This window comes from Sus scrofa, chromosome 3, assembly GCF_054392235.1.
Source record: "Sus scrofa isolate SSC_HxYL_T2T_F1_AM1 chromosome 3, Sscrofa_HxYL_maternal_Yorkshire_Landrace_v2.0, whole genome shotgun sequence".
NCBI classification, from domain to species: domain Eukaryota; kingdom Metazoa; phylum Chordata; class Mammalia; order Artiodactyla; family Suidae; genus Sus; species Sus scrofa.
In genome coordinates this window covers 40,695,486-40,839,664 of record NC_139385.1, presented here as the reverse complement: position 1 = coordinate 40,839,664, position 144,179 = coordinate 40,695,486, and positions in this window count along the sequence as shown.

Genomic DNA, 144,179 nt, shown 5'->3' with positions numbered 1-144,179 from the left:
CAAAGAACACGGTGTGTTTGAATGAGGTGGTCCGGCGAGTGCTGGGTTCACTCAAAAGCATTCCCCTACTTAATTATTGCACCAGCCTTACATCAGTGGAATCTTTACTGAGTGGAAGTTGAGAGTCAGATAGGGGAAGCCACATATCCAAGTTTAAACAGCTGCCAAGTGGCAGAGCTGGGATTGACGTGCAGGCTTCCTCCCAGGGCCTCTCAGTTATCTTCCTATAAAGAAAGCATTTACCCTTCTGCCTTGCCTCCTTTCCTCCCTTCCTCCCTCCCTCTTCTCTTTCCTGCTTTCCTTCCTTCAGCAGAGTGGGTCAATCAAGTGTCTTAGATCAGGTCACTCAGAAGCAGAACCTAAACCAAGGATTCAAGCGCAAGTGGCTCATTAAGGAACGGGTCCAACAAGGGAGTGAAGAAATTACCATAGGGATGGAGGGAAAAGCTAATCAGAAGGCAGTTTCAGGTGACGTTTCAAATTTAACCTGAACCCAAGGCAGTCTCTGGACCAAAAATTATCCCCAGCCTTGAGGCAAAGGCACTAGACTTTGGACTTTCCCACTAGTCATGGGCAGCAGCCAGTGGGGTGAGGGGCAAAGCTCCCAGATATCTCTGGCTTTCAGAATGGAATCTTGGGAAATACCAGCATCCAAGGGCATTGCTCCCAAAGTCAAAAACTTTGGAAATGTTCCGCAGTCCCCAGACTGATGCTCTCTTTGTTGTCCAGGGCCCCCAGAAGGTTGACATGTATTATAGAACTTGGGGTTGTAATAAAACAGAGAAAACGTATGTGTCAACAAGGGCATCTTTTATCACCCAACCTTTGTCTTCCCTTTGCCAAGGATGCGCTGCTTGCCTTAAAGCAGAAAGGTTTGAATGCTGATCCATTTGCATACAAATTTTCCTTTTGTTCCTTCCTCAGTCTAGCTGTAGCTCATGTTTTAAGGACTTCCCTGCTGATTCCCCGTAACCTTCTTGCTTCTAGTCTTTTATGGCCTTCATGAGGATCTGAATTTCCCTCTGGTTTGGAAAAATGATTCCACTGGGGTTGTCAAAGACAAAATGCTCCAGACGATGGAGGAGATGATTTCATCCAGGCTCTTGCAGTGGGGAGAGCATTCGTTAATGAGAATGTCTCTGAGGAAAGGAAGGGGATCTGAGGTTTTATAGAGGCAGGAAGACAAGTAAGTTATTCATAAGTCTTGTGGGAGTCGTGAGAAAGGATGGAAACTGTAATACCTGAGTTAGTGAGGGAAGTGGAGGTAGGTCTTATCCTGGGAGATGCAAAAGCAGGGTGGTCCTTTATGATCACCCATTTCTCTGGAAAACTAAAGGATAAGGGTATTTCTTTTTTTTTAAATTAGAGTATAGTTGATTTACAATGTTGTGCCAGTTTCTGCTGTACAACAAAATGATTCAGTTACACACACACACACACACACACACACACACACACATATTCTTTTTTGTATTCTTTTCCATCATGGTCTATCCCAGGAGATTGGGTATAATTCCCTATGCTATACAGCAGGACCTCATTGCTTTTAAACTATTCTAAATAGAATAGTTTGCAGCTACTAACCCCAAATTCCCAGTCCATCCCACTCCCTCCTCTCTCCCTCTTGACAACCACAAGTCTATTCTCTATGTCTGTGAATCTGTTTCGGTTTTGTAGATAGGTTCATTAGTGCCCCATTTTAGATTCCACATATAAGTGATCATATGGTGTTTGTCTTTCTCTTTTGGACTGACTTCACTTAGTGTAAGACTCTCTAGTTGCATCCATGTTGCTCCCAATGGCATTCTTTCCTTCTTTTTATGGCAGAGTAGTAGATTTCCACTGTGTATATGTACCACATCTTCTTAATCTGTTCATCTTTTCATTTTGTTGTTTCCATGTCTTGGCTATTGTGAATAGTGCTGCAATGAACATAGGGATGCCTGTACCTTTTTAAATTATAGTTTTATCCAGATATATTCCCAGGAATAAGATGTCTGGGTTATATGGTAATTCTGCTTTTAGTTTTCTAAGAAACCGCCGTACAGTTTTCCATGGTGTTTGCACCAGTATCCATTCCATCAATGGTTAAGAGTATTCTTTTCTCTCCAAACCAGGGGTGAGGGTATTCTTAGGCATCACTGTTTTCCAGGGAATTCAGGGCTCATGGAAAATTCATTACATTCAGGATCTTCATAAACTTGATACAGGAATTAGCCTCAAAACAATAGAAACAATTACCAAAAAAAACCTTGAGAGACTTTTGCCCTGGATATTCAGTCCAAAAAATAGTAACATCTCGGAGTTCCTGTCGTGGCTCAGTGGTTAACGAATCCGATTAGGAACCATTAGGTTTTGGGTTCACTCCCTGGCCTTGCTCAGTGGGTTAAGGATCCAGTGTTGCCGCGAGCTGTGATGTAGGTCGCAGACGCAGCTCGGATCCCGTGTTGCTGTGGATGTGGCGTAGACCACTGGCTACAGCTCTGATTCGACCCCTAGCCTGGGAACCCCCATATGCCTCAGAAGCAGCCCAAGAAATGGCAAAAAAAAAAAGCCAAAAATAGTAACATCTCAACATCCAAAGCACCAATATGCATTAAAAAAAAAGTCTTCCTGGACCTAATCTCTCTCCTTGGAGAAGAGTTGGAGAAATCACTTGTTTTTTTCCCTGGAGACTTTTGCCTTCATAAGGATAACCTCCCCAAGTTGCAGTCTCTTTGAGTTTTGTTTTTATTGGTCTTCCTGGGAGCTGGAGAAGGTCATGGATAAAGGGAAAGAAGCTCAGGGCAGGAAAAGAGAAACCATGCGTGGAAGGCCAAGAGTGGCCATAATGCAAAATAACCCTTGAAGTTAGACTGCCATGAGCAGAGACCTTGACCTTTTATTTATGGCAGATCTGTAACCCTTGTATAACCCCACAGTCATCCGGATGAGGAAAGCAGTGTCTGAGCTTTTGGTAAAGTAAAATCTGAGGAAAGAAAATAAACCTAAATCTAACTTGGTGGAACAGGCATAAGCCAGCCCTCTACTTGCCAGAAAAGAGAAACAGTCAACATGCATCTCCAGGCTGGCCTTCATCCTCTCCTTGTTTGTCCCTCCCTCTAATTGCAGACTTTCTCTCACCCCTTCAGGACCACAAACAGCGTCATAGTCACAGCTGCATATATTTGCATAGTATTCCGGAGTTTTCCCAGCATTTCATCAGAGTTGGTCCTCAGGCAGGTGTCTGTTCCTCTACACCTGGGAGTTGAATGAAGAAGCCAGGTTGTGGGAAGTGACTTGCTCCGTGTCTCACAGCTGGGAAGTAGAAGAGCTGGCGAAACCCAGGGCTCCCGGGTGACATGCCTGACCTCCTTTCTCGTGGTTGCCATGTTTCTCACTTGAGTCATGTGCATTATAAGTGGGGCTTGGGGACAAAAACAATCTCCTCCCTGATCATGGGCCTCGGCTGCCCCATGAAAAGTGTATTCTATGTCCCTCCAATGTCCTCACCTCTGAGGACAAAGAAGCCTCCATTGGGTTTTTCTAGCCTTGCCCTTATCTGGAAAGGCTGCTGCCCATAGAGAAATCTTTCCACTTTCCCCAAAGGTAACAGAGAGTAGAGGGGAAAAAAAAAAAAAAAAAAAAAAAAACTTTAATTCTGTTTTCATTTAAATAGCCATGAGAATTGGGAACTCAAGATAACCAATCAGTTACTTGCTAGTGGAATTTTCCTGTAAGGAGAAAGCACTTAGACCCAAAATGTATACATTTCCTCCGAAATGTCATTCAACATCTATCTCTTTCCCAGATAGTGACAAACGCTCCATGTTCCTGTCAAAATGCCAGCTTTCAGCACCAGCCTTAATAATAAAAGCCAGATCCAAAATCCAACAGAGAAATTGCAACTTTGCCAGCGAAGAGTTTATCATCCCATTTTATTTTAAGGTCCCAGGCTCACTTTTAAAAACCTTTAGTTTTTAGTGTTTTCTCTTAATTAAAGAAACGTCATTAGTTTATTCCCTTCCATTGAATTTCCTTCATGAGAACCTTTCACTGGCACACGTTTTTTTCTCCCCTAAAATATGATTGTTGGGATGTTTCAAAAATAATTTGATAAAAAGTATACCACCATACACATCACTTGCGATTCTCATTTGGCTAAAGCTGTTTGCAACTATGTGGCACTAAATAATAAACAGTATATAAAAATAGAGGACTGCCATCATGTATATTTTATTTGAGATAGAGACTCCATCTTTCCCATTTTTTCCCTGATTTTTCTTTCATCTCCTTAACCCTGCCCCCATTTTCACGGGGCGGGGGCGGGGGGAGCACCACAGAGGGAGCTTATAGCCCAATGATATGCTTAGGTTATGCTATGAGCTGTATGAGTGAAATATTTATCCATCTTGTATTTGCACCTCTCTGAAGAACTCTGAGGATCACAGCAATGAGACTCATTGGCCTGAATCCAAGGTGGAGCATCAGGATAAAGTGAGAATGCTGGAGAAGTGGGGATACAACAGAAAGAGGAGAGGTTGGGGGGGAAAGGGACTTCCATAGAGGTTTTATTAGGGGATTCCTGCACACATGTGCTGTCATAAGTGCTTTGTACAAAATTATCCTGTGGGAGCCTCACAAAAATACCACAAAGTATTTATATTATCCCCATTTTACAGATGGGAAAACTGAGGCTGACAGTCAGTGACTTGCCAGAGTCTTTCAGTTAAAAGTGACACAGCCAAGAATCCAACCTGGTGATCTGACTTTAGGGCACAGGCTCTGAAGACTCCAGAATCCTCAGGAACATTCTGTGCTGTATTGCTTTCTCACACCGAAACCTTTACGCTCCCTGTCCTGGGGCAGCCCTCCTCACCCTACAGCATTCTGGAAATCTACATTTTCTGGAGAGAGAGCTGAGTCCTGATCCAGTGTGTCCCACCCCACCTCCCTCTCCCATTAGAAGATGGTGGGCAGCTGTCTCTAGGATTGTGGACACAGGGTCTCCTCCTGTGGCGCTTTCTGGTCACAGGGGTCTGCTCTCCTGTTCCTTGGCTCTTGTGCATGTTTGTGGTGTCCAAGTGTTCATTGCTTAACACCTGAAATCCTGCAGCTGTTGCCATGGCACCTTCTTGGCGCCTTCTCACTGTCATCCAAGACCCACACAACAATCCCGGTCTTTGGAAATCTCTGACCTGGGTCAGTCTGTGGTTCCTCTGGCCCAGGTCCAAACTCACTCTTCAGCATCGTTTCCTACCAAGCACAGTCCTACCTAGTGTCATTCTTGTGATGCTCGGGCCAGGAACCTTGTTCTGAGGTTTAGAAGCACTGTCCCCTTCCATACGTTGATGTGAGGGCCATCATTGTCTTCCTTTACAGGGGGCGGATGGGGGAGGGTGGGTGCAGACCAGAGGGTAAATGATAGAGCAAGGATCTGACTCTAGGGGTGTCGGACTGTTCTTACCACTATGCTAAATGGTTACAGGGGTGTTAGTAACAATAACAGGAACAAAATAAACCTCCTGGTATTCTTTTGGAAAGGTGGGGGAGGGGTTTCACAAAATTAATTCAACTCTCTGCAAGCAGGTAAGCTCCAAGAGGGCAGGGAAGGGACTTGCCTCAGATGCCTAGAACAGGATTCAGCACATGGTAGATGCTCAATGAAGAGCTTTGAATGGATGGATAGATGGTTTGTAGACTCACCTGGTATATTTATTCTTTCAGTAAACATATACCTTGTGTCAGGCCCTGGCATAGGAGATGATGCCACAGGAGTTCAAGGACCAGTGAAGGAGACAGGCATATCCCACACAGGCTTCTAAGCTAGAAAGAAGCCCAGCGAGACATATATATCATCCATGTATCAGCCCACATAGTGTAAATTGCATTCTTGATAGGAAAGGTCTCTAATTCAAGCTTTTTTAATTAAAAATTTTTTTAATTAAATTATAGTTGATTTACATTTTTGTGCCAATTTCTACTGTATACCCAAGTGACCCTGTCATATATATGTGTGCGTGTGTGTGTGTCTGTGCATATACATTCTTTTTCTCATATCATCTTCCATCATGTTCTATCCCAAGAGATTGGATATAGTTCCTTGTGCTATACAGGAGGACCACACTGCTTATCCATTCTAAACGTAATGGTTTGCATCTATGAACCCCAAAGTCCCATTCCATCCTGCTCCCTCCCCCTACCCCCTCCCTCCCCCTACGCCCTTAGCAACCACAAGGCTGTGCTCTATGTCTGTGAGTTTGTTTTTTTTCTATAGATAGGTGCCATATTTTAGGTTCCACACATTAGTAATATCATATGGTATTTGTTTTTGTCTTTCTGACTTACTTCACTTAGTATGAGAATCTCTAGTTGCATTCATATTGCTCTGAATAGCATCATTTCATTCTTTTTTATAGCTGAGTAGTATTTCATTGAATATGTGTACCACTTCTTAATCCACCCATCTCTCAATGGACATTTAGGTTGTTTCTATGTCTTGACTATTGCAAATAGTGCATCTATGAACATATGAGTACCTGTATCTTTTTGAATTGTAGTTTTGTCTGGATATATCCCCAGGAGTGAGATTGCTGGATCTTATGGTAGTTCTATATTTAGTTTTCTGAGGAACTTCCATGCTGTTTTCCACAGCGGCTGCACAAATTTACATTCCCACCAGTAGTGGAGGAAAGTTCCCTTTTCTCCAGACTTTCTCCCACAGCATTTGTTATTTGTTGTCTTATCAATGATGGCCATTCTGACTGGTGTGAGGTGGTGCCTCATTTTAGTTTTGATTTGCATTTCTCTTACAATTTTTAAAAAATTTTTAATTTTTTAAATTTTTCATTAAAGAGTAGTTTATTTTACAGTGTTTTCTAATTCAAGCTTTGACGAACAAATGTTGCCATTCCCCTGAGGAAGTTCACCCTTCTTTTCATCTTGGACTGAGGGCCAAAGAGCGACTCCAGGACTATGGAATGTGTAGGGTCCCTCATCCGGGGATGCTGTACCTGGTTCATCTGTACGGAGAATGGCTGTGCCCGTCTGATTTAATGAATCTGGTAGATTGCTGTTTACAGGCAGCCAAGAATTATTCAATGGCTGCAGCAGGCAGCAGCTGATAAACAGCCCTGACTCCCCAGACTAAGATAGTATGTCAGGCCTTTGCCACCTTACAAATTACATAAGAATGGGCAAATTAGCATAGATGAGGAATAGATACACACAGACCCTAGATCTTTCTTTTTCTTTAAGTACCTGCAAGGAAGGCAGAATAGGCAACAGGCCACTGACTCTTGGAATATGAAGAAAGATGGCCGGGGAGGGAACCTCCAGTTTACAAATTACTGAAATGGGAGATGCTACCGGGTGGGAGCGGGGGGCGCCCAAGACACATTCAGTGGTCCTGACATAACCCTAATGATTAATTAGCCTTGGATTCAGACATCCTTTTGTTCAGCCGTCCATCCACTCCCTTCTTCAGCACATTTTCTGAGCACCCCCTGTGTCCCGAGTGCTTGTCTTTCTGCCTGGGACACACACAGCAGGAAGTGCCTTTGGGGGTTTATCTTCTGTTGAGGGAGACAGATAATAAAAAAAGAAATAAGCATCCAGCAGCAGCAAGAGCCGTGGGTAGTGACAGGCACCGTGTAGGCAATTAGACGGGATGATGAGATGATGAGACACAGGAGGAGAGTAGGGGACCGTTCTGGTTAGGGGGTCAGAGAAGGCTTTCTAAGGGCGTGGCTTCTGAGCCGAGAGGTCACCCTCTAAACCTGCACTATCTGGCCATGTGTAGCCGCAGAACCCTTGACCTTTGGCCAACTGGAATGGAGGTGGCCATCAGCACAGAATCCACATGGGGTCTCGGAAGACTTAGTATGAAGGAAACAATATAAAATACCTCCTTAATAATTTTTAATGCTGATCAGATATTCAGAGGGTAATGTTTTGGATCATCGGGGTGATTTTAAAAAATATGGCTAAAATGAATTCCCCTGTTTCACTTTTTCATGTGGCGACTACAAAATCTAAAAATGGCCTCCGTGACACACACTGGTGAGTCACATTCTATTTTGCAGCCCCAGACAGAGAGAAAAATAAGCACAGTGAATTCAAGCAACAGAAAGAGTGCTCCTCCTGGGTCGGCCGCTTGTTGTCTGTGTGAACTTGGGAGGTTCAGCGCATCCTTGGCAGTGAAAAGGATGTTGATCACACTTTCCCAGAGTGGGCCTTGAAAGAAACGCAGGAGATCACATATCTATTTCTTTATCTTTTTGGCCACGCCCACAACATGTGAAAGTTCTGGGACCAGGGATCAAACCTGTGTGCCATAGCAGAGACCTGAGCCGCTGCAGTGTAAATGCCAGGTCCTTCACCTGCTGCACCACCAGGGAACTCGGAGATCATTTATACTAAGGCGTATTTAGTATTTATACCGAGGAGCCTGTCCCACCTGCTGTGGAAGAATGAAACCCAGTGGATGTCTGGTGGTCTTTGTGGCCTGGGGCCGCACTGCTTCTGGAGAGTCAGAGCAGGTCCTCAGTCATGGGCTGATCTCTTGGTGCTGTCAGCTCATCACCCTTCCTCCCACGGGCATGTGTGTGTCCCCACCATCTGCCCCAGCACCCCCACCAGGGCTCCTGCCAGGAACAGACATGCCCTAACTCCCAGGGCCTTGTCTCTCTTGACACCAGTACCCCCTTTTCAGCTGCTGTGGCCCTTTCTAGTCAGGAGCTCACTACAAACGACAAATGCCATTTTTCCTCGAAGACACCTAGGAAATTTTACTTTGTACTGATGCCTGGCTGGGAACAGACAGAGCTGGTCCAGCCCTGCTTGAAATGGGCCATTTTGAACCAGTTGATAGAAGGGAAAAAGGACATTTCCATGGAGACGTTAAAAACTCTCTGCACAGGGGCAGAGCCGAGGCCAGGACCATCGGCTTTCCGTGGTCCCTTTTGGATTCGACATCAATGGTACCAGTCTCTCCTGTTTCTTCTGCTGAGAGCTTTTTGGTGTTTGCAGTCGTTGGCAAAATGGCAGTAGTCATAACAACCAACAGGGTGGTTGTGAGCTTTGAATGGGAAGATGGAAGATGATTCATGAACAGTAGATCCTCAGCACGCTCTACTTTTATGTTGTTTTATCCTCACCTCTGCCTTGGGAGGAAGCAGAAACCCATCGCCAACACCTTCTGTGACGGTCCTGAAAGAATCAACCCCATTCCTCTCCAGAGCATCCTGAGTCCTCCCGGCTAAAGACCACTTGAAAGGCTCTGCCTCAAGCTGCACTCCTCACTCAGAAAATATCAATGACGGAGTTCCCTGGCGGCTGCGTGGTTAAGAATCTGGCATTGCCACGGCTGTGGCTCTACTGCGGCTCAGGTTCCCTGGTCCAGGAATGTTTGCAGGGGTGGGTGTGGCCAAAAAGAAAAAAAGAAAAAAAAAAAATACTGATGACCACCCGTCCCCAAAGGCCTTCTATGGAGAGGCCACTCCACCCTGCCCTTTACAGTCATTATGTATTTACTTCTCCATTTGCCAGGAGAGGAAAGGAAATCTCAAAGATCAGGAGATTGACAAGGTCCCATGAATAGTGAACTGGCAGAAACAGGACTCCAAAGCAAGCATCCTAAACATTCCATCCCTACTTGTCAGGATTGTCCCAGATGGCACGTTGTCCTCTGTCTAAAACCTCCAGTGACGGTGACCTCAATACCTCACAAGATGCTTATTAATCGGCATTTACTGAGGACCATGAGAAGCAACACTCTTCCAGGGGGTGCATGTTGAATTAATCCATCCTGATACCACTCATGCAGGGCAGGTACTGTTATTGCCCCACTTCCCAGATGAGGTGTCAGAGGCTTGGTCCACCAGTGTGTCCACAATCTAATAAATGACAGAGCAGAACCTGATATAACTGTTGCCAAAGCCCAGACTCAGAACCACTGCTTCTCCTGCCTCTTGTGTGCCTATAGGGATCCATGGGAGTCCAGTGGGTACAGTTGTCCCTGTACCTGGGGGTCTTGGCCATTGAGCCTCTCCATCAGTCTCCATCAGTAGAAGCCACTCCAATGCCTGGAGCTTGGGGGTGGGGGCGGCAAGCTTCCCATGGCTCCCACTCTGAAGATGCCTCTGGCTTTCAGTAGACAAGACAAACCCCAGCCTAGAACAAAAGCTGTCTGCGAATGATCCATCAGCATCCCTTAAGTAGACCGTGCTGCTCCCTTCACGATCGCCTCCCACTGTACGTGATAAGCTGTGACGTATGGGGTTCATTTACTCCTCGTCCCCGCAGAAATATGGCGGGCGCCATCAATTTCCCTGTTTGTTCTCTGACCCACTGTTCCTGGGTTAAGCAGCCTGCTTTGTCTACATTTGTCAGTTGATACAAGCTTCTGCCTGCCATGGGCACCACTATTGATGAATGTCGTCGGAATATGGAGCCTTGAATAATGTATAAAGGATTCAACGCGCAAAGTCTCCCTAGGAAGGGGTGGGGGTGGGTGGGGGCGGGGAGCAGGAGTGTTATATGTTTTCTCTGTTGGAGCGCCTTAATTTACAAAGCATATTTGTCAAGTCTTTTGCTAAGAGTAATGCCAGGGAGCAGCCTCCCATCATTCTTGTTAATGGGACTGTCTGTGTGTTACAGTAAACAGCTATAACTCTTCTGTTGGAGCCATTGTACGGCGGGAGGAGTTTTTTCAGCATCCAATTAAGAGTGTCTCCAATTTGCCAGCCAGGATCATGAGAGCCGTGACTCAGCCATCAGGCACCTAGGGCATTGTGGAGGCTTCTCCCAGTGGAGAGGGAGCTGGGATGGGAGATCTGCCCTTTCTCCACTCGGACCAGGGTTCTGGAGCTGGCTCTCATCCTAGGCAGTCTCTGCTGTCCTTTAAAGGCCACCCTGTCACTGCAGCTAAGTTTTGGAAGATATTAGCCTGGTATTCAAGGCTTCTCTCAGACTCCCATTGAGATGGGAGAACATCTGTGCTTTGGGACAGGTCCACATGCATTGCAATCTCAGCTCAGCCACGTACTCACTGTGTGACCTTGGATAAGTTACTTAACTTCTCTGAGCCTGGGTCTCTGATGGGGTAAGGAGACACATCTTAGCACTTGCTTTATAGGGTTGTTTTGAGAATCCTATGAGACTGTGTGGTGCATAGCAAGCTGCCACCATCATCACGTCGTCGTCATCATCATTTCCTAGCTTTAGACCTGTCTCATTTCTCACCTCTCTGTGTTTAGTTGATCAGTATCATTTTTCACGTTTCATCTCAAATCTCACTTCTGGATGACGGAGTCAACAGGGACTCTTCTCTCCGTGAATAATCATAATGAGGAGGGGGCCATGAGGTACCAGGTCCATGCTTCACTCTCATAACCACCCCATGGGTTGGATTCTTTCCCCCCACTTTACTGGTGAGAATGCTGAGGTTTAGAGAGTTCCAATAGTCTGGTGAAGGGCTTGTGGTTCTCAAGTGACAGGATGAGGACTCGACACCCACTCCGACTGGATCCAGAGCCCTCTCCTCCCCACGTCTCTCGGGTCCAGGTTGAGCCCCACATCCCAGATCAGCCTGCCCCTCGGGCATTAACTATAACCTTGGATGATTTTCCTCTCCCATCTCTTAGTCCCAAGGAAAACTCTGAGTTCATAGAACCATGGAATATCTCATTTTCATGCTACCATTTATTTATTTATTTATAAATATTTGAAATGCTAAAAACCTAAGGTATCACTCAACCTATACTCCTCCCTGTTATGGACTGAGAACCAAATGCCTTGTTTCGGGATCTCATTAAGACCACTCACAGAGTCTATGGAAGAGCAGAATTAGAACTTAGATTCCCTGATTATCAACCCACCCCAAACATGCAAGAGGTGATCTCCACAAGGATGCTTACTTAGTTGTCAGTGCCGGTTTCTGTGGTTTGGGGGGAGATTATTGGGAGGTCTTAAATCCCTTCCTCTTGTCCAATTTGCATTCCTTCCACTGCAGCCCTGCCTCACCTCCTTTTCCTCATGGCTTTTTCCAGAAAGATGGAGCGAGGCTGGTGCCTTGCTGCAAAAAGAAAAGTTCTTTGTTCACTTGCTCATTCCTTAGCAAAAAGAACATATAATTTATGCCACATCTTATTCCAGGAGCTGGGGAGTCAGTGATGGACAAAATACAGTCTTTATTTGCAGGGTTTCCATAGAGCATTAAGGGAAGAACAATAATCAGATATGTGCAATGCCAAGGGATACAGCCTGCAACAAATCCACTGAGATTGTGCATCGAATACTTCATTTTGAATGTTTTTCCAAGTGTTACAAATGCATTAACCCATTTACTCCTCAAAACTAGAGACGAGCCGTTTATCGTTCCTTTTATCAGATGTGAAAACTAATGCATAGAAAGGCTTTCAAAATGTTCCTTAGTTAATGGAAGTACAGGGCAAATGCAATAGGACTGGAAAAGAAAAAGTGTCCAAATTCAGGAGGGAGTTCCAGAAAAAAACCTGCTCGTGTTAGAGATGATTCTTTAAAAAAAAAAAAAAAAAAAAAAAAAAAAAGGAAGTGGTTTGCTGAGAAAATAGTTGAGCTGTGAGATAGAGGCCTAGATTAAGATATGCAGGTGGCAGATGCAAAAACATTGCAAGACACTGGGACAGGAAAGCATGGGGCTTGCTTGCAGAACTACAAGTATCTCTAAGTTGTTAATGCTTTAGGGAGAGTGTTTCAAGGCAGGAACAAGCTGAGGGCATCTCTCAGCCTCCCGTTCCACAGGGTCATTTGTCCTTTCAACAATATTTTTTTTGAAATATGGTTGATTTACAGTGTTGTATTAGATTTAGATGTACAGAAAAGTGATTCAGATATATACATTCTTTTCCATTATAGGTTCTTAGGAGATACTGAATATAGTTCCCTGTATCATACAGCAGGTCCTTGTTGTTTATCTCTTTTATGTATAGTAGTTCGTATCTATAATCCCAGACTCCTAATTTATTCCTCCCTTCCCTCCCTTCCTCTATCCCTATCCCTTTGGTAACCTTTTTTTTCTTTTTTCTTTCCGGTCTTTTTGCCTTTTCTAGAGCCACTGCCGCAGCATATGGAGGTTCCCAGGCTAGGGGTCTAATCAGAGCTGTAGCCGCCGGCCTACATACACCACAGCCACTGCAACACGGGATCTGAGCCGCGTCTGCGACCTACACCCACTGAGCAAGGCCAGGGATCAAACCCACAACCTCATCGTTCCTTGTCGGATTCGTTAACCACCAAGCCACTACAGGAACTCCAGGTAACCATACATTTGTTTTCTGTCTGTGAGTCTGTTTCTGTTTTGTAAGTTCATTTGTATCATTTGTTAAATCCACATGTAACGGACATCATATTGATATTTGTCTTTCTCTATCTGAGTTATTTCACTTAGTACAATATCTCTGCATTCATCTATGTTGCTGCAAATGGCATTATTTTGTCCCTTTTTTATGGCTGAGCAATATTCCATTGTATGTATGTACCACATCTTCTTTATCCATTCATCCATTGATGGACACTTAGGTTGCTTGCATGTCTTGGCGATTGTAAATAGTGGTGCTCTGAACACTGAGGTGCATGTATCCTTTTCAAAAAAGAAAAGTTTTTGTCTTTTCCAGATATATGCCCAGGAGTGGGATTGCTGGATCATATGGTAGTTCTATGTTTAGTTTTTTGAGGAACCTCCCTACTGTTCTCTATAGTGGCTGCGTCAGTTTACATTCCCACCAACAATGTAGGTCCCATTCAGCAATCTTATTGTGCCCTTATGCCAGGTTCTAAGATGTGAAAGGTACATAAGATCCAGCCTCTATGTGCAGAGAGCACCTCGCCTCATAGGAAAAGCAGGTTATTATAAGGATGGCGTTGCCAATTGCAGTGCTTGACATATGTTTGGGGCATTATGGGATTGCAGGGGCAAAGCAACAAAACTCAGAGGACCCAGAGAATGGGATGCCTGAGCTGCATCTTTAAGTCAGGAGTAGTGAGCCAGGTGTTACCTGTGCTTGAGGGCAAGGAGTGACAGAAGAAGATGTGGCAAAAAAAAAATCACAAAGCAGGAGCAGACACGCGTAGATGCATCAGCCTCTGCTGGTACAATCGCCATCCTCCCCCTTAGCTCTCTCTTTAGGCTAGTCATGTTTGTTTCCACTGAGCCACAACGGGAACGCCTCCCCTTAGATCTTGTTCAGGGATCAGCCAGCACGGTGCTCAGGGAAGACCGTACCAACCCTAGGAAATGAATTATGATTTGTCTGGACCAGTCAAGGTCATGACCATGTCAGTCAGGCAGTGATTGATTTAGTCATGCAGTCCAGTGGTAACCAATGGGGAAGCCTTGGGGAAAAATATTCTCCCCATAAAAAGAAATAAACCAGGGGAAGCATCCCCTTCCTTCCTGGGGCTAGAGCTATAGAGGACAGGATCCCTGAAGCTGTCCAATTTCTTATAATGATAAGGAGACAGGTTGGGGGGGGAGGGGAGACCTAGACTCTAAAAAGGCAGAACAGAAAGATGGGGAAAGCCTATATCCTGATTGAGGTCATAGTGCCTCCAAATCAACCAGCCCTAGAACTTTCCATCTCTGGACATTTCACTACATGAAAGATTAAAGACCTGGGTGTTTTAAGCCTCTCTTGGTCTGAATCATCTCTTTGTTGCAGCCCAAAGTGTCATCATGTCTATGAGAAACTACAAGCAGCAAAGCATGGCTGAAGCACGAGGCGCTAGTGACTGGTGGGGATGGGAAGGTGGGCCTGGTATGAGGGAAGCTGGTGCATTAAAGAAAGGTTTTCTCCCCAGGTCAGCAGAGAGAATGAGAGAGAGAGAGAGAGAGAGAGAGAGAGAGAGAGAGAGTTGGGGGGAGGTGGGGAGAGGGGGAGCTGCAGGAAATGGAGGTTTAATGTTTGTGTAAATTGAAAGAAGGAATCTACTCAGAAATGAGAAAAAAGCAAGATTAAAATGGAAAACACAGCCCCAAAGCTATTAATACCCACCAGATCCAAATTGAAAAATAAAAGCGATGGGTGAAGCATATAGTTCTCAAAATGAATTCATGTCATAAACCATTAACATCAGCGCTACCTTATTACCTGTAATTCCAGAGAGAGGGGCTGCAAGCAGTGCGGGGCAGGCGTCTGACTGGGGACCAGCTTGAGCTCTGCTGCCAGCCCAGCCCAGCCCAGTTCCCTCCTTTCATGACCACCCTGCTCTGAGCATCCCACCCTCACCCCTTCCTGAGAAATCCCAAGTCACCCGCGTCCCAGGGACGATCTCAGGTGCCAACACATGCTATTGCTGAAGGATTCTGAAATCAAGCGAACTCCTGGCACAACCAGTGTTTCTTATCTCCTTCAGGTATCCCCCCAGGAGAGGCCTCCAGAATTGCCCTGTCCAGATTAATGTGCATTAGTGTTGATGACAAATATGTCAACCCTGACCTATTGGGTCTCAGTCAGTAAATGTCTCCTAACCCTGGGACACAGGCAGGGGAGATGGGGGGACTGGGGAGGGCTATGTCATGTTCCTAATGATCCCCAAGGCCCCCCACCTCCAGCACCCACACACGTCACTGCTTCAGAACCCTCAGTCTCTGGCATGTCCCAGTACGTTGTAGGACTCACTGCTTGTGCTTTGAACACAGACTCGGGTTCAAAGCTTAGCTCTGCCACTTACCTGCCCTCCCACCTTAGGCAAGCTCTTGGAATCACCAAGCTTCAGCTTCCTGGTCTGCAAAACCAGGGGGAGGATGCCCAAGACTCCTGAGAGCATGAGGATTAAGTCAGGAGTTTTATGTGAGTGTCTAGACCAGTGTGTAGCATGTAATAGGAGCTCAACAACTGTTGGGCTTTCCTTGTCTCCCAAACCATCACGGCTGCTTCTGAGTTTGTTCTTCCTGTTCTAGATAGGGTTTGGGGTCTCTAAGGCACTAAAGAAGAGAAACAACATTTGCAGGTGGCCAGTTACCATCCTTGGAAATTTAGGGCCATTGGCCATTGGAGCCTGGGAGGATCCCTTGTAGAGAAGCATCTCTTGGGATATTGGAGACCATGTGTTGTCTACACAGGAGGCCCAAGGTGGACCCACAATATATCCCATGACTCTGTCCTACCATCAGTGGACGATCCTTCCTCAGTGCCTGTGTCCTCCACTTTATTCGCCTAGTGAGTAACTTCACACTGAGAGCATCTCCCATTAGTGATCTGTCTTTAGGAATTCCCATTGTGGCTCAGCTGAAATGAATCTGGCTAGTATCCATCAGGATGCGGGTTCGATCCCTGGCCTCTCTCAGTGCGTTAATGAGCCAGCATTGCCATGAGCTGTGGTACAGATGGCAGACACCACTCAGATCCTGGCATTGCTGTGGCTGTGGTGTAGGCCAGTAGCTGTAGCTCCAATCTGACCCCTAGCCTGAGAACTACTATATGCTGCAGGTGGGGCCCTAAGAACAAAAATATGTATATTTTTGTATACATACATAGTATGTGTGTGTGTGTGTGTTTATACACACACACACAAAACCCCTTCTCTGCAAATATATATATATACACATATATATATTTAACCCCTTCCCTGCAACTATGCTAAGCCAAGCTCCTCTTGTTCCACAGGAAACACTAAATAGCTCTGTGACTGGCCTCTGCTTCCACTCTTTCCTCACTCCATTTCATTACCACACAGCAGCCAGGGCCATCCTTTGTCAACCCATTGCTCAAGATTCGTCACTAGTTTCCCATGGCATTGAACAGGAAGTTCAAAATCCTTCAGCGGCGTTAAAGCTCCTGCAGCATCTCTCCCGTCTTCTCTCTCACTCCTCTCCTTGACTGCGTTTCTTAGTCCAAGTTACAGTTTCCTCACCAGTAAAATAATGATGATACTGACAAAGGATAATGGAAAAAACAGGATAAAACACAGACGGTGTATGGCACCAGGCTAGACTTCTCACCTAGGCTGTAGGATTTCTACAAAGCACTTCCTTACCCAGCAGATGGGCTTGGTTTTCTCTAGCTGAGTACCCTCCGATCTCGTGAAATGGGGCTCTTTTGGCACCTCACTTCTCTTTGTCTCTTCCAACCATACTATTCAACACACAGGTGAGTGAGCAAGCACACACACACACACACACACACACACACACACACACACACCCCTAATAGACAGACAGACATGCTACATTAGCTGTAGGAGAATTAAGAGTGGCTTAAGCACCATGCCATTAGCTGCAAATAAGTGTTCTTTGCACAGGGCTGCAGAGCATATTAAGAGGCTGCCACGGCCCCCAAAATTCTGCATGTCTCTCCTAGATGGCCCTCTAGCCTGAGCACCACTGCCTTCTTCCACAAGCTTACCCCCAGCAGCCAGCTCAAGGCCATACTCCACCCACCTCCAGCCCCATGTTTTCCTCCAGGATATGGAAGCATCGCTATCTGCACTCTCAGGAGTGACCAGCAGGGAGGTCCACGCACCTCTCTGCCCTCATCCTGGGCATAAATGCCTGATTTTTTTTGGCCCAGAGTCCAAGAAGTGCCTCTAGCAAGCCGCAGTTCATCATTCATCAGTCTCCAGGTTGGAAGAGCTCTTCAGTTCCTTCTCCAACCTCCCTACCAAGTGCAAAGTCTCATCCAATCTTGCAGGGGAACTCTTCACATTCCATGTATCCATAAGCTTGAGAGTCTTCTTTCCTTTAGGCACTTCTTAATAACCACCTGAAATATACTTCTCATTGGGGCAACAAAACAAATGTCAGATGGAGATAGACTGTCTCTCAACTCAGTGTCTCCATATCACCTGATATATACCTCTTTCATTTGGGTCCCTCATGTCATCTCATACTTTGCTACTTGATTTCTGCTGTCACGCGTATTTCCCCTGGCACACTTTGAGCTCCTTGAGGGCAGAGGTCATGTCTTCTTGATGTATTGTTCCACTGAATGTTTTTGTTAAAAAAAAAGAAAGCAGAACCAGCACAGACTGTGGACCCTCAAAGATGTGAGTTCAAACAGTATCTTCTACACATCAGCAATGCAACCCAGACAAGAGCCCAGATTTCTTTGTCCCTTTCTCTTGTCTCTAAAAGGGAGTTGATCCACTCTACTACATCATGTGGCTGTGTTGAATAAAGTGAGTAAAGATATCCATCCATTGCTGAGAATCCATCCGCTGTTATTCCTGACACAGAGCAGATGCTCTGTCTAAGTTCATTCCCTCCCATCTTTGCTTGGACACTGCTTAGCCATACAGGTGGAAAAGACTCAGTCCCCTAGTCATTCAGCTCCACTCATTGTGCTCCTCTCAGATATCATGATTTGTGCTGGGTTCTGGGGATGCAGTGATGGAGTAGAGGCACTCCCTATCTTCCAGGATGTTGCAGTGTAGAGTGGGATAAAGCAAAGGAAGCAGGAAAGTTGTGCTAGGCATTAGAGATGAGTATGGCAGGCTGTGGAAGGACAGAGGTGGGACCTCCATCATGCAGGGCGTTGAGATAAAACGTCTCAGAGAAGATAACAGCAAAGTGATAACAAGAGCTTGACTTTGCCAGATCAAGAAAAGGACTGGAATGTGTTTAGGGGGCTGCAAAAGTGGAGGCTATGAGAATGTGGAGACTAGCAGAAATCTAGTCTTGACCAGCCTTATTAGCCATGATTATTAGCCAGGAGTCTTTCCATTGCAAATGACAAAAACTGCATTCAAACTAGGTTAATCCCAGAAAGAGGAGAAACTTGTTTACCTAGCCAAACAAAATATTAGAATAGCTGCAAAACTAGAAGAAATGGCTTTAGGAAGCAGGGTTTCAAAGACTGGAAGGGTGGCTCAGAGCATCAGTGCATTTTCCCCTCATCTATCTTTCATCTTTGCTTAACTTTGATCTTCAGAAGAGTTGTATCCAAATTCCAGGGGAGATCACTCCCAGATCCCCAAATCTGCATTCTTCCTGTTTATCAATTCCAGCAGGGGGAAAAAAAAAAAACAAAAAGACATAATTTTCAACATCCAGATATCTTGCCCAGGGCAGGATTCTATTGGCTCTGAGTGACACACCCTCTCATTCACCCCCTGAGTGTGGCCTGAGGATGGCATGCTCTCATTGGCCTGTTCTGGGTCATATGCTCAGTGTGATGCAGATACAACAAGAGTGAATCACAGAGCTGCCAAACCATAGTAGGGCATTTGGCAAGCATTCGGTGGCTGGAATTAAAATCTCTGACAGTTCAGAATTCCCATCGTGACACAGTGGTTAATGAATCTGGCTAGGAACCATGAGGTTGCAGGTTCGATCCCTGGCCTTGCTCAGTGGGTTAAGGATCCACCATTGCCGTGAGCTGTGGTGTAGGTCGCAGACGTGGCTCGGATCCCGAGTTGCTGTGGTTCTGGTGTAGGCTGGTGGCTACAACTCCGATTAGACTCGTAGCCTGGGAACCTCCATATGCCGTGGGAGCGGCCCTAGAGAAGGAAAAATAAATAAATAAATAACTCTGACAGCTGAAGAAATTGTGGTTGAACGATTCTGTCTTAAGAGGGAGGAACTGGGCATCTCAGGGCCTTTTAGAGTCTAAAACCAAAATATGCCCAAAATATAATGTTCATTTACTCTTCTGCAGACCTTTTCCCTGGAAGGGATCCAGGGCTGACTCTCTGACCTTGGAAAACAAGGAGGTTTCTGGGGAGACCATGCCCTTCTCCAGACCCCCAGTAATTAGGAGACTGAGTCTTAGATCACATGACTATCAAAGTGGAGGAAGAAAGTCGGTCACCTTTGCCTGTGTCCTACCCTGAGTGAACCATGAGGTTTCCTTCTCTCTCTTTGTCAAGAGAAGAAAAAGGCATTTATGCTCTACCCTGCCACATGGCCAAATTCCAAGGGCTGCTTGTGACTTTCAAAATTTTTCCTTTTTTTTTTTTTTTTTTCCTTCAAGCCGTCTGGGACTCTGAAAAGGAGTCTTACTCTGTTTCAAGGGTTTTTCCTTTAGGCAAAGGATGAGTGCCTTGGGAAAGAGCCTGGCCTGACTCCTCAAGGTCATGGGATGTTGGGATTCTCGGTTCCTGTGGCCTCATTGGTCAAGGGTAGAAGATTGTGACTAGTGCCTGCTCTCATGTTTGTGTGGAGGTGGACAGAGGGCTGCATATACCCCCAAATCCCATCTCCCTAACCCTGGATGACACCCCCAATGTCCTCCCTTACTCTCTTCTGGGCTGGGTCATTTTGGACTCAACATCCAGACATGTAAATTCCAGCCATAGAGTTAAGCAGGGTTAATCCCTGCTGTCCCCTTGGATAAGTCACCTGACCTCTTTGAGTCATGAAGGAAGAGTAACCCCATGCAGCTATTTTCTTATTACCTTATTATCTTATTACCTTGTTATCTCTATTAACAAGCACTGCACACAGACTTCACTCATTTCCATTGGCTGAACATCTCTTTTGTGGCAGACCTGCTGGATGGCAAAGGCAGTCAACAAATATTAAGTTTTATCCCATTTGGGGAACGTGGTTCTCAGTGATTAACACAGTTGAACTTGACCATCAACAACCCAGTGGTGACCATCCTGTCATTGTCCACGACATGCAAGGAAACAAAAGCACAGAGAGACAAAGCAAGGTGCCCACAATGACACAACTGGTGAGTGGCAGAATGAGGATTTAAACACACATTGTCTGGTTCTGGGGCCCATCACCATACCCCGCCATGAATACCAAAATGCCTCTAGACAGAGCTTGTAGGAGAATAAACATAACTCTGCCCCTGACTTGCTCTCCATCTAGGGATCAAGAAGGCTTGCCAACCATCGCTGTTATTTTTTTTTTCCATCTGTGAAGGCAGATGGCCATGGACACTTTAGAGGTGGGGCTCCAAGCCTAGGGGTCAACAAATATTTATCATGAGACAAAAGATCACAATAAATAGTTTAATTTTTAATTATGAGAGAAAATCCAGAAGGCACACGTTGTTTTCAAGTTGTGCAATTTTCAAGTCTTAAAAAAGGAAAGGAAAGCAAAGAGGAGAAAAAAAAAATCTATCCATAATGTAAAATAAGAGGCAAACAATCCAATAATAAAGGACTCCTTCCCTTAGCATATAACCAGCACTTACAAATCCATAAGAAAGGGCTATGGTGACACAATTCACAGAAAAGGAAATGCAAGTGGATTTTCATCCTAGAAAATGTTAAATCAGGGGAAATCCTCATGAAAGCTACGAATAAGTAGAGAACCTGAGTGATCCCCGTGACCATGTCCTGACAGTTCCTTGTCCCCTGTCGTAAATGTCACTGGAGGAAGGTTTTCTGAGGCTTAGGGAGACCTAGCTTTACTTCCCTCTGAGCCATGGACACCTCCTTTGCCTGGCGAGCATGGGTCCAGGTAGTAATGGAGCAAGGAGATGGACTTGGTGATGCACGGGGAGGGAGGGAGGTATCTTTTTGTTCTTTTGTTTCAGCTGACCAAAGGACTGTTTTGTTATCCTTCCAAACTCAGCTGAATTTTTATCTTCCCTAGAAAGGGTTTACCAAACCCTCGACCCACTCCCAAATAACCAATCCCTGCTCTCGTAGGGTAGCCACGGCAAGCATATAGCTTCCTTGGAAGTCCCTTCGCTGTCACACCCACATTGGTCTGGTCTCTCATTTCCACTGGACCGTGAGGCCTTTGGTGGGTAGCCCAGTGCCCAGGATGTAATAGGAACATAATAGATGCGTGTCAAATAAAGGAAAAATACATGAATAAATAAGAAATTCCTCAGTTTTATTCAACTCTTATAACCACCCTTCAATTTTAGGATCTCAGTAAATGAAAGAATGTTCAAATCCTGAAAATAAAAATTCTTACTCTGAGTGTGTGTATTGTGTGTGTGTGTGTGTAGTGTGTGTGTGAGTGTGTATAAAAACACATATATACACACATACACTATATATATACACACATACATATACGCATTATATATACACAGGTATGCCAGTTATACATATTTCTTCATCCCCAAGAATTCAAGTGCCTATTTTTGGTCCTTATGATAAACAAAATAATGCCTCCAGACATCTCTCAATCCTAATCCCTAGAACCTGTAGGTGTGTTACCTTACACGACAAAAGGGACTTTGCAGATATGATTACGTAAAGGGTCCTAAGATGGGAACCTTATCCTGGATTGTTCAGATAGGTCCACTGGAGTCACAAGGATCCTTATAGAGGGAGACAGAAGAGTCAGAAGGAGAATTGAAGATGCTCTGCCGCTACATTTTTTAATTAACAGCTTTAATGAAGTAGATTTGATACACACAAAAAAATTGCTCCTATTTAATGTCTGCATTGTGATGAGTTTAGGCATAGGTATGTGCCATAAAAACACCCCCCATCAAAATTAAAAAGAAAGCGAGGAGAAAGGCATTAAAAACAAACAAACCAACCAACCTGGTGGAGGAGATGTTTATTACGCTCCTGGTTTGAAGAGGAAAAAGGAGCCATGAGCCAAACAATGCAGGCAGCCTCTAGCAGCTGGAAAAGCAGGGAAACAGGTTCTCTCCTGGAGCCTCTAAAAGGAATACAGTCCTGCCAGCATCTTTATTTTAGCCTAAAAAGGCCATTTTGGACTTTGACCTCCACGACTGTAAGACAACCAGTTTGTGTTGTGTTGAGCCACTGAGTTTGAGGTCGGTTGTTATACCTCATACAGCCCTGTTTCCACACTTTGTCTAAATGTCGTTCTCACCCTTCGCCCAGAACTCAGTCAGCCCATCTTATGTGTCAGTTTCCTTTATCTGCTGTGATGCACGCCCAGAGTTGTCGAAGCTCAGTCCCAACACGGTCGTCATAGGAATCGCAAGACGTTTTCTGCCAGCTACTGTGTTTTAAATGGATTATCTATGAATATGGATTATCTATGAATTATCACTTTATGAGTTATCGATCCGTGGTCTTGACAACCATAGTCGAGTGTGGTCATTCTGATCCCCTTTCACACAGATGGGGAAAATTGGGGCATCCGAGCCCAAAGTCGATAAATTGATAGATCTTCTTGTCTTCCCACTCCAAGGCTCATTGACGAACCCCGAGGCTGCCTCCTTCCTGATGTATCCTCACCTTCCCTTAAGCCATCCTGTCTCCCACGGCCCATCACCTCTCAGCTCAGCAGATCCCACATTACATCTGTTCCTTGGAGAACGCCGAGCTTTTTTTTCCAGGTTCAGATTTCGCAGATGGGGTGACAGGGGAGGTGACTCCCCAGTGCCTTGGCTTGGAGGGGGGTACCATGGGAAGCAGGCGAGAACTGTAGGACAGGCTCCGTCCCGGCTATTTTGACTTAGACGGTCAATGTGCATCACACACGACACACCTGACTGTTTTAACAGGGATGGCTTCACACACAACATCAACCACAACTCTTGGGAACAACCCCTGGAGATGGAGAGGGACTTGGGCAAGGCCATGACCACGGGCAGTGGCTGATCAAGGAAGCGAACTCAGGTACTCCTGGCTGCAAAACTTCCCTGCTTTGTGCATGTTCTGGGAAGGGCTGTAACTGACCTTGCACTTTCACTTACATCAGTAGCTCTGAAACTGGCCGTTCAAAAACCAGCTGCATCAGAATCACGAGGGATGCTTTTACTGGAACAGATGGCTTTGTCCCATCTCTGAGACTTTGCTGCCGCTCATCTGGCTCCATGCCTAGGAAGATGAAGGAGGCCGTTTTTGGGGGGCGTTATTACACGCTTCTCTGACGATTACAAAGACCAACCAAGTTTAGGAAATAGGGGCATAGGTGGCAACACGTATATTCCTGCAAAGATGGAATATGTGGGTGCCTTCCTTCCACCTTCATGTCAAATAAGATCAGCAAGTCCAACAGGAAGGAGATTCATCCCTGACCCAGCAGGTGCCAGTGAGTCCTGTGGAGGTACCGTGCATTCAGACACGGCCATGCCGGAGGGCTATGCTGGACATACGTGCCTTCCAGAGAGCTCTCTAGAACCAACTGGAGAGTCTTTGCCCAGGGCAGCCTTTGTAAAACCCTCGATCATCCCTTAAAATCATAGATCTCAAAACTTAAAGGTTTGGCACTGTCAGGTGTGGGTGAGTGGCAGGAAATGGATATTCTCAGAGACTACTGGGAGGAAGGAGGGTTAAAATTGGTAATGCCATGAAACTTCAGATTGTGTGGGAAACGTTTAATGCAGACATACCTGTGATCCAGCCAGGTAGCTTCTGTATCCACTCCAGAGGGAACGCACCTAAGTGCAAAAAGGAAGAAGGAGCACATTCATTTCTAAAAACTGGAGACAGTATGAAAGGCTGGTAAAAGAGGCCATTTAAATAAAGTCAGGAGGAGTTCCCGTCGAGGCTCAGCGGTTAACGAACCTGACTAGCATCCATGAGAACGCAGGTTCAATTCCTGGCCTCGCTCAGTGGGTTAAAGATCTGGCGTTGCCGTGAGCTGTGGTGTAGGTCGCAGACACAACTCGGATCCTGGGTTGCTGTGGCTGTGGTGTAGGCCAGCGGCTACAGCTCCAATTCGACCCCTAGCCTGGGACCCTCCATATGCTGCAGGTGCGCCCCTAAAAAGACGAAAAAGAAAAGGTAAAATACATAAAGTCAAGAGTTCCCCTGTGGCTCAGTGGTAATGAACCCGACTAGTACCCATGAGGATGTGGGTTCAATCCCTGAGTTAAGGATCTAGCATAGCTGTGAGCTGTGGTGTAGGTGGCACATGTGACTCTGACCTGGTGTTGCTGTGGCTGTGGTATAGGCTAGCAGCTGCAGCTCTAATTAGACCCCAAGCCTAGGAACTTCCATATGCCACAGGTGCGGCCCTAACAGAAATAAATTAATTAAATAAAATAAAGCAAAAAAATAAAGTCAGTCTTTCCAATACCAGGCAGCCATGCAACAGAATGTGATGGGTCTGGATGGACTGCCATGAAAAGATGCCTCAGACATATCAATGGGGAGGAAAAACAGGTTGCAAACCAAGACATGTAGCATGCTTTTGACTATATATATAAAGTTATTTACATACAAAAATACCTAACTGTAAATATACATCTTTGTATTTAAGTGGAAAGAGAAATTCCTTTCTTTTCTTTTCTGGCTGCAAAAGTTCCCAGGCCAGGGATCAAACCTGTGCCATAGCAGTGACTCAAGCCACAGCAGTGACGGACTGGATCCTTAACCGCTAGGCCACTGAAAGACAAATTCTTCAATGGTCCTTTTGAAACTGATCACAGTCTTTACCTCTGAATGGGGCTGGACCTGCACACAAGGTGGTCAAGAAGAGATTTTTCTCTAGGGCATGAATTTGTCACTACCATAAAATAGCATGTTCATTGTTGCAGATTGTTGCCTACCTATCATTGGAATGATTCCTCTCCTGGAAGCATCAGAAGACTTGAGTTGATTCTGTCAAGAGTCACAACCTGTGTTAACTGGAAAAACAATTGGGAGTTCCCATCGTGGCTCAGCAGTTAACGAACCCGACTAGCATAAGGATGCATGTTTGATCCCTGGCCTCACTCAGTGGGTTAAGGATCCAGCATTGCCATGAGCTGTGGTCTAGGTCGCAGACATGGCTCGGATCCTGTGTTGCTATGGCTGTGGCATAGGCCAGCGGCTACAGCTCTGATAAGACCCCTAGCCTGGGAACCTCCATATGCCTCAGGTGCGGCCCTAAAAAAAAAAAAAAAAAGACAAAAGAAAAAGAAAAATAATTGGAAAAACAATTGTTACTGACCCCAGTCTACAAAGGTTGACTGAGTACCTACCTCTCAGGTGTCGGGTACCATACTAGGTACCAAGAGCAATGAGGGTTGGACTTGATGAGACCGGTGGGGGTCCCCAGTGGAGCTGAGAGCATGAGTTTCCACCATCCTTCTCGCGAAAGGAGGTCATGTCTCTTGAACTTCTTCCTCCTCCTTCCCCACCTCCCCGCCATCCTTCTTTGGAACTTGATGAAGAAGCATGGTGTGATAAATTGTTTCCGCCATCTAGCCAGGAGCCAGTCACATGAGGATTCCCCTGGAGGGATTAAGATCCAGGTACTCTGTTGCAGCAGGTCTGGTGTGGAGCCCCGGAGTTGCTTTTCAATAGAACTCTTGGTTTTCTGTTGCAACAGAGCCTGCACTCGTGGCAGCATCGCCAGGAGTGCATTATGATCTTATTGGAGCCTCAGAAACCCTCTAAACTCAGTCTCCTCAACCTCAAAAATGAGAATTACTGTCAATTTCTGCCCTCGCTCACTCACCAGCGTTTTGTGAAAATTAGGAGACTAGTGGATGTGGAATGGGTGACTGGGGTTGTAATTGTTGCTTTTTTGTCCTCTTTATCCTAGGGGTGACTGTGGAGTCATTGCTTTGTCCGTAGGACAAGGTGGCAGGTTTTGTCAGCATCACATTCTGCATCTCTGACCCATCCAGTGACTCCCCCCATTTACTCCAGGGCCCTCAGGAGTCAGTTATAGCCATCATGACACAGCTAGAGTTTGAAAGACCTGAGTTTGACTTCCAGATGGGGCATAAGCTCTAAAACCTGTTCACATAATTCTCTCTGAGCCTCTTTTTGCCTCAAAGATAAAAGGAAGCATTAAACCATTTATCTGTTGTCATCATTCTAGGGATTTGATGAGATATGCGTGCGAATAATGTTGTTTTGTCTTCTTTTAAATCTCAGACTTCAGCATGACCACTATTATTGTGGCAATAATTCAGGTATTTCAGGAAGCTAAAAATGAAGTCCCTGGCTCCGTCCATAATCTGACTTCGAGGGCATGGCTCCAGTCCAGAGACTTTCCCATCTCATGGCATTTTTTTTTCCCCTCCATCCCCATTTCCATCCCAGAAAGTCAAACTAGCTGCATTTTAGAATCAGGCATCCCAGAGGCAGCAGCACACAGACCAGCTATTTCTGCGGGCGGTGTGCCAGCCTGGCTCCCAGCAACCTCCCTCAGCTGTCGGAACAACTCTCACTGTCAAAACTTTCTGAGAAGAGTCATTAGTTTCCCAGAGATGGAAAAGGAAGGATGTTTTGCCTGGGGCATCTCTTTGAAAAGGTCTAACTTTCTAAAATGGTAAATAAGCCAGCCTTCTTTTCTGGGGGTGCACGGAGGGCAGGAGGATCTCAGGCAGGGTATGACCTCCGGGAACCAGCTGGTGTTTGAGACATCATTACTTCCCAAAGTTTTATCCCTTCCTCCACTGAGCTTCTGCAGAGCAGCCTGGGAAGCAAGCTTCCAGAACAGTCTGCACAGCTCTGATTACACAGGCAGGCACTGCACTGAGGATTTTATTAGGTGGAAGGGGGGGTTGGCGAGAAAAAGAAAAAGCCAGAACACTAGCTGGGGGGAGAAAAGCCCTTCTGCCTTTAGATAAAGGCGAAAATTATTTTATAAGCGTCTGGAGCAGCAAAGCTTCTGAAAGGTGAATGTGGCATTCAGCGCCTCTCCTAATCTTCCGCTTGCAGTACCCCGCATTTCTGAGTCAGCTCGTGTAGACGCCAGTGTGATCAGGGGAAGTGAGATTAGGCCTAACAAGATATGACTGGAAGTCTCAGGTCGGTGGTGACAGCCTCCAAGTTCAGATTCCCTGCCTCTGCGCTGAGGTCTAAATTTTAGGGTCTAGTTACTTCCTACTTAAATCCCGTGAACTCGTGTTCCCCGGCATTCATCTTTTATCCTCCTGTTCTCCTGGAATAAAATGCTTCAGAGCCCAAAAGCTTTACCCTTAGTGGCTTAAGATGAACTCCCAGCAGGTAATAGTCTCTCGTTTTGAGAAAGGGAAGCTGGGAGCCAGGAAGGAAAGGAATAAATGAAGTGGTGGTGGGATGGCATCTGCTCTGCTGGAACTGTAAAAACTGGAAGCAGAGCGTTGCCTGCAGATCCGGACCTAGGAGGCAGATTCCGCATCTCAGCTCCCTATTTACACTGGGATGGGTGCAGTCAGCACCCACAAGCTGATTCCGTGTAGTGACAGTTAAATCCTCCATCCCTGTTTCTCCCACGCTCTGCACCCAACAGTCTCTCTCAAGTCCACACTCTTTCCTCGGCCCCCACTGCCACTGTCCCAATATGTCCCATTGTCACCTCTCACTGCAAGAGCTGTCACCATAACCCACTGTCCCCCCACATCTGCCCTCTACCCCCTGCCCTGCAACACGCCTTGAGGCCATTTCCTCAGAACTGCTGCGGTTGCATCTTCTGTCTTCCTCAGGCATTTGTTGAGCACCTACTCGCTGCCAGCCACTGCACTTGGCATTGGGAGAAGACGTTGCAAAAAAGGGGACATACACCAGCTGTTATGGGTTGAATTATGTTACCTCCCCTGCCCCAATTAATATGTTGAAATCCTAAACCCAGTACCTGAGTGCGTGACTGTCTCTGGAAAGGGGGTCTTGAAAGATGTAATTAAGTTAAAATAGGTCATTCGGGCGGCCCCAATCCTGCAAGAGTGGTGCCCTGACAAGAAGAGGAAATTGGATACAGACTCACACAGAGGGAAGACATCTTGAAGACGGGGAGAATACGGCTGTCTGCAAGGCAAGGAAAGAAGCCTCAGAAGATGCCTTGAGGCGTTCCCATCTCAGCTCAGTGGTTAAGAACCCGACTAGTCTCCATGAGGACACGGGTTCGATCCCTGGTGTTGCCCAGTGGGTTAAGGATCCAATGCCGCCGTGAGCTGTGGTGTCGGTTGCAGATGCGGCTCAGATACTGTGTTGCTGTGGCTGTGGTGTAGACTGGCAGCTGTAGCTCCAATTCGACCCCTAGCCTGGTATCCTCCATATGCCGCAGGTGCAGCTCTAAAAAACAAACAAACAAAAAAAAAAAAAAGAAGAAGAAGAAGGAAAAAAAATGCCTTGATCTCTGACTTTTAGCCTCTCAACCTGTTGGCACATAAACTTCTGTTGTTCAAACCATCCAGTCTATGGTACGTTGTTATGGCAGCCCTGGAAAACTAATACACAGTCTTATGCAACTTATGATTTAGTATGAGAGGCAGTGCAGTCAGTGCTCTGTACCCACATCCACCATTCAACCAACCACAGACTGAAAACATGGGGGAAAAATTCCAGAAAGTTCCAAAAAACAAAACTTGAATTTGCTATACACAGGCACCTATTACCACAGCATTTATGTTGTGTTACGTGTTATAAGTAAAGTAGAGACTATTTAAAGGATGCAGGAGGGTGTGCATAGGTTAGGTGCAAATGCTGCACACTTGATGAGGGACTTGAGCATCTGTGGATTTGGGTTTCCATGGAGACATCCTGGAACTACCCTCCATGGAAACCGAGGGATGACTGCAGTTGGTCCCCCCATTAGTGATACATGATTATAAACCTAAATGTTTAAGTACAAGGGTGATAAGTGTTAGGGAGAATAGTATATTGTGAGGGATGGATACGAATAAGGATATAGTGCTATAGATTCAGAGACATGGATATAGATAGGCTATGGATATAGACAGCAATATAAATAGTTATTATCTGGGAGAACTGCTCTAGTCTGGGGGTGAGGTCAGAGACGGAGTCCCTGAAAAAGCAACATGAGACTCTAAAACTAAAAAAGAATATGGGTCAAAGTGGAAGAGAAATCTTTGGGTAGAGAAAAGCATAGGAAAAGTGCCCAGGGCCATAAGGATCATTCACAAAAGTCGATCTGAGGCGGAAGGGAAAAGAGTAGGGGGCGGGGGTGGTACAAAAAGAGTCTGAGGAGCGGGCAAGGGCCTGAGTCTCTGGTGGCTCTCATCACCTCTAGGATAACGTTCCAGGTCTTTGACCCTGCTTAGAAGGCCCTTTGGGATCTGGCTTCGGCCGTTTCATCTTTCATCTCTTCTGCTGCCCTCCCACGGAGACCAACCAAGCTACGTGAAGGTCCTTGCATGCATCATGCTCTCTCCTGCAGCCCAGCCTTTGAAAAGGATGTTCCCTGGGCGGCGCCCCTGCTCACTCTTGCCTTCTGTCTTTTTCATCTTTGAAGACTCAGTTCAGAACTCAGCTCTTGGGGGAAGCCTTCTCTGAGTCCAGCAGGTAAACAGCACATTGTGTTTAGCCAACAGAAGTTTGCAGAACTTCTATCATGTCCAGAGACCCGAGCTGTCTTGGGATGAGGGCTATAGTCGTACAAGAATGCGGTCCCCTCCCTTGAAGCTCCCACTCTGCAGTCTACCTGCATCCTTGCCCTCACCACACTCAGTGCCCACAACATTGGCATGTGGTGTAGACTAGCTGGCACATTGGTCTCCTCCACTGGACTGTCACCTTTGACTTGCCGCCTCCTCTGTGTGTCTCCTCTCTTCTCGTGTATCTTGACCTCTTCTTATAACGACACCTGTTATTGGATTTAGGACCCATCCAGAGAATCTAGGTAGATCTCATCTTGAGATTCTTGACTTAATGATATATCTACAAGGACCTTTTTTTCCAACCAAGGTCATATTCACGGGTACTGAGTGGTTATATCTTTGCACTACAATGATTGCATATACCTCAGAAGCTGATGGAAGGTTAATTGGTTCATTGTTAATTAGTTGGTTAATGGGATTGAGCACAGGATCTGGCATATAGCAACTAATAGCACGCAGTAGCATGAGTAAAATCAGTCATTGAGCAGTAACTGTGCACCAGCCAGCACTGGGCATTGTGTATGCATTCTCTTATGAACCCTCCCAATACACACTTGGACAGGAGTATTCTAAGTTCCATCCCATAAATAGGAGCAGTTCTGCTGCATCATGCTTTTTCCAGTTGTCTTTGACTGCCTATTCTTTCGCTCAAGCATTATTCTTCCTTGAATATAGTTTCCAGGCTTCTCTGGTGGGCATTCTTTTTTGTTGTTGTTTTGTTTCATTTTGAAATTAAAGTCTAGTTGATTTACAATGTTGTGCCAATTTCTTTTGCACAGCCAAGTGACCCAGTGATTCATATTTCTTTCTTATATTATCTTTATGGTGGGTCTTCTTAATTTCATCTCCAGAATGCCTTGCTGACCAAGTAGAGATGAGTTAAAACTCTGCTCACCTCACTTTAAAACGCCATTGTATTGTTCCCTGCATGCAGCTAGGGAAGGAAACAGGGAGACTTTAAAACTTTTAAAAGGTTTAATTGCATGAAGATGCCATTGCCGCAAGCACTCGAAATCCAACTTCTGTCATGCATTTTTCATGCAGCCTCTGGAGAAGGAGTGCAGAAAACTTTCCCCTCTACGTGCAAGTCGATGAGCCTCGTGGAGCCCTGCTCCCAGCAGCCCCCCTCACACAGGAATATTAATTTAATTAAGCTTATAATGGCAGGTTTTACAACAGAGCTCAGTGGGACCTAAAGGTGCCTCTTCTGAATCTCAGCACCCAGCCTGGAGAAGGTAAAAAGATATTACCTTCACTGCCTGTGATTTCGAGCAGGTTATTAAAGATACAGGCTTAAGTGATGGTGGCCCCCTTGGGAAAGATGGGAGAATTATTCTAAAACCCTACATGTGGTAGGAAAAAAAAAAAGCACAGATGACCCAGCTTCAAGCCTTGGCTATGCTTTTTCCTAGCTCTGTGTTTTTAGCCAGTTGCTTAGCTTCTCTGAGGCTCATTTATCACATCTGCGAAATGGGAATAACATCATCAACCTCATTGACATGTTTTGAGGATTAAATGGGATGATGGGTAAGAAAATACCCCGCAATGCAAATGTGTAACAATGTATGTATGCCTCTCTTTTGTTTATTTCCCTCACTCTTGTCCTATTTTCTCATCTAAAGAACAAGGGAGGTGGACTCTGCACTACCTCTGAATATCTTTCCAGATTTTACTGGTTTAGAGCAGATAAGAACTGCCTTACCTCTTAACTCCCTATTGGCCCAGAAATGGAAGCCCCAAGGCATGAATGCAGGAAAACACGCCCTGCCTTCTCCCTTCCCTGTCTGTCTTCTAGAAATTCCAGAGCTCTCTATTTCCTACTGTCCACCCAAGTCAAGCTAAGAAATCTCTCTTTGGAAGACATTTTCCAAGGACCTTCTCGATGTCCATCTCAAAACAAAGATCATCTCAGATCATCACATAAGAAGGAAATAGAAAATTGAATCAAATCATGAAGCACCTCAGAAAATCTTGAAGCAGGGAAAATCAGCAAGTACTGGAACAATCCTGGAAGGCTTCCTCGAGGAAGAAAACTTGGGCTTACGTAGAAAAGACCATGAGCGAATTAAGGAATTATTCACTTGGACCTACTGTGTACCAGGAACTGGTACAGAGACATAAAGAATGTGATGATGGAGAAACCAAAGTCCCTGATCTCATGGAGCTTACATTGTGGTGGAAAAGAGAGGAAAGAACATGTCTACCATAATGAAATGAGAGATCATTTCACATGGTGATAAAATAGAATGGTGTGCCATCTGAGAGCAGCAGATGAGGGAGAGGGGAGTGACATTAGATGGGGAAGGATGTTTTACACGAGCCTTAATGACCAGAAGGCTCATCTTTAAAGCCTGAAGAAGAGTATCCCAGAAGAGAGAACAGCCTGTTCAGAGGTCCTAACAGTTTCAAAACACTGAATGCGTGGCTGGAATAGGGTGGGGGAAAAAAGGAGAGATATGCAAGGAAATAACAGAAGTCTGAGATGCAGAAGGAGGAGGCATTAGAAGATGCCAGACTTCTCAGCTCCCTGATGGTAACTCCTAATCCCTTAATGATCCTCACCAAAGGATTAAATCAGTAAACTGGATCAGGAGCACAAAGAAGGTCAGAGAGGTGGATCTTGCAACCCGGATGATAAGCCAGTTTTTAACAAAGAGGAGGGAATGTAGCATCAGAAGAGAGCATGGAATCGAATCTCCTCTACGGGTAACATGTTTTTAAAGACTTGGAGATGCCTGCCCATCAGTTAACTCATTTAAACCTAACATCCACCCTGGGAGGTGGGTAGTGATGTTGCAGTTAAAGAAAGAAAGGAGGTGGTTTGATTGGTCCAAAGCCAGGTGTCGGATTCAGGACGTGAACGCAGATCTCTTTACAGCCCCATGCTCAGTGTTGAGTAAGCAAGACCTTGGCAAATAGGTTTGATAAACGGAGAGAACAGCCTGAGACAGAGCAGGTGGAAGGTGGCTTTTAAACTGAGACTCAGCCGGACATTTATGGAGCACCCACGGTTTGCCAGGTACCCCCACGGAGGGCTTTTATCTCTCGGGCAATGAATTTAATCTTCCCAACAGTTCTGGATGCAGGCATCCATCTCCTCATCTTAGAGTGTGACTATCCTGACCTTGGATATGAGGCATGGAGTCTGGACTTAAACCTTCAATCTAGCATCCTGCCTGTAGGAGAATAAAAGGTGGGCTTTCTCTCAGAACCTGCAGATGGTTTCCCTGGGCTGATAGATATGGGCAGACAATACCATCACTGCCTCCTGGCTCTAGAAAAAGAGATCCAGGAAGTGGCCCTGCTCGTGACATCTCGGGGCCCCTGAAAAGACAAGCTGCTCAAAGGCAGCCCCTGTCTGCTCCCCACCTCCCCTGCCGAAGGAGAAAAACAGGAGCTGCCCCTCCTGCAAGCCTCGGCCAGAAGCATCTCTCCAAAGAAACAATTCAGACTCATCAAAGGCAAAGACAGAAGACAGGTTGCAACCAACACCCCCTTCTGTTTGTTGGTTTGCTGGAAAGTAAAACAGCTGCTGCGGAATGACAGGGCTTATTGAAATAAATTCCAACATTTATAATCAATTACATGGCCCTGTCTGAAACCGCTGCTTGATTTAAGAACAATTTCAACAGTAGCTGAAAAGGCAGGTTTTCATCTTCCTTTAATTCCTTCTTACCAGAACTTTCTCCCGTCTTCCCCGGCCTGTCTATAAAAACAAAAAACGATCCCTCAGGAAGGGTATAATTTTTTTTCCCTTCTTCTTCTTCTCCTTTTTAAAATGTTGTCCCAAATCCAGCAAATCGTATCACTGATGTTTGACCTTCAGGAACGCGGTCGAGTGGTTGCATTTGCTCCAAGGGCCTTTCCTGACAGAAGGTCTTAAAATAAAGCCTTTTGGGTTTTTCTCCGCACAAGCTTCCTGTCATCTCGGCCGAGAGGCTTAGTGGATGGTCTAAGGACACACGTCTGAGTGAGAAGCAGCCCCCGGCCAGGCTCCATGGCCCTTGTCCCCCCGCCCCCGCCCCAGACTTGAAATGCCCACTCAGGCTTTGATTTTATTGTTTTTATTTTATTGTGGGAAGAACACTTAACATGAGAGCTACCCTCTTAAGACAGTTTTAAGTGCACAGCACAGGATCGTTGACTGTCAGGACCATCCTGAACTGCAAGGTCCCCAGAGCTTCTTCCTTCAGCTTGATTGATGCCTGATACCCACTGAGGAGGAACTCCCCATGTCCTCCTCCCCCAGCCCCTGGCAACCATCCTTCTGCTCTTTGAGTCTATTCATTTGACTGTCAGAGATTCCTCATAGAAGTGGAATTGTGCAGTGTTTTTCCTCCTGCCACTGGCTTCTTTCACCTAACATCGCATCCTCAGAGTTCATTCACGTGGTCACAAATGTCAGGATTGCCTTCCTTTTTCAAGGCTGGCTAGTATTCCATTCGGTGTGCAGACCGCCTTTCCCTTACCCACTCCTCCATCAGTGGGCATTCTGCTCCTTTCCAGGCACGCATCTCAGCACCATCGGTGTGTGTGTTGGGGGTGGGGGGGGAGTCCCTGCGCCCAGGAGGGACCCAAGATTTTCCTGGTGAGAATTCTTCCAGAATCCTCTGAGCATAAATTTAGTGGAGAGAGAGGAAAATGTTTAAGACAAATCTTAATTGATTTCCATTACACAATCTAAAAGAAATCAAAGCCAAGGGGGCAAGAGAGAGAATAACCACAACGATCATAAAAATGAACATTAATTGAGTCCCATTTAAGTTCCAAGCACCATTAACATGCAAATTCCCTGGGTTATCTCCTTGCACAACCTGGGCTGTGCCAGTCTCTCTCGTGTCACTGCTGTGACTCCCCTCAACCGGAGCCACTAAATCCTACTCCTGTGGGATCTTTTTCTTTGCATTGCTTGGACCCTCCAAGCTCATTCCCACCGCAGATTCCTTCTCCACCGAGATCTCTCTTTCTGGAACTTTCCATCCCACCGCCACTAAAAGCACCACCAATATCCTATCCCTTGTTCTTTCTCATCCTTTGGGTTTCGACATAAAATCTCTGAGGGACTTCAGGACACTTTATAGGACAGAGAGTACTCCCTGCCCTGCTTATGGTCTCCCTCTGTTTATTTATAAGACACTACACTTCTGCAGTGGTGGTAGTTGCATATGAATGCGTATATTACATTGTTGTTGTTTACCTGCTTAAGGGGGCACATGTGTGCACCTGTTGTCTGCCTCCCCCCCACTACAGGGATAAGCAGTTCCAGAGCAGGAACCTTATTTTATGTCTTCAGACTTCCTGGGTTCAAGTCCAGCCGCTTTCCTATCCTAAAGGCAGGACTTTGGGACACAGTTTCCTCTTCTTGAAAAAGGCGGTAGGAAGAGAACCTATCTCACGGGGCTGTGTGAAGATGAAATGACTTCTTAGGCACAAACTGGGTTCAGAGGAAGGTTTCGTAAGTGATTGTCACCATTGTTTCTGTCTTTATGCCTCTGTCTCCTTAGCCTCAGCTCCTGGCCCTGTATCCGGCAGATAGTAGTCGCTCAATAAGTGCCCATTGGATGAATTCTGTCCTTTTGTATGTTTGATCTATACTGGAAATTGCAGTCAAGTGAAACTTTCTTAGTTGGCATGAGTGGAAGTGGTGGAAAACGACCAACGAAAACTAATATAAACACGGAGTAATTGCCTCTTAGGGAGTCAGCTTCCATGAATAGATAAGAATGACCTGTAATTCCCTGGCTCTGCTCCTTTTGTATAAGGAAGAATGAATCCCAGGTGCTTCAGAATAATTTGTTCTCTTAAAGAGTGTAAACATCTCTAGGACCATCTGTGTGCATTATTGATTTTCCCATTTAGCCCATTCTTTTTAGACGGTGCGTGGGAGCCTTGAGCTGAAAAATCCCTAACTCCCAAAGTAAAGGCAGCTAAGTAAGCAGTGCCTTCTTAGACCCTTCCTGGGCCTACCTTAACCAGCCATGCCAACTGCCTTCCGAAGGTGGCTTTGTGGTCCATCAAAAGGAGAGCGTTTTTCTTGGAGTTCCCTGATGGCTCAGCGGGTTAAGGATCTGGCATCGTCACTGCTGTGGTTCTGGTTACAGCTGTGGTGCAGATGCAATCCCTGGCCCAGGAACTCTGACATGCTTGGAGCACAGCCAAAGGAAGGAAGGAAGGAAAGAAGGAAGGAAGGGAGGAAGGGAGGGAGGGAAAAGTGCTTTCTCGCCTGAGTATGGAAACGGACAAGGAGGTGACTGGCCCTCGCAGATGTCAGTTCCGGCAGCTCATGCCTGGGCATAAATCCAGTCTTCCCTATTTACTGGCTGTATAATCTTGGGCAAATTACTGAACCCCTCTATGCCCCAGTTTTCTCATCTGTACAATAGGAATAATTGTGGTTTCTACTTCCCAGGGTTGGGTATAAGTTAACACATGGAAAGTGTCAAGCAAATGCCTATCTTATTGAAGCTCTCAATGTAGGTCAGCAGTTATTATTTCTAACACACATGCATACGTCAGTAATAAAGGACCCAGTGGGTAAAAACAGAAGGTGTTGGAGAAGGGCTAACCCCAGCTCTGACACCTACTTACTAGATATGTGTCTCTGGGCAGGTAATATAACATTAAGCCACATTCATGTGATTTGATATCATTCATTTGATCATTCATTCAGTGATAGAAGTGATACCTACTGGGAAGGGTTGTCAGGAGAATTAAATAAAACAACACAGGTAAAATTAAATAAAACAACTGGGAAGATGCACTGGCTAAGACACACGAAATGGGAGCTCTCCAAGGAGCAAATTAGGAAGTTGTGTGAAGTTCACAGATGAATTTAAGGCAGACATTTCAGTCATTTTACGAAGGAACCCCCCCCCCAGAGACGTGGCATAAACACTCAAGAACCATGTACACGTGTGAGGGAATTTGATGAACATCCATGAATAGCAGAGCAGACACCCAAAGACATGATGAAGCTCTTATCCCCGCTTCTGCCCTGTTGGTGGATGAGGAGGAAGCTGGGCTTTTGGAGATGAGTGGAGAGCGATGGGGAGGGCACTGAGGCTGAAAGTGTGAGGAACCCCTGGGGAAAAGCAAATAATACCACTTAGCTGGAGCATCAGGAGCTGGGATGCGTGGAAGGAGAGGGTGCCGAGGAAGCTCGAGGGTTATGTTTATGGGAACATGCTGGGGAAGCCGCTGCAATGTTTATGGACGACAACAAATTTTATCCTCATTTTTCAGGGGAAAAAACTGAGGTGCAGGTGAGGAACCTGCCACTGAGGACCTCCATGGCCACCCTCATGGCAAAAGCCTAAATCCAAATCACCTGCTTTCATTCTGGAGCTGCAGCCAGACTGCCTTTATATATTTATGTGTCTTTTTTTTAGGGCCGCACCCTCAGCACATGGACCTTCCCAGGCTAGAGGTCGAATCGGAGCTGTAGCCACCAGCCTACACCACTTGCTGCAATGCCAGATCAGAGCTGTGTCTGAGAGCTGCACCACCACTCACAGCAACGCCGGATCCTTCACCCACTGAGCGAGGCCAGGGATTGAACCTGTGTCCTCATGGACATTAGTTGGGTTTGTTACCACTGAGCCATGCCAGGAACTCCCGTCTGCCTTTCTTTCTGTCCCTTCAGAACACGACCTTCACTCCTACCACAGGGCCTTTGCATGTGCTGTCTCCACTCCTTGGACACGCCTCCTCGGCTCTCCACACCCTTCACTCAGCTAAACCCTTCCAACTCTGGCACCATCCCCCTCAAGGATCTGAGCCCCCAGCTGAGTCAAATTCCCCTCTTTCACATCCTGAGAGCCACCATACTCCTTGTCCTAGAATTCTTAGTTCTTCTTAGGGTTGCATTCTTTTTTTTTTTTTTTTTTTTTTTTTTTTTGTCTTTTTGCTATTTCTTTGGGCCACTCCTGCGGCATATGGAGGTTCCCAGGCTGGGGTCGAATCGGAGCTGTAGCCGCTGGCCTACGCCAGAGCCACAGCAACGCGGGATCTGAGCCGCGTCTGGAACCTACACCACAGCTCATGGCAACGCCGGATCGTTAACCCACTGAGCAAGGGCAGGGACCGAACCCGCAACCTCATGCTTCCTAGTTGGATTCGTTAACCACTGCGCCACGACGGGAACTCCAGGGTTGCATTCTTACATTCATCTATGTGATTATCTGATTAATGAGTCTCCCCTACCAGGCAGTAGGGTCTTGAAGGCTGGAACACTGCTAGTTCTCAGCACAATGCCTGGCCCATAAAATCCATGCCATACTTAGCAAAAATGAATCTGACTAGTATCCATGAGTTTGGGGGGTCGATCCCTGGCCCCGGTCAGTGGGTGAAGGATCCAGCGTTGCTGTAAGCTGTGGTGTAGGTCACAAATGTGGCTCCGATCTGGCATTTCTGTGGCTGTGGCATAGGCCAGCAGCTGTAGTGCTGATTCGACCCTAAGCCTGGGAACTTCCACATGCCACAAATGCAGCCCTAAAAAGAAAAATTAAAAAAAAACTATGCCATAAATATGTGTACAAAATGAGCAAACAGATGAATGGATGAATGAATGAACGATTACAACACCTATGCATATAATCAGAAGAAAAAAATCGGAAACCAGGACACTGAACCCACCATCAAGATCTCCCCCCCTTGCGCTCAGCCTATGTGCTGGAGGACCATGGGCTCTTTTCTGGACTCTGGGGGTTCGTGCTGTGCCACGCTGGGGGCAGGAAGGAAATGTATCTGACAGCTTCCTCCTCTGGGAAAAGAGGGCTGCAGGGGTGGGGGGTAGGGAGAGAGGGGAGTCACAAACAATTTCTGCTTTAATTAGAGCTCTGTCGGCTTCAGTTAGCCTGGGTGTTTGTTCCCTTGTGTGTGTCAGGGAATTTGGAATGACCCCAAGCTTGTGAAATAATTAGTACAATAATGCCGATCTAGCCATTTCTGAAAAGAGTAATTTACTCCCAGCATAGCCTCCCGGCAGAGCCACTCATTAATCAAACCGGGCCGCGTACATCAAAGCAGGTCCCCCTTTCCACCACGGCATCCATCATCCAGCCGTTAGGAGCCACAGAAGCCTGAACCAATATATGCCCTTTGCTGGGCTAAGCCCACCCGCCCCCCCATCCTCCCCCGATGTCACCGATTGCCTGGAGTGGGGAGAGCAAAACAGCCAATACTGGGGTGGGAGGGCAGGGCCTCTGCCCCCCTGGGTTTATGGAAATCTCACCTGTTTGGGGTACAGCACAAAGGTGGTTTTCAGCATTTATCACCTCCTCAGCCATCAGAAACGAGGACCCACCTAGCTCTCCTGAACACTCTCTACCATGCTTCCTCTTCTACCTCTAGCCAGGTGATCTTGTTCATATGTTTATTTACTCTTTATTTTCTGCCCCTGTCAAGATAAAAAGAGCTTTGTATGTCTTTACTGTTTTAGTCCCTGAGCCTTAGCACGGTGCTCAGCACACAGAAAACATCTGTTTCTGAATAAAAGAATGAGTGCCCTTTGCAGATTTCTCAGCACTCTTAGCTAAAGGTGACTTTTCATCCATACAGCCCTTTCCCTCCAACTCTGTTGGTCCTCCTAACATCCTCTCTTGTGGTATATTTATTTGTTTACATTTCTCAGTTCCTCATTTGAATTGTTAGTTACATGCATGAGTCAGCTATTGCTGTGTAACAAGTCAGTCCTAAATCCAAGGGCTTTAAATCATAGACATTTACTATCTCAAGGTGAGTCAAGAATCTGAGGATGGCTTAATGGGGTTCTCTGTCTCACAGTCTCTGATAAGCTTGCCATCGAACTGTTGGGCAGGGCTGGGGGCTCCTCAAGGCTCTACTGGGGAAGGATCTACTCTCAAAACTGAGTGGGTAGTTGGTGTCAGCATCTAGCTCTTCAAGGTCTTTTGGACCAAGGACCTCAGTTCCTTGCCATATGGACCTCTTCTGTGACATGATGCTTTAACAAAGCAGGCAAATGGAGAAGGCACTAGAAAGGATCTTCCTGTAAGAGAGAAGCCAGCATCTCTTGCAACCTCATAACAGAAGTGACGTCTGTCCACATTGCCTCATTCTACTGGTTACAAGCAAGTTGCTCAAAGAGAGGGCATTACACGAGGTCATGACTACCTCACCACCAGGAGGTCAGGATGAATGGAGGGCCATCGTAGAGTTTGCCTGTCCTAAAATAGGAATGATAGGTGTGCCCAAATATTCACTGCTTCCTGTTTAGAATCACCCCAGACTGGAAATAATCCAAGTGCCTCTCCATAAAGGAATAGTTGAAAAGTAAATGATGGAACTTCCATTATAAGGGAATGGTGTGCATGGACGTGAAAAGCAGGTAATAGGCAGAAAGTGCAGGCTAACCCAAATGATGTGAGCATTTAAATGTGCAGAAAGAAAATAAGCAAATAAACGTCATGGTGAGGTGGTCCCCATCCAGGCAAAACAACCACAAAGAAAAAAGACCTCTTAGAATGCTTATCAAAATGTTAGAAAGGGCCTTCACACTGGAAGGGTTTCAGCCAGAAGATAGGTGAGCCTCTTGCCTGCGTTGGAAAGACGTCACAGTTATGTTTATTTGATTCCTCCGCTTTTGATCCTGTTCTCAGCCCAACTGGGATTTAAAACACATTCAGCCTTGTCTGTTTTTTGTTGTTTAACCAGGAAAAATAAAAAGGGAGATTCATAAATTATATAGACTCACTTTCACAGTGAAATAATTCTATTTGGTTTCTGAATGCCTGATTTTTTTCTCCCCCTTGTTGAATTCTAGCTTATTCCAGGAATCAGTTTAACTTTGTCCTCCTGTGTCCTCTCCTTCGGCTTCCACTGTCCTTCATAGCCGAGTGTCTGATGACCATAATTGTGACTTATTTCTTCCTCTTATCTTCCTGCAGTCTAGTTCAGAACTTGGCACAATGTGATGAGACAAATGGGAAAGTGCCTGGTTTCAGTCGTGTTGTAACTCCACCCTCCAAGTTTTTAACTCCGTTTTCCATAACCAACTTATAATGAAAGTTGACCATGTTATTTGATTCAAATACTAAGCAGGGGCTCCCATGCGTTTTTTTTTTTTTTTAATTTACATGAGGATACATAGATACTGTCTCAAAGGAGAAAGGGAAGAGGTACCAAAATTATTCATCACCTCTTATATATTGTGTCTGGTCTGATATATTTATACACTTCCTTTCACTGAATCCTCACAGAGTCCCAGTGATAGAAGTATTAAAATATCCCACTTTACAGATAAGAAAAAGTGAAGGTCAGAGTGATTAAGCAACCTGCCCAAGGTTAGGGAAGCTGTCAGCTATCGATCAAGTACTGGTCATTGGGGGCTGATCACCACAATAACTTGGCTTCCTAGGCTGGTTGCTGCAGGTAGCGGGTGTGAGTTCTATGGTCTGGCCATGGCCCTTTTGTATGTTCAGTTTCTCATCAAAGAGATGTCTATGGGCTTTGCAATTCATTTTCTTCTTTTCCTTATAAGTTTCCCAAGCCTCATGGAGTTACTTTCCATTGGAAGGAAGTTTGAAGTTCTGGACAAAAACCCAGCCTTAGAATCAGAAGACTCTGGTTAATACTGGAGAATCTTCTACTGATTTGTTGGGTGACTTTGAGCAGGTTTCTTTGCCACCTGTATGGGTTTCAGTTGTAATGGGGTGGGGGGGTTCTTGCCTGTAAATTGGGGTATGTAGTCATTGCCTCAATTATCTAAAAGGGCCAGTATTAGACAGGGTCCCTGGAGACATTGTGTCCTCAAACTGGGTAAGGTTTGCCTGATAGGAGCTGTGGCCTTCAGTAGGGAGACAAGGCCAACCTACTGGGTCCTGGTGGGAATGGAATTGGGGAACCACCCCAAGCTTACTCTCCTCCAAACCTCAACTCTCCTGCTGCTACCTACCATCAGGCAAACCTAAATTTTTTTTAGCTTTTTTTTAGGGCTGCACCCACAGCATATAGAGGTTCCCAGGCCAGGGGTCCAACTGGAGCTACAGCTGCCGGCCTACACCACGGCCATAGCAACTCGGGATCCGAGCCATGTCTGCAGCCTATACCACAGCTCATGGCAACACCAGATCCTTAACCCACTGAGCGAGGCCAGGGATCAAACCTGCAACCTCATGGTTCCTAGTTGGATTTATTTCCTCTGTGCCATGACAGGAACTCCCTAATTATCATTTTTTTAAAATTTTGCATTGGAGTATAGTTGATTTGCAATGTTGTGTTAGTTTCAAAGTGATTCAGTTATACATATACATATACATATATCCACTCTTTCTCAGATTCCTTTCCCACATAGGTTAATACAGAATGTTGAGTTTGCTGTACTATTCAATAGGTCCTTGTTGATTATTTATTTTACAAATAGTAGTGTCTATATGTTAATCCAAAACTCCTAATTTATCCCTCTCCCCCCAACATTTTCCCTTTGGTAACCGTACATTTTTTTTCAAAGTCTATGTGTCCGTATCTATTTTGTAAATAAGTTCATTTGTATCATTTATTTTTTAGATTCCAGATATAAGTTATAACATATGAATTCATCTTTACCTGTTTGACTTACTTCACTTAGTATGAGAATCTCTAGGTCCATCCATGTGGCTGCAGATGGCATTATTTTGTTCTTTTTGTGGCTGAGTAATATTCCTTTCTGTATATGTACCACATCTTCTTTATCCATTCATCTGTTGATGGACGTCTAGGTTGTTTCCATGTCTTGCCTATCGTGAGTAGTGCTGCTATGAACATTGGAGTGACACAAACCCATTCAGAAGCTGAAGGACAAGAGAGCCAGTTAATATAATCCCTGGAGATCCCAGTTCCTGGAGTGGAATGGGTAGGTGGGGAGGGAAAATGGAATATAGCCATTAGCCACCACAGGAGCCCACCTTATATTAAAATTATTTGAAACACTTTGTTCAGAAAGATACAGCTTACAAAGGGCTCTCACTGTCATTTTCTTGTTCCTAAAACATTTTACCAGGAGACAGTATTATGCCCCATTTTACAGATGAGAAAACTGAGGTCAAAGCAGTTAAATGAGCTGCCCAGTGTTCTGGGGAGAAGTGGCAGAATCTACATTTAGTGCATTTTATTTCATTTCATTTTATTTTGTTTTATTTTATTTTATTTTATTTTATTGCTTTTTAGGGCCGCACCCGCAGCATATAAAAGTTCCCAGGCTAGGGATCGATTCAGAGCTGCAGCTTTCAGCCTACAGCACAGCTGCACCAGATCTGAGCTGTGTCTGTGACCTACACCACAGCTCACGGCAATGCCAGATCCTTAACCCACTGAATGAAGCCAGGGATCAAACCTGCACCCTCATGGATACTAGTTAGATTCATTTCTGCTGCTGCACCACTGCAGGAACTCCCACTTAGTGCATTTCAACTCTTTGTATACCAGCGAACCCATTGAAGCCAAAGATCCATCAGGTTTCCAATACAGTAACTCCCCAGGAGAGGCAACACGATGCAAGATACTGAAAATACAAGGACATGACCTGAAGTCACCAACATCCACAATGACATGGGCAAGATCATTTAACTTTTTTAGAGTTCTGAGTGTCCCCAGTATGCAATGAGCTTAGAATCCCTGAGTATTTAAGGCCCAAAGGCTGTCATGAGGCCCAGACATGGGAAAGGGAGTCATCACCTAGATTTTAGATGGTCAGTGAGCCTTTTCTGCTCAACACTAACCTACTCAATGCTAACTTTCATGGGACGCTGGGACAAAGCCATGTCCTCCTACTGTGGGGATGAATTCCAGGGTCTACTGTGTCTCCTGCTAATAGTTTGTGTGTAAGTGTGGCCTCTCCAGGAAGAAATGGTTGTTCCTTGTGTCAAGATCTGCACAAATGGATGTGAGACTTCAGAAATTAAACTGAAGGCAAATCATAAATGGAGTGGTGGAAGTCATCCCCCAGCCTTCCCCTGGGATTGCTGCCCTTCTAGATGTCCACACAATCAGAAATTGAGCTCTTGGTGGGAATGGGGGTGGGGTGGGGTGACTGTAACTAAGCTGCTGTCCCCTCACCTGTGGAATGAAAATATATATAGCACTTAACTTACCATGGCAAGAAAGTTAAATGAGGTACAGGGCAAAGTCATTGACACAGTAGGTAGTAAGCACTTAATAAATAAATCATCAGCATCATCGTCATTATCCCCATCATCCTCATCATCCTCATCCCCATCCCATCCTCACCATGATCCCCATCATCATCCTCATCATCATCCTCATCATTATGCCCATCATTGTCTCCATCCTCACAGTAAGTAGTAAGCACTCAATAAATAAATCGTCAGCATCATCATCATTATCCCCATCATCCTCATTCTCATCCCATCCTCACCATGATCCCCATCATCATCCTCATCCTCACCATGATCCCCATCATCATCCTCATCATTATGCCCATCATTGTCTCCATCCTCACCTTTATCCCCATCATTATGATTATCATCATTGTCCCATCACCACCATCGTTTCTGCCATATCTAGGACTTGGGTCATCTAGGCTAGGAGCTAGGATTTTTTAAAAGTAACCATAGTTTAAAACAATCCAAATGTCCATCAACAGATGATTGGATTCGGAAGATGTGGTATATATACACAATGGAATACTACTCAGCCATAAAAAAGATGACATAATGTCATTTGCAGCAACATGGATGGAACTAGAGAATCTCATCCTGAGTGAAATGAGCTAGAAAGACAAAGACGAATACCATATGATATCACTTATAACTAGAATCTAATATCCAGCACAAATGAACATCTCCTCAGAAAAGAAAATCATGGACTTGGAGAAGAGACTTGTGGTTGCCTGATGGGAGGGGGAGGGAGTGGGAGGGATCGGGAGCTTGGGCTTATCAGACACAACCTAGAATAGATTTACAAGGAGATCCTGCTGAATAGCATTGAGAACTATGTCTAGATACTCATGTTGCAACAGAAGAAAGGGTGGGGGGAAAACTGAAATTGCAATGTATACATGTAAGGATAACCTGACCCCCTTGCTGTACAGTGGGAAAATTAAAAAAAAAAAAAGTATCCATAGTTTAAACCATAGCTCAAAAGCCAGATTTGCAGGAGTTGTTGTTGTTGTTGTTATTATTATTATTATTATCATTATCATTATTAATCTATGTCTTGACATTCCTGAGTCTTTTAGAGGACTTTACTGGACGTTCTGCCCTTGCCCCAGGCATGCTGGGAGTTAGGGGAAAAAATGTCCTTTTTTCACTGCTGAGCCACTGTTGTCTGTTGAAAGAGAGTAATTGAGCCACTACGTCTTTCCCAAACCCAACGCTGTGATAACAGTAATATTAAACACAAAGCTGAACATCTCTTGTTTACATTGTAATAAGCACTTTGCATACAGCCATCCCAATAAGGCAGTGAGGGAAGGGGGATTGCTATTCCCATTTTACAAATTAGGAAACTGAGGCTTAGGGATATTGCAAAGCTCACTCACGTTCATAACATCACTAACAAAGATGATGCCTGGCACATAGAAGGTACCCAGAAATACTGACGGAGTGGGGCAAAGAATGGAACCCAGGCATTTCAACTCCAGCACCTGAGCTCAAAACCATTTTGCTACACTGCCCCCCCCCGCCACCGCTTAGTGAGAAATCCCCCAAGGGAGCTGTTATATTGTCATCCTGGGAGTGTCTGGCTAATTTCTATCGAAGCAGCTATTTCTTTATGGCTACGGACGTCTTCCCTTGCGGTGCCCTGGCTCCGTCTTCACTGTTGAGTACTGATGGTCATCGACTCCTCAATGACAAATTGTTCAAGCTTATCCAGAAGGTATTGACAGTACAGTCCAGGTGGCCTCTGAGTTTTATTGTCTCACCACCTTCCTTTTCATGTCTCACCACCTTCCTTTTTACCTCCCATATTGCACAATCTTATAGTCTGTTTCCCCAAACAAGCTCATCTTTCTCAAAAGCACTATCAGATACACTGTCCATCAACCAGAAACACAATAGATTTTGAGAGATGGTAGAAACATCTTCCAGGATGCTGGGCGAAGTGTATGGTCAAGGACGACACCATCTCAGACCTAAGGGGAGAACACACCTGCATGGTCTCTCCACCTCCTCTCCTTTGGAATTCCTCTCTCTGTTTCTGAGCTGGCCAACCAACATCTGCATATTACCAGGTAAATAAAACTTTGAGGAGAGCAGAGCTACCCAATTAAGGGCTCCAGGTGAAAAGAAGGTGATAAAACGCTTCATTTCAGCAGGAACGTCTTTATGGAGATGCCAGAATTTGTTCACCGGTTGCATGTAAATGAGATGTGCAGGCACCATAATGACATCACCTGGCCGTCTTGCTTCAGCGCAGAAGCTGACGGGTCTCTGGTCTGTGGTCACTCTGAGGAAGGGGCATCCTTTAGTCCCCCAAACCAAGAGGGGGTGATCCCAACAGGGTAAACCTAGCAGCGCCTCAGAGCCAGCAAACCGTTCATTATAAACCCCAAACTGTCACATCGCTCCCCTAATGAGGGTGTACATCTCTGGCAGCCTCGGGACAGTAGTAACTTATTTCATGACACATTCTGGGAGTTTTATGTGCCTGCTCCATAAAAAAAGAAAGGCGCCGTTTCCATAGCAATGCGGGGTTTTTCAGGCAGCCCTGTCGTGACAACTAGAGCCCCCGCGTTCTTCTGGGAACTGTTCTTTTTGTGTTTTGCTGGAAGCTCTTCAATTGTCCCCCAAGCGCTCTCCTCTGCCCCCATTTCAGAGAGGACCAAATGGCACATCCCCAGGTTAGCCAGCCTGATGATTCAGCTTAGACATTCTCAAAAGCACTCAGAGCATCCACTACAGACCCTGGCAAACCTGGAGAAGATGAGGCTAATCTTTCCTCTCGAATCAGAATTGTAACAGAGCATTCATTGCAAGGAACATCACATTAAAAGGGATGGCAGGGAGTTCCCATTGTGGCTCAGTGGGTTAGGAAACTGACTAGTACACGTGAGGATGCAGATTCTATCCCTGGCCTCGCTCAGTGGGTTAAGGATCCAGCATTTCCATGAGTTGTGGTGTAGGTCGCAGACATGGCTGGAATCCCTCATTGCTGTGGTTGTGGTGTAGGCTGGCATCTGCAGCTTTGATTCAACTCCTGGCCTAGGTACTTCCATATGGCGAGGGTGCGACCCCAAAAAGAAAAAAAATAAAATGAAGTAAAATGTAATAAAATAGCTGACGAGATCTGATCACGTCAATCTGTGGCTGGTGGAGCTATGATGGAAATGGACTAGGGGTCAGAAAAGCCTGATTTCGGAGTTCCCATGTGGCTCAGCTGGTTAAGGATCCACGTTGTCGCTGCAGCAGCTTATGTTGCTGCTGTGGCGCAGGTTCAATCCCTGGCCCAGGAACTTCCGCGTGCCATGAACACAGCCAAAAGAAAAAAGAAAAGAAAAGAGAGGAAGAAAGAAAGAAAAGCCTGATTTGGTGCTGGTTCTGCCACTGCGACTGAGCAAACAGTAAATATTCCAGAGCCTTGCTTTGGTCAACACATTGTCTTGGGTTTGAAATAATTAGACTGATAATATATGGAAAGAACAGGACCAGGCACTTTAACGAGCACCCCGTAAATGGTAGATAGTATTTCCCCGTTACCTTGACAGATCCACCTCAAGCATCCTCCTTCCAACCATCACTGTGCCCTAGTGACTTTCCAGCCTTGACTGGTGAGTTTGCATGTAGATGGAGATAAATGCAGGTCCAGCCTCCAGCAGGTACAGGGTGGATCCGAACGCTGTCTGCGACTGGAGAGGCATGGGGCTTCATTTACTTCACACCATTAATCTGCATGCTCCAGCAGTCCCAGCCTAATCCTGAGCTACTGATGGACGTAATGGGCATCTCATTATGGTCTATAGGGCGGCCCAAGCGATAATACTCTGGTCATTTCCTAGATGTGAACAGTGCACCTGGATGTGAAACTGCCCGCTGAGTGTTCACTCGAATGGGAACCAGTGCACTAAACTCGAGGGATGGGACCTTTATCAAGTCCACCTCTTGTAGAGGGACCCCCCCTGCCCTTGTCTGCTCATTGATAAAAGGGGATGGTTGGTTGTTCCTCGCCTGGCACTTGTATTTACTGCCTCCCCTCTCTGCCCCTCATCTAGACTCTTAGCATCTTACCTAGAGCATTTTGACGATTTCCTCAACAGGGTCCCTTTCTCCTTCCTACACACCTCCTGTCCACCCTAGACAGTGCACCAGAATGTTCTAACATGCAAGTGTGGTGTTGCGCCCCAGCTGAAACTCCCCCAGTATTTCTCCCATCAAATTCTGGAAGAGTCCGAAGGCCTTACCCCATGCATCTTGCCCCTGCCCATCTCAGCCTCCCCTCCCCTCCCCCCACCCCATGGACCATAGCTTGTCCTCCTGCATCCTTGATACTTACTCCTCCCCATGTCTGCACATCTGAACCACCTAAAAAGCTTCTAGAGATGGACGTGCCCAACCACATCTCCTAGAGAGCAAAATGGCATTGGTCTGAGAAACCCAGGTGGAGGCAAGGTTGATGGTTGAACCCATTACCAGATGGCGATTGCCATGTACCATGTTGACTACCATTCTGTCTTCATGTTTTCTGTGTTGTTGGACTTGGGGCACAGACATTTGAATTATTCAGACTCAGGACATGTCACAGGGCTGTCATTGTCCTTGGGCGAGTCTCTCTTTTGCTTTTGCTTTTTTTCTTTTTAGGGCCATACCTGCAACATATGGACGTTCCCAGGCTGGGGGTTGAATCAGAGCTGCAGCTGCAGGCCTCCTCCACAGCCACAGGAACATCAGATCTGAGCCGCGTCTGCTACCTACACCACAGCTCACAGCAACACCAGATCCTTAACCCACTGAGTGAGGCCAGGGATTGAACCCGCATCCTCAGGGATACTAGTCAGGTCCTTTACCTGCTGAGCCACAATGCGTACTCCTCTTTTGGTTTCTTAAGTTAATCCCTTTATTGCCAATCCCAACATCAGCCCCCTTCCCACTCCTCTGGTGATTATGCTCCTATATTCACAGTGCATCCTTTCCTTTGTGAACCTGTCTGTTGCGTATTCAGGGTTTGTGCATCATTTTAATTGTGTTATCTGGTAGAGGGCTGTGGATTTCATTCTATGCCTCTCCTCTTTGCACCCAGCACCATGTTTTTGAGAGCACCCTGTGGCTGCCAAAATACCTGATCATCATTCTAAAGATTCACAGAATTCCACAGTGTGCAGCTCCCACAGCTACCTGTGCTCCCCGGGGACCAGACTCACATCATTGCTGGCCCCACCTTGAAATGTCAGAGTAAAAAGCTCAGTACAAAACCTTTAGGAGCCCAGGTGAGCGTCACTTCAAGATACATACCCAGGAGTTCCCATCCTGGCTCATCGGTAACAAACCTGACTAGCATCCATGAGGATGCAGGTTCGATCCCTGGCCTAACTCAGTGAGTTAACTGATCCAGCATTGCCAATAGCTGTGGCATAGGTCGCAGATGCAGCTCAGATCTGACGTTGCTGTGGCTGTGGGGTAGGCCTGCAGCTACCGCTCCAATTCAGTCCCTAGCCTGGGAACTTCCATGTTGCATGGATGTGGCCCTAAAAAGACACCCCCCCCCCAAAAAAAAGACACATGCCCAGAAATTCATTTGTATGGAAGTGGGGCCTGTAAATTTCCATTTTAACTGGCCAGGGGTTACCAAACTGTTCTTCAGAATGGCTGCACCAATCCACACTCCTAGGCCAGGGTTTCATTTGTCTGTTCTAGTGTATGGGGGCTCAAGGATAGCTTTGAGAATCTGATGACACACTTGGAAAGTTTTCTGCAGAAAAAGTTAATAGTATCATAATAATCATAAAAATGTGTAAGTATTTATTTAGAAAAGTAATATTTATTTATCTGGATACATGTATTCTTTTTTTTAATTTTGCTTTTTAGGGCCATACCTGCAGCATATGGAAGTTCCCAGGCTAGGGGACTAATGGGACCTGTAGCTGCCCACCTACACCACAGCCACATCATGTGGAATCCAAGCCACGTCTCTGACCTACACCACAGCCACAGCATGTGGGATCCAAGCCACATCTCTGATGTACACCACAGCTCACAGCAACGCTGGATCCTTAACCCACTGAATGAGGCCAGGGATCAAACCCACATCCTCATGGATACTAGTCAGGTTTGTTCCCACGGAGCCATGATGGGAACTCCCACTCTGTTCTCTTTATATCATCACTCCCATTTCCCCCTCCCCAGCTTTGGACAACCTGGAATCTGCTTTCTCTTTCTATGGATTTGACAGTTCTGAACATTACATACAAAAGGAATCATGCAGAGTTCCCATCGTGACTCAGCGGTTAACAAATCCAACTAGGAACCATGAGGTTGCAGGTTCGATCCCTGGCCTCACTCAGTGGGTTAAGGATACAGCATTGCCGTGAGCTTGGCATAGGTCGCAGACGTGGCTCGGATCCCAAGTTGCTGTGGCTTTGGTGTAGGCCGGTGGCTACAGCTCCAATTTGACCCCTAACCTGGGAACCTCCATATGCCGCAGGTGCAGCCCTAGAAAAAGAAAAAAAAAGGAATCATGCAATATATGACCTTTCATATCTGGCTTCTTTTACTTTGCATAACGTTTTCAAGCTTCATCCAAGTTGAACAGTATTCGTATATAACAGTATTTCATTCCTTTTTATGTCTGAATAGTGCTCTATTTTATGCATATACTATAAAATGAAATAACCATTCATTTACAGGTTTCTGGGTGGACATACGTTTTCATTTCCCCAGGAGTGAACTTGTTGGGCCACAGAGTAATTAATTCTATGTTTAACTTTTGAGCAACAACCAAACTGCTTTCCAGAGTGTCTGTACCATTTTATGTTCCCACCAGCAACATGGAAGCGTTTTTATTTCTCCACATTCTTACCAACACTTGTTATTTTCTATTTTTCTCTTGTTGTCATAACCATCAGAGTGAGTATGAACTGGAAGCACGTTGTGGTTTTGATTCACATTTTTTTAAATTGAAGTTTCATTGATTTACATTATTGTGTTAGTTTCAAGGGTACAGCAAAGTGATTCAATTATGTATATTTTTTCGATTCTTTTCCTTTATAGGTTATTACAAGATATTGAATATGGTTCTCTGTGCTCTACAGTAAATCCTCGTTGTTTATCTCTTGTATATCGTAGTTTGTATCTGCTAATCCCATACTCTTCATTTATCCCTCTGCCTCTGATGGCATTTGCTTTTTGTTTGTTTGCTTGTTTTTTCTTTTGCTTTTTAGGGTCGCACCCAAGGCATATGGAGGTTCCCAGGCTAGGGGTCAAATCGGAGCTACAGCTGCCGGCCTACACCACAGCCACAGCAACACAGGATCCAAGCCACATCTGCGACCTACATCCACCACAGCTCACAGCAATGCCGGATCCTTAACCTCCTGAGTGAGGCCAGGGATCGAACCCACGACCTCATGGTTCCTAGTTGGATTCGTTTTCGCTGCACCACAGCAGGAACTCCATGATTGCATTTTCTTGATGACCACTGACATCTTTTCATGTGCTTTTTGGCCATTTGTATATCTTTTTTGGAGAAGTACTGATGCCTGTCTAGAGGCAGATAGCACTATTAACCTCACTGCATAGACTAAGGAATTGAGGCCAAACTGGGAGCAGAACCGAGGTGAGCAGATAGCCAAGCCAGTGCCTAGGGTCTCCCCATTTTGCAGTAGATTTGGGATGGGGGGAGGAGACGAAGCAATTACAGGTCCCTTCAGAGCTTCCTTCGCCTTAAAATAAACAACTTTCTCACATGAGGATGCATAATTCAGCGTCAGATTCTGTGTGCAGCCCAGGACAGCTCCAGACCATCCCCACCTCCACCCCCACCCCACAAACAGAAGCCACCTACCTAGCGCCTAAGAGCACCCAGTGAAAGGCTGGATGTCTAGCCTGGGTTGTTATTACACTGGATCAATTCCTAATCTTTCAGTTTCACTGTGAGCTGCTTGGTGACCTCTGACAGATCAGGTATAAATCATTCCACCCTTCCCAGGTATGAAGTGTCTCACCAGCCGTGGCCCCGTGACATTTGAGACTCTCTGGGAGGCGGTGTGTGGTTCTCAGCCGTGACCGGTTCCAAGGCAGGCAGATTCAGAGGCTTCAGTGAAAGGGGAAGTCAGCAACAGCGTGGCAGCTCTGTCTTTGCTCTGGGTAGCAAGAGACCGTACATATCATCCATCGACCAAGTCCTGCAGCGCTGGGAGTCACTTTCTGGGACGCCAAGAGGCTGATCTACATTATTGATCTAGTTCAGAATTTGTACTTGTAGAATTCAGAGAGGCAGGCAGTGAACTGGGGAGAAACAAATACTTAGTGATCGCCTCCTATGGGCTCAGCAGTGGAATCCACGCCATCACATCATAAACCATGTAATCTCTTTGGCAATCCTGGGAAGCCGTGGGTATTCGCACCATTTTACAAGGGGAGGATTTTAGTTCTGAGAGTTAAATAGCCTTACGGAGGTCATAGGGCCAGTACAGGTGCAATCTAAACGCCACATCTATCGGTTTTTATTCCTATGCTTTTTCTCACCTCAAAATATTAGCAAGTCTTTGTCTTCTGCCTCACCCTTGCCAGAAGTTTCTCCCTCCAAACCCACGTGGAAGCATGGCAAAGGCTCTGTAGTTGGATAAACCCGAGTTCGGGTACTGCCTGGGCTAATATGTAGGTGCAAACTGCCTCACCTCACTGCATCAGTTTTTTCATCTGCAAAATGGGATCATTGGGAAGACCGACTGAGTTAAGAAAAATGAGTACAAATTGAAAATTAAGTTGTCTCATTGAAAGTCTCTGTAATGAGCTATTCACACTTTCAAGGAGGTTCTGAAACATGACTCAAGGCCAAAAAGGATACATATTTAGTGGTGAAATTTTAGAAACCAGGACAGTTCCTCAAGTAGATCAAAAGAATGCACCTAAAATTACATCTCACAGGTAACCTGATGTAATATATGGGTAGCCATGAGCTAAGGTTGGCAGAGACCTCATCACCAAGAGAAAGGATTCATAATTTGTCTTGTAGGTAATCTCATATCTCTGAGAAGAAAGCAGCTGAAGACTTTTTTCTATTTCCAGGATTTGTTGCCAGTGGAAAAGATGGCCCGATTTGTCTATTTTGAAAGTTATTTGATAATTCTGGCTCCTGGGCAAAAGAAGAAAGCTCTTTTTGGCCAGCGAGGGCTAGAAGGACTTGGTCAATGGAAAAATCAATGTCCCATCACACCCTCAGTTCACATTAAGTGAGATAGAGAGAGGTCAACAGAGCTTTATTTTTCTGATGAGAAACCACAACCCTAGTTTCATTTTATCTTCTGTTCCTAAACCCTTTCATTTTCTCTTCTACCAGTTTCCCTTGATTTTTCATGTTTGAATCAGTCAGTCAATCAGCAAACCAAACTGCTAGTGCAGGGAAGTACTTGTAGCAGAAGTGGTCATGTTAACCACAGTGGTGGTGGCAGCAATTACATTAGAAGGAGCAACATAACCTCGCTTGAGAGGTTACTATGCACCAGGCACAATTCTAATCCTCTCACGTTTTAATCCACTTCATTATCACAACCATCCTAGGAAATATAGTTAATTCTCCATTTTTCAAATGGAGGACTCGAGGCATAAGAGGTAAAGTGGTTTGCCCCAAGGTCACAAAGCTACTAAGTGGTGGAACCTGAACTTGAACCCAGGCAGTCTGACTCCAGAGCCCTTGCTCTTGAGCGTGATGCTGTTCTGTTAGTCCAGAGCTCCGACTCCATGGCCATAGCTTACTTTTATTGAGTGCTTAATACGTGCCTGATTCTTTCTTATCTAAACCTACAAAGCCAATTTAACCCTCCTAGGCAATAATAAGAGATGTCAGGAACTCATATTTCAGCAGCCTCATCCTTTGCCCCAACCCCATACCAACACACAGGTCCACTGGACAATAAGAACTGCTGCTCCCCAACCCAAAGTCCCTTGCAGGTAACACCTCAGACATTCAGAACAAGTAAGGCGACAGGATTCCTGAACACTGGATGTATTGGCTCCGACTGGCACAACTCTTCCAGCAAAACCACAGGATGCCCAGTAGCATCTGTATCAATATGGACTCGTGCATATTTATCTTATCCTCTAAGTTATAATCCAACAGTATCCTTACTTGATTTGTTGCTTGAATTATTCCAATTTAGCCACTAGATGCTCTCTCGGGTTGGCTCTTAGGTCTCTTCGAACTGCCCTCATCCTTTTATTTTCTTCTTTTTTTAAATTTTTTGAGGACTTCCTTACTTTCTGGTGCTACAAGATGCTACAAGGTTCAATTTCTATTATCTCTGCCCCATCGCTAGATTCGGGCATTTCCCTAAGAAAACATGTTCCTGTAGTTGGATGATGGAATTTAGAAATCAAGAGCTGGGCCTTAGTTATATTTTCATGAGTCTATTTCTAGTAAAATTCCTAATGTCTTTTCTTCTTCTAATAAAATTCCTGCCTAAAATATTACCCAACATCAGGCCTAGGGCTAGTATATTTATATAAATGCATACATTGTCTCATTCAATCCCTAACAAATTCTGAAAAGGTAGATCCTGGTGTTTATATATATATATATATGTATGTATTTTAAAATGAGAAAAGCAAGGCCCAGAGGAGTTCATTAATTTTTGCATCATCACACAGCTGGTAAGTGACATACTGGGTTTGAACCCAGGTCTAAGTCCAGACCTGGGTTCTCAGATGAGTGAATTTGAAGTTGGAGCAACCCAAGATCAATCCCTGGTTCTACTATTTTCTAGCAGTGTGACCTCTCTGAGTGTTCTCATCTGCAAAATGGCATTAATAAAACCTGCCTTTGCAGGTTGCTATTGCACCCTTAGGACTGAACATTTACCTTTTGCAAGGACCAGTGGCTCCTATTAGGCTTCAAGGGTAAGGGCATTGACCCTGAGGTCAATATATGAGGCTGAAATGCTGGACCCACTGTGTCTAGCTGCTTAATGTCTCTGTGCCTCTTCTGAAAATGGAGCCATTCAGCAAGTGGGATTATAGGGGGCACCCAATGCAGTATCACCTGTTAAAGCACAGTGTCTGATGCATAAGAAGAGTTGAAGCAACATGGATTTTTATCAGTATTGTCATTTGGTTCCCAACACCCAGAAGAGAGCCTGGCTTGATATATTTGGATGAATGCATTTGAATGAATGCTAGGCGCCACAAGGAGAGCCTCTAGTGCACTCCTTTCCAATTCAGGACTAATAAATGCATTCTGCCCATCTCTCCGTCGGCCTCCCTGGTGTTCCATTCACCTGGATGCTCCATTCCTCATTTCCCTTAGGAAGGTGTCTCTGTGTAGGGCCCCAAGAAGAGGATGCTATTGTGATGGATGATTCTGTTGGAACTGCGGGGCGTTGACAAACGCCAGCTTCATATATCACAGGGCCATCAGGACTGGCACTTTGATAATGTATTATGTGAATACATCATCAGAACACTGTCACCCTCACGACGGATTCATCAACAGATGGGGCCGTCGTGAAAAGGAAAGAGAAGAGCGTGTAGGAGGAAGGGAAATCCTCTGCTTGGTGAGGAGGACGTCCTAACAGTTAAATACAAAGTGTCCCAGTCATCCAGGTGATGAATGCTAAGTGTCCTGGGGCAGGAACGATGGCAGGGTACCATACTGCATGGATGATTAGCCTTAAGACCTGGAGCCTTGGGCTCTAGTCATGACTCATCTCGTGACTCCTACTAAGCCCTTGCGAACTTTATTTCATTTACACAGCGAGTAGGCCAGCCCTTACCCGTGCATCTCCAAGTGTGTCCCAGAAGATGCTAGTCTTATGAGACACTCCATGGAAATTCTGAGGTTCATGTATTTGTAAGGGTTTATTTACTCCGAAACCTCATAAAGACAAAAATCTACCCACGATAATGGTGGCTGCTCAGTAGGACACACAGTGAGTCCCTTTTCTCAAAATGACTTGATTGTGAAATACTTGTGATGTGATACGCATAAACCCATTATTCTGTAGTAACGCTGGATTCAGTGGTCCCCAAGATTCCTTTTGGTTTAGAAACATAGTGACATGAGCCCAGGCTTTTGGGAACCGACAGACTCAGACTCCAAACCTGGAACCTCCAGACATGAACTTGTTACACTTGAGCGAAGGTCTCACCTCTCTATACCATTGCATTATACATCTGTAGTGCAAGGAAGATCACTCTCAGCTCAAGGATGCTATGAGGACCGCGTGAACATTGCCCAAAGGTAACTTACATTCATAAATCAACAGTTCTTATTACTGAGCAAAAGAGCCAACCACTATGGAGTACTGCTAAAGGGTGCAGCACAGGACTAAAGGACATTATATTCACAATCTCATTTAATGCCCAGAATTACCAAATGCTACAGTATCCTCAATGTGCATATAGAAACCTGAGGCTTACAGGGGTTAAATACCCCACCCAAGGACAAGGGTGTGGAGCAGGTCCAGACACCAGGTGGCTGACTTCAAAGCCTGTGGGCTAAACACTATGTTATTATGACTCCCCACCACTACCACTACCGCCTAGGGTCCCTTAAGAGACTCTACTAAGGCTTGATCTCATATTACCAGTATACCAGTCCACCCTCGGTACTAACTATTGAAATACAAAAGGACTACACAGTCCATCAGCAATGCCTTAGCTTTTTAAAGATGAATTCTTGAACGTTTTGCCCTGCAAATGTGAAGAATTCATATGTCGCCCGTGCTGTGATGGCATTATTACAATGTCTTAAAATGTCATCTTCAGAGTTCCCATCGTGGCTCAGTGGTTAATGAATCCCACCAGGTACCATGAGGTTGCGGGTTTGATCCCTGGCCTCGCTCAGTGGGTTGAGGATCCGGCATTGCCATGAGCTATGGTGTAGGTTGCAAACGGATCTGGCATTGCTGAGGCTCTGGCGCAGGCCAGCAGCCGTAGCTCCGATTCACCCCCTAGCCTGGGAACTTCCATAAAAGACAAAAAAAAAAAAAATGTCATCTTCAGCAAATTCTGCACAGCTTTTGTGTCTGGCATGGACTACTGATGACAATAAAGGCAGGGCATGTTATAGTGCTTATAGGAAATATGTTTACAATGTTCAGACCCCTCATCTCCCTTAGGACTTATGCAGCCAATCAGATCGCTCCTACAGAAAACAAGGTCTGGTGTGCCCAGCTGCAGTAGTTAACAGACAATACATGAATTAAAGCAACCCTCATGGTAGTGCTACTTACACATGAAGGAGAGGAGTGACAGAAGGCTGTGTGACCTGCAGGAAAACCGTGGAACTCAGAGTCAGAACACTTGGCGTATTGACTCACTAACCTTGTAGCCATAGGCAAAACATTTTTGTTTCTCATCAGCCTCCTAACCTTAAAAAAGGAGAGATCTAAGCCCACTGAATCCTGTGGGTCTCTGAGTTTTAAGCTATTCACTCAACTCGTTTGCAAAGTTCCAGGCGAGAGCACAGAGTATCAAAACACTGGTGGAACCAAGAACCTAACCCATGCATACACAACGTAAAAATGCTAACTCCACAGATTTGGATATTCACCCTATAATGTGAGATTGAATTTCGGCGGAGAGTTTCCATATCACATAAAGGTGTATCATTCATCGCACTGTGTTTTTACTTCTCCTAGCAAGTCAAGTATATAGGAAAAAAAAATTGAGACAAACATACATTGTTTTATTGTCTTGTGAAATTGCTGGGTTTCAAGCCAATAGAATGCCTTAATGCTCAAGTTCTCAAGGGCGAGACAAAGAAAGTGCAGTGCATCTCTGTTTGGGAAGCTAAATTTAATAAACAGAGTAATCCCCTGGCAGGCCCTGGGATTTTTCTAATATCCCGATGGTGTCAAGGGAGAAGGGCTTGAGATGTGAAAAATAGCGTGAGACCTTACAACCAAGACTTCCTAGAAACAATCTCCCTCTAATTGAGGCAGCTGCTCTCTTTGCATGTTGTGGTGGTGAATTGGAAATCACATAAATTGTGCATACCTCTTCCAGGAGTGTTGGGGAGGGTGCTGTCCACGAGTCATGGTGCTGAACCAGAAACCTCTCCATCCAGTGTTGCCCAGCCCATCCCTGTCTTTTCTCAGCTATAAAGACATCCTCCTCCTGCAGCCCTTCAAGGTAGTTTAAATACACACTAATAACATTTCTGCTAAGACATCTTACAGATTACAGCAGCAACGGTAATGGCCATCATAACCACCCTCTTGCACTGGATTGCATAAAAAACGTACACTTTTTGTTATGTGTGAGTCCTATAGTAATGCCTCTGTAGGAAATGCCTCTAGGAATGTCTGCCCTAGGTCAGGCTCCCTGAGAGCACAACCTGAGTTGGGGGGGGGCGGTTCTTGTGCAGGTACTCTCAGGGGGCAGAGAGCTACAACAGAGAAAGAACCTAGACCAGGGCAAGGAGACAGATTCCGTGTGATCCCATGGGAAGCTTTGAAGCACAGTGGCACCACTGAGTCAGTTCCACCTTGAGACAAGGGAAGCACCTTTAGTCACCCACTGGCTCTACATTTCGCAGAGGAGAAGATACCTTCCAGTTGAGGTGGCTCCCATGAGGCCCTGAGCAACTCTCCAAAAGAAGGCAACAACCACCCCTCCTAGGATCTTCCAGGTGGGCATACCAGCATGATAAAGAGAATCTGAATGTAAGCTCAGCATCATCTGTGTCACAGTTAGTGCTTCATGCCAGAGCCCCACCTGGGATTCCTTTAACCATCTTCTTCTGCCCTGTTCCAGTGACTGTTGCAAAAGCAAGTCACCCCCAAAACTTAATGGTTTAAAACAAAAGCCATCATTTACTCTGGCTTCTGATTGGACAGGCACGGCATGGAGGTTCCTCCTGGCTCCATGCTACATCAGGTGGGGTGACTCCACCAGAAGACCCATTTCCAGGAAGGCTCATTCTCATGGTTGGCTGTCAGTAGGAGTCCTTGAGTCCCCTTTATATAGGTTTCCATGTGGCCTGAGCTTCTTTAAAGCATTGTGGCTGGGATCTAAGAGCAACTGAGAGAGCTGTATAACCTCATCTTACCGAGCCTCGTGAGGTGCCCAGCATTGTTTCTGCTGTTGTCTCTTCATCATGGCAGTCACCCATGCCTCAGATCAATAGACTGTCTTTCCTCTTGAAGGGAAGTAGTAAAATCCTTGATGGCTGTGGCCATTTGGGGAAAATGTGATTTTGGAACATGCATCCCCTCAACAACTTTTGTGCACTTTTTTGCTTTCCAATGACTGATACTTGTGACTCTTTTTGGAGAACTGCGGAGAGACCCATCAAGGCCCAGGAATGTAGCCCACCTCAGGCTGGGCAGGAGCGCGAAAGCTCCTTGATGCAATGAGAGGCAGCGTCTGGGGTGTCATAGACATCCCAGAGCTGCTCTGAGGGATTAAACCAAGGCTGGGACTTCACCGAAATCAGACCCTTGTTCTGCTTCTTCCCTGGCCTTCCCCTGCGGTCCCCACTCCTGCCAGGACCATCTCCTTAATCATCTGCAGATACATCCTCATCTTAGAATCTGCTTCTGAGGACCCTCACCCAAGACAGGCTCTCTCTTCGGAAATCGTAATATTTAGTCACCCTGTCCCTTATCTAATATTTAGACAAGGATCACTTTGTAAAACCTTCTGTTTTATATTGTTTCACAAACTTTGATAATCATCCTTTATCTTGATGCTTGATTTCCCAAGCCCCGGATTTTGCTGTGTCTTATCTATCTCTGTGGCCTCCAGTTTCCAAAAAATCAGGTGGGAAGAGAATGGATGCTGTTGAACACCCCCCAATGGTCCCAGCCACTGTTAACCTCTTTGCAGTCATTATCCCACCTAATTCTGACAACCACCCTTATGAGGAAGGTATTATTGGCTCATCCTCATGTTATAAACGAAAGCTATGGTGTTCAGTGACAGGAAATGGTGCTACACCCACTCCAGCAGGTGCCGTGAGCAGGAAAGTCTGTGAGTGTGCTCCCAGGAACTCATCAAGTGATGTCCCCTCAAGTTGGGCAATATATTAGTCCTTCTCAGAGAAACAAAGAAGCGTCTCTAAGAACACTCAGATGCGGAGTGGCAGAGGCTGGATGTGACTCTCTGCTTCGTCCCAGGCACCTTCCTTTTAAACTAAGCCAAGATGCCTTTCTGGAAGTTAAGATTTGTGGATTATTTTTAATCTCCTTCTTTGGCCTCCAAGTACATTTTCTAAGATTGTGTGATGATGACAATATTTTTTTTAATAATAGGAAGCTCCTTTCTTGCTCGGGTTAAAATAGCCTGCTGTATTCCGTGGTCAGAGTCGTCAGAGGGGGAGGTCAGGAATGGGAGGGGAGCAGGGGACAGGGGATCTTCACAAGATTCAGTGGCCTACAAAGAGGCTTTTCTTCCAATGGGAGTTGAACGAGAAGTTACTGGGGAAGGGATCTGGCCCCGGTGAACTGAAGAAAATATAAACTGTCTGCCAAGTGAAGCCGCATTTTTCTTTTCTGATTTTCTAGCTGGCTGCCCCACTCACCGATTTCTTTGCAACAGGCACCTCCACAGCTCTGATGGGGGCGGGGGGTGACACGCTGTAGCATGATGCCTCGTCTTAAGTGTCAGCCTCCCAATCTGAAAAATTGAAGTTTCAGTTCCAGAGATTGCTGTTTTCAGAAGTGACATGGTTGGAGCATTGTGCCCTTGACAGAGAAAAGAACCACATGTGAGTCTCCTGGGGTAACTGACAGGCCTGTCCCCGTTATGAAGAGCCTGCTTACTGGGGCCAGGCAGACATGGGTTTGATTCCCGGCTCCAACTATGTACCCACTATGTCACTTAAACCTTGAAAGTCTCAGTTTCCTCCTCTGTAAGATAGGGATTCGTGTTGGAAACGTACATGGAGGAATGCATACAATCAATGACGCCTTTGGAAGATATTGGGCTATTGTTATCGTTTTTGCTAATCATCGTTCTTATTAGGCTTAAGGCCATTCTAGATTCAAAATCATCAGCTGTACTTTTACTTAAATGCACAATCCAAATTAATTTGATTTTCCATTAAAACCTTACGTTTGACTATGATTTTTCTTAGCCCTGATAACCTCTCTTCTTAAATTCCCCTCCCCCTCAGTAAACACACACACACACACACACACATACACACACACACACACCCCAGCTTACAGCCAAGCCAGTTGTTGGAGTCCACAGTCTATTCCTGATCAGTATTACAGCAGCAAGTTAGTGGTAGAGCTGAAGTTAAGACTGTAAAGAAATGCTCCCCTAAAAGGCAGCCTGTGCTTGTGTTTTCAAAATGATGGCAGTGCCTCACATCTCTGGGCACATTACCATTTATCCTATTCCTTTGGCACTCATCACGACACGTGAGCCTCTCAGCTATCCTGGGTGCAGTTACTCAGCAAAATGACGTGGCCAAGATCATACAGCCGGCCACGAAGTGGGAGAGCTCAGGCTCAGACCCAGTCGCATCTCCCTCCAAACCTGACACCCTTTCTGCTCTACCTTTCTGCCTCCTGGCCCTATTGGAGCGTTTAACAGCAGACCCTGCTCCCACGGCTGGCTGATTCTAGGGCAGAGCCGTCATAACCCAGCGGGTCCCACCAGGCATTGCTGAGTTTAAGAAAGAGTTTGAGGGAGGGAGGCAAGCCCTCTCTCCACCACCCCTCCAGGAGCCTGACACACATCCCTGTGCTCACAGATGTCACCATTAATGTCCCTTCCCCCAGAAGATTCAGGCAGGGGATCTGGGTAAATCCATCATGGGCCCTGAACATAATGTTGATGAATGATCTCATTAACCTGGCAGCCTGTCCCTCGTCAACAGCAGCCCCGAAGCTTTGCGTGAAGCCGGGCTCAGTCTTCTCATCTTCCTCCCCATCCCTAATGATGCTCCTGCCACCGCCGATGAGTCCCCCCAGCCCCTCCAGGAGCCGGGTGATGGGTGCCATGTAGTCACTGCCCTCCCTGTACACAAGCCCGAGAGCTGGTTAATATCAACTTCCATCCTATAGATAAAGACACTGAGAAGCAGGAATTAGATGATGCATCCCAGGTTCAAAGGGACTACAGTTCACATCTGGCCGACCCCAAAGCCCTGCTCTTCTTTCAACACTGCACCAACTTGTCTAGACCTTTTAGCAGTTTGCAAAGCCCTTCTTATCCATTATCTCATGCAGTCGCCCAAGCAACTGGGTGGGGGGCGGGCGGGGGCAGACTTTCTCGCAACGAGACATTGCAAGAAACTTGAAAAAATGATTTAAAAGGTGTATGTAAGAATGAAGTGTCAACAATAGCTGAAGACATTTGGGAGGCTAAAAAGGAGAAAGGAGAGAGGGTGACTCACCCAACCTATTAATATGACATCTTATAAAACCATGGTTATGCAAACAAGATGGTACTTGAGTTCCCTGGTGGCTCAGCGGGTTAAGGATCTGGCACTGTCGCTGCTGTGGTATGGGCTCGATCACTGGTCCAGGAATTTCCTCATGCCACAGGTGCAGCAAAAAAAAAAAAAAAGATAGTACTGGCAGAAAAACAAATAGACCAATGGGACAGAATAGATATTATAGGACAGAGAGATAGAAGAAATAGAGAAATTTGATGTATAATAGAAGTAGAATTACACGTAATGGATTATTTTATAATTGTTTAGGATATCTGGAAATTATTATATGTATAATAAATTTATTTCTAGAGAAGGTTGAAGCTTGACTGCATACCATACACAAAAACAAGCTCCAAATAGATTAGAGGTATGCCTTTCCTATTTAAATAAAAGAAAACTGTGTAGAGCTTTGTGACTTCAAGGTATAGAATGATTTCTTAAATGGAACCTCAACAGCACACACTTTGTGTGGGAGCATTATTGAATTTCTTTACCTTATGATAAATTTAAGAAGTGTTTTTAGAGCTCCCACTATGGCACAATGGGTTAAGAATCCAACTGCAGCAGCTCAGGTTGCTCTGGAGGTGCAGGTTTGATCCCTGGCCCAGTGCAGTGGGTTAAAGGATCTGGCTTTGAGGCACCTTTGGTGTAGGTTGCAGCTGTGGCTCAGATTCTATCCTTGGCCTGAGATCTTCCATATGCTGTCAGTGAAGCCATAAAAAAAAAAGGAGGAAGGAAGAAAGGAAAGAGAAAGGAAAGTGTTTTCAATGAAGAATATCACTGACAGACTAGAAGAAGATATCTGTGATATCCCAGAAGGAGAAAAGAAATTTCGACTAGAAAGCACGTGAGGAAGTTCCCATTGTGGCGCAGCGGAAACAAAACTGACTAGGAACCATGAGGTTGTGGGTTCGATCCTTGGCCTCACTCAGTGGGTTATGGATCTGGCATTGCCATGGGCCGTGGTGTAGGTCTCAGACGCAGCTCAGATCCTGCGTTGCTGTGACTGTGGCATAGGCTGGCAGCTACAGCTCCGATTAGAACCCTAGCCTGAGAACCTCCATATGCCTCAGGCGGAGCCCCCCACCAAAAAAAGGCATATGAGAGGAGGCTCCAGCTTCCATTATGTAGAGAAGTAACAATGAAAGCAACAGTGAGACGGCATTTTATATCCTTCAGATGGGCAAAAATTCTACCTGGAGAGGTAGTCTATATGGGGGAATGGCAGTTCTCACTGTATCACCAATGACAGTAGGAAATTTTACAGTTCTCCAAGCTGGCAGATTCAGAGTAACGAGGCTTTAATGCTCGTGATCCAGCAAACCGATTCTTGTACACCTGTTCTGGAAAAGTTCTCACAGGGGTCCATAAGGAAACACACAGGAGGACCATGAGTCCAGCTTTGGTTCTGGTCACCATGCTTGGAAGAAACGAGATGCCCATCACTAGTTAAATCTGGTGTGAGAGACCCCAAGATACCACAGAGCATTCAGAAGTATGATGTAGGGTTTTTTAAATTAGAGTATGGTTGATTTCTGCTGTACAGCAAAGTGACCCAGCCATACATCATATATACGCATTCTTTTTCTCCTGCTATCTTCCATCATGTCTGATCCCAAGAGGCTGGATAAAGTTCCCTGTGCTGTGCAGTAGGACCTCCCTGCTTATCCGTTCTAAATGGAATAGCTTGCATCTACCAGCCCCAGACTCCCCGTCCATCCCACTTTCTCCCCGCTCCCCCTTGGCAACCACAAGTCTATGCTCCATGTCTATGAGTTTATTTTTGTTTTGTAGAGAGGCTCATTTGTGCCATAGTTTAGACTCCACGTATAAGTGATAACATATGGTATAGTAATCACGTGTAAGTGATTACTTCACTCCACATGAGAAGCGCTAGTTGCATCCGTGATTCTGCAAATGACATCTGTACACTGGAATACTCCTCAGCCATTAGAAAGTAACGATGGTAACAAAGTGGGATCTCAACTCACAACACTGAGCCAGTCAGAAAAGGAGAATTAAAACACAGTGCCATTTGGCACAACACTGTAAATCAACAATTCTTTAATTTTAGAAATGTAGGGAGTTCCTATTGTGGCTCAGCAGGTTAAGAATCCAACTATTATCCAGGAGTTCCCGTCGTGGCGCAGTGGTTAACGAATCCGACTATGAACCATGAGGTTGCGGGTTCGGTCCCTGCCCTTGCTCAGTGGGTTAACGATCCAGCATTGCCATGAGCTGTGGTATAGGTTGCAGACGCTGCTCGGATCCTGCGTTGCTGTGGCTGTGGTGTAGGCCGGCAGCTACAGCTCCGATTGGACCCCTAGCCTGGGAACCTCCATATGCCGTGGGAGCAGCCCAAAGCAATAGCAAAAAGACAAAAAAAAAAAGGAATCCAACTAGTATCCATGAGGATGAGGGTACAATCCCTGGTCTCGCTCAGCGGGTTAAGGATCCAGCATTGCCACAAGCTGCAATGCAGGTCATAGATGCAGCTCGGATCTGGCGTTGCTGTGGCTGTGGCGTAGGCCGGCAGCTATAGCTGCAATTTGACCCCTGGCGTGGGAACTTACATATGCCACAGATGTGGCCCTAAAAAGAAAAAAAAAAGTGAATAAATAAATAAATAAACACAATGCCATTTATGCAAAGTTTCAAATGCACCTGTCCAGAGCAAAACCCAGTGATGCCCACATCACGAAATAAAGATAAGAACAGTAGAGCCTGAAGTCATACAGCAGTGCAGGGAGTGCCTGTGAACTGGGGAAGGAGAAGAGGGTGGGATGGCAGATAAAGGACTGAATAATTATATATATATATATATATATATATATATGTCTTTTTAGGGCCACTCCCACAGCATATGGAGGTTTCCAGGCCAGGGGTTGAATCGGAGCTACAGCTGCCAGCCTACGCCACAGCCACAGCAACACCAGATCCCAGCTGCGTCTGTGACCTTCACCACAGCTCACGGCAACCCTAGATCCTTAACCCACTGAGGGAGGCCAGGGATCGAACCCACGTCCTCATGGATACTAGTCGAGTTCATTAAGCCCCAAAGGAGTGAATAATAAATATAAACTAGGATCCGTGCTCCCTCTGATTATAACAGCATGTCATCGATAGAAAAAAATCGGGTTCATTGTGTGCAGATGACACACAAGCATCAGGTGATGAAAAGGAGGAAGAAAAGGATGTCAGGGAGACAAGGAAACAGGGGAGATTAGATCCTCACCACCACCACCCCTCCCCCCATAAAAAAGAAAAGAGTGAAAACTGTAGGATCAGGGCTTGAAATAAAGGAAGGACTGAGACAAAGGAGGAGAACTGTTTTCAGGGCAGTTTTAGAAGCAGGTCCGAGAGACTCATACCGGAGGCTTGGGATTCTAACCATCAAGCTGAGCACGACAGGCAAGAGAATGCAGTGATGTGGGCCAGGTCAGCACAGAGGGACCTGCTGGTCTCTGGCTGGATTTATCCCCAGCAAAGCCACTGATGGAAAAACCTGCATCCTGGGAAGAAGATTAAAGAAAGCCTCTAGTGCTCAAGGAACTTTCTCCTTCAATTAAGTCAGGTCCATCCATACCCTGAAGCTAAGTCACCGAAAGTTTTTCCTGTGAGATGGACTTGGAACTCAAATGCCCTTGGTTTGCTTCCCTGCTCAATCACTTCCTAGTCTTGTAATCTTGCACCAGTTCTTAGCCTTTCTAAGCAGAATAGATATAATCACAGTGCCTGCTCCCAAGAGCCCTGACGATTAATTGAGATAATACGTTAACGTTAACACACGGCCTGATGTGTAGAAAATTATGCTTCAAAAAAGGGGGCCTGCAGTTGGCAGATGCAATTGTTATTTTTGTCCTTATCATCACAGCCCTGTTGTTCAGTACTCCTGGAACGCCCCTGCAATAGGTGGGAGGAGTCCTGGATTCAGACCTCCGGCCTTCCCACCAATTTTCTGGGAGGTCTTAAACAATCTCCCTTCAATTCACAGACCTCCGCCTCCTTTTTGGGCATTAGATTGACTCACTCTGTGCTGCAGCCTTGCTGGGCAGCCCTCAGAGTCCTGGCCTGCCAGTCAGAAAGGCAGACAGGAGTTCCCATTGTGGCTCAGTGGGTTACAAACCCAACATAGTGTCCATGAGGATGCAGATTAGATCCCTGGCCTTGCTCAGTGGGTTAAGGATCCAGCTTTGCCACAGCTGCAGCGTAGCTCAGATCTAGCATTGCTGTGGCTGGAGCATAGCCCTCAGCTCCAGCTTTTACTTGACCCCTAGTCTGGGAACCTCCGTATGCCGCAGGTGCAGCCCTAAAAAGAAAGAGAAAAAAAAAAAGGCAGACCATGGAGCAGCCATCCTTTCAAGGTCAAGACCTTTAATTGATTTTTCTGCTTCTACATCAGGTGAAATGATGATAAAAAATGCATTTGCATACAAAGATCATCTCAAAATTTTTTTGTTGTCTTTTTAGGGCCACACCCCATGGCATGCAGAAGTTCCCAGGGTAGGAGTTGAATTGGAGCTGTAGCTTCCAACCTTCACCACAGCCACAGCAACACCAGATCTGAGCCGTATCTGTGACCTACTCGGCTCAGCTCACGGCAACGCTGGATGTTTCACCCACTGAGCGAGGCCAGGGATAGAACCTGCATCCTCATGGATACTAGTTGGGTTCATTACCCCTGAGCCACAGTGAGGACTCCTGATCATCTCACTCTTAAGACAACCCAATAGCACACAGGCAATGTTATTATTTATTATTTCTATTAGGATTATTCTATTTGACAGACTAAAAACTGAGGCTCAAAGTTGTTGATGGGGACACTTCCAAAGTCACAGGCAGTCAGTATAAGAGCTGAGATTTAAACCTGGTCCTCCAGACATCTGAAGCTCTGTTCTTGGCTGCTGAACTACATTTCTGGTAAAAGACAGAGGGGGTTTGGAAGGCTGGCGGGGCAGGTTCTCTAAGTGCTGACCCAGGTGCTGCCTTGTGAGTCTCCCCAAGGGGATGGATGGGAACTGGGTCTGATGCAGCTGGTGATGCACAGAGCTGACCTATATCATTTTTTTATTACTAAAGCATAATTGATTTAAAATGTTATGCCAATTTCTGCTATACAGCAAAGTGACCCAGAGATAGATAAATGAATAGATAGGTAGATAGATAGATAGATAGATAGACAGACAGACAGACAGACAGACAGATATAGATTAGCCATTCAAAATGTAGTAATAGTTTGCATCTACCAACCCCAAACTCCCCACTCATCCCACTCCCTCCACCCACCCCCCTGGCGACCACAAGTTTGTTCTCCATGTCTGTGAGTCTGTTTCTGTTTTGAAGGTAGGTTTGCTGGTGCCATATTTTAGATTCCACATGTAAGTGATATCATATGGTATTTGTCTTTCTCTTTCTTTTTTTTTTTTTGCCATGTACATGATTTTATTTTTTTTATTATAATTTATTTTTTTCCCACTGTACAGCAAGGGGATCAAGTTATCCTTACATGTATACATTTTTCCCCCCACCCTTTGTTCTGTTGCAATATGAGTATCTAGACATAGTTCTCAATGCTACTCAGTAGGATCTCCTTGTAAATCTATTCTAAGTTGCGTCTGATAAGCCCAAGCTCCCAATCCCTCCCATTCCCTCCCCCTCCCATCAGGCAGCCACAGGTCTTTTCTCCATGTCCTTGTCTCCATGTCCTGGCTATTGTGAATAGTGCTGCAATGAACATGCAGGTGCATGTGTCTCTTTTAAGTAGAGTTTTCTCTTTCTGACTTATTTCACTTGGTACGAGAATCTCTAGGTGCATCCATGCTGCTGCAATTGGCATTATTTTTTTTCTTTTTATGGCTGAGTAATATTCCATTGTGTATGTATATATATGTGTGTGTGTGTGTATGTATACACACATTTTCTTAATCCATTCATCTGCTGATGGACATTTAGGTTGTTTCCATATCCTGGCTACTGCAAACAGTGCTGCAGAGAATACTGATGTACACTACCTTTTTGGATTACAGTTTAGAGGCAGAATGGCAGAGTAGGAACAGGGTGTAGTAGCAGAGTAACTGCCCAGAAACCATCATGGGTGCGAGGGGAGACTAGCCCTGTGCCAAGACGGCACAAAGGGTCAGGAGCCACAACCCAACAAGCCTAGTGACCAAGTCACCACTGGGCATGTCCCCTTTTGTTCTTTTTTTTTTTTTTTTTGTCTTTTTTGTCTTTTGTCTTTTGTTGTTGTTGCTATTTCTTGGGCCGCTCCCGCGGCATATGGAGGTTCCCAGGCTAGGGGTTGAATCGGAGCTGTAGCCACCGGCCTACGCCAGAGCCACAGCAACACTGGATCCGAGCCGCGTCTGCAACCTACACCACAGCTCACGGCAACGCCGGATCGTTAACCCACTGAGCAAGGGCAGGGACCGAACCCGCAACCTCATGGTTCCCAGTCGGATTCGTTAACCACTGCGCCACGACGGGAACTCCCCCTTTTGTTCTTGATGAAGGGTTCTTGTTTTGTCGCAAAAGGAAACAAGACGGGGAAATGGAGAAAGTAAAGTGAGGATTTATTTAAGTGAGAGTACGCCCACTGAGGGGAACAAGCAGACAGATGAGCAGCTGCCCTGTGTATCTTTGGTGAGTCTGTTATGAGGGGCATACAAATGAGGAGGCAGAATATTCACTGGAGAACAAGGGATTGTGGGGTCCTAATCCCAGCTCCACCTTCCTGGTGGGAGGAGGGTTTTTGTCCTTATTTAGCCTTGACCTGAAGTGTCATGGCATCAGTGCATGATAGGTACTTTTTTTTTTTTTTTTTTTTTGCTTTTTAGGGCACATGGATATTCCCAGGCTCAGGGTTGAATCGGAGCTACAGCCACTGGCCTTCACCACAGCCACAGCAACGCCAGATCCAAGCCACATCTGCAACCTACACCACAGCTCATGGCAATACCAGATCCCTAACCCACTGAGCAAGGCCAGGGATCAAACCTGCGTCCTCATGGATACTAGTTGGGTTCATTACCGCTGAGCCACAATGGGAACTCCCAGCACGAAAAGTCCTTCTTATCTGCAAGGCTAATTTTATTGTAATGAGGGCATAATGAGTGAAAGGTTACATTTGGATGCCAGAGATAGCCACCTTTTCCCACCTTTCTTTGTCTGACTCCAGGACACCCCAAAATGTATGGTTTCCTGCCACCCTGGAGGTTCCTGCTTTTCTCTCTCCACCCAGGGACCCCCACTGTTCATGAGATGCCAGCTACACATTGGAAACCAATGCAATATTGTAAATCAGCTGTACCTCAATAATGATTATAATATCAGAGGCTACCTTCTGTCCACTGAGAGCTGCCTTAAGGGCTTTATACGTGGTCTTCAATCCTTAAGAGGCAGATACTTTTGGTATCTCCATTTCACAGCTCAGCAAACTGAGGTTTGGAGTGGGTAAGTGACGCAAGGGGAGGCAGCCTTTAAAGGGTACTGACACCAGCTGACTCACCCTGGTGCTTCTACCCAATATGGCACACTGAGTAGGCGAAACAGCCAATAAAGGAGGCATGGAAGTACCCAAAACGGTCATCAGAATACCTCTGAGTGACCAAGAGTGTCCAGAAGAGAGAAGAAAAGAATTTATTTAAAGGAGCCAGGAGAGCAGTTCTTTCACTGTGAAATGTTTACTGAGGTTAAGATTCCATGCACTGTTTCTTCTGGGATGTGATGATGTGTGAGTGTGATAGTGTGTGAGGAGGAAGGTGTGTGAGGGGTTCCTAGGAAGGTGAGAGGGTAGGGGGGAGAGTCGGGGGAGAGGGAACTGTGTAGGAGAGAGAGACAAAGGTGGGGTGAGAAACCTTTGTGAGGGGTGAATATGTGTGTGTGTGTGTGTGTGTGTGTGGCAAGTGAATGTGTGTTTGTGGGGGTTGTGTGCATCTATACACAGAGCCGCGTTAAGGGTGTGAATGCATGTGTCACGGGGTAGAGGGAGAGGCAGGTGAGTGTGGAATGATGTTGGTATGTGGCGAAAAGATGATGTCTGTGATGGAGGTGGCTGTAAGGATGTGGCCATAGGCCAAGCATGAGAGTCTACAGGTGTGTGTGTGTGTGTGTGTGTGGACTTGTGCAAAAGCAGCCAGTACTCAAGCCTCCTTGGCCAACCTTTTGACACCACCTGTCCCCTCAACAACATTACCAGGGACCTGCCCCAAGTTCACATTATAGTTATGGTTCACCTGGGTACCACTGAAGGTTGGATGTTGCAGCTTTAAGTAGCTGTGGTAGAAAAGCTTGGAACACCTGTCATTAGTTCCTGACAGTGGGGGAAAAAAATCCAAGGTTTAAAAGGAAGCTTTGTTGGACCACCAATTACTCCTTCTTTTGAAAATGCTTTTGCTTGCAGTTGATTAAAACTTAAAAGGCCAGCTGAATACCTTCTGTCTTGCCTGGAACCACGGTTTCCTCCTCCTCCTTCCAAAGGGGTCTCTGTGAATTCAAGCCTCCTCCCTCTCCACATGCTTAGACCTTTCAGGGGATGGGGCTGTGATTCCAGGCGACTAAGTCCACCCTCTTCAGGTGGTTGTAAATGAGAACCCTCTTCACTTGATATTCAGAAATTTGGGCTCGCTGAGGGTCAGTCACAGGCTATAAGCAAGGTGTGCATTATCTCTTACTTCAGAGTTTCAAACCTTTTCTGGGTCCTAAACTCCTTGGAGAATCTGATGAAAGCCATTGACTTTCTCCCAGACGTAGACACACCTATAAGAAGGCATGGGAGACGTTTCATGAAATTCCTCGAGTTGATGTCTGTGGTCAGGCTCCCAGAGAACAGAATCTGTGGAAGTGACTTATGGACAGAGAGCTCTTGGGACAAACTGTAAAGAAAATGAAAGAAGCAGGATGGGGCAGGGAAAGAACCTAAGCAAAGAAGGGTTCAAAGGGGTTCAACTGAAGTGTAAAGTCAGCCTGGTTCCACCAGAGGCTCTGGAGTGTGTTTATGACCAGAAAGTGGTCCCAGTAGGAAGTAAAGAGGGGGGGAGCTTCAGTATCCCCTTATATTCAGTCTTTCCTGGCATTTTAGGAAAGGCAACAACCATTGGCCAAGGGCAGTTCTCCTGGGAAGGATGGCTTCTCCAGTGATGTGCTAGGACCAGCTCTCCATCACTCACAGAACCCAGTTAGGTGAATCTCAGCCCAATGCTGCCTTTGGTGGCATCATCTTAGCCATTTTGGAGTCAGCTGTGGTGGGAGTATTTACACCAAGATATTGGCCAGAGCTACAAATCAGGGAATTTCTTTCTTCCCAGGGTTATTACTAGTTACCAGCACAGTTCCTAGCATAACACTGGGTGTGTCTTTTAACAGTTAGCACCCAACTCTCACTGTGGGTGGATGCACTGCCCTCTTAAAGCACATCTGAATGGGTCGCCAACATACCGACAATGATACCCTGGACCCCTCCCCACCTTAAAATCAATCAGTCCTCAGCTTAAAAGTCCCCCCTGGGGAGAAATAGAGCCTGACAACTCTGAGCTGGCATTCAATGCTTTTCACAATCTAGCCTCAGCCCATTTCATTCTGAGGGATCGTCTCCTGACTTCGTTTCCTTCCAACTCGCCCTAAGCAATAATGCCAGAGTGAACTCTCGAAAACACAGATCTAACTCCATCACTTTCCTGCATTAAAACTTTGCATAATTCCCTGTTGCTCAAAGGCTGGAACCATTGGCAGAGCATCAATGCCATTCAGAATCCAGCTGTAATAAGCTTTGGAGGCATGGCTCCTATTTCAGATTCTACCCTTCACATCCTTGCTCCAGACACATCTCTTTAATGCCATATCTCTGCTTCCGCCTGTGTCTGTAACACCCCTTCTCCATCTCTGCCTTCAGGAATTCCTCCCCCTAAGCTCAACATCACCTGAACCATGTCACATCCCTGACCGTCTGGGACAAATACCATTGCCCCCTCCTCTGCATTCCCAGAGCACTTCATCACACCTCTTCCCTAGCCTGTTCATTTGTAATTTACAGACGCACCCCCCCCCCATCATTAGCCGTGATCGCTGTAAATGCACAGACAGGGTTGTGTTCATTTCTGCATCAGTAAAACCTACCCAGGGCCTGGCACACAAGAGAGCCTCAAGATACGGATTTTAGATGCAAAACACCATTCATTCCTCTCACTGGTGCTTTGAATTCTAGGTTCCTAATCATGGAACAAAGAGTCAGGCCATGATCCTGGGATGTGTCGGCATGAAAGGATGGTAGACAGAGGAGCAGCAATGTGGGAGGGGATGACAGAGAAATTCTGAGGGTTCTTTTCTTCCCAAATCCCCTGCACTAGTGGCAGAAAGCTTCCAAAGCCATCTGATCAGCAACACAGCTGACCTAATACTGCAAGATGACTCTCCTTTGAAGAGGAAGAATGGCATTTATTCCCTCTTCTGAAGACCTGCTTGTAACGTAGACACAGTTTATAGAAACTCTCCCCTGCCTGCCCCCGGGTATTGTGGAGATATATTAAATAATAGAGGAGGTGAGTTTTAATGGCCCACACAGCTGTCAGCCTGTGCGTTTCCTCCCTCTGCTGGGTGGATATCTTTATGAATATAACATGCTCTTCAAGGTGGGCTCTTTATGGGTTCTAGGTCAGGGTCAACATCTGAGTAACGTGCTTTGAGCTGATTTCAATTGCACATAAGGAGAAAGGCTTTGATATTTACCAGCTTTCTTTAGAAGAGGGATTTTGGCTGGTATACCTTGATGGCTGTTGCCTTCTGGAAAGAAAAAAAAAAAATTCCGGGAGACACTGATGGAAGACAAGAGAGAGGCTATGTGCTAGATCCCTGTGCCCACTGCCCTCTACACTGGGAGGCTGTCCAGAAGAGCCCACATCAGTGGGGCCTCTGGCTTCTGGGTGGGTCAGCCAGTGGTGTTCCTTCCGTGGCTCTCTCCGTGGAAAATCACTTTGAACTGGCTCTGTCCTCGGACCCAAACTCCCTATTGCTCTCCAGCAGCCTCCTCTGCATGATGTTTTCCACCGTTGCAGTAACCACGCCCTTCCCTGGCCCTCCGGATTTAAAAGTGATAACAGTTCTCATTATTCCCAGCTCTGGGTTACAGCACCATCCCTGTGGTTCCCTAAACCTGACTCTCACTTATGCAAGCGATCCCTTAATTAAATCTCCTGGGACATCCCCAGCATGCCTGTGTCACCTGTTTGGTCTTAGGACCCTGACTGATGCAGTGTGAACGCAAATGCCAGGCGAAGCTTTGAACCCTGACTCCCCCACTGCCATAGGATTGGAGCAAGGCATTTTGTGCCTTATACCTCAGTGTCCTCAACTGTAAAACAGGAATAAAACAACATCATCATGAAGGACCATCTGAGCATCAGAGGAGTCAGTGTAAGGAAAGTACCCAGGGAAGTCCTGATCCTCCAGGAGGAACTCAAAAAATACAAATTCTCTCCCTTTCATCCCATTTTCCCCCGCCCGGGCATGCCTGCTGTCTAACAATGGGAGGCTTTAGATGATTTAAATGCTCTTGTCCGTGGCATGAGTCAGAAACAAGTAACAAAACCAAGTGATAAATTTACCTGGGCCACAGACAGCAGCCTTTTCGTGCTTGTCAATAAAATGTTTAAAATAGGAGTTGATTTGCTTTTGCTTTAGAGAAAGTTATTAACTGGCTTAGATCTACCCAAGCAATAGAGACATGTGCTGTTCCCCATTACTCACCGGGTGTTTTAATCAGCATGCAGGGCTCAGCACGCCACCGTGGTGGGGACTGAAATGGCTCAGAGAGCTGTCTGGGTGACCAGGGGGGAGACCAGGGCTCCTTGGTGAAGACGTTGATAAATGGGAGACTTCAGCTCCAGCCCCAGTTCCTCCACAGCTGGTTTGCTAGTTTTAATTGCTTCCGGCCCCTAATCCTCTTTGCATCCCAACATTCCAGGACTCAGCCTGAAAACAGAGGGGGGAGAACCCTGGAAAAGGGGTGATGCCAGCACAGCGAGGACCATGCCAAACCACCCTTAGCCCTTAAAAGCACCAAAAATGCATTCTGTTAGGCCAAGCCTTGCGAGGGACCGCATAGGTCCATTCCCCTTGCTTGTATTTTCCAGAAGCTTGTATCGCAGGTTTGGTTCCCAACCACCCCAATAAAACAAATATTGCAATAAAGCAAGGCACATGGATTTTTGGTCTCTCAGTGCATATAAAAGTTATGCTTACACTATGCTGAAGTCCATTAAGTGTGCAATAGGATTATGTCTTAAAAAACGAGGTACATACCTTAATTTTAAAAATACTTTGTTGCTGGAGTTCCTGTCGTGGTGCAGCGGAAATGAATCTGATGAGGAACCATGAGGTTGCGGGTTCAATCCCTGGCCTCGCTCAGTGGATTAAGGATCCAATGTTGCCATGAGCTGTGATGTAGGTCACAGATGCGGCTGGGATCTGATGTTGCTGTGGCTGTGGTGTAGGCTGGCAGCTGTAGCTCCAATTTGACCCTTAGCCTGGGAACCTCCATATGCCTCATGTGCGGCCCTAAAAAACAAAAAATAAACATACTTTATTGATAAAAAAAAAAAAAGTGCTGTTATCTGAGACTTTAGGGAGTCGTAATCTTTTTGCAATAGTAACATCAAAGGTCACCAACAGGAGTTCCTGTTGTGGCACAGCAGAAACGAATCTGACTAGTAACCATGAGGTTGCGGGTTCGATCCCAGGCCTTACTCATTGGGCTAAGGATCTGGCTTGCCGTGAGCTGTGATGTAGGTTGCAGATGCAGCTTGGATCCCGCGTTGCCACGCCTGTGGTGTAGGCCAGCAGCTGTAGCTTCAATTCGACTCCTGGCCTGGGAACCTGCATATGCCATGGGTTTGGCCCTAAAAAACAAAAAATAAAAAAACCGCAATCACTGATCACTATAACAAATATAAGAATAATGAAAACTTTTGAAATATTGCATGAATTACCACAATGTGACTCAGAGACATGAAGGACATGAAGTGAACAAACGCCGTTGGAAAAATGACGCTGATAGACTTGCTTGATGTGGTGTTGTCACAAACCTTCAATCTGCTAAAGAAAAAAAAATCCGTAATATCTGCAAATCACAATAAAGCGAGGTCTGCCTGTACCATTACCTTCTTCCCCTAAAGTTCATATAAACAGTTTGGAGGAGGAAGTTAAACAAATAAAAGCTTCAGCACAGTGGTATCGGTGGTGGCGTCTCTTCAGTACCAGGACACAGGTTCGATCCTCAGCCGGGCACAGTGGGTTAAAGGATCTGGCACTGCTGCAGCTGTGGCTTAGGTCACAACTGCAGCTTGGATCCCAGGCCCAGGATCTCCATATGCCTCGGGATGCCCAAAAAAATATATTTTCTTTCTTTTTTTTTTTTTTTTTTTGGTCTTTTTCTAGGGCCACACCTGTGGCATATGGAGGTTCCCAGGCTAGGGGTCTAATCGGAGCTGTAGCCACCGGCCTACACCAGAGCCACAGCAATGCCAGATCTGAACCGTGTCTGCGACCTACACCACAGCTTATGGCAAGAGCGGATCCTTAACCCACTGAGCAAGGCCAGGGATGGAACCCAAAACCACATGGTTCCTAGTCGGATTTGTTAACCACTGCGCCATGATGGGAACTCCCCAAAAATATTTTATTAAATAAAAAAATAAAAAGAGAAAGAGGGGTTTCTATAGTCAGGTCTTTTCAGAGCAAGAAGAGAGACAAAGCTGGAATGGCTTTGCAGAGGTCAGTCCAGGATTCTTTTGAGTCTCTGAAACACACCCCTCGCCCAGCCCTAACCAATTCACCCTTGTGCCCCAGCTGGTCAGAGCCATTGTCATGGTGGCATTCTCTGCACCCTCAGGAAGTTCCAAGTTTGAGACCTATTTGGATTAAACATAAGAATAATGACACTGGAGTTCCCGTCGTGGCGCAGTGGTTAACGAATCCGACTAGGAACCATGAGGTTGCGGGTTCGGTCCCTGCCCTTGCTCAGTGGGTTAACGATCCGGCGTTGCCGTGAGCTGTGGTGTAGGTTGCAGACACGGCTCGGATCCCGCGTTGCTGTGGCTCTGGCGTAGGCCGGTGGCTACAGCTCCGATTCAACCCCTAGCCTGGGAACCTCCATATGCCGCGGGAGCGGCCCAAGAAATAGCAACAACAACAACAACAAAAAGACAAAAGACAAAAAAAGAATAATGACACTTTCATTTATTCATCCATTCCATGAAGTGCCATTCCGCCTATTCAGTGGATAACCACCCTGGTATCCGTGGAAATCATGATGGAGAGACTGAGCAATGATGTTTCTGTGTAAGTTGTCTCATTAAGGGAGGGTGTGATGAAACACTCAAGGCATATCACAAAGGCAGCTTTTCACACGTGTTCACACAGCTCTGACCCCAGCTGCCCACACTGGAGCACCTCCCAGCCCTTTTTTCCTGAATAATCCGTAATCAAGAATGTTATCAAGAAGAAGAATATATGTATTTGCAGAAATGTACCATCTACTAATGTAATAAACTAAGCTATATTGTTGCTTCAGAAAAAAAGAAAAAGCCTGGACATATTCCTGAACATTCTGGGAGCCTCGTACCACGAACCCGATGACAGAAAACAGATAATTTAGCCTCTTGAAATATCAGGCTCCTCGTCGCACAGTGAAGACAGTCTGACCTGCCACATAGACTGGCTGTGAACACTTCACGAGCTACATACATGCAAGGCGCTTCTTCTGCTGCCTGCGACAAAGCAAGCAGGCGACAAAGACAAGTCCTTTGCCCTTTCTCCATCGACATCATCCCACATGTCATCATCATCGTCATCGTTTCTGTTTTTCTGGCTTCTTCACAACCTAGAATATACAGAACCAGCATGAACATGAAAAAGTGCCACAAATGCCCCAGACACCCGACCTGTGTGCAAGAGAGATCAACTTGAATACATTCTAGGAATACTATGGAACACCTTCCTAATCACGCCCAAGAAAAGGCCAAGGAAGACTGTTAGAGAAAATGAGCTCAGCATCTCCCTGGGCAAATCGGTGACCACAAGATGCTAAAGAAGAACAAAGGGGGAAGATGTGCGACGAGTCTCGGGAAACAGAGGAAGAGCCCGGTGTTCTGGCAAAGAGAAGAAAAGGTATTAAAAGGGAAAGGAGAGGGTGACTGACTCTTGAGAAGAACCAGCCCCCTGCCCTGCTGGCAGGTCCTTCTTAGACCTCTCGGATGGGAAATTGGATTCCCTGAAGCGGCGTGGGGGGAGGTGGGGGGGGGGAGTGGTTAGTTTATCTTTCGCCTGAAGCTGGACTTTGGTGGTCACGTGGTCATGAGAAAGTGACAGGTGTCCCATGGTTGGGGGGGGGGTCTCATAATCTTGAGAAAGCTGGAGGTGTATGGTGTCCCACAGTAGGGGGGTCTCGCAGTCTTGGGAAAGTAGGTACCAGCGGCGAAAACATCATGTCACTTGAGCAAGGCAGTCAGTCTCATGGGTCACTGTGCCCTTGGGTTTTATTTGCAAGGTCAACACAATGAGCCATTTTAACAACGAGCCCCCGTGTAGGCCCTAACGGAAGGCAAACCGCACGTAGCCGTGAGTGCTCACCTCACCACATCGGCCCCTCTGGGGCATGGGGACCTTCTGCCTTTCCCCCATGTCTCCGATGCTCTGCTCACACCCCCAGCCGGCTCCCCTCAGGGAGGACGAGTTCCTGATTTGATTGCTCCAAGCCCCGTACCTCCGCTGAGCCACGTTCACTGCTGGATGTAGTTATTGCGCCTTGAAGGTCTGCATCCTTGAGCGGATCTCCCTCTGGTTTTCCATCCCCGTTGTCAGCACATCGAAGCTGGATATGGCATGCAAGGGACCTCCTGGAACCTGCCTCCAGGCTTATCCACCTTCCCCATGTAGTGTTTTACTGCCATGCACTGGGCGGAGGATGGCAGGGTATTGGGTGCTTACTCAGCTACTTAAAAAGCCGTACTTTCTTCCCCATTTCGCTGTGGCTTTTGGCACATACTGGACTTTCCTTACTCAGGACTCCTTGGGAGAGTAGGACTGAATGTCGGGGCAGAATCGGAGCATGGCTTTGTTTGGGTTCCCCCGGGAGCAGACCCGAGACAGTAATCTGAGTGCAAGCTGTGTCGTCTGACAGTTCATGGAACCCTGGACAGCAGGTGCAGAAATAATACAGGGGAAGGAAGGCAACCAATAAAAGGTACATACATTAACAGCCCAGTTTTCACAGTGGGCGACTGAAGCTTAATCTGCAGGAAAACTTGGAGGAAAGGTGTCAGATGCACACCTGCATGTTGGGGAGCTTGGTTGTATATGTACCCACTCCCATAGTCGTTGGGTGAAGGCTGCTCCTGGGGCTGTTAGCTCCCTGGCACATTTAGCCTGCCTCGCCTGTGAGCGGAATGGCTTTCCAGAAAATGCCAAGAGACTTTTCTTGGCATTTTCTGGAATTTTCTTGCCATTTTATGGCAGCTCAAAGTCATTCATTGGAACACGCTGAAATGGGAAGATGCAGAGTATCCAGACAGTCCTGTTGCCAGAATTCGGTCTCTGTCCACCAGTGCGGAATAGAAACAGGGACAGAGTTTTGGGTGAAGGAGAAGAAAAAAATAGCTTTATTGCTTTGCCAGGCAAAGGAGGCCACAGTAGGCGATTGCCTTAAAGACTGTGTCCCACTTGGGAGAGACTGGGGGGTGGTTTTACAGTTTGGGAGTGAAAAACAGGGCCATGGATAAGGATCCATGCAGAGGAGAGCCTGCATTGTTTTTCAAAGCTGGTGTTCAGGTGGTCCCAGGATTGGTCCAGATGATCCTTTTAGAAGGAATCATCATCTTCCATTTGTTGGGGGTTTCCGTTCTGTGGAAGACCTCAAAGATATTGTTATGTATATTCCTTGAGGAGGAACCAAGATCCTGCCCCAAGGCTCTGCTATTGTCTCTTGCTGTTCCTCTGGGTCTCTGCATCCCCTCCCTTCCCTGATGAGCACCTGTTCGAACCTGCCCTCTGTAACTGGGGGAAGGTCATGGAGTCTGAAGCCCATTCCCCCAAAACAAGACATGAGGGAAACAGAAAAGCTTGGTGTGCCCAGAAGCCCCACAGGGCCCCTCTCAGTTTCAGTGTCTGCTGTAAAGTATTTCCACATCTCTGGCCACCATGCCACCCTTGAATCTGTCACTGCCTAGAAATTAGAACATCCATGGAGCCCCAAGAATATCTCATCTGATCTCCCGTTGAGAATCCCTGTTGTAAAGTTTCCCCAGAATTGTGTAAGGCACCCTTCAAGGGACTGTGGGCACCGCAGCAGCCTCAGCCATCAAGGTGCCTTAGCAGAGTGGATGAGACCACAGAGTCGAGAACCAGAGCATCTAGGTTCAAATCTCAGCTCTACCACTTCCTGACTGCACATAAATTACTTAACATTTTGTTCTTCGAGTTTCCTCATTTGTAAAACAAAGGCAATATTAATACCTACTTTCAAGGGTTGGTATGAGCATAGAGTGGATTAATATCTGCCATGTGTCTAACACCTAGCAAACATTATGTAGATGCTAAATAAAATAAATGCATCTGGAGAGAAGCCGGGTAAGTTTGAGAACCATCATGAACCATTAACTGGGCTGGGGGATGACGTCTGTTACGTCGTAGAATCCCTGAGAGAATCCTTTGGGCCAAGGATGACTGCTATGGTTTTTCCTACGTGAAGATTGACTCTGAAAAGCCACATTCTCTGCCTTATTCAAGCAACTGGATATCCAGGGTAATCAAACATACCGCTTATGTTTTGTAAGAAACGGATCAAATAGTACTTCCCCAGTCATTCCAGCTCCATGTAATGTTAACAATAATTACTCAGCCAGCCAGAATAATTGTATAAAGAGATTCCCCTGGATGATAAATTGGTTTGATAATAACCTCTAAAAGAGTGGTGCTGAAGCCTTGGAGGAATGGGGTCCTTCTCCAGGAGCTGGCCCAGGGCAAATCCACTCTCATGTCTATGAGGATGCTCTAAGGAAATGGGGGGAGGCCCCGAAAAAAAGAATATCAGAGCTGAATGGCAACGCCAGCACATTGAAAAAGCTTTCAAAGACACGGGCTTATGCTTTCAATTCTCATCACAGGCACCGTGGTCCAGCTTTCTCTGGAATCTAGGCATCGCCTAAGAGTGCATTGTTTTCCCATCCAGTCCCTGGCATCCTTCCTTCCTCTGATGCAGTACTGATTGTTTGCAGTTCTGCTCGCTCTGTCCTCTGAGTGTTTTACCTTCATCAGAATTAAACTTGCTTTTTAGACTTCCTGCTGACAGCGAGCCAGCCCTGGCAAGCACCGTCTACACCCTGAGTTTTTAGGAATGCCTGGCTTTTCACTCCTGAGCCAAAGCACCACTGATTAGAGCTAATCTTAATTAGACCAGATCTCTATCAGCAGCTCTTCCCATAGGCTTGGTGCTCAGGTACCTGGAGACCTTTACCTCCTCCAGCAGCTCTCATCCAAGATAAATTACTTTCTATTTTTTCCCCCTGCAAGACACTCATTTTGAAGGAGAGAGACTTTGTAGAGTAGCAAGAAGAAGCTAGGATACACGTTCAGATAAACTGAGATTAAAACCTGTAATGTACTGTGGTTAACCGAACCAAGCTTGGGTCTGCTTGCCTAGCACAGTAAAGCCAGTCTGATGACACACCGGGTTGGGATGAAGGAAAGAGCAGCATTTATTGCAAAGAGTCCGGGCAGCTAGTGCTCCAAAGGCCTTAACTCCCCTGTGACTTTCAGAGAAAATTTTATTATCATTATTATTATTATTAAAGTATAGTTGGTTTACAGTGTTGTGCCAATTTCTGCTGTACAGCAAAGTGACTCATTATACACACACACACATACACATTCTTTTTCTTATACTGTCTTCCATTCTGGTTGATTCCAAGAGACTGGATAGAGTTCCCTTGCTATACATTGTGCCACCTCATTGTTCATCCACTCTAAATGTAATAGTTTGCATCTATTAACCCCAAACTCCCCGTCCATTCCACTCCCCCGCTCCTCACCCTTGGCAACCACAAGTCTATTCTCCATGTCCGTGAGTCTGTTTCTGTTTTGTAGATAGGTTCATTTGTGCCATATTTGAGATTCCACATGTAAGTGATCTCATAGTGTATTTGTCCTTCTCTTTCTGACTTCACTTAGTATGGTGATTTCTAGTCTGTTCATGTTGCTGCAAATAGCGTATGTCATCCTTTTTACGGCTGAGTAGTATTCCATTGTGTGTATGTACCATATCTTCTTCATTCATCTGTTGATGGACATTTAGGTGGTTTCCATGTCTTGGCTATTGTGAACAGTGCTGCTGTGAACATAGGGGTGCATGTATCTTTTTGAATTTTAGTTCTATCCAGATATATGTGCAGGAGTGGGATTTCCAGATCATTTAGTCCTTCTATGTTTAGTTTTCTGAGGAACCTCCATACTGTTTTCCATAGTGGGTTGTCCCAATTTACATTCCCACCCCAGTGTAGGAGGGTTCCCTTTGGAGAAAAGTTTTTAAAGACAAGGTGAGGAATAGGGTTGTGGGTATGTGATCGGCTTGTGGACATTTTCGTGTTTGGTAGGTGGTGAGGTCATTGGGAGTCAGTGTCGTTAACCTTCTCACTCCAACCTTCTGGGGTCTCCATGCATGAGGGCAGCATGCAGTTAACTTCTTCCGCCTGGTGGGGGTTTCAACAAAACTGCTCAAAGGACCTGACCCAGAATATCACCTACAGCCCTTGAGGAGGAACTAAAGGTCCTCGACTTTGTTGAATGGCTAAACTATGACAGTTTTGCTTGACTGATTTCCTTTCTTTCTGCATTTCCTCACTTCTCTAATTAAATTGATTCTTCGACTAAAGTTTTTCTACAGACAAAGGACAGGTGGAGGACGTGGGGCAGGGTCTGTTCTGGGAGGGCCCCTAGCCCAGTGCTCGGTGACACTACATCTGAGGGGGGTCAAATAGTTTAACTCTTCTGAGCTTCCAATTCCTCATCAATAAAGTGGGAAGAAAAAACTACCAAGGATTCACAAGGCCCTCTGATGAAGGTTAAGTTAAAATATGCCTGGTATCAGGAGTTCCCATAGGGGCTCAGTGGAATCCAATTTGAGTAGTATCCATGAGGAGGCAGGCTCGATCCCTGGCCTGGCTCCGTGGGTTAAGGATCCGGCGTTGCCGTGAGATGTGGTGTAGGTCACAGATGCAGCTCAGAACTGGCATTGCTGTGGCTGTGATGCAGGCTGGCAGCTCCAGCTCTGATTCGACCTCTAGCCTGGGAACTTCCATATGCCACAGGTCCAGCCCTAAAAAGCAAAAAAATAAATTAATTAATTAATATGCCTAGCATCAGAGCCTGAAATGCAGCCAGGCCTCACAAATAAATTCCTCTTTGTGTAACACAGACCTACTGTACTCCAGGCATGGGGATGGGCTGAGATTTCAGGGCTGAACCACAGACCCTGCCTTCAAAGCCTTTATATCCTAGAGGTTCCCAGAGAGAAACTGCCGGACTGTTCACACACCACCATGTAAACCCTGGGATGAGAATCGAATTTTAAAGATGGTTCGCAGAGCTCCCTAGTTTCTCAGCTGATCTTGGCACGTTCAGGACCATCTCTCTCGGGTACCACATTCCCCGAGGTGCGTTGGCCTATTTCTGTTGCAAAGAAAGGATAACTTAAGCAAAACTCTTTCTTTCTTCCTTTGTTTTTTTCCTTTTCAGGGCCCCACCTGTGGCATATGGAAGTTCCCAGGCTAGGGGTCAAATCAGAGCTGCAGCTGCCGGCCTACGCCACAGGCACAGCAACACCAGATCCTTAATGCAGTGAGCGAGGCCAGAGATTGAACCTGCATCCTCATAGATACTAGTCAGGTTTGTTACCTCTGAGCCACGATGGGAACTCCCTTGGCTGGTTTTCTAATCCTGGTTCCTGACTCCTGCTAAGAGGCTCTGATATCTTTCAGGAATCCAACGCCCTCCTCGGCTTTTCTTTTCTTATTCCACGGGAGTTCCCATCATGGTTCAGTGGTTAACGAATCCAACTAGGAACCATGAGGTTGTGGGTTCGATCCCTGGCTCCCTCAGTGGGTTAAGGATCCGGCGTTGCTGTGAGCTGTGGTGTAGGTTGCAGACACAGCTCGGATCCCATGTTGCTGTGGCTGTAGCGTAGACCTGTGGCTACAGCTCCAATTAGACCCCTAGCCTGGGAACCTCCATATGCCGTGGGAGCAGCCCTAGAAAAGGCAAAAAGACACACACACACACAAAAAAAAAATCTTATTCCAGTTCCATTGGGATGGTACCATCAACTGAGATGGCTCCTCAAAAGCCCTGGACCCTTCAAATAACTCCTGTATTCAGCCAGGAGTCCCTTTTTAGTCATATCACTGTGGCGGCCCTCCACAGTCACCTATTCATTCAGCAAACACTTGTCCAGTGCTTTCTGTCAGTCTGGCCTTGTCTTAGGCTCTAGGAATACAGAGATGAATAACACCCATTCTAAGACCAGAAGTTGCCTTCATGGAGGACATGGGGTGAGTGCAGGTTTGAGTGTCCGGGGTCATGAGGCTGCATGTGAAGTAGAAAACACTTCCAGTCTCTGCCATTGAATTATCCGCATGTGATTCTCACTCACTTCCTAGCTTCAACAAGTTACTTTTCCTCTTTAAGCCTCAACTTCCCCATCTTTAAAATGGTCATTGAAAATACAGGTTACTGAGAGGATTCGGCCAGGGAACTCTGGGAACATGCTCAGAACAGTGTGTGACACATTTAGGAAACGTTCGCTTGAACAAAATACCATTAAGCTCTTTTGGTTCTGTCTCTTGAAAGAAAGGTGCCTTTCTTATACCTTTGGAATAAATTAATAGGATATTGACTTTTTCTGACCAACATTTATCACATCTTAGACACTGTTACCCTGGGAAGAAAATGGAGCGTGATAACAGCAAGCTGACCAAGCAAGCACACGTGGGTGGGAAGCCACATGGTGGATCCGAGAATTGAAAGCTGCTCATGGGCAGGTGGCCAGGGCTCAGCTTGAAGGATTTCATGCCCGATCTCATTCTCAAGTCTGCCTTTGGCTTTAGGGTGGAAATATTGGGCTGGCCACAGCCTGGCCACAATCAAAGCATCCTTAAACCAAGGAAAAAGCAGGTAATGTCAATCATTGAAGTATTGGGAGGTGCAAAGATGGCCAAGAAATACAGCCTGAAACACACGTGGAAGATTCTGGGCTCTATCATGAGACCTCACAGCACTACCAGACAACCCCCAGGGACAGCTGGCCTGGATGGGGAAAAAAGAAATCCTAAATCCAGCTGCCGAGGCTGAAAAGCTTCAGGAGAATCCTTCAGGAGGCTGAGGAAGTCTGTCGAGGGAGGAAGCAATAGCTGATGAATATGCCCAGCTGGCTTCCTGCTGCCACGAATACACAGACCAACCTGCTAGAGTTTGTTAACATGGCTCTTGGGGTGAAACTTAGGGACATGACGTTCCCTCCACCGGTACCACGTTGGTGATCATTCAGGATGATGTGGTTTGTGGATGAGCCAGGTTGCCTCCCTGGGAAACTTTCAAGGTCATGGAAACTACTCTCGGTTTTTTTGCCCTGGGCATTGGCGGAGGCCACATTATTTCCCAGGAGGTAGAGGCAAGACAACCAAGGCTTCTGGCAGCTGGTATTACTTCTTTCTTGCTGCCAACAGCCCCTGTCCCAGTTCAATACCTCAGCCCAGTAGCATCCCAGTTAGGAAACCCATCCTTAATAGCCCGAGAATTATCTATCTCTCCGCAGGACAGATGATGTAACAGTAGCATTGATAGCAGGGCAGATGATGGTAACAATAGCATTAATGGTAACATTGTTGTTATGGAATACTACTACTCCACCATAAAGAAGAATGAAATAATGCCACTTGCAGCAATATGAATAGACCTAGAGATTACCATACTAAGTGAAGCAAGCCAGACAGACAGAAACAAATATCGTATGATACAACTTATATGTGGAATTAAAAAAAAAAGACACAAATGAACTTTCATACAAAAGAGAAATAGAAAACAAATTTAAGGTTACCAAAGGGGAAAGGGGGAAGAAAATTAGTAATTTGGGATTAACAGATACACACTACTGTGTATAAAATGGATGACCAACAAGGTCCTACTGTGTAGCCCAAGAAACTATCCTCAATATTTTGTAATAACATATAAAGGAAAGGAATCTGAAAAAGAATAGAGATATAAATGTGTGTAACTAAATTACTTTGCTGTACAGCTGTACCCAGTATTTTAAATCAACTATATATACATAAGTAAATAAAAATTTTTAAATGCTTTCCTGAAACCCATCAGGGAGTTCAGGCTTTTTGAGTGCTAACAGTCCTGAACTTGGCACATTGCAATAAATGCTGCACCTTTCTTTCAACACACACACGTGGGCGTGCACAAGGTAATATTGCTTTCAACATCTGTTGAGTACTTACTATGTGTAAGCTAAGCTGCTAACTTCTTTAACATCCACTTCTCAACTGTTTTATGAGAAAGGCATTACTTAATATTTTTATTATGCTGATGAGGATATTGAGGCTTAGAAGGGGTTCTAGTTAATACGGCTCCCTAATAAACAACCCTAAAATTTAGGATATAATCTACAGCCATCTTGTAATCCTCATAGATTTGATGGGTCAGCAGTTTAGATGGAGCACATTGGAGATGGTTTGGTTTGTCCCTGCTCTGTCATGCTGGGGGACTCAGCCAGGAAGACCTGATGGGCTGGGGGGTGACTCCTACCTGGCAATAACTGGAGGTATCTTCACTCACAGCTGATGCTTGAACTGGATGCGTTGAAGCCTTAACCTTGGGAGGCAGTCAACTGCAGCAAACATTACATAGCGTTTCCATGTGATCCAAGTCCAATATGGTGCCCTCTGAGTGGACCAATAGCAGTTGCTTGGCTACCTCACCTTGGAAGTCACCTAGGTCCTTTCCTCTGTCCTTGATTATTTCAATCTACAAGATTCATGGGAAGAGCCCATGTCTCCATGGAAATAGTGGCAAAGAATTTGCAGACTTTAATTTAACCCCCTGCAGACAGACACTTAAAGATCCTCAGAGCCAAGATTGAAACACAGGCTTTGAAAATCCACATCTTGTCCTCTTAACTATTCCTCCACCTGCCGTACAGGTGGGTTATTCGTCATGAACTCTTGACTTCAGTCTCTTAAATGCACAGAAGAATGGCTTTATCTGGACCATCATAAGGGCCCCGCATTATCAGTACTGGTCAGGACAACAGACAGAAATAGGAGATTTCAGGCCCGGATTTGAATCCCACTTCCTCCTTGTGTGACCCTGACCGAGACCCATCACCTCATCTCAGAATCGCATCACCTGTGTGAAATGAGATCCTTCCTCGGATGTACTCTTGTTAACTGTGATTCTACTTTGATTTACCCATGAAGATATCAAAGGAAAACTTCATTCTTTTCCCCCATGGATTTTTTTTAATATGGCACCTCAAGATCTCAACAAGGATGTATGTGATTTCAAAGCTGCCCCCAAAGCAAAAAAAAAAAAAAAAAAAAAATTAAGAACCCTCTGCAATGAGGCAAAAGATGAAGATACACTCCTAGCAATTAGAAGCTAACATAAAGTACATATGACCCTGTCGACAGATGAGGAATTTGGGTTGAAGAAGGTTAAGTGACTAATTCAAGGTCACCCAGCATGTATCTATATTTGGAAAACCCAGTCTCCTTGCTTTCAAAACTCCCCACCCAGAAGTTCCAGTCCTGGCTCAGAGGGTTACAAACCCGACTAGTATCCAGGGTTCCATCCCTGGCCCTGCTCAGTGGGTTAAGAATCCACCTGTGAGCTGTGGTGTAGGTCTCAGATGCAGCTTGGATCTGGTGTTGCTGTGGCTGTGGTGTAGGCCGGCAGCTGCAGCTCTGATTCAGCCCCTAGCCTGGGCACCTCCATATGCCATGGGTGTGGCCCTAAAAAGGAAAAAGAAAAACAACTCCCCTTCCAGTTGGGGTATTGATTTGCTGTTGAGCAACTTTCTTAAGAATTTCAGTAATATCCTCCTCCTCTTCTCTCTCTCTCTCTTTTTTTTTTCCCCTTGGTTTCTATTCTGGCTGAACCACCATATGACGAATTGCATATCTAATTAGGGCCTGTGAGATAAAGAGGGACATGGTGATCCTCGCAGGCAGCGGCAGCGGAGGTTAGGCCTCGAGAACGTGATGAAACACCATCACTAATCAAGTTGCCGAGGTCAGGCATCCTCCTTGCCTTCATTCTTTTCATTCTTATTAGGGTAATTTTACACTTCCCGTGCTCGGCAATTGAACAATGATTACTTTGCTAAATACTACATGAGTTTTGACAAAACAAACCCCCGAGGAATCAAAATAAGTAATTTCTATTCAGCAGAAATCATTCTCAGATTAGTCTGTGTGCCATATTATACAACCCAATTATCTCACCACACAGACGTGTATAATAAGTAAAGAGGAGGCCATCTTCCCCATCTCACGGGGGCTGCAGTTTGGCAAGCGGTGGGAGTGGCAGCGTTTTGAGTCAGGAACTGTGGGTTGTCACCCTGCAACCTCCCAGAAGTGGGGGGGGGGGCGTCAGGAGTGCTCAAGCCTCCATCCTAGCAATGTTGAAATTCTTTCATAGGTGACTTTCCATCTGCACATGTGTCCTAGAGATGTGTTTGCTTATTTATTTAATGTTTGGATTCAGAACACATCCCTTGGTCCTTCCATTTGTGTTCAGCATGATTCTGAGGATCTGCGATGAACACAACAAACTCCCTGCCTTGTGGGGTTGTGTTGGATTTTACACGTGCTGGCCTGGGTGAGGCACGTGGTACTATGCCTGGTTTGCAGTCCCTAATTAGCTGCCTCTTCTCTCGCCTCTAATTAGCCTGGTTGATGCTTCAACCTGCCGTCTTCATTCATTGGCTCACTGCACACTCTTTACTGAGCCCTTCTTAGATGCACATCACAGAGGCAAGTGCTAGGAATACAAGATTGAATAGAAGCCACCCTAGTGCCTGTCCTCATGGAGATTACACTCTGATGAGACAGACGGGCTTTACATAACTGTGTGAGCAAATGTCCACTGGCCACTGTGACACATACCTGGAGAAGAGGTACTCAGTGGGTGGGAGCTTGTAAGAAGCAGCTGTGCCCCAGCCAGAAAGATCAGGGAAGCCTTCCCACGAGGTGACATCTCCTAAACCAAGAGTTCAAGCAGAGAGAGGTGAGCCAGGTCACTGAGGGCGGGAGAAGCCACATGTCTCAGTTAATGTGCAGTAAGGGAGGTCCCTCCCTCAGAGATGCAGAAATTGAAGCTTGGGGACTTAAGGTAGTGCATCTAGGATGGCACGGCTCATCTTAACAATGAAGCTAAGAGCTGAACTAAGGAGCCATCAGGGGGCCAGCTTCCAATGGTGACCTCTTTCTGACAGATGTCACTCACTCTTTGGAGTCCCTTTGATTGTTGTCATCTGATGTGCAAAGTAGAAAACACAAAAGAATGTTAAGTACTCGAGACCTCACAGATGGGAGTTCCCATCGTGGCTCATGGGTAACAAACCCAACTAGTCTCCATAGGATGCAGGTTCCATCCCTGGGCTAGCTCAGTGGGTTAAGGATCCAGCATCACCATGAGCTGTGATGTAGATCGCAGATGAGGCTCAGATCTGGCATTGCTGTGGGTGTGGTATAGGCCAACAGCTGCAGGTCCAGTTAGACTCCTAGCCTGGAAACTTACATATGCTTCGGGTGCAGCCCTAAAAAGCAAAAAAATAAAAATAAAAAAATCCTGTTCTAACGGCTTGGGAGGCACGGGTTTGATCCCTGCCTGGTGCAGTCATTTGAAGGACCTTGCATTGCCGCACCTGTGGCATAGGTTGCAGCTGTGGCTCAGATTCATTCTTTGGCCCAGGAACTTTCATATGCCATTGGGGCAACCAGTATAAAAAAAAAAAAAAAAAAGAAAAGAAAAGAAAAGAAAAAAAAGAAGACTTCACCCATGGTTCCTTCAACTTGCCCCAACCCTGCCCATTGCTGGCATTAACTTTTGAGCCCACACCCAGAAGTCAAAAGAGCGAGTCATCAAGTAATCCTGCCACCAGGGGACTTATCCAGTGTTGTCTGTGCCAAGCCCACAGCAAACCCAGAGTACTCAATAAAAAAATAAATTTTTTTTCTATTGTCCAATAAACATGGAGGGAAACAGAGCAGTATGCAGCCTTCCTAAAGTGCCTGAGAGATGCCTGACCTTCCAAAGGCCTTGGCTTTGAATATGCTTCAAAGCTTCACCAGTTCTACTTTCTAAATAAAGGCTAAGGCCAAGTTTGAGCCCCTGGGTTATTTATTAGGCAAAGCGAGGCATTCAAGGTTCCAGTCGGTGAACAAAGACACTGCAGCGAAGAGCTGTTCCTGATTAGATGTGCTCAAAGGAAGCCTTGTAAAACAGGAGCTTGGCGCCGTAATTGAACAAGTGGCTCCAAGCAGAGCCAAGACATTAGCAGTGAAGGAGAAAGGGCATTAGCACAGCCAACGTTATCTTTGCAGAGAAAGCCCCCTGAGAGCCCACCTGCATGTATTTCATTTATGTATTTATTTCACCCCATCCCAACCCCACAAAGATCTGAGTCAAGATAAATACAATTTTTTAAAATCAGAGCAAATGTAATAGAAGGATTAGGAAAGAAAGACACCGTCAGGGACAGAGTTGTACACAACACACGCTGCAGAAATTTTGTGCACTCGCTAGTCATGGGACTTTCATTTGACTTCGAGCCTCCTGGCAGCCAAAGCAAAGAGGGAAACAATTTCCAGAAAATGCACATGTAGCTGCTTGAGTGAAGTGCACATTTCCCTGATACTGAGGCCTGAGAGTCAGGATGGGAACACTGTTTTATAACCGCAATCATATCCCACATTAAATGGTTTTAATTATTCATTTTTAATCTGCATTTCACATTATCTTAAAGTGAAACTTGTGTCGAATAGAAATTCAGCACAAATAGAGAGGAGAGGCCAAAGCAGGACATGCCAGATACCAAGCTCCCTGGTCTGCCTTTAGTTAGAATTTAGACTTCAGAATATAGAAAGCAAGCTTCTAAAACTGGGTGATGTAACACACCATTATCCTAGAAGGACCCATCCAGGTTAAAATTGGTTTGGCAACTGATCTAGGATATTCGTGCTAAAAACTCAGTAGTCCTCCAGTGAGGGAACCTGCTTATTTTTCACACATGCATATGCTCACTGGACTTTTTTATTTACATCCCGTGCTGCACACTCTTGGGATGACAAGCTCCGTGAGAAAATGCTTATTCAGTGTCTAGTATCTTCCATTAGTAACTCCCCTATAAGTGGCTATTATATGTATCATTATTTCATTTTATCCTTAATGGTCCCTGTAAGATGCATGGTATGCCACCTCTTCCACAGTTGGAGAAACTAAAAAGCAGCAAAGTTAAGATCCTTACCCAGTCACACTACCAGGAAACAACAGAGCCTGCATTTCTCCACTTCCTGTGGTCCTGGAAGAACTGTCAGTCACACTCCCTGGGTGTGGAACACAGGCTGACCAGTCCTTAATAGCCTCCCACAGCTACTGTGATTGGCTTAGTGATGAACACATGACCTAGGCTGTCTGTCACACTTCCTGGGTCTGTAACATAGGCCAGCTAATCCTTAAACCCTCCCACAGCTACTGTGATTGGCTCAGGATTGGGCACATGATCCCGGGAAAAGCCAATCACTGTCTTGGTTAGGGATAACTTTCTACTCCATGGCTACCAGAAGCCATCTTGTCTGCCATGGAGTGATTTCCTCTGTAAAGACTGATATCAGGCTGACACGCACCTGTGACAAATGCAGAGTCAGAGAGAGAGAGAGCATCCTAACAACACATTTAGGTTTCAGGACCATACAGTCCGAAACCACATTCACCCTTGGACTTCTCACTTACACAGATCTATACATTTCCTTTTGTCCTGTTTGATTTGAGCTTTTGTCACTCACAGCTGAAATCATCTTCAATGAATTCAGCATCCGTGTTTGTTTTTAATGAGTGTGGTGTGTCTGTGACAGATTTACACCCGAGCCACACATAAGAGTGGCAATAAAGTCCACTTGTCTGAATATCAGAACCTGTAATGGAACTAGATTCAGAACCAAAGAATTGTAATAAGAGTGAAAGGGAAAAAAAAAAAAAAGGCATTTAAAGCAGAGTTTGAACTCCCCAAAGAACTCAGTTGAGCCTGGAAATGCTGACATAAGCTGAACCACAAAAGCACAAATGGCCCCACTGTAATTAGTTTACTTTTCAATTTTATCCGAATTCAACTCCTGAGGACTTTGAGCATTTCGAGAGAAGCAAAGTCTTAGCCACTGGTGTCACCACCAGAAGTCCCTGCAGAGGTCCTATTGACTTTGTTCAGTTCATTCTGAATAACCTCAAAGTGCCCTAGAAGATTGCTAACAGCTGCATAGAATTCCTTATGGGACCTAGGCTCTGGATCACCATCTTGGGGAGACCAGTCAGCAGGCTCTGAAGCATTCCAGGCATGAGGATGTTTAATGAATGCCGAGCACAGAGCTAGAGGGGCATCTGTAAATGGAGCGAGAGAGAAGATGTGTGTACAAAGCAAGGCTGAATGCAGCATTGCTGCTGTTTAATCACATCCAGCTCCTGAGTCCTTTGCTGATGGAAAGGCATCAAAGTTGGGCGCGCGCACACACACACACGCACACACACACATATACACACCCACACCCACAAAGAATGAAAAGAAAAAGGAAAGTCCACGCCAAGCATTCACAATGCAGCTGTGATTGATTAGCCAGCAACCTCCAAAGTCAGTGATGCCAGCAACCCTAGTCTCTGCAAACTCTCAGCTTCTCTTTTAGGGAAAAGAAAAAAGGAAAAAAATACAGATATGCTCTCTCTCTTCTGTCTTTGAAATGGTTGTGAAATAAAATTATAGGAAGATAAAGAAAACATTCTAGTCATATATGACAGCATAGGGGAACCGAAGGAAAGGCAGTAAATCACCAACCATCAATGCCAATGGCACCCAGTAGAGTTGTGCAGGGCACAGCATTTCACACTGTGTGGAAGGTCTGGCCAAGAGACGAAGAGTCAAAATGCCCATTCCTCTGCTGCTCCCAATGTTATTCCCAGTGCCCCTTTCCTCATATGTATTTGTAAAAATTTCCTGCCTCATCGCCCCAGTATCATTATCTATAACATAGGGTATTGGACCAGAAGCTCTCAAAGGAATTATCTAAGAGCTTATCAAGTGTGTCTTTGAGATGGGGAAGATTTGTGCAGGTTATCTGCTCCACGCCCATGTATGTCACACTCAAGGTTAGTTGATTGGTTAAGGATATGGATTTTAGAGTCAGACAGAGCGAGTCCCATCTCCGCCAATTCCCAGCTGTATGTAATGGATGAGTCATCCCCGTCTATTTCCTTGTCTGTAAAATGGGATGATAATAGAATCCAAGATCACGTGAACATTCCATAAAATAAAGCACATAAAGCTATAAGCACACACCTGTCTGCAGTTAGCATTTTTAAAATATGTCTGTTGTTACCATTAATAGTGCGATTATGCTCGTTTTTCTTATGAAGTGATATGGGTCCCCACCCGGTAAGGAAATAGAAAGTGGGGAGTGTCTCCCACTTTAGTGTTTCTTTTTTTGCTTTTTGTTTTTAGGGTGCACCCGTGGCATATGGAGGTTCCCAGGCTAGGGGTCTAATCAGAGCTACAGCTGCCAACCTATACCACAGCCACAGCAACATGGGATCTGAGCAGTGTCTGTGACCTACACCACAGCTCACAGCAACACCAGATCCTTAACCCACTGAGTGAGGTCAGAAATGGAACCCGTGTCCTCGTGGTTCCAAGTCAGATTTGTTTCCACTGTGCCATGATGGGAACTCCACTTTAGTGTTTCTTATGCTCATCACGGGCACAATGCAGTGGCAACAAAGGTGGGAGATAAAATTTCTTCCCCGGAAGAAGTTAAATGGTACCACCTCCATCTTCATCCCCACCCCTGCAGCTCCGCAGTGCTGGACACGGAATCTAGAAGAATGAGTTCAGAATATATATCTCAGTTTCCAAGGCTCTGAGAAGTCCCTGAATCCTCAAAAATGTTTCCCATGTAAAGGAAAGGTCTGAAATGTCACCCTTCAGGGTTTCACCATTTAGGTAAAGACTCTGATCTCCATTAAAAAGCCAAATATCAGAGTTCCCGTCATGGCGCAGTGGTTAACGAATCCGACTAGGAACCATGAGATTTCGGGTTCGGTCCCTGCCCTTGCTCAGTGGGTTAACGATCCGGCGTTGCCGTGAGCTGTGGTGTAGGTTGCAGACGCGGCTCGGATCCTGCGTTGCTGTGGCTCTGGCGTAGGCCGGTGGCTACAGCTCCGATTCAACCCCTAGCCTGGGAATCTCCATATGCCGTGGGAGCGGCCCAAGAAATAGCAACAACAACAAAAGACAAAAGACAAAAGACAAAAAAAAAAAAAAAAAAAAAAAAAAAAAAAAGTGTTCTGGTCGTGACTCAGCGGTAGCGAACCCAACCAGGATCCATGAGGACACAAGTTTAATTCCTGGTCAGTCTCAGTGGGTTAAGGATCCGGCATTGCCATGAGCTGCAGTGCAGGCTGCAGATACGGCTCGGATCCCACATTGCTGTGGCTGTGGTGTAGGCCAGCAACTACAGCTCCAAATTGACCCCTAGCGTGGGAACTTCTATATGCTACAGGTGTGCCCCCCCCCAAAAGTAGGAAGGAGGAAAGGAAGGAAATAAAAACAACCAGAGCAATTTTTGATTGAAGGAGGAAAACCATGAAATATTACAGATGGGAAATAAGTCATGTGTCACCAAAATGTAGGATTAAGAAGTGGGAACTCCAACTTTGCCCAGTTCCCTGTTGCCTTGGGCTGATACGGGTCTGTATGTATTCATGTAAAAAGTATTCACATCTTTTGGTCTCGCGTTGAAATTCGGTGAATTTTCAGAGAATTTATAGAAATCTAGTCCTATCCTCCTGAGTAAACCCAGTCATAGAGAACTGTCTGAGATCCCATAGCATGTTGGATAGAAGAGCTTAATCCTCCAAATACCCAACCCTGGGTTCTTGGCATAAAATCATTCCACCTCCTCTTGCTATCCTCCTCATAAAAGAGAAGCAAAGGGACGCGCTAGGTGAATTCAGGTCTTCTGGTGCTGGCAGAGAGTTAGGACTTCAGAACTATTCCCCAGGAGTTCCCATTGTGGCACTGAGGAAAGGAATCTGACTAGTGTCCATGAGGATGCAGGTTCAATCCCTGGTCTTGATCAGTGGGTCAAGGATCCAGTGTTGCCCTGAGCTGTGGTGTACGTCACAGATGTGGCTCAGATCCAGCGTTGCTGTGGCTGGGGTGTAGGCCAGCAGCTGTGGCTTCAATTCGACCCCTAGCCTGGGAAATTCCATATGCCGCAGATGCAGCCCTAAAAAGCAAAACAAACAAACAACAACAAAAAAAAAAACTGTTCCCCAAACCTTCCAACCCTGAAAGAGCAGTTCCAAGGACAAAGACAATGCTTCCATCGAAGGATCCTATGATGTGGAGGTGCAGGTTGCGGATTCAAGCCCTGACAGCTGTGTGACCTTAGCCTCATTATGCAACCTCACTTCCCTCAACTGAGAATCAGCAGTACTGGTCCTCCCTGTTTCATAGAGTTGCTGGAAGATGAATAAGATGCAACGTGAGAAATAGTCCATCAGCCTCTGATGCACTGGGTCAGTGTTTCTCCTTTTGTTTTTCCAAAATCCCTTTACATTGCTCTGCTTCTTGACCTTATGCTTAGAGTAAGCCCACCTTCAACTCCCCTCTCTACCTGTTTCCATTCTCACTGATACCCAGTGCTCCAAAGTTCTGATGAAATGAGGAGACCCACACCTAAGCGTATTTGACAAATGAATCTCTTTATTTTCATTTCTATTCTGCGCGATGCTTACCAGTCTGCAGCTATCTTCGCAATCATATCTTGTGAAGAATACCTGAAGGTACCTTTCTGATTGACTTCCTCAATCTATATGCAGATTTGTGCTAAGCCAGTAAATAATTTGTAACAATTTGCATGGAGTTTATGGTTTCTCTAATCCAACCCTGATCATTTGTAAATTGTTTCTATTCATGTGCAGATCAACTGTAATAAGATTGCTAATAAAAGAGTGGTTAATAAAATTTATAATGGGAAGACAAAGCATAATTTAGAGGCAGGTATTTTTGACATAAGGGCTTTTCCAGGCTGTAGGCAAAAATAGATTAATAAGATTCTATTTGTTTTTCTTTTACATTCTAAAGAATATTTCATGGTGAAAAGTGGTCTCGAATCCTGTTGCTTCCTCTGAGCCTTGACTGCTGGTCTTGAGTGATAGGGTTTTCTGATGTCTTAAACTTTTCCAACAAGGGCTCAGCCTCTCAGCAACTTGGTGTTAGTGGTTGGAAGGATGGGTGGTTTGTATGCATTCATCTTTCATCTATTCAGGACACATGATTTGAGTATCCACTGTATCGCAGATGCCATGACAGTTCTCATGAAGCACCAGCATGAGTGAAGCAGGGCTGTTCCATCAGCTGACAAACTGCTGGCCATCAAGGCTTTCTATGTATTGCTTACCATTAGGGTCTCGGTATCTAGGCAAATACCCGCTACCTAGTAATATGACTAATAAATGTGGAATAAATATATCTACTGGAAAAGTTAAGCAATAAACCACGCTAAAGCTATCAAACCTCATCCCATTCACTCATGAGTCTGGGACTTTGGGAAGGAAAGCAAAGTCCATGTGAACAAAAGAATCATAAAATATTTTATTAGTCACATGACACATGTCAGACCATAGGAATCAGGTAAAACTCATACCAAATCTGAGTCCACAAGAGAGATTTTCTTCAAGAAGTATGAACTCTGCTAGCTGATAAGTACCTTATCAACTGAAAGTCTCTGGACTGTACCTTTTTCTTTAGCTACAGCTTCCCTGCAAGATGGGTGCTGTTGTTTTGAGTTTGCAGATGAGAAAACCATGAGTCATAGAGGTTGAGCAGCCATCGAAGGTCACAAATGGAAAGTGGCACGTCTCTAAACCAGAGCCCGTGTTTGTAAAAAGCCATTTTTCTTTAGATCTGCTTAGGGAGATGGAGAGAGAGAGAGAGGAAGAAAGTCCAGGCGTATTATCCAAACAGAGATTCATCCACATGGATGAAAACGTGATGCGTATGGAGGATGTCTCCCTTCCCCTAAAAAAGTCTCTCCTGCCATACTTTAAACAATTTATTTTTATTTGGCCTTATTTTTTCCTTTTTATGGCCACATCTGTGGTATATGGAAGCTCTCAGGCTAGGGGTCGGCTCAGAGCTGCAGCTGCTGGCTTATGCCGCAGCCATTCCAAAGCCATATCTGAGCCTCATCTGTGACTTTCACTGCAGCTGCGGCAACACTGGATCCTTAACCCACCGAGCAAGGCCAGGGATCGAACCCACATCCTCGTGGGTGCTAGTCAGGTTCTTAACCTGCTGAGCCAGGATGGGGAGTCCTTAGTTGGTCTTTTTTCTACCTGGCCCCAAACTTAATACTCTACCCGCTGCCCTAGGAAAGAGGGCCCTTTCTTGTATCTACACTTGTCACCTTGATCTTCTCCTCTTACAAAGTCAAAGCAATTCTTCCTTTTAAATCATCCCATGTCAATTTCCCAAAAGGAAGAGTGGAATCCCCTGTGGAGCAGAAGCCAAAGGGTATATTCTCAGAATAGAAAGCCCCTGGCCATCACAGGCCCACCACGTCAAGTTCTTCATGGAACTACAGCACGACCCAAGGCTGCCACGTGGTCCCAAGGGGGCAGCTGCCAAAGGCGTGTTGGAGAACGATGACCTCAATTTCCCCTTCTGTCAGTCAGGCCATCTTCCCAGGATGCTATGTCTAATTCGGAGCATAGGCGCACTTCACATTCACCCCGTTTCACCCCTGGGGCTCAGGCACTCCAGCCCGTGGCTTCCAGAGCTGCCTTTCTCTTTCAGTGCTTTTGCTCACATAAGAAGTGATTGAGAGTGGGAATTGCAGATCAAAAGGAGACAGTGAAATGTCATCAGCATTACATAATTTGTACCATCACTTGTCAACATTGATCCCCCTAATACCATCCCTTTGACAGATGAACGAGGCAGGATTGTCGAATACTAAGAAGTGAAAGAGGGGGATAAAAAGACACCCATGTTTGATTACCCTCTGCAGTCCAAAGGATTTGAAAGTCATGACACTGGTTATTACTACGGTCTTTGGAGAGATGAACAGAAACTTAATCTATCTAATAAAATTGCCTCCAGAGATAAACTTAATCTAAACTTTTCTTTCCACTATCTCGCAGTATAATCTAATGGATTTTTCTTGGTCTCCATTGCTGCACAAGACAGCTGGGTAGAAGATAGAGCCACCATGTTAATTAATCCACTTCACTCTTGGCAGATGGACATGGGGTGTGGAACAGAGGTTGGTGCTTCTGAATGTATCGGAGTCCCATATGTAATAGAATTCATCTGATGGGACAATCACAGCCTTTCAGGACTAGGGAGACTGTGAGAATGCTAGTGGAGGTAGCTTACAAAACTCTCGGAGGAGGATAATAGGCACTGGGGGATGAGCAGAGGGGTCCGGAATACCTGAATGCATCGTTTTAAGAATTTCCGAGCTGTCGCTATACGAAAGTGCTTGGGAGGAGGGAGAACTGGCTGGTCACTTCATGCCAGGGATGGTGCTGGATCCTGGAGGAGCAGTGGTGTAACAGGAGTTCCTGTCTTGGCTCAGCAGTCATGGACCCAACTAGTATCCAGAGGATTCAGGTTTGATTCCTGGCCTCGGTCAGTAGGCTAACGATCCAGCATTGCCATGAGCTGTGATGTAAGTTGAAGATGCAGCTCAGATCTGGCCTTGCTGTGGCTCTGGCATAGGCCAGCAGCTGCAGCTCTGATTCAACCCCTAGCCTGGGAACTTCTATGTGCTGCAGGTGCAGCCCTAAAAAGACAAAAACAAAAAGGTGTATGTAACAGAGAGCCTTTCCTCACAGAGAACAGAGTCTGTTACAGAAACAGTTACTTTAAAGAACACATTTCCTGGAGTTCCCGTTGTGGCTCAGTGGGTTAAGAACCCACTAGTACTGTGAGGATGTGGGTTCAATCCCTGGCCTCGCTCAGTAGGTTAAGGATCCAGCATTGCCATGAACTGTGGTATAGGTTGCAGAGGCAGCTCGGATCCTGTATTGCTGTGTCTATGGCTGTGGTGTAGGCTGGCAGCTGCAGCCCCAATTCAGCCCCTAGCCTGGGAATTTCTGTGTTTCAGGTGTATCCCTAAAAAGAAAAACCAAAAAAAAAACATTTCCTGGTATGAACTAGATGCTGGTTGAGGAACCACCTGGCTGGAAGAACAGGTTGGGAAAAGATGCTGTGTTGATCAGGCAGCTGTGTCTCTGCCCAGAAAGAGAACAGAGGTTTCCTGGGAAAGCTTGGTCATGCTCACATCTCCCAGCCCTGTGAAATACTTTCTTCCTTTTCTTGGGTCACCAGGCCAGAATAAAAATCCATCAGCATGTTCTTGGACCCAGTAAGTGTAACTAGAGTACTAACCAGTCTCAGAATTTATGTGGCAGGGACTCTGCCCTCAAATGGGGGCAATTTCCATCAGACCTCAGACTTTCTTCCCCCAGATAGATTTTCTCCCCTGAAGGCTGAAAAGAGGTGCTTGAAATGGAACCAAACCTTATTTGAAAGCCGGTAGCCCCCACTGATAAAAATCACGCAGGAGTGAGTGACAACCGTTCATGTGCAAAGCAGGCAATTTCCTTCTCCATCCCCAGAGAAGGGGGTCCCCACTGCTTTCTGATGCCTTCTCTAATCTCTCTTTTTAATTTTTTTTTCTTTCTAGTGCATGCCTTCACATAAGGGATAAGGGAACTGATATTAATGCATACCTAATAGGAACCCAACCCTTGCTTGGTGATTTGGGTAACTATGAAGACACCGTCTTTTTTAGCAGAAGAAATGGGAAGGCATCTTAGGGGAAGAGTGGCCATCACTGATATTATTTGACAAGCCTACTCTAGGTTAGATACAAGTATCTATGTCCTGGCACCAAGTCTAACTATGGAGAAAGAAGATACTTTGTCTGATAGTTGACACAGTATCAGCCTGTGGTGGCTGCGGGGTGGGGAACTTACAGCTCCAGGAGCACGTGGAAAGCAGGAATGCAGAGCTCACCATTCCGTAGGGAAAGGCTAAAGAAGAGGATCTCTGCTGATGACCTCACAGAGAAGGGGCTTTAGGATAGAGAGAAGTAGCAATAGGGAATAACTCTTGTACTGTGATACGGACCATGCCGGCGCCCCCTCTGGCTCCCATATAAAATATTCCGAAAAGGCAGCGTTACACTGTAACACATCACATAGATACACTGGGAGAAGGACTGGGGACGGGGAAGCGTCCATCCGTCTGTGAGGCTGCAGAAGGCAGAGCAAAAAAGTTTCCTCCACCTCTCCCCTAAATTAGCACACTCACTTTGCTACTCACTAACTCCTCCACACAAGCCTGTAAGACAGATATTTTACTTCCATTTTATGGCTCAGGAAATCTATTCATTCATTTATTTATGCATTCAATCTTTTGTTCAAGAAATCTTTATTTAATGACTATTATTATGTTATATACTACATTATGTATTATATGCTATGCTATATTATATATTATTTTATTATATACTATACTGTATATTCTATACTACCTTATATAGTATTATTAGTGACTATATCAGATATTAGGGAATGTGCTATGTTTGGGTTTATATTAATAAGCAAGTCAAGCTCTTTTTTTTTTTAGCAGGGGCAGGCTCATTTAATTTGTCTTGTGGAGGAGATAAAATAAGTCAGATAATCACATCCATTAATAATTAACTAATGCATTTCAGTTCATTTCACTACAACTGTGATAAGCACCTAAGAAGGAGAAGTGTAGGATGTTATTCTGCCCTTGTCTATGGAGACCCAGATGTATCTAGGAGAGTCACAAAAGCTTTCCATGAGGTAGTAACATTTAGTCTGAAACCTCAACGGGAGCTGAGAGTTAGCCAGATAAAGAGGAAGTTGAAGGGTGTGCCTAGCAGAGGGAACAGCACATGCGAAGTCCCAGAGGCAGGGCAGGAAGAAGCTGGGCAAACTCAAGATATTGAAAAGCCAGATTTGCCCATGCTGTGTGTGGAAGGGAGGTGACTCAAGGCAAAAGGGGAGAGGGGCTGGATCGTGCAACGTCTCCCAAGTCATAGGAGAGATTGTAGACTTTCTCCAAGAGTCCTGGGAAGCCAGGGAAAGGCTTTCAATAGGGTGGGAACATGAATGAGCTCACTCACCAGACTTAGACAAGTTAAGCAGCTCCACAAAGGTTCAAAGCTGAGATGACATCCTGACCCCTCTAGTTTTCAAGTGTGTGCCTAGCATGGCCCATAACATCGCACAGCTAAGTTTTGAACCAGCGCAATTGTCCAAGTTGAGATGAGGAAGCGCATCCCCTACACACCCACCCCCCACCCACCCACACACACACAACTTGTACAGGAAGTAAGGACCAAGAATCAGTCCCAATACTTGAAACTGACAGAGGAGGGGAAGCCCAAAAAGCACAGCAGCAGTAAGAGAGGACTTCCTGATTTGGTTAAAAATGGGTAGATTTCTGGAAAGTGGAGGAGAAATTCCAGACAAGAGAAAGAAAGGTAATTTTCACATGAGAAAATTCCCTAGGAGTGTGAGCAGTTAACAGTCTAGTCGCACTGTAATAAGGGACTGGAGAAAGAGACTTTTATTAATGGTCGTAAGTATATATAAAATCATAACAATAACTTAGCTATTGAGAGGCTACTCCAAATAGCCACCATTATAGAGGAGACAGAGATGAGAGAAAAATTCCATTCTTACAGCAGCCCAGCAAAGTAGATTTTACCAGCTCCATCATACAGATGAGACCAAGTGAGAGTAAGCAGTTTGGCCAGGACACGGATTTTTTTTATCTAGGTCTGTCAAATTCTTTGTATCACACTACACCATTGACTTGAGAGTCTGAAGTTTGTTTTGTTTGTTTGTTTTGGCCACACCCACAGCCCATCGAAGTTCCTGAGCCAGGACTGAACCCAAGCCACAGCAGTGACCCAGGCCACTGCACTGACAACGTTGGATCCTTAACCCACTGCACCACGATAATTCCTACATTATCTACTTGAAAATACGTGTTTTTTTTAAAGTCATCTATTGCTGCCTAATAAATGACCCCCAGACATAGTGGCTCTAAACAAAAATATTCATTACTGCACAGTTTCTGTGGGTCAGGAATCCACGCTGTGCTGGGTCCTCTGCTTCAAGGTCTCCCGGCAGGCTGCAGTCACCATGTGCAGCTGGGCACAGTCATCTGAAGGCTCGACTGGGGAAGGAGCCACTTCCAAGCCCACTCCCATAGTTGTTGGCAGAATTCAGTTCCCCACCAGCTGGAGGCTGGAGGTTACCCTCAGTTCTCTGTCGAGTGGAGGTCACCCTCAGTTCTCTGCCAAGTGGGTCTCTCCTACGTGGCAGCTTACTTCCTCAGAAGGCATGTCAGGAAGGTCATAGGAGGGAATGGCAGCCAGGAGGAAGTCTCAGTCTTTTTAACCTAGTCACCCACAGTCCATTACCTTTTCCTTTTTTTTTTTTTTTTTTTTTTTTTTTGTCTTTTTAAAGCCACACCCATGACGTATGAAGGTTCCCAGACTAGTCCAATCAGAGCTGTAGCTGATGGCCTGTGCCTCAGCCACAGCAACACTAGATCTGAGCCATGTCTGTGACCTGCACCACAGCTCATGGCAATGCTGGCTCCTTAACCGACTCAGGGAGGCCAGGGATTGCACCTGCATCCTCATGGATGCTGGTCAGATTCTTTTTCGCTGAGCCATTACTTTTTCTGTATTCTTCTCATTATAAGCAAGTCACCAGGTCCGGCTCACACTCAAGGGGAGAAAACTGTACCCTGTGTGAGTACCAGGCGGTGGGGATCATTAAGACCACTCATGAAGGAGTTCCCTTCGTGGCACAGTGGTTAACGAATCCGATGAGGAACCATAAGGTTACAGGTTCAGTCCCTGGCCTTGCTCAGTGGGTTAAGGATCCAGCATTGCCATGAGCTGTGGTGTAGGTCACAGACGCGGCTCGGACCCTGCGTTTCGGTGGCTGTGGCGTAGGCTGGCGGCTACAGCTCCGATTCAACCCCTAGCCTGGGAACCTCCATATGCCGCAGGAAGCAGCCCTAGAAAAGGCAAAAAAAAAAAAGACCACTCATGAAAAGTACCTGTCATGTACCCAGAAAGTGACTCATCCTGCTCTCTGTTTGGGTTTTTGGTTTGGATTTGTTTGTGTTTTTTGTTTGTTTGTGTAGTTGGTTTACAATATGTTAGTTTTGGGTGTACAGCAAAGTAATTCAGATATAATTATATGTATTATATATATACACACACGGTATATATACATATATATATATTCAGATAGATATATATTCACACATATATATGTATGTATATATATTCAGATATACATTCTTTTTCAGATTCTTTCTCTGAAGTAAATATATATACATATCCTTTTCCAGATTATTTTCCATTATAGGTTTTTATAAGATATTGAATATTGTTCACTATGCTGTGCAGTAGGTTCTTGCTGTTTATCTGTCTTATATATAGTAGTGTATATCTACTAATCCAGAATTCCTAATTTACCCCTTCCTCCCATACTTTCAACTTTGGTAACCATAATTTTTTTCTTATGTCTATGAGTCCATTTATATTAAATTCATTTTGTATCTTTTTTTAGATTCCACATTTACGTGATGGCATATGATACTTTCTCTCTCTGTCTGGCTTAACTTCACTTAGTATGATAATCTGTAGGTCCATCCATGTTGCTTCAAATGGCATTATTTCATTCTTTTTTATGGCTGAGTAATATTCCTTTCTGTATATGTACCACATCTTCTTATCCATTTGTCCCTTGATGGACATTTAAGTTGCTTCCAGTCTTGGCTATTGTAAATAGTGCTGCTTTGAACATAGGGGTGCATGGATCTGTTCTGTTGTGGTTGAAGTTAGGTACACTCTTGAATCTGGATTATTCCTTTGTACACTGGAGATGAAATGGAATAATATCCATTTTACCAAGTGCCCAGTCTGTAATAAGAGCTCAAGAAGTAATAGCTACCTGGAGTTCTTAATGGCTCGCAATGGGTTAAGGATCCAACATTATCTCTGTGGCAGCGCGGATTTGATCTCTGGCCTGGCGCAGTGGGTTAAGGATCTTGCATTGCCACAGCTGTAGCCTAGGTCACGTCGAATTCCATCTCTGACCTGGGAACTTTTCATATGCTGTGGATTCAGAAAAAAAGAAAAAGAAGAAGAAGAAAAAGAACAGCAACCAACGAGTGGGCTGAACTCAGCCTCTTTCAGCTCTATGAACCTATGCCTTTTCCTTTCTGATAGATACTGACCTCATCCACTCCTTTTGTAGACCATTAGCAAGCGATTTCCCCTTTGGGTAGCATTTCCTCAGCCCCTTTCCAAAAGTTATGCCTTTCCTATTGAGATAGACTCATGAAGTGACAAGACAATGTTCATCTTTAAAGAAAATAAACCTACGCCAACAAAGGCAAATCCATGAGATAAATGTTCCTGATAATGGATCTCTTGAATCACCTCAGCCTCCTTAGTCAACATATAATAACATGATTGCCCTTTCCTAGTGTTTCCAAGGAATTGGGTTTGTTTTGTTTTGTTTTATTTTTGCCTTTTTAAGTCTGCACCCATGGCATATGGATATTCCCAGGCTAGGGGTTGAATTGGAGCTGCAGCTGCTAGCCTACCTGCCACAGCCACAGCCACCAGGCCAGATCCTGAACCCACTGAGTGAGGCCAGGGATCGAACTTGCATCCTCATGGATACTAGTTGGGTTTGTTACCACTGGGCCAGGAAGGGAACTCTGGCAAGGTGGTTTTTATGGAATGCTTTCAAAATCTCCCATTTCACCCTCCAATCTGTTAGCTCCCTTTCAAATACCTATCCTCTGATGTTTTTCTGCCTCAACATAAGTGAACATACTCCAGATCTCTTGAAGATTAAAAAAAAAAAAAAAAACTCATTAAAGATAAATATCAAAACTCATTTTTTTTCCCTTGGGTAGCAGGTAGCTGGCTGGGCAGCTGAATTCACTGGGTTCCCAAGATGTGGTGTTCTCAAAGGCTTGGCAGGGAAGCCAGTTTGGCATCAGGGAAGCAGTGGTTGCCAGCCATGAGGACATCTGGGACAAATGTGCAGAGGATCCCAGGGCAGGAAATTCAGGAAGGAGGGGATGAGGGTTGTGCCAGTGGAAAAGGACCGCTTGGAACAGCCGTTCTAGGCAAACAGACCCACGAGTACAGGGCTGGCTCGTTCATTTATTTATTTAATTGTGCGTTTTCCCCTCAAAAAATATTTCTCATCAGTGTTATCAGCATGGCCTCGAAATGACTTTCCTATTATTGCTTATAAACAAACCTTTATCACAGATAGCTTGCCTGCTGAATTAAGACACTGTGTTAAACAGTATATTGTTTCTGTCTGGCAGATCAGCTGTTTGTAGGAAGATAATAATACCAAAAGCAACCACAACAATCAGCTACTGTAAATTAACTTAACTGTGTGAAATAATGTCTCCCCTATCAGATTAGCTTTCTGAATGACTTTATCCTTAAATTAAAGCTTGCTGGGGCTGAAGAGTAAATCATTTAAATGGTGCCGGGTTTTTCAGGTAATGTCTTCATATATTACTGTAATTTCAATCCACCAAGGCATGCAGATGGCTTTGGTCTCTAGCTGCTTGTCTCCAAAAAACCTCTCCTGCTCTGCCATTTTGTAATTACAGTGCAGTTCAGCGCCTGCCGCTGCTAGATTTCCCAGGGTGCACCAGCAGCCAAGGCAATGTATCTTAAAATTATTATTCTTGTGTGGCCCTCGTAACATAAATGTAAATCTTTTATGCTAACGCTGTCAGAGGGTTAGCTCTGGGGCTCCAAGGTGTGCTGATGTAGAAATCACCCGCCATCCATCAACCGTGGACCATTTGGGATCTGGCAAATAATTCGCTTTGGGGGGAGGGGAGAGGGTTGTAAGCTGAATATTACTTTGGAGTCCAAGTGATATCAACAAGCCACTGCATTTTTTTTTTTTTGAAGGGGAGGGTTCCTGAAAAGCCATCTGTGTGGGGGAGTCTCACAGTTCAGCAGCCCTCTCCTGGGAGGGCAGGGATGTTTACCACAAATATAGGTCACTCTCATATTGCACCGACGCCTTCTCCAGGTTGTATTTTGGAGAGAAGATGGTGAGGTGGCACCCTCAGAAGGCAGCCTGGAAACTAACCTTCTCTTCACGCTCCTGCCTTGGGGAAGATGGTGTTGAGAAGAAGCACCTCGTTCCTCCAATGAAAGGAAGCCCATTGGTATCTGATCTTCTCAATCTGAGTGTGTCCTATTCCCTACTTCCCTCCCCTCTAGGAGAGTCCCGAGCTTGGTTCAGGGGACTCAGGTGAGGGCTGGTTCTGCCAGGCAGAGCATGGGAACAGGGCACAGTCACCTGCCAAGGAAGCCACAGAGGCAGCCAGGTGACAAGAACACAAATGCTTACAAGACAGAGTGCATGCTAAATCCAGAAGATCTAAAGAAACCATCAAGGGCATGCACCTGGGAGATGAAATGTTTTAAAAAGCAGAAGGACAGGAAGAAAAAAAGCAGATCATAGGACCTCGATAGATAATATTAATACTAATGGAATAGTAACAGCAATCATGACAATAGAGTAGTAATGATAGTGATGCAATAATAGTAAAAATCACCTTAATAATAGTATTCATAGTGATAACAATAGAATAACAATATTAATAACAATAGTAACAATGGCATGAGAATAGTAATAATATCAGTAATAGTAACAGTGGAGTGATAATAATAATAACAGCAGTAGCGGTAACAATGGAGTAACAATCGTAATAACAGTAGTAATAGTAACAATGGAGTAATAATGGTGATAACAGCACTAGTAACATGGCAGTGAGAATAGTAACAGTAGTAACAGTGGAATGTTAATAGTAATAACAGTAGTAATGATAGTAACAATGGAGTGATATTAGTAATAACAGTAGCAATACTAACAATAGAGCAACAAGAGTGATAACAATACTAGTGACAGTAACAATGAAGTAATGATAAGGTAATAATCGTAATAACAATAGTAATAATAAGAGTAGCTGTGATAATAATAACATTAGTAACAATAACCATACTTTTATAGCAATTCTTACAAATCAGGCAACAAGAGATTTATATACTATCTTTACCAACCACTTTTTGAGGCTTTTCCTTACAAACTAATGGGAATGATGATTGGTGAGTAACTAAATCTGGCTTAAAGACAGGACTCATTTCTTGATAAGCGTTTAAATTGGACAGTGGGAACTGAGCCTCCCCCACTATCTGGCATGTGAAGAGCAGTAATTAAATGAGTTAGAGGGTTTGTGGCTTGTCTGAGACATTTCCAGGAAATGTGTCCCTGATTAGTTTGGTGGACGGTGGCTGCAGTGGCCAGATTTCATCAACATGCATATTCTTCATCCAGGATTTTTTTTTTTTCTGATTCACAAGTTTATTGATTAGAAAATAATGGTTGAAAATAAAGTTTCATCCTTAGAGTGCTTAATTTGTACCAGGGATCAACAAAGCATATTAGATAAACTGTCTCTTGTATTTCCCCCAGTGACCCTACTGGAGACATACTTTTATTATCCTTTTTTTTACAAATGAGAAACCTGGAGCACAAAGTTAAAATACTTGCCCTGAGAGTAAGGGATGAATCCAGAATTTGAGTCCTAGCGGTTTGACCCTCAACCCTTTGAACCATTGATCTGTATAACCTTGGATATGAGAATACAGACACATCATTGACATTGGGAGGAAGGGTACCAACGTATGTAGGGCATCGCCTAATGCTAAGGCTTAAACTACATTCGTTATTTTAATTCAACCATGTAGAACCTTTACCAGGAAATGGTAAGCATGTATATTGAAATGTTTGGGAGTCCAGCCTTGTCCTCTTCCCTGAGAATCCACCCCCATCTCAGCCTCTAATATTTACATGATGCCCTTGTATTAGTCAGCTTTGTCTAGTTTATGCTGCAATAACAAAACACCCCTGAGTTTCATGACTTTTGACAAGAAAGGTTTATGTCTCTCTTGTGTTACAAGTTGCTGGAGGGCCAGCTTTGGCTCTGCTTTCTCCTCTGAAGGAGTAGCCCTGTCTAGAACATTATAGCCCTCATGACAAAGGGAAAAGAGTGGAGCCAGAAAGCTCATAGAACTTCTGCTCAGAAGCCACTCCTATTACCTCATTCGCATAACATAAGCTGGAAGTGGTGACATGGCCAAACTGCTGTCAATGTGTAACAAGAAGAACCCCCACAGCTACCCAGTAAGGAAGGGCTGCAGGGGATGGACAATGAGCATTTTACAATAGTGCTGCCTATTCGCTGGCCCCACCCATGAGACCTGCCACAGCTGTTTGGACTACAGGTAAGTACTCAGTGCAGAGAAACCTCATCCTCCACTGGAGCCAAGAAGATTCATTTCCTGGGAAACTGGAATTAGGTCACCTGGAGCTGGAATTTGAAACAGAAATGTCATCATGTGGAGTGGGGAGAATATAAACAATCAAAATGCCAGCTGATAAGGAAACAACACTTTTCAGGACAAGGAGCATAAGACAAACACGTGGAAAGGAGTGGAAATGGAAGAGATCCTGAAACCCTGGGAGAGAGAGAAGGCTTCCTTTCACTTGGGCTTTAAATTTCATCTTCATGAGTTCCCTGGTGGCTTAGCAGGTTACGGATCCAGTTTTGTCACTGCTGTGGCTCAGGTCATGGTATGGCCTGGGTTGGATCCCTGGCCCAGAAACTTCCATATGCCATGGGGTGGCCAAAAAAAGGAAAAAAAAAAAAAAAACTAACGTATGTTTTAAAATAAAATTTAAAACTTTAAAATGGGAGTTCCCATCATGGCGCAGCGGAAATGAATCCGACTAGGAATCATGAGGCTGCGGGTTTGATCCCTAGCCCCACTCAGTGGGTTAAAGATCCGGTGTTGCTATGGCTGTGGCGTAGGCCGGCAGCTACAGCTCCAATTGGACCCCTAGCCTGGGAACCTCTGTATGCCGCAGGTGTGGCCCTAAAAGGACAAAAGACAAACAAAAAAAAAACCCCAAAACATTAAAATGTAGTTACCACTGTGGCACAGTGGGTTAAAGAATCCAACTGCAGCGTCTCAAGTCCCTGTAGCAGATTCATGGGTTTGATCCCCAGCCTGCGCACAAGGGGTTAAAGGCTCTGGCATTGCCGCAGCTGCAGTGCAGTTTGCAGCTGTAGTGTAGTTTGCAGCTGCAGCTCATATTAAATCCCTGGCCAGAAACTTCCGTGTGCCCTGGGCCCATCCATTAAAATAATAATAATAATAATAAATATAAATTTCATCTTCAAGTTCCTGTAGATCATTAGAGCCAATCTGAGTGAGTTTCTTTTCCTTACAAACAAAGCTGAGGCCTCAGAGAGGTTAAGTCACTTGGCTATAGCCCCACAGCTCTTAAGCGAGAAAGTCAGATTTCAGATAGGCGCTTGTGAAAATGCCTCATATTTTACATTTATTATTAAATCTTTTTACCTCTGCAAACCATGATGATTAATAAAATAAATATCCATGTACCTGTGACCCAGACTATGAAATAAAATTTCACCTAGAGAGCTGAAAACCCTGTGTAACCCTCCTGGACTCCATTTCTCTTCCTCTCCATTACCCCCCACCTAGAAGGTAAATAATCTTCCAGATTTGGCATTTACTATGCCCGGGTATAAATATATTCATTTATACATTTTCAAGAAGTGTTAAAGATGCTTCTGTGTGTTTTTAAATATTACAAAAGTGGTATCGTTCTGTGTTTTCTTCTGACGTTCCTTCCAACCTTCTAAATGCTTCTAAAGTCCCGTTTCTCAAAGATGCTGGCGTGTGGAGGTCTGTCAAAAGATGACTTTCCTGGGAAACAGACTCTGAGATTCCCATGCAGGAGTGTCATTAGGGGCTGCTAGTCCACAGCTGCAGGAGACTGACAGATCAGTGGGGGTGCAGGCTGTGCATTCACAGCCAAGGCCTCAGCTGATCCCCGGGAGCTCTGGAGCTGGGCTGGCCTTCAGGTTGTCCCAGATGGAAGCAAGAAGGCCAGAACTTCATTCCAGTTCATGCATTTTGGCTGCTCCTGGGAAGAGGTCTTGACCTTGGATGATAAAGCTTTCTGGAGCCAAGAGCATTTCTGGGAGAGCAACTTGGCTGAGCCGTGTCAGCCACCAAAGTTCTCGTCCACACGGGGAATGAGAGGGTCAGTTATGTAAAGACATCTGGGTGGCGCTGCCCACCAGCCATCACAGGGTCCAGGACTGACTGGCTCTATGTTACCTCCAGATTCCCCCCTATTCAGTCTGGTCCTTAACTTCCACAAGATATGGCTACGTGATCATTTTAGATGCATCCGGAGATGGGTGGTTAATCCATTGTCTCAATGATGATGTGCAGGCCAGCGAGGGAATGCCTTGCTTAAGATTTTTAGAGTAATAGGCTATTATTTCTAAGAAGACGAGATCATCCCTTGGGGCCACTGACCTGAAGAGATTTTTTCCATTTTTCCTCTTCTTTTTGAAGCTTTTGTGACACGAGGTATTGGAGCTGCAGCGTTATGTAAGAAACTCCAAGCGAAGAGATTTGAACTTGACTTGAAGTCTTTCTTTAATATTCAATAAAAAGTTGGAGATTTATTGGCCGATGGCAGAGACCAATTTCCTGTTACATGGACCAGAGAGGAGATTAAAAAAAGATTTTTAGAGCAGCGCCCATATTTCTTAAGAGAGGAGCTCACCTAATTTTGTGAATCGGGCTTCTAGCATCCTTCTTTTCTCTGGGCTGATCTGAAATTAGAAGGCTGGAACGAAAATCCTGCAGTCTCCCCACAGGGACCATTTCAATTTTCCTCCGAGTAACAGCCCCATAAGGATGATCGTCTTCACGGCTTTAAGGTCAAGGTTGGAAGTGGCTGAGTGTGGAAAAGATTGAAGACCATGCCACAGGCTTTCAGAGATGTATACTGGCCTGATCTCTGCAGCCAAAGAAGGGAGGAGACATTCCAGCCGGCTTCTGAATTTAAAAGCTCTGCTGCAAAGATGTGGGACAGGGCCACAGGAAATAGGGCAGAAAATATGACAGCGCCTCGGCATGAACTCTCCGTCCCCAGAGTGTCCCCAGCTCAGGGTCACAGTGTCTGAGTTGGGATACCGGCTCTGTGACCTTGAGCAAGTTAACCTTTTTGGGCTTCTGGTTCCTTGTCTGTAAAATATAGACACCTGTAATACCTCCCTCCCAGGGAATACCTGGAGGTCAATAAGATACTGTAAGCTTGGAAACCATACAGGCCCATCATAAGTACTCAAAATGCTAGGTTGTTACTATCATCATATTTATCCATTGGAAAGCCAGCTGAAACTGGTTTGAGCCTGGTGGGCTCTGAAGTAACTTCAGTGGAATTAGTAAGCAAGGGATTCCGTTCACCTGGGTAAGTGGTTTTGGAGCCCATATGTACTCGCTTCTGAGCTAGGCCCTGGGGAATGAAGAAAACATGATTCCTGATGATTCTATAGTCCTGAAAAGGAGACAGACACATAAAAAGCAGGACTCAGGAGTTCCCACTGTGGCTCAGAGGGGTAAGAACCAGACATAGCGTCTGTGAGGTTGTGGATTCGATCCCTGGCCTCGTTCAGTGGGTTAAGGATCCAGCCTTGCTGTGAGCTGTGGTGTAGGTGGCAGATGCGGCTCAGATCCCCCGTTGCTGTGGCTGTGGTGTAGGTCAGCAGCTACAGCTCTGGTTCAACCCCTAGCCTGGGATCTTCCATGTGCAGTAGGTGTGGCCATAAAAAGAAAAAGGGGGGGACCCAGACTCAGCTGCCCCACTTGAAATTATTTTCAACGTACAAAGGTAGCCTTGGGAGTAATTAAGCCTGCCCAGGTGTGAGACATCCTCAAAGAATGATATTGGAGAAGGGTTTTGAAAGATGAGTAGGAGTTCAATGAAGTGAACGAGATGAGGAGTAAACGGCAGGCAAGGTGAAGGTGATAGCACCTGAAAAGGCATGTCTATCTGGAATCATATAGCACGTGTCTCTGCAGAACTTCAAGCTTCCAGCGTGAGTGTGGGATTGTGGCAAGAAATTGTAGATGGAAGGGTAATCAGGCAAGAACACAAAGGGCCCTGAATGTCAAGATGAGTTAGAACATCCTGCAAACCAAAAAGTAAGAAAGTAAGGCTGTGGGTTACCTCTGGATTCCTTCACTCAGTTCTCTGCCTTGACTTGTCAGTTTTGCCAATCCTTTCTCACTGAAACAGGTCACACTTTCATTCATCACACGTTAATTGGACATTTTCTGCATGTCAGGTAGAGTGCCATTCACTGGGAAGGCTTCAAAAATAAGTAAGCTGGCTTCTCTGTCCTGGAAAAGCTGAAAGTTGAGTAGGGAAGACACATAATCATAATGCAACCTGAGAGCTCTCATGATAAAGACAAGTGGAAGATATTCAAGAACAGAGAGGAGAAAGCGTAGGGAGGGAGGGAGGAAGGAGAAAGGGAAGGGGAGAGAGGGAGGGAGGCATAGGGGCTAGAATGACACTTTCATGGGCTCTTTATTTTATTACTCAATGAATTTATACATTCATAGTTGTACAATGATCATCACAATCCAGTTTTATAAGATTTCCATCCCACAACCCCAGCACATCCCCCCACCCCCCAACCTGTCTCCTTTGGAAACCATAAGTTTTTCAAACTCTGTGAGTCAGTATCTGTTCTGCAAAGAAGTTCCATCTGTCCTTTTTTCAGATTCCACATGTCAGTGATAGCATTTGATGTTGGTGTCTCATTGTCTGACTGACTTCACTTAGCATGATAATTTATAGGTCCGTCCATGTTGCTAAAAATGCCAGAATTTCATTCCTTTAATGGCTGAATCATATCCCATTGTGTATATGTCCTACATCTTCTTGATCCACTCCTCTGTCATGGACATTTAGGTTGTTTCCATGTCTTGGCTATTGTAAATAGTGCTGCAATCAACACTGGAGTACATGTGTCTTTGCGAGTCATGGTTTTCTCTGGATAGATGCCCAGGAATGGGATTGTTGGGTCAAATGGTAGTTCTAGTTTTAGTTTTCTGAGGAATCGCCATACTGTTTTCCACGGTGGTTGCACCAATTTACAATCCCACCAACAGTGTACTAGGGTTCGTTTTTCTCCACACCCTCTCCAGCACTTACTGTTTGTAGACTTTTGAATGATGGCCATTCTGGCTGGTGTAAGGTGGTACCTCAGAGTGGTTTTGATTTGCATTTCTCTAATAATGACTGACGTTGAACATCTTTTCATGTATTTTTTGGCCATCTGTATGTCTTCTTTGGAGAACTGTCTGTTTAGATCTTCTGCCCATTTTTCTATGGGGTTGTTTGTTTTTCTGATATTGAGCTGTAGGAGGTGTTTATAAATTTTGGAGATTAATCCCTTGTCAGTTGACTCATTAGCAAAGATATTCCCCCATTCTGTGTGTTGTCTTTTCGTTTTGTTTAGGGTTTCCTTTGCTGTGCAGAAACTTTTAAGTTTCATTAAGTCCCATTTGTTTATTTTTGTTTTTACTGCCATTACTGTAAGAGGTGGATCTGAGAAGATGTTGCTGTCATTTATGTCAGAGAGTGTTTGGCCTATGTTTTCCTCTAAGAGTTTTATAGTGCCTGGTCTTGTATCTAGGTCTTTAACCCATTCTGAGTTTATTTTTGTGTATGGTATTAGGGAGTGTTCTGATTTCATTCTTTTGCATGTGGCTGTCCAGTTTTCCCAGCACCAGTTACTGAACGGACTGTCTTTTCTCCATTGTACATTCTTGCCTCCTTTATCATAGATGAGTTGCCTGTAGGTGTGTGGGTTTGATTCTGGGCTTTCCATCCTGTTCCACTGATCTATATTTCTGTCTTTGTGCCAATACCACATGGTTTTGATGACTGTTGCTTTGTAGTATAGTATGAAGTCAGGGAGCCTGATTCCTCCAGCTCCATTTTTCTTTTGTAGGATGTCTTTGGCTATTCTGGGTCTTTGGTGCTTCCAAACAAACTTTAACATATTTTGTTTGAGTTCTGTGTCAAATGTCCTTGGTAATTTGATAGGGATTGCATTGAATGTGTAGATTGCCTTGGGTAGTATAGTCATTTTGATAATATTGACTCTTCCAATCCACAAGCATGGTAAGTCTTTCCATCTATTTGTGCCATCTTTGATTTCTTTCATTAGTGTCTTATCATGGGATCTTGAAACGTGGGTCAAATCTCCATCAGCTGGAGAATATGGGAAGCAACCTTCAAAGTCTGGGGAGGAGCTTATTTAACTGTACAGAGACTTGAAAGTGTTCAGAATAGCTGAAATTATTGAGTGTGAGTGTGGGTAACAGCTCACTGTTTTATTGGAGTGAAGCATCTCTCCCAGAATCCGCAGAGTCCTTTAAGATCCCATTGGCCAGAATTGAGTCACATGTCCATACCTCAGCCAATCACTGGCAAAGGGTAACCAGGTTACCATGAAGGGCTTAGATTCCATCATGGACCATCTGATAGGGATGGAAACCCACCTTCCCTGGACTTAGTCCTGCCCAGGCTTAAACCAAATGGGCTTTTGTTAACAGAGGGGAAGGGAGGATGATTATCAGATAGGCATCCAATAGTCTCTACCCCAGGGAACAGAGGACATTTCATCTAGGAGAGTTTATCAAGAGGTGAGAAGAAGACCCACGACTGCTGCCTGAAGACCATCAATATTTTGAAGTTAGGGAGGGGAAAAAACAGCAGAGAACCCTGAGAATGAATAGCCAGTGAAGTAGGAAGAAAGTGAATGGGTTGGGGTGTCCTAGAGACCCAAAGAAGAGATGGAAGCGATGGACAAGCACAACCACAACAAGGCATAGATAACTTTCCATGGCAGGCAGTTTAGGACATTTCCACCTTCCCAGATTGGGGGATGGGGGGGACAGGGACAACCACAATAACAGTTGAAGACCTCAAGAGTCACTTCGAACTGGTAGAATTCCAAGTTGCGAGGCACCTGGCTGAGAAGCCTCCCAATCCCAACACAGCAGCTGTGGCCTCCCTGGAAGCCTGGCTCCAGACGGAGCTGAGTCCGAGGGATTTCTGTCCCAGAAGGTCTGGCAGTGATCGGCTTCAGAGAAAATGCTTCTCTGGGAGGCAGAGAGTTCTTTATCTTTCCAGAGCAGAAAGAAGGCAATCTCTTCTGGCAGTGAGGTGACAGGGTTGCGATGGATTCCCCTCTCCCAGATCAGAATGAAACTAAAGGCTGTCAGCCAACCCGCAGCACACTCAATCTTCCATCTTTATGGGTCTAGGCCGTGACAAGATTGCAGGAGTCTTTCAGCGAGTGAAAGGGAGGTCATCCTGGAAGAATATATACGCACAGAGCCTTCTGAGTTTGAAGGGCTCAGAACATGCAGCTGGGTTTGGGAGGTACCATCTTGGGCAGAGAGCTTGGACAGCACTCCCCATCAATCCTAGCCAAGATCTGTGCCAACTACGTCCCTAGACACCTCCCTCATGAGATCCAATACATTTTCTTTTGTGTTTGTGTTAGCTGGAGTGGTTTTCTGTCTCCTGTTTCAAAATGGCCCAGTCTATCACACTCTCTCTGGCTTTCTCTTTCTGAGCCTTGGTTATTTTCATTCACAAAATGGAAACAAATAGCATCAGTCCTGCCCAGCTTATAAGGTGGACATGAAATTGTTTTTGCAAAATGTCATGCGTCTTTAGGATATAAGTCATTCCTGGATATGTGGCCCTCATCGCATGGAGGGCTGCAGAGCCCTTGCCCAACGAAAACTGCTCTTCCTTTGGTGGTCAGGTGACAGCACCTAAAACTCATGTAGTCATTTTTGAAGCCTCTCACACCCCCATACAGTTCCTCTAACCCCTCTAACATCAGAATATGTCTCCATGTGTACTTCTCACCTCCTTCAGGATGATCTTGGTCATTGGACAACCACAGGAGCCACATGACTGACCTTTTTGTGTCCACCTTTGCCTACTACAGTCTTCTTCCCACAGAGTCACTGAGGCAGGTGGTCCTTCTGAAGTGAGAATCAGATTGTGTCCTTCCCCTGTTCCCAGTCCTCCAGTTGCTTCCCACTGGCCTTCATCAGATGAGGCTCCCTGACCTTGGCATCCTTCATGAGCTCAGCAGCCCAAACTGTAACCATGTTTGGTTACCTTGGTAAGGGTGGGCTTTTACCTCTGCTGGAAATAGTAGGCTTAGTGAAGTCTCAGGTCCGTGAGTCTCTCTGCTACTATCAGAACATGCCAAGTCAATTCCTACCCCAGGGCCTTTGCACGTTCCCCCCATCTCCCCGCGATAAGAGCAGTCCTCCATACATCAGCATGATTCCATCCTTCTCCATTCAGACTTCTGCCTAAGTGGTACCTCTTTCGTGAGCGCTTTCCTGCTGGTCCTGTTTAAAGTTACACAGAGATCCTTGGACACCACCTACAGATGCACACTGCTTCCCACATCCCCTCCATACTTTGCCCTCCTTTTTTTATTCCTCATTAAAGTTATCATAACCTAACATTATATTACATATTTATCCGTTCACCTGTTAAGGTCTCTCTCCCCCTCCAAAAAGTAAACAGCAGGGAATTCATCTCATTAACCATGTTTTCTCCAGATCTTGGATCAATGACCTGGGCTATCTTGGGAACTCAAGTGTTTGTTGAGTGAAGGAATGAATGAATGATGTTAGTCCCCAAATTGTCTAGCTTTAAAAAGCTGAAATCAACACTGAAGGGTGTGGGTGGGTGGGTATGTGTGTCCACACCTCCATAAATTTTACTAATTTTGCTCAATTTAACTGAGATTCCACTAAGCCTGCTGTTTCCAGCAGAGGTGAAACCCCACCCTTACCAGGGTCATCAAACAGTGTTAAAATCTGGGCTGCTTTTATTTCTCTCCCTAACCTGGGAGAATGCAAGGTAGAGATGATTCCTGTACATGGACTTATCCCCCATGCTTTTGCGTTCTCAAGGAAAGATACAAATCCTAAGGTTTTTCAAACTATCCAGAAATCTGCTCTAGGCAAATGGCATTGTGATCCCTTGCAAACACATGAGTGACTGTAGGTTGAGTATTATGAATATGCAGGTGTGCAGAGTGTGTTCTTAGTAACACCTGCTCCAGGTCAGGAGGAAACCAACAAAAGTTATGTATAGTTGAGAGGTTCTACTGGAATAACCGCATAGTCAAAGTTAGGCAAGATATAGGCGGACCTCAGAGATACTACGGATTCTGTTCTAGACCACTGAAATAAAACAAATATCCCAAGAAACTGAGTCACACAGATCTGTTGGTTTCTCAGTGCCTTTAAAAGTTGTTTACACTGTTCTGTAGTCTATTAAGTGTGCAACAGCAGATGTACATACCTCTATTCAAAAATACCTTATTACTAAAAAATAGCAGCCACCCTCTGAGCCCTCAGTGAGTGGTAATCCTTTTCCGTCATAACATCAAAGATCAGTAATCACAGATCATCATAACAACTATAATAAAAAAGCTGGAAATATTGCAAGAATTACCAAAATATGGCCCAGAGACATGAAGTGAGCAAATGTTGGGAAAATAGTGCCAGTAGACTTGTTCAAGGCAGAGTTGCCACAAACCTTCAATTTATTTAAAAAAAAAAAATACAGTATCTGAGAAGTGTGGTAAAAAGCACATGCAGTAAAATGAGGTGTGCCTATCATTAATGAGTGTTCCATTTGTCTCCATGCTTCTGCTTGTATCTTTTTCTTTTAATTTTTTTTTTCTTTTTAGGGCCACACCCGCAGCATATGGTGGTTCCTAGGCTAGGAGTCGCATTGGAGCTACAGCTGCAGGCCTACACCACAGCCACAGCAACACGGGATCCAAGCTACATCTGCAACCTACACCGTAGCTTAACCCACCAGATTCTTAACCCACTGAGCAAGGCTAGGGATCAAACCCTCACCTTCATGGATCCCAGTCAGGTGAGCCACGCTCTGAATCCTAAGACAGATACAAGCAGCCAGAAACTGACATCCATCCTACTCCCCCTCATGGTTATAGAAAGTGATTCTCTTCACAAATTAGGTCATTAAAGACCTTCGAAATTCTTCTATTGAATTGCAAAGGTCTTTTTGTGTGCCAGAAACTGTGCTAGCACTCTACCTATCATCTTATTGATGATTACTGTCATCTTATTTGGGAAGAGAATCACTTTCTACAACCACGAGGGGGGGTAGGATGGATGTCCGTCTCCCGTTGCTTGCATCTGTCTTAGAATTCAGACCTATTTCCCCAGCTGCCTAACGAGGCACTTCCCCTGATGTCCCACAGACATCCCAAATTCACCTTGCCGTCAATGAACCCACCATCTTACTTCCCAGCCTCTCCTCTTGGGTTTTCCATCTCAGTAAATGTCATCACCAGGCATCAAAGCAGCAAAGCAGCAAAGCAGGGTGTCCCCTAGACTCTTCCCTCTCCCCCCCTCTTTCTAATGCACTGTCACTGAAATGGCCAAAGGTTCAGTCTCCTCATCTCTGTTAATTCTCCGGCCTTTGGTGCCCATCCCTATTGGAGGATGATCTATTCTTGCCTGATTGCACTCAAGAGTAACAAGAACTGCTTTGGCAAATGGATTATGAGTGGGAGCACTGTGTGTCTTCAGATTCATTGAGCCAGTAAATGACTTACAATGTCTATTATTCCATCTGCTGCAACAGCTGAAAGGCCCCAGAAAGAAGCTTGTCTCTCAACCTGAACCTAGAGTGAGGATAGGTGGAAAAGAAGCCAGAAAGCCTATGATGGACATGTATTTTTAATGAGAACTCAGCCTTGAAAGCTGTAGACCGTTGGGAGCTTGCTTGTTTCCGCAGCACAACCTAGCTTATCCCGACTGATCCATTTCCTTAATAAATATCTTTACTTGGATACCAATAGTTTCCACCTCGATTTCTAAACTTCTAGCTCACTCTCCAAACCTGGAAGAGTGTGATAATGATTTCTGTAGTGTGATCACATAATTGTTCTCTATTTTCTAGTTCAAGCATCCACTAACTTTTTCCATCAAGAGCCAGACAGTAAATATTTTGGGCTTTGCCAGCCATATGTTCTCTGCCACAATGACTCTACTCTGCTGCTGTAGTGAAAGCAGCCACAGACAATAAATAAACAAATGAGTGTGGGCTTGTGCCAGTAAACTTTATTTATGGACACTGAAATTTGAATTGCATATCATTTTCATGTGTCACGAAATATTATTCTTCTTTGGACTTTTTTCAGCACGAAAACGTGTGAAACCCATTCACAGCTAATGAGTCATCTAAAAACAAGTAGCAGGCTGCAGTTTGCTGACTCCTGATTGAACTGAAGGCTCCTGAGCCCTGAGAATGGTGTTGAAAGCCCTTCACTGTTTCACCCCAATGGTTTTGTCCTTGCGCACACACACACACACACTCACTCACTCGCTCACTCTAAGTTTCAGTCTCCTTAAAGCTACCATCATTCTCTGAGCCCCCCTTGTTCCTGCATGCCTCTAGGCATAACTGCTGGTCCTTCTGCTTTTTTAAAAATGTTTTATTATAGTTTTTAATTATTTTAATTTTTAAGTTATATTGTTATAATTTATTTATTTGCAGTGTTCTGTCAATTTCTGCTGCACAGCAGAGTGACCCAGTTATACATATATACACACATTCCTTTTCTCATATTATCCTCCATCATGTTCTAGCACAAGTGATTGGATATAGTTCCCTGTGCTATACAGCTGGTCCTTCTGTTTGGAATGCCCTTCCTTCTCTCTCATACCAAGCAAGCTTTTACTAACCTATCCAGTCTGAGTTCAAATAGCACATAGCACATTCTTTTCTTTTCTGTCTTTCTTTTTTTTTTTGGAGAGTTATGTTGTAGTCAGTGGACAAAACTAAGGACTTAAGCCCAGGAGGCAGCATCTCAAGTTCAAGTAACCCTGTTCTCAGGGTTGCTCCAAGGAGGCCAGGGGGTAGCTAGAACGTCTAGGAGTTTTGCAACAAAGGGCAGATAGACAGAACAAAAGATTACTGTTAATAAAAAGAAAACCAGATATCTCAAGTTAAGGAATTTAACACTTTTCTATGTATGGGGAAAATGCTAGGTCTGGGCTCACTAAAATCATTCCTTTGATATGCACCTCAGCTATCAGGGCCAGTGTCCTGTGTTTTCTCATCCTGAGTCTCCTTAGGGCTCACTCTTGGGAGTGGCTGCAGTCTGATGGCTGCTAGAGGCAGGTATTCTTTGTCTCCTTCCCAGCTCCCTTAGGGCTCTCAGCTCGGAAGTAGCTGTGATCACTGATGGCTGTGACTTCTTTTGTTTATTTGTTGAATTGACATGTAGTTGATTTACAACATTTCAAATACACAGCAAAGTGATTCAGTTGTATGTATACATGTGTACATACGCATATATATACACAGATATTCTTTCTCAGAAGCTTTTCAGTTGTAGGTTATTATAAGCTATGAAGGCATTCCTGTTGGGGCTCAGCGGTAACAAACCCAGCTAGTATCCATGAGGGTGCAGGTTCGATCCCTGGCCTCACTCAGTGGGTTAAAAATCCTGCATTGCCATGAGCTGTGGTGCAGGTCACGGACACCGCTCAGAGCCTGTGTTGCGGTGGCTGTGGTGTAGACCGGCAGCTGCAGCTCCAATTCGACCCCTAGCCTGGGAACCTCCTTATGCCACAGGTGCGGCCCTAAAAAGCAAAAAATAAAGTCAAAATAAATAAGATATTGAATATAGTTCCCTGTGCTCTACCGCCGGTCCTTGTTTTTTGCCTGATTTATAGAAAGTGTATCTGTGGATCCCAAATTCCCAGTTTATCCCTCCCCTCTTTCCCCCTTTGGTAACCGTAAGTTTGTTTTCCACATCTGAACTATCACGTTCTTCATAAAAACCTTCCCCAGGCCAGAGGGAAGGAATGGCTCTCATTCTGTGTTCTTCTGTGTGCCCTTATCATAGAACACTCATTGACATTCTGGAGTAGGACTTCTCAGCCTTAGTACTGCCTGCATTTGGGGCCAAATAACCCTGTACCCTGCAGGATGTGCCCCATCCCCTGTAGGATGTGCCCTGTACCCTGCAGGATGTGCCCCGTACCCTATAGCATGTGCCCCTTACCCTGTAGCATGTGCCTTGTACCTTGTAGCATGTGCCCTGTACACTGTAGGAAGTTCAGCAGCAGCCGAGGAGGCCTCTACCCATGAAATAGCACACTGTCCCCAGTTGTAACAACCAAAAATGTCTCCAGATATTACCCGATTCTCTCTTGTTCACCCGCATCCAGTGAGACCCACCACCCTAAATATTTACCTGGGCATTTAAACTCTTAGCCCCTTGCGGACAAGGGCTAACTCTTCTTCTTTATGATTATAAACACCCAGCACCCAGACTGGGAGATAGCAGACCTTCAGCAAATATTTACTGCATGGGAAAATGAGTAAGACATTTTATTCACTCCATTACCATCAATCTGAATAATTTTTTTTTTAATGTGATTCTCATCATTCGGCGGTTGTTGTTTTTTTTTTTTCTTTACCTTTGCAGAAAAGCCAGTTTTGTAAAATCTGAGCATCATAAAAGGATTTTCTAGTACATGTATTGTTTTATTTATGCTGCTCTCACAAGTGCAATTAACACTGCATCTGTTTTACTAACAATTCCCTTTGTTTTATGGAGTGTTTTATATTTGTCTGAATGTGCTGGGGCCTGGGCTTTCCATAGCCTGCAAGTGGAAAGATGGCTGCATATGGAGGAGGGGGGAAAGACAACCCCAAATCTTCTAGAGGCAGTTCCTTCTTCTCTGGCAGATCCCTGGCTAAATGTGCTCCTTTGTTGATTGGAGAGGAGATAATACTGCCCTGGGAAAGCATTGTATTTGGGGACCTGTGGCAGCGGCAACCCACTGTCCCACTGTCCTCATGGATGCTAGCCAGATTCACTTCCGCTGAGATGACGGTTCCACGGGAACCCCTGGAATCTTCCTTTAGCTGATGTTTGACTTGGTCCTATGGGCATACCTTTCCTTTTCACCATCAATGGGTTCAAGTAACATCCACCCAGTCCTTAAAGACGCATCCAGTGCACATGGATTCTGAGGCCCATTTGATCAAAGGAGATCAAGCTTTAGGAGGTAAATATGGTCCCATTGATGCCAGCACATATCCCATTTTCCTGGTTTGAATATTACACATGGCAGGTGAGTAGTTGAACTAATACTAATGCCACTCTGCCCTTTGGGAGAATTAGGATAATCACAGTTTAGAGGAATGGAGAAGAGTGGAAAAGCCCGGTCACCTGGGCTGCTCCCTGACCCTGCCCTCTCCAGTTGCGGGACCTTGCATGTGCTTCTCGTTTGCTGGGTTTTGTTTTGACTTTTTTTTTTCCAATAGCCAGACAATTTGACTTGAGTGTCTGGGGTCTGACTGCCATTTTTTTAAAAATTATAGTTGATTTACAGTGCTGTGCCAATTTCTGCTGTACAGCATAGTGAGCCAGGCATACATATATATGTGTGTGTATATATATATATATATATATGCTTTTTTCACACTGTCCTATCCCAAGAGATAGGATAGAGTTCCCTGTGCTGTACAGTAGGACCTCATTGCTTATCCTGTTTTGATTTATTTTACTGAAGTATAGTTGATTTACATTGCTGTGTTAATTTCTGCTGTACAGCAAAGTGACTCAATTCTATATATACATATATATATAGAATGTGTGCATATATATATATTCTTTTTCATATTCTTTTACATTTTGGTTTATCACAGGGTATTCATTAAAATCCCCTGTGCTATATACAGTATGACCTTGTTGTTTATCCATCCTCTGTATAATAGTTTGCACCTGCTAATCCCAAATTCCCAGTCCACTCTTCCTCTCCCCCCCTTCCCCACCGGCAACCCCAAATCTTTTCTCTATTGGACACGCTTCTGAATCTCTCTGTGTGTGGTTTCCTCTTTAGCAAAACAGAGATAAGAGTAGTACCAACATCCTAGGATTGCTATGAAGATTCAAAGATGACCGCACAAAAAAGCACTTAGCCAAGTGCATGGTAAACACACAATAAACGCCATCTATTATTAATAAGATCCCGTGGAGCTTGGCACTGTGAAAGCAGTCAATTAATGTTAGCTATTATTACACCAGGAGTTAAAATTGTTCTTTGGAGATCATTTGGTTCTCATCTTTCCTTTAGGAGAAATGAGCCCTTATTCCCTACACCAAGAAAAAAAAATTTTTTTTTTCTGAGAGCCCAGAGCTGCTATGACAACCATCTCACCTATGATGTGAAGGAAGATAAACTGGCACTTCCATGATGAAGCACCTGCTCTGTGCCAAGCTTCGTGCTTTAGTTGTACATGGTTTCACCATAGAATGTCAACGCTGTGATGTCAGAGACCTCTCCCAATTCCGACACTAGATGATGACACAATCGCAAAGGGAATCCCAGGCTATTTCCCATAGAATGGAATGGAATGGAATAGAAACGAAACGAAACTGGGGTTCCCAGATATCAAGCTCTGATAGAGATGGCAGTGGAGTCGAGTCTAAAAGAAGAAGACTGTGTGTAGGCTCTGCTCTATTTTGTTCCCTCCCCCCCCCCGCCCCCGCCACCACCGCCAAACCCAAATCACCAAACCCTCCCTCTACCCACATCCTGGGGGGATACGTGTGCAACACACAAACATTAACATTGGAGACCATTTTTTATTAGTATATCTTTACCTCTGCACCGAGGGGGAAATATATTTATTTGCAGCCTTAACGAAAGCTTGATTCCCAGCCTTGATGAAATATTCCTCCTTCCTCCGTGAGTAACCTGTTTTGATCCTCCTCCCCTGGAGACCAAGCCACGTCTGCGTACAATGATTGCCATATTCTAAATTTAACTGACCGCGTAGAAGCATTACTCGCCAGCCAGAAAGAGCCTTTCCCGTCCTGACTCGGAGACGCGGGATGTTTATGACCTGTTTATAAAAGTCGGCATAAAATATGGCTTCAGAGTCTTGTCTGGGAGTAGGCTACCTGGAGTCAAGTGTGTCTTTTAAAATATGATGCATCACTTGCAGGAATGGTTTCTTTGTCTCCCCCCCCTCATCTTTGCCCCCCACCAAACCCATTGCTTTCCCATAAATAATGATGTGAGGTGATGGCTTGACCACTACTTTCACCATGCCCCCACCTGCATGGGATGTCCTCCCTGGTGGATTTTTGTTAAGAAACAAAATACAACTTTTATTGAGATCAATAAAAGATTAAGGTGACAAAGTGATTTATTGACTATAGAGGAGGCTCATTTTTCCTTTCACAACGGCCAGAGCTATGGGAAAATGTGCGTGTGTGTGTGTGTGTGTGTGTGTGTCCCCACCCTGGGTCTTTAGGAAAGTTGAGAGGCCAAGACCCATTTATCAAATCAAAAGAGAATGATTAAAAACCAAGAGGAAACAGACAAAGAACACACGTGAGCAAAAGCTGGCCTCTCATGGGTTAGTTTTGCGGAAATACCAGGTCATGGCGTGTGAAGGGAGGGAGGAAATACATGAGGTGTTATGCAGAACGAAGCTCAGCAGGATGTGGGGAGCCGTGGGTCAGATCTGCTCAGGCTTGGGGTCGGAGCAGAGAAAAAGCTGCCCATTGACAGACAAGACACCAGCCTGAGAGCATGAAGTGCATCGCTGGCCTTGGGTGGGGGCAACCTAGGGGTCTGGGAACAGCATGATGGCAGGAAGGGAGAGTTACCCCTGTCGACTAAAAAATATGTGCAACTTGGCATTGCCGTGGTAGCTCAGCAGACATGAACCCAACTAGTAAGCCTGGCACTGCCCAGTGGGTTAAGAATCTGGCATTGCCTTGCGCTCCAAGCTGCAGGGTAGGTCACAGATGCAGCTTGGATCCCGTGTTGCTGTGTCTGTGTTGTGGGACGGCAGCTGCAGCTCCAGGTGTACCCCTAGCCTGGGAACTTCCATATGCCGCATTTGCAGCCCTTAAAAAATAAAATAAAAAAAGTTGCACAACTTAAAAGTTGAAAGTTAAGTTTTTTGGGGGGTAAAATGAGGACTACAGCCCAGGAGACGGCATTTCAGAGAGCTCCGAAACACCGCTCCAAAGAAGCTGTGGGGGGGGGGAGGTCAGTATATACGAGGAGGTCCATGCAACCAAGCCCACATTTTGCAGAAGGTCACTGCTGGTCTTGTGAAGGTCACTGCTGGTCATGAGGAGCAGGCGTCACCATGAAAGATTTTAGTGCTTTTTTAGATATGAGGAGATGCAAGAATTGGGCTTGTAAAATGTTCTCCTGAAAATACCTAACTCTCTGAAGACCTGTTCTGCCAGTTTTCCCAGAGCACAGAGCGCCTCCCTCCTGATCTCATCCTGAGCTTCTTTGCGGGGGCATTGAGGGTCAGCAGCTGCAGTGGCTCGTGATTCAGTCCCTGTAGAGGCAGATGGCATGTGATGGCAAGTGCCCGTCTCCAGGTCACACCCCTGTAGTTCATTTGGACCAGATTCTTTAGATTTGCAAACGCCAATGTTCTGCCTGCTGTGTATGTTTTCCTACGCTGCCCCTTCTGCTGGGAGCACCCCACACCCTTCCCTTCCTGAAAACTCAAGTCCTCATCCTTCAGGACAAACTCAAATACCCGCCCCTCTGCTCCTATTCCCCCATCAGGATGAATCTGTCTCTACCCTCTGACGAGAGAAATGCCAGGAACCCTCATGCATTGGAGCCCCCACCCTAGGCCAGGCACAAGGCATAGCCACTTCATATGCTAGTAATACCCACCCACGCAGTCAATGAATTGTGTGATTTTTTTTTTTTTCCTTTTCAGGGCTGCACCTGCACGTGTGGAAGTTCCCAGGCTAGGGGTCGATTCAGAGCTGCAGCTGCAACCTACACCACAGCCACAGCAATGCCAAGTCTGAGCTGCAGCTGCTACCTACACTGCAGCTTGCAGCAATGCTGGATCCTTAACCCGCTGAGCAAGGCCAAGGATCCAACCTGCCTCCCTCACAGACCCTAGGTTGGGTTCTTAACCTGCTGAGCCGTGATGGGAACTCCTGTGACTATTTGTTAAAAGCCTAATTGAAGTATAGTTGATTCACAGTTTGTGATCCTCTCTGTGGGCCAGCCAAGTGACTCAGCTATACATGGACACACATCCATTCCATTCTCTTTGCGAATGTTTTTTAGGTCTACGTTCCCTGAGCCTGATACATGTTTGGGATTTAGTAAATATTTTCGAAGAGACAAATACATGAGTTAATGAAGTCCTCAGGACTGTCCCTGGAAGGTAGATATTATTATCCCCATTTTACAGAAAGGGAAACTTAACATCCAGAACTTCACACAAAGCTTAGGCATGGATGACATCCGAGTCTCTCACCTCTGTCTCTCTCTGTAGAAAGTAGCCCTGCTAATTATACCCCACCCTACTCCCCAAATGCAGCAGCGCCAGGAGAGGAAAAATAAGCTCTGAGACCACAGGCAACATCAAAATTAGAGATGTTTTTGGCATAGAGGATAATCCCGACTCCAGGGCTGCTTTTAAAGACAATCAGGTCTCATGCTACTGTTCATGCAAAATCGTCCTATGAAACTCTCTGCCTCTGAGACTCATGGCACCTTCTCAAGGTGAGGGGTGGGGTAGGGGGTTAGGGATGGGCTTCCAGTTCAGCGGTCACCATGAGTTCTCCATTAACCATAGAATGAGTCGGGGTTTTTAAAAATGCATTTTATTGAAGTATCGTTGACTTACAGTATTGTGTTCATTTCGGTTGTACAGACAAGTGAGTCAATTATACAGATATACACATTCTTTCTCATTTCTTTTCCGTTTTAGTTTATCGCAGAATATTGACTAGAGTTCCCTGTCCTCTGCAGTAGGACCTTGTTGTTTATCCGTCCTCCATAAATCAGTTTGCATCTCCTTACCCCAGACTCCCAATCCATCCCTCCCCTCCCCCACTCCCCCTGGGCAGACGCAAGCCTGTTCTCTATGTCTGTGGGTCTGTTTCTGTTTCGTAGATAAGCTCATTTGTGTCATATTTAGGATGCCACATATAAGCGATATCATAGGGTATTTGTCCTTCTCTTTCTGATTTACTTAGTATGAGAATCTCTAGTTGCATCCATGTTTCTGCAGATGGCATTATTTCTATAATGAGTCAATTTTAAATTGGGACATTGTAAAACCCAGTAGCGCTCCTGGATCAGCATTGCCATGAACATCCTCACGAGAAAGCATAGATTTTTTTTTTTAAATAAGCCAACATACTTTCACTTCTAGGAATCCATCCCCCAGATACACTTGCATTTGTGAGAAATGATGTAAGCACTGCGTTATTCATTATAGTCATGTCTGCAAGAGCAAAATATTGGGAACTGCCCCAAAAGTCTGTCACTAGGGGACTGTGAAAGAATATATGTGTGCCCAGACAGTTGCATAATAGGCAAGCATTAAAAAGATTGAAGCAGTTCTTCATGTCCTGATGTGAAAGTATTGCCAAGATATTAAGTAAAGAAAGAAGGGTGAAAAACGGTGTGTGTATGATGTTGTACAGATACATATAGATACATAGGTAGAAGCAGGGATGGTAGAGCTAGGGGTAGGGTTAGGAAGAAGGACAGAGAGAAAAAGACAGCGACAGACACACACACAGATGTTCTTTTTGTTGGTTGGTTGGTTGGTTGGTTTTATCTTTTTGCTATTTCTAGGGCTACTCCCGTGGCATATGGAGGTTCCCAGGCTAGGGGTTGAATCAGAGCTGTAGCCACCGGCCTACGCCAGAGCCATAGCAACGCGGGATCAGAGCCTCGTCTGCAACCTACACCACAGCTCACGGCAACGTCAGATCCTTAACCCACTGATCAAGGCCAGGGACCAAACCTGCAACCTCATGGTTCCTAGTCGGATTCGTTAACCACTGCGCCACGACGGGAACTCCGAGATGTTCGTTTTATATAGATATGATGTTGTACAGATACATATAGATACATAGGTAGAAGCAGGGATGGTAGAGCTAGGGGTAGGGTTAGGAAGAAGGATGGAGAGTAAAAGACAGCGACAGACACATATGCACACAGATGTTCATTAGTATAATATATCTCTGGAAGGATTCAGGATGCAGGAGAATCAGCCATAGCAGTTGCTTCTAGGGAGTGAAAAGTGTGTGCCTCAAGGACAGTGGTAGGGAAGAAGATATTCCCTCCCAGACTCTTTTAATTTTGTTTTACATGCATGTCTTGCCATATATCTGTCATTCAGCAAAAACTAAGTGCCTATGATGTGCCAGGAAAGCTGAGAGAGCCTCAATCCCTAAGCCCTGCTAGCAAGGATATAGAAAATAAGCAAGGTACATAAATATGTCATCGTATGCTAAGAGGGAAAAAATTAAGAAAAAGGGTGGGCTATGCCTTGGTGAAGCATGGTTGAAACTTGAGGGCTGGTTACTGTTGAGCAAAGGAAGTGGGGGGAGAGGGAGTCGGGTGAGTGCGGGGCATGCAGTCCAGGCAGAAGGAAGCTGGGACGAAGGGGTTGAGGGGTCATGTTCCAGGCGTGTCTGAGGATAAGGGAGAGCCACGTGGCCAGAGTGAGTGGTGCGAGGGCAGTGATGAAGCCAGAGGGGTGACTGTGGCTCAGATCGTTTGGGTCCTGCAGGAGGGAGTTTGGCCTTTGCTTTGGGTGGAAGGGGAGCACGGAGGAGAGAAGTGATGTGACTGGACTTAATACTTTAGCATCAGTGGTCCCTCTGGTTTCTGTGTGGAGGGTGAACAATAAGGAAAATGACGGAACCAAGATGACCAGCTCGGAGGCCACTGCATTCCCCAGAAGAGAGATGACGGGGGTGTCTAGCAAGGGGGTGGTCGCGGGGGTTGGAGGCAAGTTCTTGGGTTCTGGCTTCTGCACGTGTCTTGAAGGTAGAGCTGCTGGCACTCAGTAACGTACCAGATGGGAGATATTAGAAAAAGAAGAGTCAGAGTTCCCGCTGTGGCTCAGCAGGGTAAGGACCCAGTGTTGTCTCTCTGAGGATGCGGGTTAGATCCCTGGCCTCTCTCAGTGGGTTAAGGATCTGCTGTGGCTGTGGCGTAGGCCAGCAGCTGCAGCTCCTATTTAACCCCTAGCTTGGAAACCTCCATATGCCACAGGTGTGGCTGTAAAAAAAAAAAAAATGAAAAAGAAAAAGAAAAAATAGGAGGCAAAGATGACCCTGGAATTCTGGACCTGGACCTCGGGAGGGAGCAGGGATGGAAGATGAGAGAGAGACAGGGAGACAGAGAGAGAAGGGTAAACCAACAGCCAATTTGGAGGAGCAGGGAGGCATCTGGGAAGAAAATGCTTTGCTGCAGCAGCAGCCCAAGCACTACCCAAAGCTATAAGATGATCCTCGGGGTCACTGGTCCCGAGAAAGTCGAGGGAGAGGACCAGCTACAACCCAGGAGCACGGCCACCTCAACCTCTCCACTCCCCGAGAGGTTCAGAGCACGGGCTCTGCACAGAACCCTGCACGTCTGGGCTCTTTTCCTACATCTATCACTTACTAGCTGTGCGACTGCAGACAAAGCACTTAGCCTCGCTGGGTATCCCTTTACCTACTGGTAAATGGAGAAAAGAATGACATCTGGAGTTCCCACTGTGGCTCAGCGGTTAACGAACCCAACTAGCATCCATGAGGATGTGGGTTTGATCCCGGGCCTCGCTCAGTGGATTAAGGATCTGGCATTGCTGTGACCTGTGGTGTAGGTTGCAGACGCGGCTCGGATCCTGCATTGATATGGCTCTGGTGTGGGCCGGCAGCTACAGCTCAGAATGGACCCCTAGCCTGGGAACCTCCATATGCCACAGGTGTGGCCCTAAAAGACAAAAAAAAAAAAAAAGAATGACATCTGCTTCCTGGGGTCCATGTGACATAGTTTAACTCGTGGGAAAGACTGAGCATCACATCTCATTCCCTGTGATCATTCAGCTGCTTCTGGGAAAATGGAAATTATTTTCCTTGCATGGTGTGTTTAACCTTTGGTTTGAAAGAGGCATTGGGAGGAACACCCTAGGCACTCGTACTCTGTACAGCGACAAGTGGCGATGGATGATTATGGGGATAACGACAGCAATGACTACCGTTGTCACATCCTCCTGACCCCTGATAATGCACTGGGGTGGGGGGGATGGAACCCTCTGCGGGCGCTCAAAGGGGAAATCTCAGCTACAGCAGAGGGCAAGCTGGTTCACCAACAGAGAAGAACTTGGTCACCTGAAGGAATCATGCTGTTTCTCCTGGAAACAAGGAGATTTCAGGGCAGGGAACCACGCGGAGCTGAATAGACTGTTTCAGCCGCCTACGAAGACCTTCCTTCTAAGAGCCTCACGAAGGGGGTCGCAGAAGCCCTGTGTGTCAGCCTTGTGAGCAGTAGAAAGAAAGGAGGCATTGACTTCAACACAGATAGCTCTGCCCGCGACGAGGGCGGGAGCTGTCCCAGGGGGCCCTGCAGGCCAAGCTGCAGATATATCACAAAGACGGCTACCTGCCCAGGGGCATAATGGTCCAAACCCATCATCCTCCTTGAACTTGGAAACGGATGGTCTGCCTCCATCCAATGAGGAAGAGGGGTGATGCAAAAAGGGAAAGGGATCATGTGACACAGACACAGACACAGAAAAACACATACACACGCACGCGCACACACACAGGCGCGCACACACGCATGCACCAAATCCACACACCAAGACAAACCTCCAGAGACAGCCAATCACAGGCGCAAACAGATATGCAGGCAAAGAGGGACCTGCAGCAGTGAGACAGACACCAAAAAACCGTGCAAAACACATCCATAGAGAAACCCATACACACGAGCAAGAAGTGACGGAGGACACAGATACACAAAAGTGCAAATACAGACAGACGCAAGGAAATATACAAGAAGCAGACACTCACAGACCCTGAGATCACACATCTGCACATTTGCACATGTGCTCACACAGTGCAGTGATTAAAAGCTAAACTTCAGGAGTTCCCGTTGTGGCTTAGTGGGTTATGAACCCAAATAGTATCCATGAGGTTGCAGGTTTGATCCCTGGCCTTGCTCAGTGGGGGCAAGGATCTGGCATTGCCACAGCTGTGGTGTAGGTCACAGTCAAGGCAGCTGCAGCTCTGATTCAACCCCTAGCCTGGAAACTTCCATATGCCACGGGTGCAGCCCTAAAAAGCAAAAAAAAAACAAAAAACAAAAAAACCCAAAAACCTACACTTCGAGGAGTCAGGATGGAACAAGGAAGAAAGAAGCATGGTAAGAATTCTACAAGCCCCCAGTGTTGGAAGAGCGTGGCTGCTCTCGCCTCTCCCCAGCACGGATCCTGTGTGGATCTCTCTCTGCCGCAGTTTGCTCTGCACGTAAGCAGTTCTGATTTAGATGATAGATAGAAACCGTTCATACAGTTAAACACGGTAGGGGTCTAAACACTGTTCCCCGCAGAACACCAGATGTGAATAGATGACCATTTGATTGTCCTCGTGCCTGTTTCTGACAAGCTAACAGATAAGAAACCATCCCACTGAATTCCCAGAAAACTGCAGACCACAAATACAGATAGCAACATGCAAGAAGAGCTAGGATTTATTAAGGCAGATTTCTAAATATTAAAGAGATGGCAGCTGGCCGTGCTTTCCTCAGCAGACTTTGGAGGCAGGGTATCGCTTGATAACCAAGATGAATGAGCAGCGCGTAGGCTGGGGAGTTCTCAGAGCCTGGAGCTTGGGAATGACCTCGTGCAGGCAGCAAACAGGCAGCTTGGGCACGGCTGGACATTGGGGGCATTTGCAGGTGGGGTGGTCTCCCTGTCTAATGTTGTCTTCTCCTTAAGGCTGCTTGACATGCCACTAGGAAGTTTTCCAAATTCTCTGTGAAGACTGAAATGCAAACATGAAAAGAGGTTCCGCGTCACTGGTCGTTAGGGAACCGCCAACCCAAATCACAAGGACGTGGAGAAGTTTGAACCCTTGTGCATGGCTGGTAGGAATGGAAAATGATGCAGCTGCTGTGGAAAATGGTGTGGTGGTGCCACAGAACAGGTAAACTTAGAAATACCATATCATCCTGCAATTCTCCTTCTGGGTATAGAGCCAAAAGAAATGAAAGCAAGAACTCGGTTAATTGTACACCCATGATCATGGCAGCACTATTCACAAGAGCCCAAAGGGGGAAGCACCCAAGTGTCCATCGACAGATGAATGGATAAGCAAAATGTGATCTTGGAGTTCCCTCTGTGAAGCAATGGAATCAGCCGCATCCTGGGAGCCCTGGGACACAGGTTCAATCCTTGGCCTGGCACTGTGGGTTAAGGGATCTAGCATTGTAGCAGCTGCAGCTTAGGTCACAACTGTCACAACTGTGGCTGGGATCTGATCCGTGGCCTGGGAACTCCATATGCCTTGGGGCAGCCAGAAAAAAAAAAAATGTGATCTATATATACAATAGAATATTATTCAGGGTAAAAAAAGGATGGAAATTTTGGAGTTCCCATTGTGGCTCAGTGGTTAACAGATCTGACTAGCATCCATGAGGACACAGGCTCGATCCCTGGCCTCGCTCAGTGGATTAAGGATCTGGCGTTGCTGTGGCTGTGGTGTAGGCCAGCAGCTACACCTCCAATTCGACCCCTGGCCTGGGAATCTGCACGTGCCTCAGCTACAGTCCCAAAAAGACAAAAAAAATAAATAAAATTAAATAGCTTAAATAGTAAATTTTATGTGAGGTATATTTTACTACAATAATACATCTGTGTTGCATTACGGCCTCATGCATGAAAATACTTCCTAGCAATGAGATCACAAAGATTAGTTTGCAGCCAACAGAAAACAAGATCTCCTAGGAAAAAAAGGAAGGAGCTCTTAAAAAGTAATCTTGGAGGAGTTCCCGTCATGATGCAACAGAAACGAATCTGACTAGTATTCATGAGGACACAGGTTCGATCCCTGGCCTGGCCCAGTGCATTAAGGATCCAGCGTTGCTGTGAGCTGCAGTGTAGGTCACAGACACAGCTTGGATCCTGTGTTGCTGTGGCTATGGTGTAGGCCGGTGGATATAGCTCTGATTTGACCCCTAGCCTGGGAACCTCCATATGCTATGGGTGCAGCCCTAAAAAGATATTTTTTTTAATGTAATCCTGGAGAAATACCCCCCAACCGTAGAGGATGTTTGGGTCTCACTGTGACTCCCCCCAAACAAGCCCCCTCTCCTCATCAGAGCTGGCCTGCTCTGTGTCCCCCTGTCAGTCATCTTCACCTGAGAAAGACAGCTGAGCCCACGATGAAGATGCTTCTGGTCCTTCTGTTTTATCCCAGTATGATCCTCAATCCAGAAGCAGTGAAGGAAGAAAATGGCCAACCTAAGACAGGTTGTCTAAAGATGTCTGAAGATTCTCAGAGTTCCCTGTTGTGGCTCAGTGGGTTAAGAACCCAACTGATATCCATGAGGACGAGGGTTCAATCCCCAGCCTCACTCAATGGGTTAATGATCTGGTGATGCCAAAGCTGCAACTTTGTCCATGGGTGCGGCTCAGATCTGGTGTGGCTGTGGCTGTGGTGCAGGCCGGCAGCTTCACCTCAGATTCAACCCCTAGCCTGGGAACTTCCATATGCTGTGAGTCTGGCCCTAAAAAATAAAAAAAAAAGAAATAATAAAATAAAATAAAATCCTTATACCTGGAGTTTGCATTGTGGCTCAGCGGGTTAAGAATGCAACATGGTATCTGTGAGGTTGCAGGTTCGATCCCTGGCCAAACTCAGTGGGTTAAGGATCAAGCGTCGCCGCAGGTCTCAGATGCAGCTTGGATCGCCCATTACTGTGGCAGTGGTGAAGACTGGCAGCTACAGCTCCAATTTGACCCCTAACCTGGGAACCTCCGTATGCCATCAGTGTGGCCATAAAAAGATTAAAAAAAAAAGAAAGAAAAAAAAAGATTCTAAAGACATTCTAAGAAATAAGACTGTGCATCTTTGTTTTGGCACAGAACCCCTGCCCTGAAGGTTTTACATATATCGTGTATACTCACAGCAGCAGCTAGAGGAGTTGTCATCTCTGTTTTGTGGGTAAGGAGACCAAAACAGAGGCGATTTTTAAAATTTGCCTGCAATCACGCAGCTTGTAGGGGATAGAACCAGGATTCAAACGTAGCACATCCATCTCCAAAACTCCAAAGTGAGCTACTGATTCCCAGCTACTGATTCCCAACAACAGGGGTCACTCCATGAATTAATTCTAGCATTTGTGAAAAACGAAACAATTATATATTGGTCCAGATAAAACAACTCAAGCCCCTAAACAACATCAAACTCAAGCCCCCTGGAAAGAAAAAAAAAAATCTATGTCATTTAGGGAGTTCCCACTGTGGCTCAGCCGGTTAAGAATCCAACTCGTATCTGCGAGGATGTGGGTTCAAACCCTGGCCTCAATCAGTGAGTTAAGGCTCCAGCATTGCCATGAGCTGCGGTGTAGGTTGCAGATGTGGCTCAGATCCCAAGTTGCTGTGGCTGTGGCATAGGCCTGCAGCTGCAGCTCCAATTCGACCCCTAGCCTGGGAACTCACATATGCCGTAAGTGCTGCCTACCCTCACCCCCAAAAAAACAATGTCATTTGCGCTGTGCTAGACTGATTCAGGGCTTCTCCACTGGAGGAGGTTTTTCCCTTCTCCCGAAAGAACCTCTGGCAGTATCTGTAGAGGGTTGAGGTGTGTGTGCCACTGGCATCTGTTGGGTAGAGGCCAGAGATGCTAAACTAACGCCTCCCCCCAACAAAGAATGATCTGGCTCCAAAGGTCAATAGAGTCAAGGCTGAGAAACCCTGATTTCTTTTCTCTTTCTCTTTCTTTCTTTCCTTTCTTTTCTTTCTTTTCTTTCTTTTCTTTCTTAAGGGGGCCCGGCAGCGGCAGCAGCGGTTATGAGAAACCCTGATTTCTGTCAACCGTGTGTGAGCAGCTTGTCTGTACCTCTCCCTCCATCCCTGCCTTTACCTTCACTCCTCATCTGCTTCCTAACTCATCTGCTCCCTCACCTACCCCAAAAGAAAAACACACACACTCCTGCTCATTCCCTGAACATTAATTTAGGAGTCGCCGTGTTCTAAGTGCTCGTCAGAGCTTCTGATCAAACACGTGCCGAATGGACATGCAAAAAAGGATTGTCGACCACAAGACTAGTCCAACAGCATGCATTGTGTAGACAACAGTTTTCCCAACCCCGTTTACTATGGCTGCATCGTAATGACAGTCGCTCTGTTTTAAAGGTGCAGAGTAGCACCCCAAAACTCAGGGAAGCTTATCCGATTGGCTTTTACACCTAGAGCTTACATCTCATTCATTCATTAATCTGTGAATCAGAAGTAGACGTGGCCAAGAGAAAAAAGTCATTTCTTCCCAGATAGGATTCTAAACAGAACTGTTGCTTTCTTATGTGTGCAAAGCACCCCATAACTAAGCCTCCCTCCTTCCCTGCCTCCTTCCTTCTTTCTCTCCCAGCAGCTCAGGGAAACATACTCAACTGGATCAGCCCCTGGAGGTGGATTAGGACAGCATGATGGACAGACTCTGAGGTCATGGCCATAATTCTTCCCTTCTGATCTTCAGACTCTTGCATAATCTCCTCTCCCTGAGGAAGGGCAAGACCATGACTCACTTCTAACCACAGAATGTGGCAGAGGGGATGCACCAGCCCTTCTGTAACTCATGGCCTTACGTAAGACTCCGTCTTGCAGACCTGCTCACGAGAGACTCTTCTTTCTGGCTTGGTGTTTTATGTGGCTACGTTGCAGAAGTTCATGTGGCAGGAAATTTCAGGTTAGGAGCTGAGGGTGGCCTCTGGACCACAGTCAGCAGATGTGTATTAATTAAGTAATTAAAACCAGGAGCTTCCGCTGGGGCACAGAGGGATTGGTGGCATCCTAGGAGCACTGGGACAAAGGTTCAATCCCTGGCCCAGCCCCGTGGGTTAAGGATCCCGTGTTGCAACTTTGGCTCAGATCTGATTCCTGGCTCCGGAGAACTCCCATGTGCTATGGGGCAGCCAAAATAAATACATAAATAAATAAAACACAAATAAATGTAAAGGAGAAAGGATATCAAGGAAGTGAATGCCGCCGACAACCACACCAATAGGGAAATCACTGCTTCCCCAGCTGAGCCTCCAGATGGGACCTCAGCCCCAGTTGGGTTTCTGCCCCCATGAGTTCATAAGCAAAAACCCCACCCCAGGTGTGCCTGGACCTCTGGTCCACAGAAGCCATGGGGTGATATATATGAGCTGCCTTAAGGAGAACTGCGTTAGTAAAACACTTCTTCCTGCCCTCGAATCCCTCCCACTGATGCAGAGCCTTCCAGAAACAAGGACATATTCCTCCACCCTGATAAGATGAGAAGTTGCAGAACCACCGTTCTGTCCGAGCGGCCCTGGATTTATGAATGGCTTGCACCTCCATTAGGCTGAGGGAAGGGGCCGGGGTGTCTCTGTGCGTGTGTAGAAGTCCATTTGTTTCCATTCCTTGTCAGCAGTTTGCATAAGTGAGTGGTTTTATTTCTTCTGCGGGAAGAGGGAAAACGCACGAGTTACCCCAGCAGTGGACGATTTGTCAAATAAAGCTTTTAATAATGGGGCTGTTTGACAGTTTTATAGTTCTTCAACTTCCCGGCCATTTGAAGGTGGTAGGTTTTCAATAAAAATTAAGTCCTTTTCCAAGAGAAACTCGGTCCCCTGTTATTTTAAAACAACTAGTCCAGGGTGCACTGAAGCACCTTAATTCCACTACCGAAAGTAAATCTCCCTCCTTTTCCGTATTAATAACTCGGGCAATCCATCAGCCTAAGACGGACTCTGGGCATTTTGCACTAGTATATCCAGGTGGCTTGATGAACCACATCCGTAACCAGACTTGCTGGGTGATCATTAGGCTGTTCCTGAAAATAAATGGCCTGGCCTCCTCCACAGCTCACTTAAGTACACTGGGAAGGGGCCAGCGACCTGGACGTCCCTCTTTAATTTCCTTCGATCCTTCTAAGGTTCTTTTGGATCCAAAGAAGTGGCCCAGAAATTAGACTGTGATGAAGGAGGCAGCCTGTTGGAAAGGGATCCAGATTTGGCGTCTGAAGACCTACGTTCTAGAACAAGTTCCATCACCCTACCCCCCAGTTGTATGACTATGAGTTCATTGGACTCCTCAAAAATGTTTTTTCTTCGTTTGTCAGTGAAGAGAGTGGTGAAAGAAGGATGAAATAGTCGTAGAAGTCAGGATCCTGGAGCTCAAATCCTGACTCCACAATCTATCAGAGTAATCACAGAAATATATCTAATCCTTCTGTGCCTGAACTCACTCCAATGAAAAATGCAATCATAGTTTCTAGCAGTTCTGAGAGGCTCAAAAAGTCGAGAAAATTTTTAAACCCAGAAATTCATAGAACGTATAGGGTCTTACCTTTGCCAAGCCCCATTCTCTCCGCCCCCATCAGAGAAAGCAGCCAGTGCTGGCTGAATCCTGTGTTGGGTCCAGTGTTTCCATAAAAGAAATGCCACTGTGACCAGCATCTCTGAACATCAAGTGATGCTCTGAACCCAGGACAAACAGCCACGGGAATGGTTGGCTCTGAAGATGAAGACTCACCCATGGAAGTGTTGGGGGAAGGAAAGTTAGTTTTCATTATAAGCCTTAGGTATAATTTGGATTGTTTTGCAATGTGCGTCTACTGCTTTGAGTAGAGATGTGCTTTTTATTACAAGTGCAAACCAAATGAGATAAAGGGTATACATGTTAAGGCACAGGAGGGATGCAGGTTGACCCCAGGCCTGGACATTCAAGGGCATTTTTTACCAGGCTTGAGTTTCTCCTTATTTTCTAGGGCTGCAGAACCATCAGTAACCACACAGCAGTTCCCTAGACCCAGTTTCTAGGAAGCAAATCTCTTGAAGCCCTATCCTTTCTGAAGCTTCAAAGATACCACCCACCACGGCCCTGTTGCCTCCCGACTCCTGCTGTTCATCTTGGAAGCTCTAAGACCCATCCTCTCTTGGTACTACAGGTCGTTGCCCAGACTCCACCAGCACTAACAATCCAATCCCTGTGAAACTTCACAGGTGCCAAGATGTGTTCCCCAGGGATGACCTCCTGCCTACAGCCTGCCGTCCCCAGAACTATATTCTTAGAACATGGAGCCCTCATGTCCGACAGCATCCAGAGCCATCAGCTAAGTCCCCATCCACTGTCAAGTGTCCCTGGCACAGGTGTAAATTGTTACTTTCTCCATCATCACCTTCGTTACCAATTACTCTCCTTAATAAGTCAGAAGTCCCACCCCACCACCCATAGATCCCTTGGTCCATGCCCAGAAATCACTTATTTTCTTGCTTCAACAAGTTTAGATAGCTCAGTGCCCTCCATTCCTAGCCCTGGTTTGAAACATGATGACTCTTTGCCACCGTCTTTCCAACCTCAGTCCTCCCTTCTCTGCGCGACCGTGATCCCCACTTGCTGGTCCCCTTCCTGTGATCACTTTCCTACCATCCCCCATGTCTGCAGATGCGTTAACTCTGCCGAGGGTCTCTGCTCCAGCAGGGGGACCTGCTTGGAACAATATGGCTCCATTATGATCACTCTCTGTCATTCCTTCCTGGAATTTAATTGAATTTTTCTCTTCCTTTTGTTAGTCAAAATCACATAATAAAAATCTCCCCGAGTGCAATCACTTTCCATCGGCACCATTCCGAGTGTCATGATGAGGCTTGATAGGAAAGAGGCCCTCTGCTCTTCAGCAGAGGAAATAAATATTTGACTTGCAACCAAGACTTTATTTATGGAATGGATTAACTCCTGCAACTCCCTAGAGGGGAAGCGAAGAGGAGGTCTCCAACTCCCTGCTTCGCGGTGGAGGTCAATTCATCAGCTGCTTTCACAGAAGCATCCTGCCCATGAAATGGTTTTGGGGATTCCAGCAGGAGCAGAGTTTTATAAAGTGTGGTCCACAAGCTAAGTCAGAGTTTCCCAGGGTGCCTGATAAAAATTCAGATTCGTACACCCAACCTCAGGCCTCCGGGGCCCAAACCTCTGGGTGACCAAAACTGAGAGCCTGTCCTTTTAATAAGAAGGCAGTGGTTCTTTCTTTTTCTTTCTTTTTTTTTTTTATTTATAGTTGGCTTACAATGTTCCTTCAATTTCTGCTGTACAGCAAAGTGACCCAGTTAAACATAGATATACATTCTTTTTTTCCCATTATCCTCCATCATGTTCCATCACAAGGGATCAGGTAGAGTTCCCTGTGCTATACCTCAGGATCTCATTGCTAATCCACTCCAAATGCAACAGCTTGCACCTACTAACCCCAGACTCCCAATCCATCCCACTCCCTCTTCCTCCCCCTTGATAGCCACAAGTCTATTCTCCAAGTCCATGAGTTTGTTTCTTTTCTGAAGATAGGGTCATTTGTGCCGTAGTTAAGATTCCACATATAAATGATATCATATGGTATTTGTCTTTCTCTTTGGGGCTTACTTCGCTTAGTATGAGAGTCTCTAGGTGCACCCATGTTGCTGCAGGTGGCATTATTTTGTTCTTTTTTATGACCGAGGAGTAGGAAGGCAGTAGGTTTGAGGAGTAGGTTCTCAAACGTTCGTGCGCATGGATCAGTTAAGATGATGAGAGGAGAGGAAAGGTGATCTCCAAATAGGTGCTAGATGGAATCAAAGAAGAGGAAATACTTGGTGTCCCCTCAGACAGGTGGGTGACAGCACTAGAGGTAGGTCTGAAGACGTGTCTTTCCTCTCAGGTGGAGAGCTGCTGCATTTAATGTACGTTTAGTTCTTGCCTGTCTTCATTACACTCCAGATCCTCTGCCTCGAGGGTGAATTTAGGGTTTTTTGTATCATTTTACTGGAGTATAGTTGATTTACAATGTCGTGTTAATTTCTGCCATACAGCAAAGTGATTCATTCAGTTCAATATATACACATCTCCATTTGCATATAGGTGATCACAAAACAGTGCGTAGATTTCTCTGTGCTGTACAGCAGGTCCCGCTGACCACCCATTCCATAAACGGAAGTGTGCAGTTGCCAACCCCAAATCCCAATCCATCCCTCCCCCTTTGGTAACCATGAGTTTGTTTTCAGAGTCTGTGAGTCTGCTCCTGTTTTGTAAATAAGTTGATTTGTACCTTTTTTTTTTTTTTTTTTTTCAGGCTGCACCCTTGGCATAGGAAGGTTCCCAGGCTAGGGGTTCAATCGGAGCTTCCAGCCATAGCCACAGCAGTGCAAAATCCAAGCTGCATCTGCAACCTATGCCACAGCTCACCGCAATGCCAGATCCTTAACCCACGGAGCGAGGCCAGGGATCGAACCTGCATCTTCGTGGATACTAGTCAGGATCGTTAACTGCGGAGCTGCAAAGGGAGCTCCCAATTGTATAATTCTTTTAATTCCACATATAAGTGATATCGTATGATATGTCTTTCTGTGTCTGATTTACTTCACTTAGTATGATAATCTCTAGGTTCATCCATCTTGCTGCAAATGGCACTGTTTTTGAGGGTGAATTCAGAAAGAACTTTTACACTTTGTGGTAGCTTTGTTACCATCTGAAAAGTTGGACACTAGACTCAGAAAAAATGATTTAATAATTTGTATTTTAATACATATTTACATTATATGTACATATACACACACAGCTATATTTACATAAAAACACTGGTCCTGAAATATTTAAACAATTAATAATTGCAGGTTGATATCGATGTGCAAAGTAGTTAATTATGCATCATTTCCATTGTTATCCATGTCCATCGAGGCCTGCATTTCCAAAGATAAGAGGATCTATTTCAGGAGCAGTCAGATCTAGTGAGGAAAGCACAGGATGAAACTTGTGGAGTTCCCGTTGTGGCTCAGCAGTTAAAGAATCTGACTAACATCCATGAGGATGCAAGTTCAATCCCTGGCCTTGCTCAGTGAGTTGAGGGTCCAGCGTTGTCGTGAGCTGTGATGTAGGTTGCAAATACAGCTTGGATCCTGCATTACTGTGGCTGTGGCCTAGAACTGCAGCTGTAGCTCTGATTCAACCCCTAGCCTGGGGACTTCCATATGCCGTGAGTACGGCCCTAAGAAGCAAAAAAAAAGTTGATGAAACTTCTCAGAATGAGGCAGAGAGTCCTGAAATTTTTAAGAGGAAAAATTTGTCATTTTCAATCGTTTTGCTAACCCTCAGAATCACCTCCAGACCTGTGCAGGTGCATTCATGGTGTAATTTGAGTCTCGTTCCCCATCCACAATGTTCCTCAGTAGTGTTGGCTCTCAAATCAGACTCACCTTGGCTTTCACAAGTGATGAAATTTGGCTATAGAATATTTAGAGTCAATGTCAAAATCATGCTATAAGAGTTCCTGTTGTAGCTCAGTGGGTTAAAAACCCGACATGGTGTCCATGAGGATGTGGGTTCGATCCCTGGCCTTGCTCAGTGGGTTAAGGATCTGGTGTTGCTGCAAGCCACAGTATAGGTTGCAAATGCAGTTCAGATCTGGTGTTGTCATGGCTGTGGCGTAGACCAGCAGCTGCAGCTCTAATTCAACCCTAGCCTGGCAACTTCCATAAGCTGCAGATGCGGCCATAAAAAAAAAAAAACATGCTATTGTTAATATCAAATACGTCTCTTTTTCTTCTGTTATTTCCTTATAATAAATGTCAGGGGTAGGCCTTACTTGGGTATTTAACCAGGGAATAAAAATTTAGAAATATTTTTATGGCTTCTGAGGCACCCTGTCCTTTACAAACTTTCCAAAAAGTGTTACACTACTTGCAGGAGTTCCCTGGTGGCTCAGAGGGTTAAGAACCTAGTATTGTCACTGCTGTGGCTCTGGTCGCTGCTGTGGCACAGGTTCAATTCCTGGCCCAGTGCAGCCAAACATACACATTCACACACACACACGTTTATTACATTTCTGTAGAAGTCCAACATGGGTCTCAGTAAATCAAACTCAAGGTGTTGACAGGGCTGTATTGCTTCTGGCAGCTCTAAAGGAGAATCTGTTGTCTTGGGTTTTTTTCCCAGCCTCTCAAGGCCATCTGCATCCCTTGGCTCGTGGCTACCTCCCACCCAAAGCCAGCCAGCTAGCATCTCTCATCCTTCTTTTGTCCTCACATCCTCTCCTCTGGCCCTCCCCATCTACCTCTCCCAACTTGAAGGATATTTGCAATTACATTGGGCCCACCCATTCTGTTGGTTTGCAACCTTGGTTTCACCTCGAACCTTAATCCCCCCTTTGCCGTAACATACTGACGGGTCCATTCTTAGACTCACCACACCTCTTATGATTTCCATCTGTAAGAGCACAGGGGGCATGCATTCAACCAAAGCTCAGCATCTTTGTTAGCATCCCCTTTTTTTTTTTTTTTTTTTTTTTTTTTTGTCTTTGTAGGGCCCCACCCAAGGCATATGGAAGTTCCCAGGCCTTAGGGGTCAAATCAGAGCTGCAGCTGCCAGCCTACAGCACAGCCACAACCACAGCCATGCCAGGTCCACACTGTGTCTGTGACCTACACTACAGCATACGGCAACGCTGGATCCTTAACGCACTGAGTAAGGCCAGGGATCCAACCTGCATCCTCATGGATGCTAGTCGGGTTCGTTAACTGCTGAGCCATGACAGGAACTCCGACAGGGTGCTTTTTTTTTTTCTTTTTTTTTTTTTTGCCTTTTTGCCTTTTTGCCATTTCTTGGGCTGCTCCTGAAGCATATGGAGGTTCCCAGGCTAGGGGTCGAATCGGAGCTGTAGCCACTGGCCTACGCCAGAGCCACAGCAACGCAGGATCCAAGCCGAATCTGCGACCTACACCACAGCTCACGGCAATGCCAGATCCTTAACCCACTGAGCAAGGGCAGGGATCGAACCTGAAACCTCACGGTTCCTAGTTGGATTCGTTAACCACTGAGCCACGACGGGAACTCCATAGGGTGCATCTTAATAACACTGAATGCAAAATTCGACACTGAATCTCTCCTTGAGACGCCTTGGTGGCGTCTCTCGTTAGCCCTTTGGTTTCAGCTTCCGGCCCTTGGCATCACTTTGGCTGTTTGGCCGCTCTCAAGTTACCAGATACCACAAACATTTTAAATTTATCAGCCGCCTGTTCTTTTTTCAGAATTTCTTCCACAGCCCAGGTTTCCTTCTTTCTCTCTTCTCTGTCTGGGCCTCCTCTGCCTTTGGGAATAGAAGCCTATTATCCCACTCGGTTCCTTTTATTTATATATATATATATATATATATATATATATATGCTTTTTTCTGACACTTGGGCAAGCACGACCTGCCTTTTCCAAGGCAAGGCAGACAATTTTGAACCCCAACCAACATGGGTTAAGCTCTGCTAAACTCTGTGACACGAGAATTATAAATTAAAGGTCAGCCCATTCCTTCACATGGCTGCTATTGGAAAAAAAAAACCCTCAAAATGTACTAAACACAGATCAATTGGAATCTTCTGTCAAGGCTGCAGAAGAAATGCCAATGTGGGAATAATTCTGTTTCCAAGAGTGTATTTAGATAGAACCTGACCCCAGGGATGGCGACCTGGAGTCCCCTTCGTCACATCTGCTGATAGTCATCAGAGGGCCCCACCCCCCAACTTGTTGCTCAGTCATGGGTCTTTTCAACTCGGGAAATTCTGCTACATTTCCTGGGGGAGCGAATGTCCATCTCCCCAAGGCGGCAGAACTTGGAGTGACAAAGGACTGACCCCCCCAGGTCAACAACCAAGAACGAGTGCAGCCTGGGGGCCCCAGAAAACACTAACGAGGGACCTGGCTCTGCTAAACCAAGAGATGCTCTGCCACCCTGGGTTAAGCCACTTGACGGACACGCAGCCTAGACCCAGCCAGGAACTTGTATGACCAACAGTTACTTCGATTTGCATTTTACAAAACACCAGCAGGTGTATTATCTCATTGGGGTTTATCCACAACGCTGTCAGGTGGGGAGAGCAGGGATCGTTCTTTGCACAATGTTATTTGTTTCTTTGTGCAAGACAGCCCGTGTCCAGTGCCGCCATGCTGAGCCCGGCCCTCCGGAAGGGAGTGTAGACACGGGCACCAGGTCTGACCCTCAGA